At 33.2% G+C, this 120869-nt stretch overlaps 2 protein-coding genes and 1 long non-coding RNA gene across 12 annotated transcripts; 1 reads left to right on the forward strand and 2 right to left on the reverse strand.

Annotated features, from left to right (window-relative positions):
- Positions 1–8089: 8089 nt before the first annotated feature.
- LOC143253640 (uncharacterized) lies at positions 8090–34360 on the reverse strand. 6 transcript variants are annotated; one of them, XR_013029752.1, is made up of 4 exons: positions 33494–33918; positions 26606–27022; positions 14125–14549; positions 8090–9521 (listed from the first exon to the last, which is right to left on the reverse strand). It is a non-coding gene; the product is annotated as an uncharacterized LOC143253640 (long non-coding RNA). The 6 variants fall into 6 exon arrangements; XR_013029747.1 differs by lacking the exons at positions 8090–9521; positions 14125–14549 and adding exons at positions 17476–18046; positions 18684–19053; XR_013029751.1 differs by lacking the exon at positions 8090–9521 and having other exon boundaries at positions 11301–14549.
- On the forward strand, positions 28501–53743 carry LOC143253637 (TWiK family of potassium channels protein 18-like). 3 transcript variants are annotated; one of them, XM_076507816.1, is made up of 4 exons: positions 28534–28854; positions 29255–29849; positions 44598–44818; positions 51266–53743. In XM_076507816.1, exons 2-4 carry the CDS (start codon positions 29288–29290, stop codon positions 51989–51991), a joined length of 1509 nt encoding a protein of 502 aa, XP_076363931.1. In that variant the 5' UTR covers positions 28534–28854; positions 29255–29287; the 3' UTR covers positions 51992–53743. The 3 variants fall into 3 exon arrangements, with proteins under 3 accessions (XP_076363930.1, XP_076363931.1, XP_076363932.1); XM_076507815.1 differs by having other exon boundaries at positions 28501–29849; XM_076507817.1 differs by lacking the exons at positions 28534–28854; positions 29255–29849 and adding an exon at positions 37319–38391.
- Tsp86D (Tetraspanin 86D) lies at positions 52681–101638 on the reverse strand. 3 transcript variants are annotated; one of them, XM_076507822.1, is made up of 7 exons: positions 101280–101566; positions 90591–90794; positions 85455–85628; positions 71664–71801; positions 70722–70769; positions 66592–66711; positions 52681–56266 (listed from the first exon to the last, which is right to left on the reverse strand). In XM_076507822.1, exons 2-7 carry the CDS (start codon positions 90777–90779, stop codon positions 56198–56200), a joined length of 738 nt encoding a protein of 245 aa, XP_076363937.1. In that variant the 5' UTR covers positions 90780–90794; positions 101280–101566; the 3' UTR covers positions 52681–56197. The 3 variants fall into 3 exon arrangements, with proteins under 3 accessions (XP_076363937.1, XP_076363939.1, XP_076363938.1); XM_076507824.1 differs by lacking the exon at positions 85455–85628 and having other exon boundaries at positions 101280–101638; XM_076507823.1 differs by lacking the exon at positions 70722–70769 and having other exon boundaries at positions 101280–101602.
- Between the last annotated feature and the right edge of the window lie 19231 nt (positions 101639–120869).

A 120869-nucleotide genomic window follows, 5' to 3' on the forward strand; every position in this document is an offset into this window, starting at 1 on the left:
AAGAGATCTAACTCCTAACAAAAGCATTAGAATTGGAGAATTTCTTGATTTTTTGTACTAATATGGAACTCATAATGACATTACAAGTTGGCTGATGTAGTGGAAATAATTTTAATACAAGTTTAGTTTGATGGATTTTAGTTAATTATTATTTCACAACATTGGTTGGGTATGATGTTATTGCTTATATCTCAGGTTTGAGATATAATAGGTTCATAAGCTAGTGATCTAAACAGGTACTAAAAGCTGTTTTGTTTTCTCTCTCTCTTTTTCAATTGTATAAACCAGTAATGCTTTTCAGTTTAGCAAGGACTTGTTTACAGGTTGAAACAGAGTGATAGAAACCTTAATTTAGTGATAGATTTTGTTATGTATTATAATTTATCCCAGATGAGCCCCCAATTTATTATGTTACATTCGTTATCTATTACAATTTCAAACAGCTGGAAACTTTAGAAGCTAATTAAATGTTGATATTATTAAATATATGATATTTGCCAGTAAGATTTATACACACAACTTTATTTCTTAACACAAATATATTTTTATATACAAACAGCAATATAATTTATTATAACAGTTACTACAAATAGTTATTTCAAATAATTATGGATACATAAACATTTTACAAACTCTTGGTTGGCCTCACATGGTGTATAAGTTCAGTTTTTACTGAGGAAGATATCTAATGCCCTTGTAGAATGCCCTGATCAAATTCTGTAGTTTTCAGATTAATAATTGTTAATCACAGTTATAGCTTCCGAGGCTTGTAGCTAACTAACAATGTTTTATTAAACTGTCTCTCAGCATGTTAATTTATAAACTTTCAGACATTCTAAAACTTCTCTTGGCAACAGTATTTGGAGATACACCACTACTCTTTATAAAATACATATTGTTGTTTCTTACTCTCAAGAATCTTCTACAAATTTAGAGAACGGTTGGGACTTGTGCAGTACACATTTAACAATACAAGTTGCATACATATCTAAATGTATATTAAACTGAAAGAAACACAGTTATAAAAATACTATTAAATCCATTTGTTACATGAAAGGATGTTTATGAACATTAATTACTTATTATATCTTTCATTTTTAAAAAAACTTGTCTTATCATTTTGTACTACATTTGAATAATAATATTGCAGTATTATAAAAACTGTTTATCTGTGAAGAGTCAAAAACCATGGGAAGAATTACAGTTCCTACAGCACAGATAAAACAGTATACCTTTAATTTTAGTACTATTCAACGTAAGGTACAAGATTTTACTCCATTAAAAAAAAAAAAAAATAGCCTGTTGAAATACCCTAGCTGAAAGCTAACAAAGCATTATAGATTATTAGTTTTATGAATTGCAATGAAAATTATATGAACTGCAGATTTGTTTTCAATATTTCTCTCAATTTGGCCATTTGAAGTTCAAAATCAGAAGCATGCAAAAACAAGCTGTCTCTTGTACTAAACAATGAGATATAATTTTGTTTTTCTTTCTCATTTCATCCATCCCTCATGGCTAGTAAGTTTGTAAAGGGATAATGGATAAATGTATGTACATTTTGAAGTACTCTAAAGAATTCAAAATTGGAAACTGAATAGTGTGAAATAATGCTTAACAACTGTTGAAAACTTTAAATATCTTTAGGTGGATAAATATATTGAAGCAGATTTTAAAAATGGAAGCAACATCTTCAGGTTGGTTCTTTGATGTTTGTTGGTATAAAGGGACAAGGCTATCTGTGCTAAACAACTGGTAAAAGAAATGTGAAAGTAAAATAATTATAAAATGTAAAAATGAATCAAGGTAAAAACTAAAAGTTCAAAAAGAAGGTAAATATCTTAAATAGAATTAAAAAGGCCAATGGCTTTTAAAAACTTAAAAATGCAAGTGAAGGACATGTCACCACAGTCAATAGTTCTGCTCTGTGTCAGTGGTAAACCCATAGAAAAACATGTTTAAAATGGTTCTGTTCTTCAGAGTTGTAAAATAGCACAACAGTAAAATGTGAGCTATTGTGACTTCAGTGAAATTAACACCAATGCTTCATTTTTCATAGTTGAATAATTTTTGGTAACAATGAAACTTTGTTGAAAAATAGCAACCTTTGTCATCTGATTGTAATAGACTAGAATTGGCACCAAAATCATTGGCATCAACAGCTAGTGGAAAAGGCTTATTAAAGTCAGGTGCCATTAATACAGGATAAGTACATAATAAAGATTTAACCTCTTCAAAAGCAGATTGACATGCTTTAGTCCACTTGAACTTTTAATTTTCTTCAATAGACTTCTTAATGGTGCAGTGATGTCAGTAAAATTTTTACAAAACTTCCTGTACTTTATTTTTTTGTAGGAGTTGGATACTTTACAATACAATCAACTTTTTCAAAATTTCTCAGTTTTATGTTGCATTCATCTCAAATATTTTCAAATTTACTGATGTCCAAGTCAAGGCAACTGTCATTAATATCAGAAGAGCACTCAATTGCCAAAATATTTTTTTAATTAATCTTGGATGTGATATGTCCTCAACATATTGATACGACACAGCTGGGAAGTTTTTCAATGATCAGGTGTTTTTACAATGTAATCCATGTCATTCACTTTCCAAACAACCTCGTAGAGGCCATGATACCTAGCTTTGAATGGATGTCTCATAGTGGGTAACAATACTAAGACCATGTTATCAAGGTGGAACTTATGCTCTTCAGTCTTGGAGTCATAAACATTTTTCATTTTAGCGTGGGATAACTTAAGATTTTCTCCAGCTGATTCACAAAGACATAACAGTTTGGACTAAAGGTTAGGAGTGTAATCCAGAAAGTGCATTTCTTTCTTGTCATTTTTCAGCCATTATTTCTTCAACAACTTCAAAGGACCACGCACTCAATCGCCAAACACTAACTCAAACAGGCTAAGCCCTTACAAGACCTCAACTGACACATGAACAGCACGTGTGGTTGTCTGGTTGCTAGTCTGGTTATCTCCACATATATCTGACATTTTGTTGATCCTTTTCTTTTCACATGAATATGATATATCTGTGAGCTTAAGCTATTAAATATTCTTAATCTGCAGATGATTCTATCTTCTTGTCTGTCTGGTGTGTAAACAAGTGTCATATGTGCAGCTGATCCCATTCTTTTCAAATCTGTCTGATCTGAGAATACTTCAGAGGTTTTCTCATGTCCTATTCACACATGGCTAACTTGTGATCGAACCTAGCCTCTTCACACACATGATATGTAGATCAACTTGTTTACTTCTCATTATTCTCCTGTTGCTAATCCCACTATCTTCACATGTGTCTCATCTGTAGTTGATCTTAGTATATCCACACAGGTCTTCTCTTGATGTCTGATCTTGCAATGATTTTTTTATCTTATATTTTCTTCAACTAGGTAGAATCCAATTTTGTACTTTCATGTCTGAAGTATGGTTTATGTATTTCTTTCATTTAGTCTAAGATACAGCCAATGCATTTCTTCTCATATGTGACTCACCTTTTGTTTATCCTTTTCTTCTTACATGTGTCTTCTAATCTCTCGCTTATCCCATCCTCTTCACCTATGCTTAATCTATGTCTGAGTTTATACTGTTCACCATATCTGATGTGAGCAGATCCTGAATTATCATCTATCTGACCTGTGACTGACACTTTGTTCTTAACACAAATCCTATCTCTGTGTGATCCCAGGCTCTTATATATGTCTTAACTCTGTCTGATCCCATTTTCTAGACACAAACTGGTATTCTTAAAACCTGTTTAATCTAGACCCAGATTACTCAGGTATGTTGGTTTAAAACAGAATTCAGTAACGTTGCTCTCTTACTGTATACACATATTACTCCAATATCCTGATTTAAGACAGGGATCAGTAATATCCCTTTCCTGTGATAGACACATATTTCATGGATGTATGATTTACACTAGAATTCATTAATTTCTCTATCCTGTTACAGACACAAATATCTCACAATGTATGACTTAATATATAAAAATAAATTATTTTAGTCCCAGAAATATTGCAAAGTTGTTCTACTTGTTTCCAATAAACTTTATAAAGAGTGAACATTTTTCTTCTAAGCTTGGAAGTAAAATCTATTATTCTTACAATGAAAAACTTAGAAATGCTTACCAACAAATGATTTTACTTCCTTCCTTGTATTATCTACAACGTATTTTCCTAATCTTAAATTTCACAAATGATAGCTAAAGTTCTCTTACTTAATTTTTCAGCACAATAAATTATAAATTTCATAATGCTTGTACCAATCTCTTAGAAGAATTCATCAATTAAAATGAAGTTGTGTGGTAAAAATGCAAAAAGAAACTATGCTTTACATTACTAAAACTTCTGTCAAAAATTTCTTTTTAACATTCTGTAAGTTTATGTACATTGTGTTATAAGAGTTACCTTACAACATTGCTGTAAAACACAGAAATATAAACTTTGACCCGACATATGTTCTTCAATGCAGTATTGCTGTACAGGATAGGCTGTGTGTTGAGTATAGTTTATATATGTTATATTAATGATCAAAACATTTTAATACTTGTGCAGATAAAACCAGTAATTTAAATTAAATCATATCTTTCACTTATTCTGCCATTTACTGAAAAGTGTTAAATTTAATCAAAATTTAAGTTAAGAAAATTCCAGCCTTGGGTCATGAGGTAAGTAATTTCTGTTTCTCTTAGATTGACATGTGGTTTCAAATTTGTATTTTTAGCTGAAACAAATCATTTTTGCTCACAAAAACATCCTTTATCACCGAGTAATTTCTACTTTATAGAAATAAATACAGTTCATCTAGATGCAGGTTTTTAACTTAGTAAAAACTATTTATTTAGAAGTACATCCTTAATGGTGTTAAGAACAATATGATGAGTAAAGATAATTCTATTCTTCCATGTGTTTTAAAATACTCTACTAATGAAAAGTTAACTTCCAGGGTTCTTAATTCAAGCAGGTTATTAAACATCCTGACCCTAAAAATGTGCTATTCTAGCAGTAAAAATTACTTCTACTGTGAGAACAAACAAGTTTCATGTAATATTCTAGCAATCAAATGGCAGTTCCTGTAGTAAAAAGGTGGTGTTTATATAAGTTTTTATCCCACTAAATCATGTGTCATCTTTTATTAATATGTTCTGCTAATGGTGAAAAAAAAACAACTGTTTTTTATTTTGTTTCTGTTCATTCATTCTGTATTTCAAATTTCTTCTATCTAATTTGTCCTATGTAAACCTTTTCACATTCACATATATTTTTGTACTAAATGTTTCCACTAGATCAATTTTATCCTTAGCTGTATTAAGAAGTTTTGCTAATTTTGTTCACTAGCTCATATATGAAAAAAAAATGTTGTTTATCAAATTCCTTCATTATTTCACTAGATAAACCAAGTATATATGAAAATACTAAATGTTACTGGTTTTAATCAAATAATTGTATTAGTTTTTCACAACTCCATCAACAGAACCAGAAATAAAACTTGTTTCTGCTACAATATACTTAATTAATAATAATTCCTTATTAATGTTTGTATGTTGATAACATAACTTTGATATCATATCCACATAAGAGTATAAAAAACCACTTTCTTGAGGTTTTGTGTGATAAATTTAGATGCAGTGACATGTTAATAAGACATGCTATTAATAAATAATAGTTTCCATATTAGCTTTATTTTACTTATTAGGACAATCAATTAAGGTAAAGCTATTTTGTAATATGTGAATCTGATAGCATAGGTAATTTTTGAGATAATTAACAAAAACAGTTAATTCCTCTTTATTATGTTGCCATATAAATGAGTCATCAACATACCTTAACCAAACTTCAGGATTTTTATTAGCTTTTTCTAATGCTTTGGTTTCTAAATTGTTTGTAAATAAATTTCATCATGATAATGAAGACAAAGGATGTCGTATAGCTAAGCATTATTTCTGTTTATAAAATATTAATTTGAAAAATGAGTTTTTGACACATGTAAATAGAACATTAACCTTATTCATTATTTATAAAAGTGAATTATTTTCTTTGAATTTCTAATACTAATACTGGTAACAATACAAAATACTCTTTAAAGGATAAAGTTTAGTTCTCTAAATAAGGTCAAGGTCACTGAATTATTTATTTCCAATCAAATATAAATTATGTCTAAGCTGAAGAATTTGCAACTTTTAAAAATCATTCCAACCCAAAGTTTAAATTATAAAAGAAGATTGTCAGAAATGTACATTATGAAACATTTTGATATTTTAAGCCACATTTAAAATGGGACAAAATGCATTATACACTTTTTATTATGATAATACGGTTGATAAATATATATTTTAATATATTTAAGACAGACCTTTTAAAACGTTAATAATTGATATTTCCTTACCTTGGTATTCTTGACAGTTTATAATGCTAGAAATATGAGTTTTATTCCATATTGTTTACACAGTGTAAAATATGTAGTTTTGTGCTTAAATTGTATTCAATCATTAGGTTTTGTTTACAACTTCAAGAGGTTTAGACAAGCTTTTAAGGAAGTCAGTAACTGCCTCAAGTAACTTTAGAGAATTTGCCATTCAAACATAATAAATATAAATATCTTCTGGTCTTTTAAATAACATTTTGATCAAACTTCAAATTATCTTTGGGTTATGGATGACACTTTAATCAAACTTTATTTTTAGGAGCTTTAGGAATATTTAGTCAAATTTCAGCAACTATTCCTGGGAGCTTTAGAAACATTTTTGATCTTATATTTTCAACTGTCTTCATGAGCTTAGACAACATGTGTGTCTCTTCTAAAAGCAAAGCCACATCAGTCTATCTGCTGTGTCAACTTAGAGAAATTCAACCACTGACTTCAGTGTTGTAAGTCCAGAGATTTGCTGCTGTTATAATGGCAGACAGTTAAAACAAGCTTTTATTCAAACTTCACCAACTCGTTGGGAGTGTTAGTAAAAGCTTTAAGTGAAATATTAGCAACTATCCTCTGTATATCTTTTTGGTCAAACTTCAGTAATTATTTTGAAAAGCTTGGAAAATTCATCAATTATTTTTGCCAGACTTCAGAAGCTTTGTATAACCTTGTAAACAAACTTTGGCAAGCATCACCATAAACTCGACAAGATTTTCCCAACAACTTAGCTAACATATTCAACTTTTACAAACATCATCAGCTTGTAGTTTAGATATCAAACTTGTGAGTGGAAAACTCTTCCTACAGAATATTTTGTTTTTTTATTTATTATCCTGTTTAATGTACCAAAAGAATTATTTGTAAGCATGTTATAAATTAAGTAATTACTAAAGTTTATGATAATAGCCAATTTAGACTGTTAGTATCAGAGCTGAATTAGACAACATAGATTTATTTATGTTTAGCTTTACTGAATGATTTTTAGAGGTCAAGATTTTTCTGCTGCTTCCATTTGTAACAAGAATAAAAAATTGTTACTTGCTACATGTTACCATATCAAGTTATAAGTTCAACTAATGGTTTAGTACCACATTCTTTGGGTTCAGTATGAAGCAGTTATTGTTACATGCTGATTAGAGAATGCAAAATTTTTCATTAGTTAAATTTTCAAGTTTTCCTTAAAAGATGCATTATTAAGTATAAAAGTAGAGTTCTTATGTGGTTTTAATAAAAAACTAAGTTGTTATTATTTAGGTATATCTTTGAAGTCACAGTATTACCTTCACTGTCTTTTTCTAGCATTATGAGTGCCTTATTTTGTTTTTTTAAGATTATAATATTCATTTTATTAACAGATTCTGAAAAAAAGTTGTATTTTGGCAGAATATTTTACACTTTTCTGTTGTATTCTACAGTTCTAAAAGATTGATTATAGGTGTTACAAGTTTAGGTTTATGTTTTGATGGCACAGATTTACTACTTTTAACAAAAATTACTCATTTTTTGTAAGTTGTTAAATTAAAAAGTAATTAAGTCTATAAATAATTTATGGCCTATGAAAAATTTTAAATTTCATATTTAATGTCATTAATGCCAGCAAAGCTTTTAAATTTGTAATCATGTTTAGATATATTTCAGTATATGCATTTTTTTCTAACAAAATGTTTTTCTTATTTTTTCATCAAACACTATGAACAGAAATATACTGTTTGAAGAAGTAAATAGATGTTAGATTTGTTTTACCCTGTCACAACACACTTAACTGTTTTGTATGTTAGTGGTAGTAAAATAAATTATATCATTCTGGTAAATCCAGGTTGTTTGTTGTTTAAATTTATAAATGTTTAAAGTGACTGGAAAACAATACAAATAGTACATGCAATCTGTTGTCTTGTTCTTAGTTTAACTATAATTACATACTTTTGTTAATAAGGTTTATTTTAGCATTGATACTTTATTTAGAAATATAATCATTATACACATTATTGTACACATATATTTTACATTTTGTCAGTATTTCATATAAATTTTGTGTTTTGAGCTAAACATTATGAAGTTTCATTTTATTTTTAGAAGATAAAAATAACTTTGTCAGTTTGTAATTTATCTCTGCAGCCAAGCCTAACTTTATTACTTGTTATTGTGAAAAAAAAGAAAGAAAGGCAATGTTAACCGTTATTGGAATTCTGTTACATTTATATCCAAGTTAGTACATTCAGTGGTATATATTTAGTATGATACGTTTCACTAGATAACTAAAACTTTATCAAATGAGAATGGTGCTGTTTGCAGTAATTTTTGCTCTTTTTTTTTTTTTTTGTCTACAACTCAAGATGAAATAAGTCTGAGTAGACTTAATCAAGCAACTATAAATAATATAAATAGAATTGTTTTTTCCCAAGTTGTGCAATTATAATTTACAAAGTCTAGGCCAAAGTACATACTTTTTAATGAAAAAAAATTTTAAACCAAATCATTTTTGAATTTAGATTTCATGCTGTTACACCCCCAAAGTTAAAGGATAAACCCTTTTTATTCAACACAGACACTAAAATAAGACATCAACACATTTCAGTTTTGTTGACTGTTTTTACTATTTTTGTACTTTCGGTATATGGGCTAACAGTACCAGATCTAGTAATATAAGAATTGCATGAATGAAGAAATTGTAACGTACAAAAATAATTAAATAGTTGAAAGCGAAAACGCTTTAACCGAAACTTCAAGGCCCGGCATAACCAGATGGTTAAGGCACTCGACTTGTAATCTGAGGAGAGTGGGTTCGAATCCCAGTTGCACCAAACATGCACACCCTTTCAGCCGTGTGGACGTTATAGTGTGAAAGTAAGTCCCACTATTCGTTGGTAAAAGAGTTGGCGGTGGGTGGTGATGACTAGCCGCCTTCCCTCTGGTCTGACACTGCTAAATTAGCACAAATAGCCCTCGTGTAGCTTTGCGTGAAATTCAAAAACAAAACCGACACTCCTTTCCAGTTTCCAGTAAGACTAAAACCGTTAACAAGTCTTAAGTTGATAAAAGGAAAGAACAAATAGCACGTGACTCGAACATCGAAATCTCATGAAGACAGTATTACTATAAACGAGATAAAAAACCAGCGTAAAAAACATATATTATTTAATTTCTGTATTGCTTTTCCTGTGTAAATAAAAAAAAATGTTAATACCAGAAATAAACTACCTTTTAACTCTAATTCATTATTTTTCTTTAATTGGACCTGGGACGCTTCAATCACAAATTTTCTTGGCTTTTTGTTTACTTTTTTTTTTTTTTTAACTCTTATTAGTCGTGTTAAGCCATCCCACTTTCTATAAAATAAATACAAATTAATTCAGGGACGATAGCTGTTACAACTCAAGAAACAGCCTTTTAATCATTCATGTGTAGTGTCACTGTCAACAATTGCAGGATAACAACAAAAGTGTTCAGTTTTCTGTTTGTTTTCAGAAAAACAATTTTAAATAGACGTTATAATATCACCAGAGTAACCACCTGATAACCAATGAAAACAAGTGTTTAAAACTGGAAAGGCAAATATCTATAACTAAGGTAGATGCTTCATTTTCTTCCTGTTGCAATCATTTTGCTCCCAAAAGTGGTTCTGTAGAACCATCTTATGTAGTTATTAGATTCAGAAAATGGTGTTTTTACAACAACAAAAAAACACACAGTGCTCTCTGCCACAGACTAGTAATTTTTATTCTCTAAAACAATGCTAATAGTTTCCTTAAATGTAAACGACAAAAGTAGATTAGTAAAGTTTCTTCTTATTACTCACGTGCAGCCGATACAGCTGTATCAAGCATCATTATTTACATTAATGCTTAAGTTAATATCACGTGATATTAAATACTCTTCAATTAATATAATTTCATAAAATTTGGAAAAATAAAAAAATAACGTTTTGTTATAGACGTATGTTTTGCCAATTACACGTCTTGTGTTCTTTTCTATTGTGTGTTTTAACGCAAGAGTACATGCTGGATAGTTGAAGCCTGTAAGTGTCAGGTTAAGAGGTACCTACGGACTATACACAACCAAAAAACTTCATATAAATCTATTTACATATTAGTCTGATTTTATCAGTTTTCTATTATGCTGTTTTGTGTGTTGATTTGCTTTTAACATAAAACTCCGGAATATGAGAATGCTATGCCTCCTTTTATGGCTGTCCGACATAATATTGTTAGAGATATTATTGTAATATATAGGTGTAAATATTCACATTAAGAATAATATTTTGTACATTTCTAAACAGCAAAGTATCTGATAATTGTTATCATGTCGATGTTTTCATATGATTAATATTTTGGGTGACAGTGCTTTAATATTCTTATCTCTAATACAATAGTGTTCCATTGCTTAATATGGTAATCGTAATTTAAGTAAATATTTAGAAATATACATACTTAAATAGAACACCTTTATCAAAAATAATAATTTTAAATTGACATTTATTAATTTATTACTGAAAGTTATTGTATAGATTATTTTTCTCCGTACTGTTACTTTTATTTTGTTTAAATAATTAACTAATTAGGTTTGTAAATGATATTTGTGAAATGTACTGATCTTAAGTAAAATATGTATTTATTTTTACGTAGTGTAAAGGTAGTAAATAACCATTTTGAACTATTTAGCTCTACTGTAGGGAAATAATATAAAGATGTCTTCATTTGTTTTCTTTGAGAGCAGAAGCACAGTACAATTACTGCATCTTAAGTGAAAATACAAAAGCAAAGAACTTTGGACAGTTTCTTCGTTAATAGGACAGCACTACAGTAGCAAACGACTGTGAGTTTATAAGAAAAAAGCAGTAATGATAGGCTAGCGTCAGCAGCAGCAGAATGCAAAATATGTCAGAACTCAGTCAGTATTAGGTGTGTTATAATCTTCACACGTCTTATCTGTGGCTGATATCGGCTTCATATCTGTCTAATCTGATACAGGCTCTGTATTCTTCAAATATATCCTATCTGTAGATGATCCCATGATCTTCTATATGTCTGAGTTATGCTGGATCCCATTCTTTGGGTTTATCCTATTCTCTTCACACGTGTGTCCTAACTGTAATGATTCCATTCTTTTCAAATATTTCTGATATGGAAGTTACCAAATGGTCTTCACATCTTTTATTCATATGTGGCTGACCTATGATTAATCATATTATATTCATATTTGTTTTAACTGCCGTAATCCCATTATTTTCTCGCCTGTCTAATTTAGGGCTTCTTTTACAGTTTTCACATGTCATTTTCATGTGTGGTTGACTTGTAACTGAACCAAATATCTTCACACTTATCTCGTAATGGTTACTTCACATTATAGTCTTCTGGTTAACCCCATATTCTCCATACGTTTTCGACTTGTGGTAGATAACAATATTTTCACACGTGTATTACCTGTGGCCTATCCTGATATCTTCACACGTCTTCACCTGAAGTTGATATTTTCTTCTCACACACACTTCAACTGAGCAGATCCCATTGTTTTGGTTCATGTCTTAAGGATGGTTCATCTCATTCCTTCCACAATCCATTTCTCTTCACACATATGTGATTTTTGGCTGAGTTTATACTGTCCACTGTATTTTATCTGAGGCTGATATCAGTTTCTCAACAATCTGACCTGTGACTGACGCTGTATTGAACACAAATATCTTATCTGTGGATGATTCCATGTTCTTCTACGTATTTGAACATGCCTGATTCCATTCTTTTGACATACGAGAGAAACTGGGTTGATCATACTCTCTACACGTGTTTCACCTGTAGCCTATCTTGATCTTTTCACATATGTCTGGCCTGAAATTGATCCTTTGTTCTTACACAGTCTTCAACCGAGGAGGATCCCATTGTCTCAATTCATGTCTAAAGTATGGCTCATGCCATTTCTACCATATATGTCTGAGGTATAGCTTATGTATTTCTTTTCATATGTCACTCACCTTTCACTGATCCTTTTCTTTTCATGCGTGTCTAACCTGTAGTTTATCCCATTATTTCAATACTAGCTTGGGTGACGTGTAACTGATCCTAATCTTTTAATATGTATTTGATCTGTGACTCATCCAAATTACTGCGCATGTGATTGTCCTCTGGCTAATCCTAGCTTCTTCATGTGTGTCTCAACTACGTGTCATTAGATCCTTTCAAATGATGTCCGTGCCCGTTCTTTTCTCACGTGTCTAGCCTGTCGCTAATGCCATATTTTTCACACTTGTCTGCGTACAGCTTATTGAAATCTATACACAAATGTATCTCACCTGTAAAAACTACCATATATTCCATGAGTGTCAACTGTGAATAAAACCAAACTCTTCACACATTTGTAACCTGTAGCTAATAACATTATCTTCACTTCTGTTTCACCTGTAGCTGAACCTAATCTCTTTAGGTATGTGTAACATATCGCTGATCTAATTCTTCTTACAGATATCTGACCTGTCACTCATCATATTCATTATCATGAGAAGCGTTGCACCTGTGCCTGTGGTCTTGAATGACGTGTTTATATATGTTCATCCTAATGTCTTCATAATTTTTTGATCTGTAACTTTAGTGGGCAAAATCTCCTCCAACTTATAAAATCGTGGAAGTTAACTTCCGAAATATACTCTCACATTAAAGAAAGAAGACTTTTAAGACGCCAGTTTATCATTACACGTGAAAAGCAAACTAAAACACTCATCAATCACGAAAATATCATAATCAACTCATTAATCAAACATCAAGAGATTAACCGAGACAACTTCTGCCTTTCCACCGATGAAAGCAAGACAAACCCAGCCACTTTCAGGAAAAAATTTAAATCAATCTGCAACACCCCCTTTTCAGCAAACAATACGAAAATAAAATATAATGACACCATAGCCGTAACTGATCCCAGTAAAACCGATCTATTTGGTGAATATCTTACATCAGCTTTCCAAACCCCAAATTTCTCATCATTTAATCAAACCCACTATAGCACAGTTAATAACTTCATATCAAGCAAAGACAATATATTTAAATCTAGCTTCCATATATCACAAAGTATAAATAATGGCTCAGACTCTACCTATAACGAAATAACGCGTTCGATATCATACGCTGAAGTTAAAGTACACTTAAAAAACTGTAAAACATTGCTCCCGGAGAATACACAATTACAAACATAATATTTCTTACATTTATAATACATTTTATACTAAAATTAATAATGTTTAAAATTCGCCAATTGTATATACATATATTTTTTTTACAGTTTAAATTGATACCTAGAAAAATAACAACTGTTGAGTTATTTGAGCTCCTCACTAGTAGGCTTATTTCATTCGACAAAATCTCACTATTTTTTAACTTACTATACAATTCAATATGACACAATGTGTTCAATTAATTTCGACTTACTTAAACTGTAAGATTATATAACGCAAACCGTCTTTTAGTTTACTGCACAACCAAGCAGTTCCTTTAATTGCTATTCACTCACCATATTAAGGTTTATAATTTGCTTCATCACATGTTATGGTGCATATATTTTTATATTTTTGCTAGCGAATCATAGCCACTGACTGATGGGTTTTATGTTATTACAATAGAATAATACCAACAATAATATTTTTTACAAATGTTTCTTTACTCAACCTTCACTGCGAATTCCCTATATAAAAATCAATATAATTTCAACCACGAACCTTGAACGCCGTACGTCACTGCCCACCAAGGGATCACGTGGTAACAATTCTTTCTAATAGAACTGCACAACAAAGTTTTTTCTTCTTGAACACTGTTGGGTGTTCCTTATAGATTTTTGGCTGCCGATCATGAAAATCACATCCAAATTTGCCCATCACGTACCGTTTCATCGAAATCTTCAGTTTTGTCATGTTTTTTTCTTATATTTGTGTCCAAAAATTTTCGTTTCTGTAAGAGACCTACAGGCTACAAAACAATGAAGTGCAACATGCTACTCAAGATTCATTTCCTCCACTTCTTCCCCGCAACTCTCGGTGCTGTCAATGACGAACACGGTGAAATGTTTCACCAGGACATTGCTACAATGGAAAGACTATATCAGGGCAACTGGAATCCGTCAATGCTTGCTGACTACTGTTGGACGCTGCAACGTGATGCACCGGACATTGAATACAAACAAAAATCAGAAGCAAGACATTTCTAATTATGTTGAACTTAATAGCGTATTAGAAACATAAGCGCAATTAAATACGTTATTGCCGGTAAACAGTTAACTGTCTATTTCTCAGAGCTTCTATGTAATGAAGCAAAACCAGAACCATATTTGTGCATACCCACCAGGTACCTGTCACAATCAGCAAAAACTTTTCAGGAAGCAAAGCTTTTTAAAAAATTACTGTGCAGTGTAACTTTATTTAGAACGTTTACGATGGTGTTATTGTGCTGACGATTCAAAACGTATCAGGGCTTTTTCGTAAACGTAATTTTATCCAGATGACACATTGCTATCATTTTGATGATCCAATATTTTTATATAATTCTATATTTAAACAGTTGTTTTGTATTTGAAAAAAATTACCTTTCTATTATTTATAAACGAGACTACATATGCTATATAAGCATGTTAAGCATACATTCAAGGTTGGAGACATTTAATGTCATAACTAAGGTCTTTAGGTTTCCTTGGTAATGACCTGAAGCACACAAGGGAGACGATCGAGGTACCAATATATTTGGGCCTGGCATGGCCAGGTGGGTTAAGGCGTTGGACTCATAACTGAGGGTCGCGGGTTCGAATCCTGGTCGCACCAAACATGCTCGCCCTTTCAGCCGTGGGGGCGTTATAATGTGACGATCAATCCCAATATTCTTTGGTAAAAGAACTGCCCAAGAATTAGCAGTGGGTGGTGATAACTAGCTGCCTTCCCTTTAATCTTACACTACTAAATTAGGGACGGTAAACGCAGCTAGCTCTAGTATAGCTTTGCGCGAAATTCAAAAACAAACAAACAAATCATTATATACTCTTCAAAAAAAGAAACGCAAAAGGGATATTTTTGTTATTTTAAAGAGAAATATATGTAATAACGTTACAAGCTCAGAATATGTGATGTTACACGTGTTAAGGCACTGACTGTCAAACCAAAATGACAATAAAAGTTGTGCACTTTGAAAACGGAGGAAAACATCGGATTTTTCGCCAAAACGCATGCGTGTCCAATAAATTTGTTTGAAAAATCTGCATGTTCTGCAAGTGCAACATGTGCAAAATCCCTATAAAAGTGACGGGTTCTCTGTTTCCATAGCTCAGTGTTAAGCCACCGACACGCAATACAGTTACGCCAAGACTGACTGAAGCACAATGCAACAACGCCATTGGCCGTTGGAAGCAGGCGAATCTCGATCAGATGCTGCCAGAGCTGTGAGTGTCCACCCAAGCACCATTACAAGGCTATGGAATCGTCACCAACAGCATGGATCAACTTGTGACCGTCCACGATCTGGCAGACCTCGTGTGACCACGCCCGCACAAGATCGCTACATCCGGTTACGTCACCTTCGGGATAGGACCACCACTGCGACGTCTACTGCCTCAACCATACCAGAGCTGCGTAGGATTTCTGATCAGACCGTACGCAACCGTCGACGAGATTCTTAAGCCCCATGTGCAACCCATCATGATGAACGTGAACGACGTTTTTCAACATGACAACGCCCGTCCTCACACAGCCCGACTCACCACTGTCTTCTTGAGACACCACAACATCAATGTTCTTCCCTGGCCCTCCATATCACCAAATTTAAACCCCATCGAACATCTTTGGGACGAGTTGGACCGACGTCTGCGACGGCCACAACCTCAACCGAAGACTCTACCTCAGCTTGCAGCAGCTTTGCAGGCTGAGTGGACAGCCATTACACAGAATGTGATTCGTCATTTCATCGCTTCCATGAGCAGGAGATGCTCACTGGGAGCATCAACTTCAAATAGTGAGCGTGAACTTCGCCTTTGCAGACTTTGGATGTTCAGCAGTGAATGTGCAAAGTTTCACACATGTGATACAGAACTACCCGAAATAAACTTGTTAACAATATGTCTCAAATTTTGCCTTTTGCGTTTCCTTTTTTGAAGAGTATATTTGTTTGATTTTCTATTTCGCGCATAGCTATTCGAGGGCTTTCAGCGCTAGCAGTTCCTTATTTTGAAATCATATACTAAATAGAAGACAGCTATTGAATACTATTGTTCTTAATTTTGAAGTCATATACTAGATGGAAGACAGCTATTAAAACGAATAGGATAAATGTGTGTGTTTTTATGCAGTCCGTACCAGTGACCCGAAGGTTGGGATTCCAGTGTTCTATCTGATACCATTATATTTCTTGTTGTTGGAAACCAATAACACAGTACCAGTAAAGTCTGTTTGTTTGTTTTTGAATTTCGCGCAAAGCTAAACGAGGGATATCTGCGCTAGCCATCCATAATTTAGTAGTGTAGGACTAGAGGGAAAGCAGATGGTCATCACCACCCACCGCCAACTCTTTGGATACCCTTTTAAGAAGGAATAGTGGAATTGACAGTCTAATTATAACGCCCCCACGGCTGAAAGAGCAAGCGTGTTTGGTGTGGCGGGAATTCGATCCTGTGGCCCTTAGATTGTAAATCGATCACCCTACGTGTAAAGAAAGGTTCGTATAAAATTATTATTACTATCATTATGGTATAATTTTAAACAAACTACTTATTAATAGTTCATTGCGTACTAGAATCACTAAATAGATTTTTCAAGATATATTTACAATTTCAATGGTATCTTAATATCAAAATGTTGATGCAAAATAATGTTCAGGTACATAACTTATTACAGTTAAGTAAAAATGTAATTTCTGAGTTTCAGAAGTCAGTTTCTTTAATCCAAACACTGAAAAGCTATGAATAGATCTCTGTCAATAAGAACATTTACTTGAGTTACAATGTTAGGTACCCAGAACAAAAAATTGCACGCATTCTTGATATGCTAAAATTGCATGCATTCAGAAAATAGGAGAAATAATTTGTCAATTTGAGAAAACAGAAACAAATGTTTTAATATAGAACTGTTAACATACTAGATCAATAAAACAATAACACACTGTCACAAAAAATTTGTCTAAATAAATGTAAGCTAACATATTTAATCGTTAAAACAAATATATAGAACTTGTCAAAAAGATTTTCCGAATAAAAGCAAAGCTTTTTAATTTACTTATAAAACAATGAAGGTGCTGAAAGAGTGTGTTATTATAACAAACTGTGTGAACAAAAATAAAGTTTTAAGAGAACACTGAAAGAAGACATTAAAACCTTTTTTTTTTCCCAGTAGTTTCGAATCCGTCGTCATAGTAACCAGGAGGACAGGGATCAAAAATCGTTAAAAGTACATACTTAGGTATTTATTTACTCAGTGTTAAATTTTATAGTCCTAACAATTAACTTAGTATCATAAAACGTATTTATTTGTTAAAACTATGTTTTTAAAAGTCAATTTTCTATTGTGTTTAATGTAAACAGTTATAGTGGGTGTCCTGTATACTAACAACACCTGTCAGCATCTTTTCTGTATTCTCGAGTGCAGGCGATTTTCTCCGTTGGAACAAACGCTGGGAAAAAAATACAGAGAGTTAATATTTTTAGCCCCTTTCGTGTCACCGCTGGAATATAAGGTTTTTGCAATGTGCACGACACACTGATTAAATTACTTATTATGACTCACTCTGTGTAACAACAACGCAATGTTACTTTTCGTGTGAAAAATAAAACGTGTCGTGTTTCAAAACGGTTTCTTAACAGAAGACTTTTGTTCCTTTGTGTACTTAATGATTGAATTTCCACCTAACCTTTCTTTTTATCTACTGTGTTATACCTTGATAAACATTTGACTTCAGTTGGTATTATTTCTCTTGCAAAATTCTTATTTGTAATAATTGAATGTAAAACTGTTGTCATTGTTTATTTTAATATCAGTTATAAATGTACAGGCTCTTTTGGAAAGATTGCGTTGATAAAATATTTCATTGTGTGATTTCAAGGTGTCTTTCAAACAACAAAATATTAAATAATATTCTTGTAATGCAGAAAATATATATTATGCATTCCAAGCAAATTTTTATTCAAACTACACTCTTGAAATAAAAGAAAACACTTCGTATATAAGGTTTGTATATTTACAGTTCATAAGATTTCGCTTCAGTATATAGAAGTTGAGTGAATTATGTCAAAATAACTTTAGAGCCTCACCACTCCTATATATAGGTTTCCACAATCCATCTAGTCTACGAAGATGATGGTAGCTCATCACATACATGTAGAAATCCATAGTTACTGCATCAGTGACGTGACCAGTGTGTCTATGTGTGGAATAACATGCATACCTGTTTAACTCTCCAGCTGGTTGACCTTTGTGATGGTTGAATAGAAGGTATAAATAAAAGTTTTATCTTGTTGTGTCCATACCCGTTGACCTGGGTTCTAGACTGAGATATGTTTTGTTGTGTGTTGTCGTCGGCGTTTTTTGTCTCTGGCATCTGTGTTCGTACGACTTGTTGCAGGTATTTTTCCGAATTCTTCTGGCGAACCAAGATTATTTTCTTCACTACAAGATATATCTCTGTTTCGAAAATATTAAATTCCCACGCATGTCGTGGAAACATATAATAATTTTAAGGAACACAACTAAGTGTAACCAACCTATTGTCAATTGAAATACTGCATTAAAAGAACAAACAAACAACTAAAGAAAAACATTTAAAAAAACAGGAAGTAAATGTAGTGATAGTTAATATGAATGGATCAAAATAGTAGGGATGTCGTTTGTATCATCTCAACTTAATAATACAAAGAATAGTTGACATACACTAATACATATAACTATTTAATCACAGTTGAGTTTATGTTATTATGTGCTGTTATTTATGGATGATGTAAGTGTTATCCCTACTATATTGTTTGTATTGTTTTTAACTGACTGATGTTAGTTATCCCTACATTTATTTAAAAGGTTTTTCTTTACTTTTTTATCGTTCAGTTTTCAAGTTTCCTTCCTAAGAAGTCGACACATCATTATTCTTCTAGTTGTATATTGTAATCAAACTTTTTATATTGCCCATGTCAGCCATCTTCACAATTTATTGTTACATGGCTTGTCCTTAACAAAAAACATCTAACTGAGAGTCTAGCACATAAAGCTTTCTTTTTATACATTAACATACGCCAACTGACTGGTGTGATAATCTGATTCTGTTTTAGGACCACTTTCCTACAGTCGTAACGAGTCAGAAGCAAGAGATGATTGTCATCTCTCCATGTTAGATTCCGGTAAGAAAATCTCGAATAGAAATAACTGTGCCATTGGCATAAGTGCGGTTCCATATTCTACCAGCGACACCTTGAGATGCTTCGAGTTAAGCCACGACAGCCTGTTGTAATTGGCAGGTTTCCAAAAACACGTAAAATATTTTGTTTAAGTTATTATCGTGGTTCATGAAAAAGGTGGAGTATTTTGAACTCTGTAATGCATTTATCAGTAATGAGTAAGACACTATGTACCATACTGAACACTGAATATAAATAAATACATATAAAAGGCGTGCCTGTATGACCGATAATTCGTATATCAAATCATATTTCGAAAGCATGTTAGGGTATTCTATGATTGTATTACTTCACTTCATTTATCACCGTATGCTTGACTGAGGGAGATAACATAATATTATTCTGTAACAGTGACTTTTATCTCTGTAATAATACAAATGTCAATCATTATTTATTTATCTATTTATTAACCACGCCCCCATAGCAGCACAGCGATATGTTTGCGGACTTACAACACTAGAAACCGGGTTTCGATATTCGTGGTGGTTAAGAGTACAAATAGTCCATTGTTTAGCTTAGTGCTTAACAACAATCTAGCACATCCTTTACTAGTGTATGTTTTTTGTTCAAAATGTAAGTAAACCAGAACATATAAAGTAATTACAACATTATAATCATCACCATGATTTATTTTATTTCATAAGCTGCGTGTTCTAAGCTACTGTTTCCACATGTTAGACCATTTATTTAAGAACTGGAGAAAACATAACGCTATAACACACCTTTTTCTAAACTCACAACGCAAGGTTTCAACAACGAAATTGTTACATCAAAATGGCGTTATGGTCGTCTAAGCAGATTTTATTAGATATATAAATCCATTTTCATGTGAAGCACATTCAAGACTGGAAATATATAATAAGTTTAAGGAACACAACGAAGTAGAACCAAATTAATAAAGGATTTTATACATATTTATAAATATTATACATATTTCCATTAAGCCTAAAATTACCAATTGGGTCCATATCGACTCAAAGAGAGACACGGCCTTTGTGATCTGTGTTTGGAATTTGAATTTGCATAGTCTTAAATTGCGACCCATTTCCTGAAAAACAAACCCACATTTGTGGGTTATGAAAGCATTATAAGATGTAAATGACGTGAATATTTCATTCACCCTTGGAAAAATAACAGTATTATTTCATTTACACAATGCTACAGAGTGAATAGATTCTTTTTCACAGAAAGGTCTGAAAGCTCCAGTAAAAGTGGTCTTTCATTACACTCATTACATCTGACTGTTTGTTTAATAAATATTTTTCTGTGTTGTAAAACACTGGATTCCGTTTCTTTCATTCTTAACAATTTATTGAAACCCAAAATATAGTATAATATGCAGCTATACTATTGAACCTGTTTAATTACTGTAAGTGAAATTAATGTACCTCAGACTACAGAGAATGCCACAGATTACTTAAGTAGGAGAAAGATTTAGTGCAAACTGTCAAGGCTACATACACAACCGTAAATAAAGTTTATCATTATTTTAATTACTTTGATGTTAAACATTACATTAGAGACAAAGATTAGGGTTCGAAAACCTCAATGTATAAAGTCTATCTCTACTTTTGTCGATAGTGATTAAAGACTTATGTCTACAGAGTTATTTGATTCCTACCTATGTGAAAGTATTACAGCCAAATATTTTGAATACATCATAGACTTAAAGAACTACAACAAACAACTTAAAAAGAATAGTTATATAAAAGTACTACAATTAATAGTTTATATAGATAAGCTATATGAAAGTACTGCAACTCAAGTTAAATAGAACAGTTAAGAAAGTAGTAGAACTGAACACATCAAATAGAACAGTTTCATGAAACCATTGTAGCTCAACAGTTTAAATATAACAGTTCTATGAAAGTACAAAACTTCAATAGATTAAGTGGAACAGCTATATAAAAGTACTACAATTAACAGTTTATATAGATAAGCTACATAAACTTTATGCCAAACTTTTACTTAGCTAAACCAATTCAACAGAATGAACGGGATCTTCAAGCTAAAACTTTAAGATCATTTATTAACTGTGACCTACCTTAACAAACACTGTTGGACTAGAAAATGTTTTATTATTGAGTTTATAAAAACTAATTCTTAACTTACGAAAATTACGAAGCTGACACAAAGAAAATTTTGCGTAACATATTACTTTATTTCTTGATTGAAAATAATTTAGTTCAAAGAAAACTTCAAAGTTGTATTTTTAGAAGATATTGCCCCTGCTTGCAGATAAAGACGTTGTTGTAGTTTTCAAAATGAAGTTATAGTTTGAAACATAAGTAAACATTGAAACATTCAAGACTTCAGTGGAGTTGTGAGAGTTGATGTGAATTAGAAGCTCGGTAATACCCTCGAACTCAAGTCACGAGTGATAACAAAACTTTCTAATTCACTTCCCTTCCTTATTAATTTAATAGCAGAACTGTCACAGTGAAAAATTTTTTCCCTTCTAAGGTAATCTCACGGTGTCCTTAAATAACCCAATTTTTATGACTTTAGCTAATCACCTGAGACTGCTATCATAGTGCATTGGATTATAGAAATAATAGAAATAATAAGCTTTCCAAAAATTTGATATTTTTGCTAGAATTTTGATACCAAATCTATGGACTCTGCTTGTCAGACGGCGTCTATACTCTCAAAGGTCGATGCCTTCTTTTCTTGAGGCCTATTATTCCACTCTCTGGATGTTTGGCTACTAGTTCACATTTCCAACAATGCTCCCTCCATTGCAACTTCTAGAATTATTTTGTTTGGGGTGGCTAGTTCAGTTCAAGTCTCAACCAATGCCTGATAATAAAGTTAATTAAATTTTGAAAATTTTAAATAAATAAAAGAAAAAGACTGCAAATTTAATTTTCCATTGTTATGATTATGAGATAACTAGGTTACTATTTTTTAACTTTTTTCCGTTTTTACGAAGGAAAACTTATTTCTTATCCTTGAATATTCGCTAAACGGAAATATTGTGCGTGCGGTTTCTAGAGCAAGCCGACCTGGCATGGCCCAGCGCGTAAGGCGTGCGACTCGTAATCCGAGGGTCGCGGGTTCGCGCCCGCGTCGCGCCAAACATGCTCGCCCTCCCAGCCGTGGGGGCGTTATAATGTGACGGTCAATCCCACTATTCGTTGGTAAAAGAGTAGCCCAAGAGTTGGCGGTGGGTGGTGATGACTAGCTGCCTTCCCTTTAGTCTTACATTACTAAATTAGGGACGGCTAGCACAGATAGCCCTCGAGTAGCTTTGTGCGAAATTCAAAAACAAACAAACAATCTAGATCAAGCCACATTGGGCTATTTGTTACGACCAGTGTGGGAGCAAACCCTGGATTTTAGCATTGTAAATTCTAGATTTATTGCTGTCCTACCAGGATCTTAAATACAAACAACATCGAACAATATGATCGCATTAATTTAAGCTTTATAAGGAAACCTTTAAAAAGATAAAGAATAGTGAGTCTTCGGGATCAGGTAATATTTACATCCGAGTTTTGAAAGAGGTTAAGAATTGGATATGTGAACAACTTGCTAATGTTTTCTATAATACCTTAAATTTACAGGCATGTGCCAGAAGATTAAAGTTAGCTATTGTGAAGCCTATTATTTTTACATCTGTTGTATGAAAAGTTTTGAAGGTTTGACAAAAGATGCTCTGCAGTGTTACTTAACTAACTTTAAGTATTCATTATTTGATAATAAATATGGTTAGTATTATTTGAAGAAATTACTATACACGTCAAAGAGTGTGGATTTGGTTATTTGCATTTTCAGAAGACATTGGACAAGGTGCCAAATAAAACGTTAAAGGATTATCTAAAAATTATATGTATAGGTGTGAAAGATAAGTTGGTCCCTTGGGTACAAAAATGGCTTAAGAAGCAAACGATTGTCATAAAATGAGTTTAATTAAACAAGATTAATTTTGCAAATGTGTCTAAGTGTTATAACCGTTGTTTGTTTGCTTTACATCAGTCATATATATATATATGAAAGAATGGTCAATATTTTTTTAAATTCGCTTATTCACTGCTGGCCAAAATCTTAAGGCCAATGAACATAAAGAAAAAATATGCATTTTATGTTGTTAAACTCAGCTACTTATTTGAGTAGAACTTCGAAAGATGAAAATAAGAAAAGGGAAAATAAAATAAACAAACTTATTCAGCATTTAATAGGGAAAATGTGAAGACTATGAAATTAGCCTAAATATTAGCTGGTCAAAAGTTTAAGACCATACTGAAACTATACGTTAATCGGTAAACACGTAACGAAATTTAGTCATTTGTTTTCAAGCATCAGCGTTGTCAACATTTCCTATTGACATCTCCTGTGTTACATTGGGAAAAACATGACAAAGACTAATAAGTCGACAGAGTTTGAACGTGGCAGAATTGTCGAGCTGCAAAAGCAAGATCTCTCTCAACGTGCCATCGTTGGTGAGATTGGGTGTAGTAAAACTGCTGTTGTAAATTTATTAAAAGACCCTGAGGGATACGGAACGAGAATTTCAAGTGGTCGGCCCAAGAAAATTTCGCCGGCGTTGAGCAGGAGGATTTGACGGGTTGTCCAGCAAGATACCAGCCGATCGTCGAACCAGATTAAAGCCCTTACGAACGCAGAATGCAGCTCAAGAACAATAAGACGGCATCTACAAGAGAAAGGCTTTTAAAACCGTAGACGTCTTCAAAGGCCACGCCTCCTTCCACACCACGAAACAGCTCGGTTAAACTTTACTGAGAAGCGTCAAACATGGGACGTAGAAAGGTGGACGAAGGTTTTGTTCTCTGATAAGAAAAAATTGACCTGGATGGTCTAGATGGTTTCCAACGTTACTGGCACGATAAGGATATCCCACCAGAGACATTTTCTACACGACACGGTGGAGGAAGTTCCATCATGATCTGGGGTGCTTTCTCCTTCCATGGAAAAATGGAGCTTCAGGTTATACAGGGGGTCAAACAGCAGCTGGCTACATGTTGGAGAAAGCATCCTTATTGACTGAAGGCCCTCGCTTGTGTGAACATGACTGGATCTTTCAGCAGGACAACGTTAAAATCCACAATGCACGCAGGACAAAGGGCTTTTCGTGGCGAATAACGTGATTCTTTTGGACCATGCAGCGTGTTCGCTCCAGCTGAACCCCATTGAAAATGTTTGGAAGTGGATGGCAAGAGAAGTTTATAGAAATTGACGTCAATTCCAAACAGTGCATGATCTTCGTGAAGTCATTTTCACCACTTGGAATAACATTTCAGCCAGCCTTCTGCAAACGCATACATCGACCATACCTAAACGGTCCTAGACGGGGTGGGAAATGCCCAAGAAGAGGCCATAGTAGTGAGTTGCACGGCCGTCATTGCAAATAACTTCAAACATTTGCTTTGGCATGGTCTATATAACCACTTATTTGAGTATAACAACACAAAATGCATATTTTTTCTTTATGTTTATTGGCCTTAAGGTTTCGGCCAGTAGTGTATTAAGGTTTATGGCGTTCTTGGCTGTAAAGAGAATGATGTTTTGTTTTGTGTTCGCAAAAAATGATGTATTATAATTACAACAGTGTATGTTATAACGACATAAAGTATACTTATAAGCTTGTTGGAAATATCCTAAAATTCTACTTATTTTTCCACTGACAACATCACACTACTTGGATGGTTTAAGAAACTAATCAATCAGAATATCAAGATTCTTATTATGGGAAAAGAGGATCTTGATACAGAAATGTTGAATATAAGTCCAAATAAATCATAATTTCTTTGCATAACTCATTATTTAGGCACAATATTAAGTGTTGTGTTGAATCTTAAGCTCTTTGCTGTACAAAGGACATTGAATTGTTCGGAAGAGATCAAAAGAAAACTGATAGTGATAACTGGATGTGAAGGTGTAATATCTCTGAAACCGCATTTTCTTGAAAAAAAAAAGGCTGTTAAAGGACATTTTCTAGACATGTATAGTATTGTTAAGTGAAATAATAGTGTCGATGCACCATCTTTTCTGTTAGTTAATGGTGAAACTAGTAGAATTGGAGGAGAAAATATTTTCTTTTGCAAGATAGGAGTCGTCTTTAGCTAAAACTATTTCATTTTAAACAGGGTGGTGGGCCTTTGGAATGCGTTGCTTTTACACGTTGTGGATGCAGTTTATGGGAATTTAAAGGATAAGAATTGATCTTGGGGTTTTAAGTTTAGTTTAGATCATGGAACAACCTGGACCGATAAATAGACATTTTGTTCTTCTTAATTTCTGTATTAAATAACATTAGTTAAGCGTTACTTATTGCAAAATTAAATAGAAAATTATCAGATATATGAATATATATATACAATTACAGTGAAAATATATCTTTAGAAAATAATATATGTTAAAGCAGCTCTTCAAGTTGAAGACAAAGAACATTCACCGAACGTCGCACTGTTGGAAATACTTAAAACCTACAAAGCAAGTTATATTGACAACCATTGTCTGAACAAATGTGATGTGCCTACACTTTTTTCTCGTCATTTTCCATATCCGGAAATAATTTCACCTTAGAATATCAGCATTTACCATTAAATTCAGTAACTCATCTCTGAAGAAGAAGACGAGCACGCTACTAATATATGCCTTTAACTGAGAAAAATAAAATATGAAAAAAAACTTAGGGTTAACTTTCATTCTTCAGTATGAGGTGAACTAAAACTTTTGTATACAATCCATAATAACTGATAATCGTGTTCTCTGTTTCTTAACTTAGTATCATTCAGTAACTTATTTTGCAGCTTTAAAACTATTACCTGTATTATGAAGATGAGATTGTTAAACCATAAACATTCAAAGTGTTGCTCTTGAACCATCTTATCATTGTTTCAGTTAGAGTCTGTATTTTTCAGTTTATACGCCATATTATGGTACTGATTTTAAATGGCACACTCTTCAAAAAGCTGTTGAACTTTTGGACTTCTTTTATCGGACTGGTAATGGCTGAATGGTTAGCATATCCAAGGTGTGAACGTAATGGTACGTGGTTTGCGATTCATATTTCTTTACAAACGCACTACCAAGATGGGGTCGTGGGTCAACTCCACTATTCATCAGTTAGATAAGAGTGACCCAAGACTTTGTGACAGGTGCTGTTGATTAGTTGCCTTTCTTATGGTCTATCAGTTCAAATCTCGAACATTTATGTCTTTGTGTAGCTTTGCGTGAAAATCCTAAAACAAACAAAGAATTATATTATATTTTCTTTTTTACTTTTTCATTCTATGTTTAAATATTCTCTAGTTATCCAACACCGTCGAACTGGGATTAGGCTTAGCTAAAACACACCAAATAAGTTTTATAAACTTACTGTTAAAAATACGTTTATCATAAATTGTTCGGTTTCACATCACATATCCTTTGTTTAAATATCAACAAGAAGGTTTTAAGCACTCTACTATTGTAAACAGTTTTAGGTACAAATGTAAGAAGTATTAAGGTAAGCCAGCGTCCTAGAGTTCAATAACTTTTAAAGATAAAAACAACAACATAATATTGGGCAATACTTTTAAAACAGATAGATTTCAAATTTTCAATCTTGTCCAGAAAATTATCTATGTTTCCTTACTATTCGGGATTAAAATAGAATTTTGGTAGATAAATCTCTTATTCCATTATTATGTGTGTGTATGTTTTCCGTAGCCTTCTTCCTTATAAAAAAATTTCAGAATCTCGGAAGTATTATTTGATTTTATGATGCTGGCTGTTTAGTTTGTTACTGTACGTGTACATAAATAACATTAGAAAGACAACTAAATATAAAGGATATCATGGTAGATTTTACTAATCTTTACAAGTTAGCTTTGACTTATATTTGTGATAATCATGAAGAACTACTGTATCGAGGTATTCGAGAGAAAGGAACTATCTGGATAAAAGAGGAAATAGGCAGAATGATAAAGGGTATGTGAATTAAGGACAAAACATATGAGTTTGTCTATCATGCTAAATGCTTTTTGTTGACTTGTATACAAACTGGCATGGTCAACAATTTATCCGCGTAAGGCGTGCGTGCGACTCGTAATCCGAGGGTCGCGGGTTCGCGCCCGCGTCGCGCTAAATATGCTCGCCCTCCCAGCCGTGGGGGCGTATAATGTGACGGTCAATCCCACTATTCGTTGGTAAAAGAGTAGCCCAAGAGTTGGCGGTGGGTGGTGATGACTAGCTGCCTTCCCTCTAGTCTTACACTGCTAAATTAGGGACGGCTAGCACAGATAGCCCTCGAGTAGCTTTGTGCGAAATTCCAAAACAAACAAACTATCATGCTAAATAGTAAACGAAAAGTATTGAAAGCATACCAGCCAGCCAAAACCAGAACTTTAAATTATTTATAAAAGCAAAATACAAGTGTTTATCACTTGATAATATACAAAGTATTCGTCAATCAAAAATTAAATGAAGAAAATTATTTTAAAAATTGTACAAATAAAACGTGTTGATTATTATCGCGTTAAACAACCGTGAACGCAACATGTAGGTGTTTGTGTGTACATATATATATTTAAAATGCTAAAACTCTTGAATAAAACACTTCTCCAAAAATTATTTTTGTTGTTATTTTAGCAAGTCTCTATGATCTAAAATTTTGTAAGACTGTGCTCGCTAGATTCGGATTCTTCGAGTGAGAGCGAAAAGCTAAAATTATTACTGCTATTTTGAGATCGGTAAGTTTTATCTTCAAGCCTGTTGCAGAAGCTGAGGTAAATGCAGTGCCGAACTACAAAAGTGTGAGAAAGTTGGGTTAGTCAGCAGAATTATAAAAACAGAACATCTCACTCATCCAGCGGCGTTACATGACCAGAACGTTCTCATTCAAGACTAAAAGAGAAAGCAGCTAATATCAGATAAGTATTGTAAGGTCCACTCAATATGTCGTGAAGAAGGGACCTCTTATTCTGTGCGTGCATCGTTTCAACTAAAACTGTAAATAAGTGTGTGACTGAGACTAGTGACTTTGAAAATTGCCTTATACAACTGTATTACTTTAGTAAACGTTGCCAAGTAGGTATGTATAGTTCTTAGGGAAGTGACTCAAGTAACTGTTAAATAATCAATAGACTTATAACAAACGGGTAATCAGTCAACCATAAGTGATTTTATACGTGTACAGTATTTTTGTCTGGACGACAAATGCAATCATCTACACTTTGTTCAAAGCTTACGTGAATATAAATTTCCAAGTTTATTTAGTAGGACAAAAAAAAAATTCTTGAAGTTATTTGTATATCTTTTGTTTAAAACTAGAAAGTTTAAATGATTAAGAAACCTTTACTAAATGTTTCATACCTCACATTATCCATCTATTAAACGTTTTGGACTCTATGGTAATTGTTTAAGATGTATTTGAAATTATTCCCTTTAAGTTTTACTAGAATTTTAGATGTTTTAATGTTGTTTTCGTTAAGTGATTAAGATACTGGATAAAAAACGTTTCAACAATGTCAACCTCTCCGTATCCTACTATTGTTCAACCTCAATGGCCAGTTAGTGGTGATCAAAAGCCCGTATACTATCGACAGCCATCTACTATGTCACGGACTAGTCCCACAGGTCCTGACCATACACCACAGATTTGGCTGATAGACCCATCTGACTTTTATGATTTGGGGGATAAAACTAAAACAGCTGCTGTTACAATAGCAGAACGCCTAAAAGCTTTCTCTAAAAAATGGTTCACTCATATTTTACTATTTATCGTTCTCATGACCTACGCTTCTGTGGGAGCTGTCATTTTCCGTTTGCTAGAGGGTCCACACGAAAGTCCTGAGATCATTGATCTTCCAGACGTTCGGAATGTTATGGCAGACATTTTGTGGAATATTTCTAGAATATATAATATATCTGAGGAAGAATGGCAGAGCTCAGCTCATTTGGAGCTGAAGAACTATGAAGGACAAGTGTTTAAAGCTATTTCATCCAGTGCCTCTACAATAGACGAAGCAAGGCAGTGGACGTTCTTTGGATCCCTATTCTTCTGCGGGACCGTGTACACCACGATAGGTAAGTTGAATAGCATGTTACATATTAAACTGCACTAAAGAAGCCATTTAATGACTCAAATAATTGAAAGTTATCATATTTATAGATTAATGTCAGTAACCTTATTTAGCATATTTTAAATTCAATTCAGTTACCTGCAGGTCCGTCACCGAATCTGAAACGTAAATACTGGATCATTAAGCCCGTATTCGTAAATAGAATATTTGTTTTTCACCTCTACAATATAAGGTATGGTCAGAGTGAACAGCTTTGACACTATGGTATTAATATTGCATGTTTAAAATTAGGATAATGATGAGGAATTTGGTACTTTCCTTTAATATGCGTTTTCAAGGCATCTTTAGCGCTTGGTGATATATGGGGAGCTGAATGCGTTTTCCAAGAGGATCTTACACATCCAATGGGATTGAAGTCTATCTTGGATGTTCTTCAATAAATGTGTTGAACTTTGTAGCACAGAGACTATAATAGATAGATGCCAGAGCTAATTACATAAACATATGTTAGCACAAGTTCATAGAATGTGGTATCTATCAACGGTAACATTTCTTATGATGTACAAGTTGGCATGTCCATGTTACATTTCTACTACTGTCTCTAGTTTGAAATTGGATAAAATCTTGTTTCATACTAAATTAACAATAAGTATACTCTTGATATCCAGCTCCAAGTTAAGAGTGATTCAATAAAAATAATATTACTTCACCTGTAATTGATATACTGGAAATGTTCGTTGTACTGTCGCAAACAAGCTTTTTTTCCATATTGATGTGACAGAATGCATATCATTAGGAATCTAGAATACAAGATAACTTTATGAAATCTATTCATTGAAGGTGCATTCAGTTTCGAAACTTTTATTATAAGATTATAAGGACTAAAACTGTCCAGCTTTTTAGTTATGTGCTGGTTATATCCATGATTATCTACTTTGTCCAGGTATCGAAGCAACTGTACTGTTGATTTGAAATTAGTTTCACGCTGTTAACACTTTAAGAAACTTATAGTCAGCCAATGTGATTGATAAGATTCATTCATCTAATGGCTATTTAGCCTGAAGATGACCTAGGAAGGTCGAAACTCATAGTCAGCCAATGTGCATCAGCCTTATGTGATTGATAAGATTCATTCATCTAATGGCTATTTAGCCTGAAGATGACCTAGGAAGGTCGAAACGTTGTTCTCTCCTTATCAATAATAAAAGTGTTAATACCCACACCAGGCGTTCTGAGATACATTTTTATTTCAAGTGGGTTTTCATCATTAAGGGTTCAGAGCACTGTAATTCGGTATAAAGTAGTAACGGAAACAAGAGTGTAAAGTATTAATACATCTCAGATCTCTGACTTCATAACAATAAAGTGAAGATATAGATTTCCACTGATTTGGTCTTTGACTTTTATTTGTATAATATTACAAGTTCCCGTTTGTTTGTTTTCCAGCTTGTTTTTCACAATGTATATCTATTTAAAGTTAACTACAAATAACTGCGAGTTAAGCTTTCAAACATTTCTTGTGTTTTTTCTTTTCAAAATGCAGTGACGTAGGAAGAGAGGGGTAGAACCCCTCACATTTAAGTCTGTACTACTTAAAATGCATTAAAATTAGGAGAAATAATCAGAGGAATGCCAGGAAAACGCCTAAAGTTTAATCCAAAACCCAACAGCTTTTAGAGCTCTAAGGCGAGCCCTCGGACTTTGGCCATAATGGGTGCGTCTTTAGTACGTATTTCCTCAGTCTGCTAGTTAAATAAACCTCCACACATACTAGCATTTAGTCTGCTACACCATTGAAATGTATGTTTGATTTATAGTTTTCTCTTGCTTTTCCTGGATATTAAAACTTATACATCCATTCTCGAGCAAAACGTTTATAGTTTTGAGATCGTCAGTGGTGAAAGATAAATGTTTTAATGATAACTAATACAAACAAAATTGTAAAATGTAAAGTTTTTACCTCAAAATATTCGCAATGATATTGAAAATGTATCAAACGCATCTTCAACTTATAAAACTTTCACTTGTCTCATATACTCATAAAATGTAAATTTCTAACACCTAATACTTTTCCTAAATCTTTAAACATTTCCATAAGAAACAAAGACCAGTTAAACAGTTTTTACAAGAATGACTAAAGAAATGTCCAGTGAAAGATTCGTCAGTTTTCTCAACATTCATATGAATTGATGAAACAAAAGGAGAGAAATATGTTAAAATATAGAATATCTCGAAAATATATATTATCTGGAAAATAGATACTGGCTGCTTCTACATACTCAAACTGTAACTTTATTTTTTATAATGTATTTTTGTAGTGTAGAGCGTTTAGTGTTTAACTGATCAACTTCTTAAAAAGGGCTGTCTCGAGCTTCTAAAACGTTTGAGAGAAAAATATTTCCAACAGTTTGTTAGTTAATAACTAGACTTATGTTTCAGTAAACCATGACAGTGAGTGATACATGTTAGGGGGAGAATTCCGTAATTTATTATTTTAATAGAAGTATCTATTGACCATCTTAAGTTTCGTTGTGATCTTCATACAAGTATGTGACTAACGTGCATACTCAGTGTTTAATTTAGCTGCAAACAGTAAGTTGTACTCCACACGTTGTAAACTCGAACTTCATTTCTCCTTTTTCCAGTCCACCTACGAGTTTAACATACTGAGGGTATATTTAATATATCATGTATTCTCAGTCTCACTACTATCTTTCTAACTAAGGCACGCTTTATTATAGTTCTCACGTTGAAATTCTGTATTAGTGTCACTTCTTGATTTTAGCTTAGTTGTCTGAAAGTTGAGTATATAATTTCTACGAAAGAGGAAGGGAGACTGCCTGAAGGGCTCGCCTGTTTAAACCACTCACATATCTAATTATAAAGTAGTGTGTTGTCTGCCAGTCAGTACATACTAAACTGACGTAATATAAGGGATGCTTAACGTTGCAATTTTTGACATGGGTAAAACGTGCGCTGCCATAAATTACGAGAAAAACTATGCACTCTGTATAATACAGCACCGACTGACTCGTTAACTTCAAAAGCAAGAAATAAAAATATATGTTACACTTAATTTTGCTTTTATTTACTCTTTAAAAAGAACATCTTCGAGGATGCTACTTAAAGACATCTAGTTTTCTAAGTATTGAAATTAACATCATGCTTGTTTTACCTCTCTGATTTTTGAATATTGCATAACCATATGAGTACAATAACAGAATGTGACTTTAACTTACAGTCTTAAATATCTTATAAAGTTACTCAAAAACTAGTACATCTTGAGTTCTAAAAATATTATTAACTTACTTGTCATTAAACATTAATGTTAGGCGTATAATACTTTTATATTCATAATACTGCATTTTATATTCAGCACCCTAGGAGTTTTCAAGGATTAGAAAGACATATAATAATAGTATTCAAACAAAAGTATGTTTGACGTATCCAGTGTTATAAAACTATCTTAGACAGAATGATCACATACTGTTCTATATTGATGTTATTGTCTACACGCATGAAGTAGTTACTGAGTAAATGCCTAAGTAATAATCTTAATATATCGTATCATCCAACAAACATGTATGAGTTGTTATTCTGGTTTGTATAAGTTGCTTTAAACATTTATTCGTCAAAAGAAAGACAAACCTGTTTTGTATAAAAGAATGTGCTTTTGGTACAATCTTTTTCCAAACACATCAACACTTTCTTCAGATAATTCCTATGTACTTAATGTAGAGTCATGTCTCTTCACATGCCAGATGTTATAGGTTGTCAAATCCACAAATGTTATGAAACACACAGAAATTATAAAACACTAAGATACCCCCCCCCCAATATACTGTATTCAGAATCCTGAAATGTAATCGCACTACAGGAGACGTTTTTCCAGGAAAGACTACTGGTAGACTCCAAACACTACTGCTTGAGATGACCATGTTTAGGTCAGATTAACACGTCAAGATAAAATGAAATATTGCAACATCTTACAACAGGAGTGGAACGAACACTCATTCCAGGATATCCAGAATAACAGTGAATAGGAGACTGACCAAACACAATTATTTTCAAGAAGGGCTATATACAAGCCGATATGAACCAGAATGTATTGCTGTCACCATGTTTCTTGGACAAGACAGCATACTAAGCTGCAGTTGTGACACTGGCGACATGTCATCTTTTCAGGCTTATTAAAGCTGTTGGTAGAATTCGTTTCGTCATTTACTTGGAGAACATATGATAGAAGACTGTTTTTCTTACAGAGTACCTACAGGAGGTGTGATGTAAGAAGGGATCTTCATATTCTCAAAACAAACATCAATGACGTTTCCTAGAGGCGTCACCTAGAGACGACATTTCTGCCATGTATCAGGGCAAGATTTAGCAATAACGTTTTTCAGGACGACAATGACAATGCCCATATTGTATGTATTGTACAGAATTATCTCGATTAGGACGATGTCACGACACTTTCACGACTAGCAAAGTCTCCAGATTGTAAAATCACTGAGAACTGTTGAGCAGAACTGAGTAGGAAAAATATTAGCCACGATCCTATAACAGCTACTGTAGTTGAGTTGCAGCGCCTTCTAGTGACAATATGAGATGAAATCACGGTAGATTACATTAATAATCATATTGAGAGCATGTCACATGACTGTGCAGAGTTGCAACCAAGTACTGAATGCTTAACATGAACTGATATAAGGTTACAGATGTTGTTTGTAATAATTTGATGTTATATTTAGTCATTATATATATATATATATCTTGTTAATATTTTGTTGTGATATGTTAAATTACACATCTTTCTTCAGCTGTTTGATAAAATTCTTTGCCATATTGAAGAGAGTGTTAACACAATTACAGCACTTATTTAATCAAATGGCTTATATAAATACTGTTCCGGCTACCATTGTGATTACTGTGTATCAACAAACCTGATGAGCTCTGAATTTAGCAAAACATCGTACCCATTGCTAACGACATGTTTTGCTAAATTCATTTGCTAAATAAGGTTGAAACATTATTATACATGTTTTTCTAGTTCTTAAATGTCTAAAGGACTAAATAGAGAATGCAGTGTTAAAATTGTATTTGGCCTAATACTGGTATTTAGTGATGAGTAAATTAATTATTGCTATGCTGGATAACTTGAAAGATGTTAACATCATACCAAGTGTTGTAATTAATAACACGCCATTAAGCTTAAACCTTGTTGCATTAATTCTTAAATACTGATCTTACGCGCTTCTGATTTTGAAATTGAATTGTAAAAATGAAGAAGAATGTGCAGAATTACACACGTGTAGAGTACTTCATTAAACACGTGTAATGTACTTGATTTTTGTCACAAACTGTAATATTCTTGGTTTTTTATTGTTTCTCCAGCTTTCGGTGCCTAAACAACAACTTGTTAATAACTATATTATACATATATAAATGGTGTTTCTTCCTCAACATTAGTAATCTGGGTCAACTACCAGTCACGGCAGCATATAGTCATCCAAACACAAATAAGCTATTTTTAACAACTGTAATGTCGATTGGTTATGTTGTAGGATTTATGTAGAAAGAGATATACCAAATGTTCGTATGGATCCTTCCGCTATTTTTAACGTTAATTTATTGGGTACTGGTTTTGCAAATGATTTCTTCTCCATCAGCTCCTTACATATTCCAACTAATCGATACACCAGGTTTAACTGACTCTTATGTTTTATTACAACATATGTTAATGATGTATGACCAATAAAGAGAAGGCCTTGGCATCAGATTTTCAGTCAACCCTCATATATTTGAAATCTTTCCAAATACAGAAACAGACTTAAACTCGTGAATAGACAATACTTCTCCACTACATATCATAAATGTATTGCTATTGCTGTGCATACATTCTCACTTGAATATGTTTACCCCTCTTCTGTAAAAATAGCTTTACAACTTGGAAACAACACTTTTCAACTTGGAAGATACAAATGATATTCTTAAGTTGACTGATCATTCACTTCCTGAATTAGCACCACTGAATATCAGGTATGTTTATGAGTGCACCAGTTATGCATAGTACTAGTTCCGGGAAATAGGCGCAAATCTGTCTCAGATAAAACTGAATACTCATCTGTCGTCTCAAGCACGCCCGATTTAGATTTCTTTTCCTGCTTTCAACATTTTGTACCATTGTTTTCGTTTTGAATTTTACTCAGATTTCTAGAATAATTACATTAATTTTATGTTCATTAAATTTTAAATAATAATAAACCTTCAACAAGTGTTGATTTTTATCGAGTTATTAGTATTGCTTAGAACGCATTTTAGTTAAATAACTCCACAGATTTATTGCTGTCCAGCAACCTTTGCTGTATATCGATGCTGGATTTCGTTCGCAGCTGTTGATAATGGATTAACTTCTAAAGTCACAAGGCTTAGTGACTTTAACCCTGAAAAGCCTCATTATTTGTTACTTTTTTATTTTCAAAGCTTTTACTTTTGTCTAGAACCGTGGTTTCATCTACAAACTATGAAACTTAACTATATCAAACGTATTGACTCATTTATATGTAGAAGTGTAGCTATTCCTTTTAAAAGCACTCTCTCTAAAGCCTTCAGTTTTTTATTAAGGTTCCTGAAGGTTCAGGCATACCAATACGTCCATGGTACTAGGTATACACCCAGTAAAGTATTTCAGGCTGTAATCACTTCCTTTTTAGCTTGAAGTTCTCACTGGCGTCTTATCTTAACACCACAAAAACAATTGTGATTATTTTTCGTCCTAAAAATAGACATTTTCCCCTATATCACAATCATTCGTTATTTAATGTAAACATTAACGGTGTTTCTCTGACACTATTAAACATTTCGATAAACATATAATTTTAAAGCCCCTAAAACGTGATTTTTATATTATTTTATCATAAATTTAGGACCTGTCGGTTTATGATTCTTCCTTAGCTTTTGGTGATTAATTTGTAACTTGTAATAATAAATCATTCTTTGTTGATCATGAAATATATTAAAGAAAATTTCGCTGTGATTTATATGTTTTGTTTTCTCAAAGTCATTCTGCTTGTTTATACTTATTATGAATAAGTTTTACAAGAAAATTCAAGGTTTTGGGTTGATTTTCTATAAAAATACCTAAATCGTTTAAAACGTACACGTACCATACGTAATAATTACCTTCCTCTCATACCGCCTATTCTGATAAAAGGCTTTTGCTGTGTGCCCTCAGGGGCACAGTGGTATATCTGCGAAGTTATACTGCTAGAAACCGGGTTTCGATACGCGTGGTGAGCAAAGCACAGATAGCCCTTTGTGCAGCTTTTTGCTGAATAGCAAACGACAACAGCTTTCACTGTATGTATAGCTCCTTTACAAGGCTAAAGGTCACGTGATGAGTAAGCCCATCTGTTAGTAACAAGAACACCTGACATATAAACCAGAAAGTCCACATCACATCGAACAAGAGGTCTACTTAGTGTGGTTGGCATAACAGTTGTAATGAAACTGTACCTAGATTAAAGTTATTAAGTCAAAACTAATCTAAATATATTTTGAATTAGAAAGACAGATATAAGGCTTATTTATAACTACTATAAATGTAAAACACAATTACTGATTTAAAAACTAAAAGAAAAATGTTTGGTTGTAACCTTATACAATTATAACGCTATCGAAAAAAGGTTCTTTTGCAAAGGAACTGTCTTCAGGAGCCATGTATAAAATAATTTCTTGACCTACATGAAACAGTGGAGTTCCTGATAACTCACGTGCTCTGGTCTGATAATAGCTGGACAACTCTTGTCAGTTGGAAATCGTAAGGCTACTATTAAAGTTATTTTTGTTTACAATTCGTTAAAATGCGGAAACAATACATGATATTTGTTTGAGATAAATAATCTTTGTGGTTCAGGAAAACTTGGAAACAGTTTCAACTTCAAAAATTAGAATTATTATTGAATTCTCAAAGACAATATATTCTACATTCTTCAGTGTAAGAGTCATGGCTACTACAGCAATAGAACTCCACGACTTAAAAGTAAATGCAAGCATTAGCAGATCTCTGAGTCAAAGGTCAGAAGCACCACCAGACTATAAATTGCACGCTCAAGATCTTCCACCGCATGCTACTCTCAGGTCTGTGATCACAATAGAACCATCGGAGGAGAGGGACGGTCGTTGCATCAGTTACCTGAAGCTTGTGACCCGTTACGGATTACAACATATCCTTTTGTTAGTTTTAATCTCAACTTATCTATACACTGGGGCTCTAGTGTTTAAAGCGCTTGAGAAGCAATACGGAGTTCAAAAGAAATTTAATATGTCTATCGTACGAGTTCAGCTTCTTCGCCAACTCTGGAATTGTTCAAGGTCCACAAACCATTCTGCCTGGATGGATCAGGCACTTGACAAAGTGATGGACTTTGAGAATGAGCTACTTCTGGCTTATCGTCAAGGTTACGCAGGTCCATTTGGTGACAAAAGAGAGTCGGAATGGACCACCTGGGATGGCTTACTTTTTTGTGCTACTGTTGTAACAACCATAGGTATGTGATCTTTTATGAGATCCATTTGAGCACAGTCCAACTTCGGATACTTTATCAACACCGTCGTGTACAATATTCACGTTTTAAAAACTTAAGTGATAATCCGAAAATTTGTTGTTTTTTTTTTGTAATTGTGTTCATTCTATTAATCTTTAGGATAGTAACTCATTACACAACAGTGGAATATAATATGCAAATGTTGGGATAACAGGAGCAGTTAATTCTAAAACAGATCTGTCCAGTAAACTTCCCAATATGAGAAATTTCATATTGAAAGAAAACAGTAAACGCTATTATATTACTTAACTATCTATTTCTTTTGTACACACAGACGAAACGTGATTTTGCAGCAAATTCATCCTTCACAATTTTTTTCGTTAAGAAACTGTACAATAAAATATTGGAATCATTATGGAATTGAAAGATATTTTATATATACTGAAAAACAAAATTAAGTACATTAAAAATTCCTCTCCACAAAACTTTATGTTTTTTACCTTTAAAGACTTTTTCAATTTAAACATTTTCCAGCTTTGCAAACTTTTACTTGATTAGACGTATATCTCAAAGCTTTGGTTTACATGCCTCGTGTTATCAGAGCTGTAATTGATCAGTTACATAGCTCTTAAGCAGTACGTGATGCGTTTCATGTTTCCAAAATTTACTTTATAAACTGTTTATCCTCAAAGTATTATTTGATATGTCTTCTATTATCAACATTATTACTGAATAAGTTTCTGTCTCTAAAACATCTGTAGCATGCATTTTATTTCGAAGATTCTATTTATAAAACATTATAAGCCAGATCTGTCTTTTAATATACACCTCATACTTAGAGCTTAAACGATATGCCCTTTGTGACAAAATATTTACTTAAATACTTTCTGATCCCATGGCTTTACTTGAAGTTTTTCTCAAACTCCAAGTTTTACTTGCAATGTCCTATGTGGTCAAAGTTTGGACAACGTTTCGAATCTCTTTTGTCTTCTACAATAGAAAGATAGAAATAACCATTATTTCGTACAACAGTTTATAGAAGGACAATGAATCCAAGTGCGGTATACAATAACCTCAAGCAGCACGAGTCAGAGACTATTCATAATCAAAATTTACAGGGAAGAAATCATCCCACTTTCAGTTATTAACTGACACATCACACTTACAAAATCTTAACAGAAGAAACAAGTTTCTTTCTTAATTTTGAGAAGCGTTAAGAGCAAATATATAAATATTTTTCTGGGTTTTCATTCGAAATGATATATATAACGTATTCAAATTAGTTGACTCAAGATGTATAAATTTGATTATTTATTCTTTATAAAATATTTCATTTTATTTACCTAACTCAAAAACTGCAAATATTTTTCTGTATTTAATAATCAGCGAAATCACGTATTAAAAACGTGGAAGGCATAACGCAGCGAAATCATGTATCAGAAACGTGGTAGACTTAACTTTTTTTGATATCATAGTAAGTTGACATTTAATCTTGGAATTGTTATCTTTAAAAATACCTATGCTATTTCCAAACTGTAGTATATAAAATAGTGTAGAATAAACATTCGTTTGTCGTGTGTTCGACATTTACTTGCATCTTTATAAATTGGAATATAACTGATGTTCTTAGAATTAAACTAAGCCTTGTTAGTATTTTAACAGATTTAACACTCAGAAAATAGCTTCTAACTCGATAGAACATGCTTTAGAGGCTTCTACTTAGTCGTTAGAGAATAGAATAATACAACTATTCATTCTTTAGTAAAATCAAAGGGTTCGAAAACACTGGTCACTCGTTACGCAATTGGCAGTGCTCAAGAAGTGACTGTTTTCACTTTAGGAAGTAGGAATAACTCAAGAAATACGTGCATGTAAAGTAGGGAATATAAAAAAGAAATTTTTTTATTTAAAAACAGTTCTTTAATAGCAACAAGGAAAACGATAGCTAGCTGTCGAAATCACGCAAAATGGCAGATAAAACTGGTAGACCAGTGAAACCACCTTAAGAGATACTAACTTCGAAAATCACCAAATTAGCAGTTTATCACTTCTAACTTTTTATTAGTTATAAAGTGCTTTTGAATTATCTAATTAAAATAATTGTCTCTCAGTAGTTAAGAAGTGATTCACTTTCACATATTTTCTCGCTTATAAAAAATGCTGAAAAATCGGTACCATTGTAGGTTGCACTTAAACCCAGTAGTTGTTCATGTTTCATTATTAGGGATCATCTGTCAGAAAGAATGTGACAAGTGGGTGCTGTCTCCCAGGTGACAAACCAACTAAAGAATCACACATTACAACATCAATTTCGGTTTCATGGAAAAGTCAAATAATTCTTACAGCCACGAAAGAATAAAACAAAAAAGTAATTTTTCTAGAAAACTTACCATTAAAATTAGTGTGCTTTGAAAATGAGAAAGAATATCGGATAAACACTTATATCAAACACTTATTTTAATTAAACCCCTTAAATTTAGTCTAAACATAACCAAAAATTTAAACATACAGGTTATTGTTAAAGTAACCTCTAATAATCTGTGTAACATAAACAGATACAAAGTTTTGTATCGAAGGTATTCTACTATTTTTATAAGTTTATTCAGAAAAATGTTATGAGTTAACGTATAATTCAAATAATAAATAATGAAATCAGTAAATCGTGTCACTAGCAAGTGGTACTGATAGATATTGAGCTGCTGATTATAAAATATTGTGTTACTAGCAGTTAGAACAGATGTTTAACTTTTGATTATAATATATATATATAGTGTCACTAAAAGCTCTGATTATAAAATAATGTCACTAGCAGTCTGTACTTATGTTGAGCTCCTGATTGTAAAATAGATATTGTCTCACTAGAAAGTTGTACGGATAGATGTTGAACTCTTACAAAATATTGTATCACTAGCAGTGAATACAGATGCTGAGCTTCTGATTATAGAATAGATACTGTGTCACTAGAAGATAGTACTGACAGATGTTGAACTTTAATTTTGATTAAAATTAAATTGTGTCAGTAGAAGGTAGTACTGATAGATGTTGAACTTTTGATTTTAAAATTTAGTGTCAGTAGAAGGGAGTACTGATAGATAGATATTGAGCTTTAGTTTATAAAATTTAGTGTAACTAGGAGATAATTATGGTAGATGTGGAATTTGGATTAAAAAAGTTGTGTCACTTGGACGTAGTATTGATAGATGTTGAACTTCTGATTATAAAATATTGTGTCAGTAGTTGGTAGTACTGATATTAAAATCCTGTTTATAAAATATTGTGTCCATGATACTGATATTGTGTGTGTGTGTTTCTTCTTGTAGCAAAGCACCATCGAGCTATTTGCTGAGCCCACCGAGGGAATTGAATCCATGATTTTAGCGTTGTAAATCCACAGACCGCTGCACTAGCGGAGGAGCTGTACTGATATTAAGCTCCTGATTATAAACTATTGCGTCACTAGTAGTCAGTACTGATGTTGAACTTCTGATTATAAAATAGATATTGTGTCACTAGCAGCTAGTACTTATAGATGTTGTAATTCTCTCTGTGTTTATGTGGTATTAGCTATGATTTTATGATAAAAGTACGACTTTCAACTACTTATGTGTCAAAAAAGCTTCTGGGTACAAGAACAAAGAATTTTCACCTTAAAATTCTGAAATATTTAATAACCTATACTGGAAATCGAGACGAGCCTGTTGTGAACGTGACAACCACACCTAATAATTGGACTTTCAGTCGACCGTAAACATATTGTTAGTATCAGAAACCGCGGTAGCAAAATAGACTGTTACTGATATGACCCTAGAAAACAAAGCTTATAGCTCGTAAGTTTTAGTTTTCCTTGCTTTACTAGACGCATTTCATAGCTTTAAGGAGAAGGTTTGTTTGTTTGTTTGTTTGTTTTGGAATTTCGCACAAAGCTACTCGAGGGCTATCTGTGCTAGCCGTCCCTAATTTAGCAGTGTAAGACTAGAGAGAAGGCAGCTAGTCATCACCACCCACCGCCAACTCTTGGGCTACTCTTTTACCAACGAATAGTGGGATTGACTGTAACATTATACGCCCCCACGGCTGGGAGGGCGAGCATGTTTAGCGCAACGCGGGCGCGAATCCGCGACTCTCGGATTACGAGTCGCACGTCTTACGCGCTTGGCCATGCCAGGCCAGGAGAAGGTGAAATATACTGATGTTCTGCAAATAAATTCTTTTTAACATACCATCGTGGCAAACATCAGTCAACGTGTATCTTAATTGTTATTTAAATAATACTCTTAATAATAAAAACAAGTTCTACCTAATTTCGTGCATAGTTCTGTGTTAGTTTTCCCTCTCGTTTTCTTACATGTTCTTCTTTTACTGGTTCTTTATGGGACGAGAATGTAAAGCAATGAAATAGGATAAAAACACAAAGTACCCTTTGTATGTTTACAAAATGGTAATAATTATGAAGGAAGTGGAAGATGACCAGCTGAGGGTTAAATGAGTATTGAATAAAATATTTTTGGAATTTTTTTAGAAAGTGTTGAGGTCAACACCACCAGGATCAACATTTTATAGTATCCAAAAACTTACTATCCGGTAAGTTTCTGTTATTTTTATGTCTCATTTGGATGTGACGATGGTTTATTTGTCATTGGTAAAGTGCTCTTTTACAATTATATCGAGTTGTCATACATTGTGGAAGTTACTTTGGAATATACCAGTAGCGTTTTTAATGCAAGTTCAGAATTTTGTGATAATGTATTCTGTATGGTTGTCTTTTTTAAATAAATGCTTTATACTTTGCATAAAAGTGCAGTTTGGACGAGTTCCAGACATTTTGTGAGGAACATTTAGTTATCGGACATTTCTTACCAGAGTTGGTACTAGAACTTGTAATGGTTACATTCTTGTTTCATCACTTTTTTGGCATAGCAGTTTTTGTTAGAAATACTGATTTGTGACAGGTTGTTTTTAAATATAAAATTAATCGATGGCAATAGTAAGAAAATGCTATAATAAATTGTACAATCATCTGGAAGCATTCAAAAATTACAAAACGCTGTGGGGGTGAGACAGTGTTTAAGCCTATATTGCGATGTTTTACACTAGGGGTAGAAGGTGTCGCGAACAGTATTATATCAAACCTAAATTACAGTGAAAATGATTTAGTTCTCCAAAAATAATTATTGTAATTTAACCTACTTTGATTTGAATTCATAAACCCTTTATTAACTTGAAAATTTGCAAACATAATACATGTATTTTTTCGCACTAGTTTAGTCAGATTTTACATCTATATTAACGTACGTACACCACCACCAAAACCAAATACTAGTAATGTATAAATGTAAGTACAAATAAATCTGTCAAATCAATTTTTTCAAACCTGAGGGCTTGGTTGAACACAATATTACATTTAATATATAAACACGTTTGTAGAACAGATGCTACACACGTCTCTGCGTGCAGCAAACATGTGAGAGTTATATCTGTGTGTAGTAAACGTGATTGTTACGTCTGAAAAGAGGCCCGGCATGGCCAAGCGCGTAAGACGTGCGACTCGTAATCCGAGGGTCGCGGGTTCGCGCCCGCGTCACGCCAAACATGCTCCCCCTCCCAGTCGTGGGGGCGTTATAATGTGACGACCAATCCCACTTTTCGTTGGTAAAAGAGTAGCCTAAGAGTTGGCGGTGGGTGGTGATGACTAGCTGCCTTCCCTCTAGTCTTACACTGCTAAATTAGGGACGGCCAGTACAGATCGCCCTTGAGTCGCTTTGTGCGCAATTCCAAAAACAAACAAAAACAAACGTCTGAAAAGCTTATACGAACAAGACAGTAATATTAAGTGAACTTACTAAAACTACAGAATGATTTTGCACGTTTGTAAAAGAATAACACGGAATTTTCATTTCCTACCAAGATAAAAAAAAAATGTTATAAATATGGCGGCTCGAGGTTCTTTCCATTAATCTAGGTTTTAAGTTTCTCATGAAAATATCGGCATAGTTTGATTGTCATTTTGGTGCTCATTGTCATGCCTTTTGTCTGATTAAAAATCGTTAATAAATTCATAAGAGCATATCCTTACAATCGAGTCCAGCGGTGTGTCGTTCATTTTTCTATACACCTGCAGTTGTTCTGAATAAACCTTTTATACATTAGGTTTCTTTACTGTATATATATGTTACATTGCCTGGAGTGTAGTTCTTCTTTTCATCCTTTAGGATATGGCAACATAGCCCCCAGTACCACTGCAGGAAGAGCAGCTACCATTGTCTACGCTTTCATCGGAATCCCACTACTGCTGATGGTACTTGCCGACTTGGGTAAACTGTTCACTCGAGCCATTAAATTTCTTTTCTTTTTCATTCGCCAGTTCTACTATACGGGGAAATGCCGAAAGATGCGAAAAGCCGGACGGAGAGCAACAGCTGTCCCAGTCCAGGTATCATTTTAAACATCAGTGGAAAGATAACATAAAATAACGTTAATGTTAAAAACTACAGATATCGCACAATAAAATACAGGTAGTATCTAGTTCAAGTGCGAAAGCCCTCATTTTTACAATCTTTATATTTTAACTTTTATGAATAGAAAAGTTGCTTGGTTTAAAGATATTCTTAATATGTTAGGCCCTTTAATCCCTCGGTTTGCTTCCGTATCGCAATGTAAAGGTAAATATTTTTCTTCTTATGGTTTAATTCATTAAATAACTTTATATCGTACTGGATTATATTTTGTATGTATTCAAGTACAAAAGACAATTTACTTTCTGGTTAAAAATAAGAAAACTGCTTAACATCATTTACTCGGATTCGGAAATTATCTCTTTACCGATCAGGATTTTAAGATTGGTTCCTGACAAACATCCACATGTTATTCAACGATAAATGTTTATATATATATATTCATGACCATCTTTACTTTAACGTTCTAACATCAACTTTTAGTAAACAGCACCTTAAGCAATAAATGGGTTAAATGGCCATATCAGAGCCCACGTTTCAGGTATAAATATTCAATATTTAGAACTGATGACCGTAAAGATGGCACCACAGCGAATCTTGTATTAATTGTCACTTTTGTAATCTTTCGGTTGCTTGAAGTGTGGCACATGTAAAGCGCCTATTTAGAGTGCCACCGTTATATTTAGTGTAAGTCTATAATCCCTATATTGCTAAAAATAATGCACAGAAAAAAAGTTTGTTGACCTGTAATAAAAATAATGATGTTTTCGGATGTGATAAAAACTTCAGAATAACAATATTCGTATTTATATTTTTATGTCATATCAAAATCGATAGTTATGTTATCATTATTGATTATTATTAGTAAGAGAAAGTTTTTCTCTAGAAAATTTAAATCGCTTTCCCAGTTCAGTCTCATTAACTGATAAACGTGCAGACATAATTTTACTGAGTTTTAAAATCTATACTGATTACAAAATGTGCACTTTTAGATTAGTTCAGAATTAATTTACTTTTATCAAATCGAAGAAACTTTTTAAATCTTAGAAATGTGTTATCAGCACGTGTTTACTTTCTATACAGTTCATACTTATGTTTTTCTTCTTTCTTGAAAATCGCACCAGTGACACAAAGGTATGACTACGAACACGTATCGCAAGAACCCGGGTTTCGATACTCGTGGTGGGCATAGTACAGATACCTCAGTGTGTAGCTTTGTGCTCAATACCAAACAATCAATCAATCAATCAGACAACTTTACTGAAAAACTTTCTAAACATTCATTAACTGGCTAACTATAGTAAAGTATGCTTGCTTTTGAAATGCTCTTAATGTGAAAATTGTCAGTGAACTAGAAAGAACATCAAATTACTTTTATCACAAAGCTGATGTTAAAAATCGAATCGTAGTTTTTTATACGTGTAAAAATTATGTTATGATCATCGTTGAACTTGTTAGGTCCTAACTTCAGTTTCACCATTGTATCATTGAAAGTGCTTCATTCTAACACGCCAGTGATCTTCTCTTGATATCGCCTCTGTTACCAAAGCATGCATTGCAACACCTAATTGGAAAATGATTTCTAACACACCTCTTCTAATAAGAAAATAAAGTAACATTTAACTAATAACTCCATTATACAAAAAGTTCTTTCAGCCAGTATTATATTTGCGTGTGTGACCGGAACGATAAAAATAGAAAGGTATTGTCAATGGATGACAAGTCGCTCAGTTTTATTTGTTCTAAAGCTTATTAAAAACGCAACCCATATTAAATATCTTTGTTTCTTTTAATTTGACACAGCCACACAAGGGCTATCTGTGCTAGAAATCTTTAACTTAGTAATGTAAGACTAGAGGAAAGGCAGCTAGTCATCACTACCCACCGCCAACTGTTATGCTACTCTTTTACCAACGAATAATGGGATTGACAGTCACATTATAATATCGCCACGGCTGAAAGAGCGAACATGTTTGGTGTGAGAGAGATCCGCACTCTCGATTCTCAGATTACGAGTCGAGTGCCCTAACCACCTGGCTGTGCCGGGTAGATATTAAATATAAGATATTTTAATGAATTTCTAGGGTAATATTCAAAATATTTAAATCACTTGATGGTTATCATCGCATATTCCAAACCTTATAATATAAGTGTTAAAATAGCAAACATTTAGTACAAGAAGCATGAGTTTTTCCACTAATTTACAATTACATAATCGAGAAAATATAAATTTCATGCGTCATAGATTTATGTGGATGAAACATCTTCACATTTGTTTAACAGGGGACGACTATTTATTGAAACCCGACTGATTTCAGTTATAAAATAAAGCAAAATTAAGTCATTGTTTTTTCCATATTTGTTCTAAAATTCCACAGTATATCGAACATGATAATAAATGTTCGTCAAATATTCCATTTGTCCTTGATTTTAAAAAATAGAAAAAAGACACGTTGTTTCTAGTTTTGTCGAAACCTAATTATAAAACCATGTTATCTGTTTAAGTAAAGCTAAGTCTGTATTTCACACATGTTTTATCGGTTATACATAGTAAACACTTTTGTTTCACCACGTTTTACCAAGTTTAGTTAGCTTCATCAGATTTTTATTATGTACATCCGTTATGAACTTGCGGAATTTGAAAAAAAGAACAGATCATATATATTTCTAATATTTTATTTATGCTATTAGTAGTTTGGCGCTACTGTTCCAGTGTAGGTATTTCGGTCTACACGTTTCCTCTACCCTCCCACACTATGACGAAGGAAACCGTCCTTTGGCATACAGATGGCTCTCAAAATAGCATTGCTTCCTTAGAACTCGTGCAGCTGTTAGACACTGCAATAGAGATTCTGCTAAGTTACTTATAAGTCAATGAGTCAAGGCAGTTTATAGGTAATTTTGTTAGAAGTAAACTTCTCATTACTAACACAGAATTTTAGAGCAAAGAGATTCTTATATTAATAAGTATTTTCTCATCATCTAGATATTCTAGAATGGATGAAGAAGTTTTATCATCACAAAATTATCTGTCAAATTATGATGCATTTATCTTCCAGCATACTGCGCGGCTAAAATTAGTACAAACACCCCGAGAGTTAAAAGGATCTGGAACTGAACTGCGCACTGAGATTAGGAAAGGTTCTTAGAAATATATACATGACGTGTTTTAATAACATTGTTTACAACTTTGTCTTCAATAGTTAATATTACGTATGAATGTATGATTTTAACGTTAGAACACGTATATCAACATATATAATTTTCAACCACTCAAAACGTAAATTTCAGGCTTATAAATTTTGAAGTTAACCTGCTCTTAAGAGTAAAAATTATGCAGTACTTTAAATCCAAAATACAAACAATTTTTTTTCGATCTATTTACACTTTGTTTGTTTGTTTGTTCTTGAACTTCGCGCAAAGCTATACAAGGGCTATCTGCGCTAGCCGTCCCTAATTTAGCAGTGTAAGACTAGAGGGAAGACAGCTAGTCATTACCACCCACCGCCGATTCTTAGGCTACTATTTTACCAACGAATAGTGGGATTGACCGTTATTATCACCCCCACGGCTGAAAGGGCGAGAATGTTTGGTGTGACGGGGATTCGAACCCGCGACCATCAGATTACAAGTCGAATGCCTTAACACACTTGGCCCTGCCGCGCCCAACAACAGAATCCCAATCATTTAACAAATATTTCCTTAGCCTTTTTGATGGTTCTAAAATTTGGTGTTTATGTTTATAACAGTGACTGAATAATATTTCTTTCACAATAAATCTATGTTGAAAGTACATAATTTGAAACGTTTTATCTTTACCACCAAAATCATCTCACACAAACTCTTTATACGTCAGAGGTAAACAAGTAAAAACGTCCCATACTAGGTTAACAATAATTCATAAAAATAAGAATAAACACACTAATCGATTATTAGAGCTTAAATCCAAATTTAATTAGAAAAAGTTATTACATCATTTGAAAATTTAACTTAAACATAATAATCTGATAAATGACTCCTCACCTTCTGCAAGATCTAACTTTAATAACAGTAAGTTTGCCTTGACACTGCTCTAATTTATAACTGGGGGCTAATGAAGAAAAGGGACTCTAAAAATGAGTTTCGTTTACTTCACAAGCTAAAATAAAAACGTCGTGAGTACTGTTGTTGTTGTTTTGGAGTACTGATTGACACATCATTATGGAACTGCAAACTGGAGACAGTACTAAAATTTGGGTGTTTAAGGTTATTTCTCAGAGGAGGGGGCAACATTTGGTTCTTGCTTCCTGTCTTGGGAAGAATAATGTTTGTTTGACGCTGTGTTCGACATTCGTGAACTAAAATATTTTAAAGATATAATAGTCGTTAAGTTAGAATATTTAAAGACTGAAAGGCGGGAGGTAAAAATCTTTCAAAAGTTCTGGTTTAAGTAATTGGTTAAAATGATACTCTCTGTGACCTATTTATTTAAATTCGCCGTTTTGAAAATATGCGCAACATTAATCATATAAGCGTCAAGGTGAGATTAGGCTCTTTGGTGTGAGAAACGCTTGACGTGGAAAGCGTCCTGAAGGAACACTATTTGAACTTGGATTTGGACACTAACTATAGCTTATAAGTATTGCTAACGAATTTTGTCAATTACCATCTCACTTGCGGATCTCTATGTATTATATATAAAGTTTCTTACAACAGAATCGACTCCAAAAGTCTCCGTAAAGCCACACAGTGTTAATTTTACAACTGAATTTGGTGTTTCAACTTTAACCAAACCATTATCTTATTTCTAACCTTTAGTAAGTGAAGTTGTTAGACGAAAAATGGGCTACAATGCATGGTTCCAGTTAAAATTTTGAAGTTTACCATTTGAGAGTGTGTATCAACACAGCAGTTTGTCAGTGGGAGCTTGGTACTATCAAATGCTTTTTTTTGGGAGTTATATATGACATAAATCATTTAGATTTTAAAACTCCTGATAGCACAATTTGCTTATGAAGAGTCTTGTGGGTAGTAGAACATTACGTTATATTAGTACTTAACTTCAGCAAAAGAGGTAAGTCTTTATGATAAGCCTTGATGGTGAAGAGAGCTTTGTTTTTGCCGAATTCCGATAAACTATTTGTTGAATCGTGTTTTGTTAAAGCGTAAATTGCTGATAGATACTTGCAGATTTCTGTACCTGTAGTTTTATGGATGTGCTTCTTATTACTCCAGATCCAATAATAAAGAACAGTTTGCGTGCACCAGTGGTATTCTAAAGAGCACATACAGTATGAGACCATCCTTGTATTACCTTTCTCGTGGTAGAGAAAATAACAGAAGTGATTTTATTGAAAAAACTTCTGATGTTTGCCTAGGAGATATCTTAATATAAAAATCATTCAGACTAGTCAGGGTTTGAGATATGTTCTGCTTCATACAATACAGAAAACTCTTGTGAAAATACTTAATTGAAAATGATTGTTTTTTGTATACAGACCTTGTAATGATTATAAAAAGCTTGTCAAACGTTTTGAAAATATCCATAGGGTGTTCACAGTTATAGTAAGAAGCTTTTATTATTACAATTATTTTGACCGATCCCGATTAGGTTTGAAAAATATATTTTATAGGATTACTTTTAGAAGCTAATTTTCATTGACGTGCTACTGTTTTAGATTCTGGTGGTGGGCTCACGTATCAGTATCCATGATTAAGGTAAAAGCCGGATTAGAAAACTTTGGCTTATTATAATTGTGGGTTTCAGTGGATTATACTGACAGGATATTCTCCAGAATCAGTTACCGACTTCAATTTAGAGCTTTTAATAAATTAACCATCAGCTATAGAGATGTAGGACTGGAAAGATAAATTACACTTAAATAAAGGTATATTGTTCTTAAGAGCAAGGAGACGTTTTTAAAATACTGGTTATTAACTTCAAAAATACCTTTCTCACAGATGTCACTATGGTTATGATAATCTCGACTGACATTTACAGTCGGTAGTAGAAATTTAAATCTGTATCTTTAATTATATGCTTTATTAACAATCACCTGGTAGAACTCATCAAATAATTTAATCATACAAAGTACAAATACACATACATATAAATTTCCAATATTTTTTATCTAAAGAAGTTTTTTACTTCGGTAACCAAGGCAAGAAATGTTGACAATCACATTTACACGCTTTAGAATTTAGAAAGCTCAATCAAACGTTTTATGTTATTAGAATACAGAATTTAACATTTTCCTCAATTATATACGTTGTTCTAAAAAGCTTTATCATAATTAGTTTCTGAATCTAAATCACGGAGCGATTCTAAATTCTCACAGCTCCTTAGTCAACTTTGTGTTCTCAATTTCAATATCTAACTTTAGTGTTAAAAATGCGTATGTACATACAAGCATGGGTTTAATGCTATTTTAATATCAATTTTTTAGTACATGGCTTTTGCGTGGAAAACAGTCAACGCTCCCTATTTTGCAGCTACTCGAAAAAGCCAAGTGTCTCCTGATAAAGAGACAAAGGATAAAAAAGAAGATGAAACTAAGAAGTCAGGAAGTGAGTTTTCAAATCCTCCACCTGAACCAGGGAATACAGAAGTTGCTACAACACCTGCGAGGGAAGAACCTCCACCATTTGAGATAGACGATGAGTTTAATCTTCCTATTTCATTGGCTTTAATATTGTTATTTCTTTACATCATGATTGGAGCTATGATCTTCACCTTATGGGAGAGCCATTGGACATTTTTTGAGGCATTCTATTTCGTCTTCATCTCTATGAGTACTATCGGGTTTGGAGACTATGTGCCTGATCATCCTATTTATATGATGGCCACATTCATCTATCTTCTTTTTGGGCTTGCATTAACGTCCATGTGTATCAACGTCGTTCAAGAAAAACTGTCAGCCACCTTTGAAAAAGCTAAAGTTCGTATTGGGACCACCATCGGACTAGATGTTGACAGTCTCATGCAAGATAGCCTAGCACCGGAAGTGGCCAAAACGGAGATAGCTGAAGTTCATAAAAGGCGTGCTTCTGGTGAAGATATACTGGATGATGACAAAGAGAAGGATAATAAGCGAAAAAACAAAAAAGATCTCAAACTTAAAATTGAAAAGGAAGGTCCCAAGGAAAAGTCCAACAACAACGAATCAAAATAATTTAAAAGGTCGTTATTCTATTTTTCTTAAGAAGGAATACTTACAATGACAAATATTTGGATCTCGTTTACTATTTCTTAAAAGTGTTAATTTTTTTTGTATACAACACTAACAGATAAACTGGAGACGTCTGAAGAGCAGTAATCCTGTAATAGCTTTACACTGTTACCTATTGATGCCTGTGTACATATATCGATTAAAATATTACATAAAAAATATACTTCTTATGGGCCTACTACTACTACGTTTTACAAAACAATTCAAATCAGTTTTCTAATAAAGAACTTTTAAACTTAGTTAATTAGTAAAATTAAACCAGTAACAAGTTCAGAGTTTATATAATGTGTATTCAACTCAACATCAAGTGGTTGTATAAATCGTATCTAAAACTTACAGCATATTTTCTGTATAACGTGTTGCTTGTACTCTTCCACATTTAGATCTCCTGGCTTATGTTCCAAAAGTCTAGATTCTATGTTTTATATAGAGGGTTAACAGCACTTTACACGAACTATATGTGAATGCTAATACAGTGGCATACAGCTACAGTCAACATGTTTGGCATCCAGTTGTTTGGAGCGTGTGAAACTCGCAATCATTTAACAATAGTCGTTACTTCTGTTACACTTTACAGCTACATTACAACAGTCGTATATTTTGTTATATGAAAATACACAGAAACAATGCAATTAGAATACTATTAATCATTTTATTATATATCTGGACATACATATGAATACAACTGCAACTTGCTCATTACATAAGAAAAATTATTGTAAAAAAAAATCTACTAAATTAGGTTTTATTTATGATACAAATGAAATATGTTGACTTTTCTGGGGTTACCATAAAAATATTATACATTCAAGTACAAAATAATTTAAACGTGACTTTAATCTATATCATGTCTTTTAATGTTAACTATTTTAAATTGATGCTGAAGGTCTATATATTCAAAATATAATATTCTTCATCATAGTTGTTTTGGTTACTTTAACTCATTATTAACTTTTGACAATAACACTGGACCCACGCTAGTTTACTTACAATTTTTTTTCATCCTGAACCTAGGTTATTATCTCTAGACAATTGTTTAACATTAACATTCCCAAATTTCATGCCATTAAGGCAACCTTTCTGCTTGTTTCTTCCACCATTCAAACACTAGTATTCACACACCAGAATCTTCCACTCTACTAATACGAGGTGAAACAACAGCTTTCACTCATTTTTTTTGTATAATACTAACATGAAATTTACATTTTAATGTGTGACTGACAGTTAACTTATCGAGAAACCCTTGAAAACTTACCTATTATAAAAACATTACAGGCTGCACATCATGTACAGATTTCTCTTAGAACAAATACATAATATAGTTTACGTTTTGTGAAATTTACCAAATAAAAAATACTTTATAAGCCACATGCATACAAACAAACTGAATACCTTCTTGACAAAAAATATTACAAGCTTTGTAAAGTATCAAACTTTTATTCAAAGAACTTCCTGATTTAATTATAACTAACTTTAAAATGACACATGTTGAGAAAATCAATTTTATAGTGGCACTTTCCAAGAATATCTTACAAAACTATATATCAAAACACAATATTATGGTAAAAGGATATTATTACATGTCCACTATGCAGTTTTGGTTGCTTAGTTTCTAAGGATAATGTTTAGTGCTTTGGAAAAAAACATTATAGATGTGTTACTTGTATTACTGTCAATAAAGTAATTAATAAACTACTTGTAAATGTCTTTATTGTTGTAATATGTTTAAAAATATTGACAAATGGCTTAACTCCAAGAAACAGCAATCACTATTGATTTAGAAAAATAATATTAATGTTGCATTGTGTGAAAACAAAAACCTGTTTTATATTAGTGCAAATGTGTTTTTTGACCAGTATATTACTCTTTATTGCTTAATATTACAGATGAAATGAATAGAAAAAAGCAATAAATATTTATAATATTAACTAAGCATGCTTGAAAGAATAAAAAAAAAATGTGTACAATGTTTAAGAACACTCTCCCCAAAAAACCACCTAAATACTTCACTTCTTAATTAACCCATTTGATATGTGATCTAAAGTAATAAAGTGTAATTAAAATCTAAGTGGAAAAAAAAATATAACTTTATGAAATAAATTAAACAAAGGAAGTACATTTTTGTAAAGTAGATGTAACATAAAATATTACATACCAGAATCTTTATTTTTGGAAAAAATTGTTTTTAAAGTAAATGCCAAAAGACTGTAAACGAACACTTTATAGTTTAAAATGAAAATTACAGTGCTGCTACCACAAACTATTGATTCTATATCAATGTTTTGTCAGAACATTAGGAGTCTTTTGAAATTACACGATTTTTAAAAATGTTGCAAAAAATTAACAGATGGTTATGTATCATACTATAAATCATGATAAACTGTGAAGTACAAACAATTATAGTTTACATATCTTTCTAACATCAAAATACTACATAAACATATCCTAACAATGCTTGCTTACTTATTTGTTTCAATAGTGCAGCATCATATAACAAAGAAAGTAATGTCTATATATTTACACGAATTCAAACTTCATGACAAAGAACTTGATATAAAACTACTTCTAAGGCACTTAATTTTTAAGTTTTAAACACTAAGTGATACGTATAATGAAAATAAACAGTAAATCCATTCTTTGTTTCCTCAATTTTCAATTTACACACTTATTAACAAATAGATATCATAGTGAAAATAAGTCCAGTATTCAGTGCAAAATCAACCCTGTAGAGAACAGTAAGATGAAATACTGAGGAAATAAAGATTGCATTAAAGATGTGTACATACACTTTAGTATGTACTTCATGAATTCTACATAGGTGTGAAGAACCTGCTAGTTTTAATATTAAAACACAACAAGAATATAATGTTAAAATTTACTATAATATTCGTTCATGAAATCATAACCAACTTAATCTACACATCCCAACATGTTTGATTTATATTATTAATATATACTGACATTATTCAAAGTGCACAGTTAAAGAGTTTTAAGAATATAATATACTCTCTCCCCAGACTTCCAATTGTACTGGACATTTTTACACTGAGGTTCATCATTATTAAAGTTCTTGCAGGTTACTGAATTCTTAAGACCATTCGAAACGGATTATTTTGTGATAAGATGTGTATATTATCCTACATTATTATATTCTAATATTACTTTCTAAACAAATTCTTCTTCCTGGTAGGTCTTTGAAACAGTTGTTTTTTTTTCTCCAGATGTTCTACCCATAAATTAATAAGCAAATGAACATAATCATTGACATACTTGCACTAATTGAAAAAGCTGTCACTTGCTCATATTTTGTAAGTCAATACTAACTTTCCAAAAATCATAACAGCACAGCAAAAAACTAACATGCATTAAAGGTATGTAAAAAGACACTTCTCACCTGACAAACGTTATAGCATCCTTACAATTTATATTAGCAATTTTCTTCACTACATAGAATTTGACAAAGAAATAACTACTTCAGTGCAAACATTTCTCGACAAATAAAATCTGACAGTAGAATAACATCTTTAGTGTTTTTATTAACACTTCTTATTCAACACAACAGAAGAATAATTCTTCAATGGTTGCAATGAACAATTTTTATTAGAAAAACTTCTGACAAAAGAATATTACTTTTGTCATTTGCAAACTGATATTTTTACACTTGGGAATAGACAATTTATCATATTACTTTTTCTACATATTTAAGAAATATTATTTTGAAGCTCAAAATGTATCTATAAACAAATTATTCAAGAAATTTAGACCTTTATTTTTCATAAGTTTTCCATTTCAAAACCAAACAATTTTTTACTATATATTTAAAAAACAGATTAGAATACATTCATACACTTTTCACTGAAAATTTTTCTTTAGTAAAACATTTAATACATAAGTTAAAGAAAGTTCTCTCTTACATTAATGACAAGTTTTGTTTCTAATTTGACCTCAAGGTGTAAGCCAAGGTTGAATTTAAAACTGACTACAAATATAATTAGTCCCCATATATGTAGAAGTGAAAGTGCAATGTTTCTAGAATACATTTATTATTTCAATTCATACAAAAATAGACTAGATATGGAAGAAACAGCCTCAGCAATTCCTTTCTGAAAATGTTTTTTTGTTCACTTAAAAATTCCTGATGAGATTTCTTCATGTCCACCTTGCTCGCTGCAGAGTGATCTGATTCAGTAGTGTTCTGGATAAATACATTGCAAAAAGCTGAAAAACAGAGAATTACCAGAAGATTTGAAATTCCTGCATTCAATTTTGCAAAATTCTAAAATATCATCCTACAAAGAATTTAGATTTTTTTCCATATAAAATCTTGGACAACTATTTTTATGTCTATAAGGTTGATTCAAGATAATTCTACAAAACACATAATAGTAGCATATCCCACTTCGTATCAAATGCTCTTGCTGCTTAAATATTGTTTTTAGTAATTAACATTAAGTACTACTAGAAAAGTGTGTTCATGTTAGTTTAATTACATAAGCAAGATTATACATATATGACACACACAACAAAAATTACTTATACTCATATATTTTATATAAATATATATGTGTGTATATTATACAACACGCATAACTTCAAATACATCAATATTAGAAATATCTTGTCAAAAGCAACAGAATACAAATAAGACTAACAATAAATAAATTGGTTAAGAAAACCACAATACTTTCAGAAAATTTGTTATAGGAACAAGTGTATAACAGTACCTCATTAGAATGCTAATGACTTACTAGCACACACAACAAAGAAATGTTTTAAGTCACTAGTCACTTGACAGTTCATTTTTTTTGTGTGTTCCACTACAGATAGTCTGTCATTAATTCATGTTTCCTTGGCTAAGAATAAGTTTTAAAATAGTTTTGACTGATTATTTGACAACAAAATGTAAGATCGTTTAAATCTCGTATTTCAAGAAAAGAAATTGTCAACTTAACAAAATGTTAACAGATATAGTTGTATTTTAACAATTTTATTCAACAGAATCATCATGCCAAGACATCACAGTCTACAAAAAAAATGACAAATGTTAATTATCCTTTACATTAGCACAGTGACAGTGAATAGCCAACTAAACTAGTACTGGTATAGGCCAGCTGCATAAAGTGTTAATAGGTTTATACAGTCACGAAGGATTTCATCAAATATAAGCTGCTAGTCACTAAGAAGCTGGAAATGGAGTTTACTTTTTTTTATTATTATTACAAACACTTTCTCTAGAAGAACGTAAAAGAAACAAGTTAACTTTGTGTTATGGATAATTACTTAAGTTTATGTAATCCTAAAAAAAAATGTGTTAATCCACAATAACTTATAACTTCTATTTTCTACTCTTTTCTCATATAAACATTATCAATTTCATTGTAAACAATTATAGAAGTTGTTAGCTCTGTGAGAAGAGAAAATTACATAGATTTAAACCAGTTCATACAATAAAGCCACAATAGAGGTTGTACACATTATATTAAAAGTATTCTGGAACCTCACCACATCATTACAGTCTATATCAGCATGTCCATCCATGCTCTTTCTAATGACTATGTCTTTTTAATAACAGCCCTGCAGAACAGTTTCCCAACAAAAATCATCTTTATAAGGACATCATGTCCAAAATCCCTTCTCTTCAATGCTTTTCACAATCTAGCCAATACATGAGGGGGGCAGTTTCAACATACATTTCAACAGCCTGATTTGTGTGTCTTCATATGAAATAAATGAATACTAATTTATTCTTTATCTACTTGAGTTATGCAATCAGTTGAAATCATATATTATGGAAGATAGTTATGCACATGCAACTTATGGTACTTTTCAATACAGAGATCCTTCTTGAATAAGTTACGTACTGTTCCCGGGGGAATGTGTACAAAGTTTACCACTGTTCTTTGAATTGGTGGATTCTGTTATGCTTCGTGTCTCCACAACTCTGATACAACTTACTGCAAATACTTTTCTGCATGGTCCAGGTTCCCAACCTAATCCATATTCTTTTGTTTTTCAGTGTCATTAAGCACAGAGGATATTGGCAATTGTAAATTTCAGATCTCAACAATTCTACATAATTCAAATGTATGAATATTTTAGACTGGAAGAAACTGTCACAGAAAGATCAGTTTTCAGTGATATCTAGGAGACTCCTTTGCACAAGGAATCTATAGAATGCAACTCCTAGTAGCCTCACACTATCTATGAAATGCCAAACAATTTTAAAATGAAGTCTACCATCTACCTACATGCTATGACACTGCAACTTCATGGCTGTCATGCAAGTTTTTAATTTCCATTTCAAACATAATTGTAATCTAGTATACTCAATCCTCTCTATATATCTAGCTGTTGAAGATTTGGGTTTTTTTTAGCATTAACTTACACCACTATTTTTCATGAATTCTATTGTAAAATTAAAGGATTGATATACATTGTTAAATTAATGAAAAGCTGATACAGTTATTAAATGGATGCTCTCTCTCTGAAGAGTTATAATGCAAGTATGGAAGTCTTGAAGTTTGTCAAAAAAGACCTATTATGATTACCTCTCATACTGACAACTTTATTTCTACACCTTTCACTACCTTTACTAAAGTCAACTTATTGCATCTATTGAGTAATATTTTTTTGCCTGTTACAACATTCAGTGTAAAAAACAGAATCTTGAAAACTGAGCAAAAGTTAGTTTTCTAAAGCTAAAAATGCATTTCTAATAATTACTTATCTACATCTCAAAGTTATCCTGACCTTGATTTGTCCTTTAAGAATTGTTAAAACTTTTCAACAGTGCAAGTCTTTTATATCCCTTCATTTTTGTGCCATTACAGCAATGTGTGGATAATGTGACTACCTTCCACCAGTCATACTGCACCATCCAAACTAGTACAGGTAGCTCCCTCTACCATCACAGCACAATCCTCACTTTCGAGAAATGGCAGATACAAACCAGAAACACCAGCAAATCAATGGGAAAATGGGGTAAGGGTGGTATGAACCTATTGGAAATACATTTTCAGTATTAGAAAATGTTAACTTCTGAAATGTTACTACCTCTTCTCACCTAATGCTAGAACCCCACATTTCAAAGGCCAGTGAAGGTGCAAAAGTAATCAAACAAGTAGAGAACTGCCATGAAAGAACAGGTGTGCCATAATTACACAAGGAGGCACACCTGTAGAGTATGGCACTACTCCTGCAACATATATTCTATTTGGCCAGTAACAAACAAAGTGAGACAGAATTCAATAGACAGCCACCTTGTCATGTAATACAGATTCTAACCAGGGACAAGGGGAAAAAAAAACATTTTGGGGAAAAACACTGATATTTCAGATTATGACTTGTACAGTCTACCTGGTAAGAAACAAAAATAAAAGCATCTTGCACAGTATTTTTCTTTTCTTATACTGAACATAAATTTAGTGATCAACAAGTGAAGTAAGGCCAGGCAAAAGCAGAAAAAAAAATTGTATTTCATAATCAACAAATGAGGTATACTCAGGCAAAACACATCTTGGAGAAGCACCTTGTATTAGGTATATTATGATAATGTATAAGAAATATAATGAAAATAGCTCTCTTCTCATAGTATATGTACATACTGTATAAATTCCACTCCAGTCCAACATTCCAGTAACTGGAAACAAGAAGTGGCAAGAGTCCCCTAGTCCTCTAGAAGAAGCGTCTGAAGGAATGCACAATGCAGACTGTAATGAGTGACTACAATTTCCTATTTTAAAAAAACAGAAAGACTTCTGATTGTAAGAATCACAGGTTAGTATGAATGGGCAAAAATCTCCATCACTTCACTTGTGAAGTCCACAAGCAATTGTCCTTTATATATGATACAGTAATAAAAGACTGGCAGTCTTAAAGAAGTTCCACCTCCATGGTGAGTGTTATGGAAGTATACAAATTTAGTGCCAAGATATAATATTCAGAATATCTGACAATGCAAAACTTGCCATGAGGTAGGTTCCTGAAACATGGCATATATCAACTAATTCATATAAAAAAAAGTCAACTTACTGAAAAGCAAAGGCAAACAAGAGATATGTAGAATTGCCACAGTAGGAAGATTACATCCACTCAAAGACATAGCAACATTGTGCAAATAAGGAGTGGCAAATGTATTGGGGTTGTACACATACCAACATGATCTCCTTCAAGATGAAGGTTGCAAGTAGCTAGACATAAATAGATGACAAAGATGGTATAAATAAAACATGATGTTAGCAACAAATGTCCATTGATACATCAGAATACATTAGTCATGTGAGTTGATAAACCCAGCCAGTGGGTATAATAGGTGAAAGGATCAAGGAAACTAAAGAATTCCATTGAACAAAGAGGAAGGAACGAGAACCACAAAAGAAACATGGCAGGTAACAAACTGGACTAAGATCTAGATATAAATGGGAGAATAGCTGGGAAAAGGAAGGTAAGGAAAAAGGAGAAGAAACCCAATAATCTTTTTGGGCAGCCAATGTTCTGAGAAGGAAAACCCAATTGGGAGGAATAGTAAAGGATGCAGGAAACATTAATGGCATAAATATAAGAACAACAACGACTGCATGCTAGTATGGGGAAGAAATAAATCTTATAGGAAAAATGGTAAAAGGAACACATTAGAAAGGGTTTAAAGAGAGAACCAGACAGGGCATAAAGGACAACAATGAAATCATAATCTGGCAAAACAGTCATGTTGAGATCAGTAATCTAAAGCAGAAGGACCAGAGTCTGAAACACAGATCTAGACTTGGTACTCCCCTACCTTGGTAATATAACTGATGACAGTGAAATTGTCAGAGTGAACTTGAACCACCAACCTCACAGGAATGGGAGGAAATGATACATAGCCAAATAAGCTGCAAAAGATTTGAGGATGTGAAAATAAGAGTAGCCTCATTGACTTACAACAGACCCAAATCTTTAAGCATCAAAGAGAGCCCAACAATGAAGAATCTGTAAACAGGTGATTAGTTGGTTGGTTGATTTAGTGTTTTATGACACAAAGCAGCTAGGCTATCTGCATCAAACATTTGGTAAAAAGTTAAAAGTAAATTTAGTAAAATTCATAAAAAAAATTAAGGTAAAACAAAATAAAGTTAAAAAAAAACACAAATAACATAAAACCAATGCTTACATCTAGTCTACAATGTTAGGAGTAAAACTACTATACTTCAAGTTGTAAAGAACTTTCTGTAATGTAACTGTAATTGTCATAACTCGCCAGGAAGACTAACAGGTAAGTACAAAAACACCGTCAGCCACCTGAAGTTGGCCTTTCAAGTCCTGGTTTCAAGTTGACATTATGGCCATTTCGAAAGTAATAAAATGGTTTTAAAAAGCATGTAGCAAAATATAATAATAACTTGCCAAGAGGACTAATGGGTAGTTCAAACAGCAGTGTCAGTTACCTGAAGTTAGCCTTTCCAGTCCTGGTTTCGAGTTATTTGACGTTATGACCATTTTCTAATTTCAAATCAAACTAGATGAACTGTTATTTTTAAAAGGAAGCCACATTAAAAAGATTAATGGCCTTTAAAAAACTACAAACATTACTAAGGTGGATAGCGTCACCATCACCAATAACACTGTCTAACGTTATGGACAAACCTTGGGACAGAACATGTTTAAAATGGTGCCATTGTTGAAAGTCGTGAAAATGACAAAAAAGTAAAATGTGACTTATTGTGATCTGAGTGTTACACAAACTACACACTGGTGCATCAGTTCCATATAAAAGAAAACAATGAGTTAAAAAAGTGTGACCAATGCGTAGTCTAGTTACAACAACTTCCTCTTCCCGATCCTTACGGAAGCAAGACGGCCAAAGTCTAATATAGGGTTTCATTTGGTGATGCTTATTTTCATGTTGCTCACTCCAAGTCAACTACCAACTGGCATGGAGCCGATCTTGAATACAGGCCCATAGTCTATGCATGGAAAATGCACAGCAGTTTATAGTGCCACAGCAGGCAGTTTTAGCAATGGTGTTAGAGCCCATTCCCGTGAATACCAACATGGCTTGGTATCCAGAAAAACTGGATGTAAGTAGATGTTAAGGAGAAATGGGCCAGTCAGTTTTGAATGTTGGCAAGAACAGGGTGAGAACTAAAGTGAAGCAATTCCAGGACCAGTAAAGAACTAAGTGATGCAGTATAAATACTGCAATTTGAATACTGCTTAGCAGCTATGTGATCCATGGCAAGAGAAATGGCATACAGTTCCGATGTGAACACAGAAGCTGTAGAGTGGATTCTGCACGTAACCACCAAACCACAACCAGCCATGGCAGAGCCCACACAGTCACCTGATTTTGAACCATCTGTACAAATAGAAATGGAAGGATGGTTTGAAAGATGTTCAACAAATAACAGACAGTATTTCCAATCAGAAGTGTCTGCTTTTATTCAGATGAGTAAAAGATAGGTCACATTTAGAGATTGTAATAACCCATGGTGGGATGGGCTAACCAGTGGATACAGCAATGTTATCCAAAGACAGACCCAATTCATCCAACTGCACCTGTATACGAAGGCCAAAGAGAGCAATGGCAGATTGTCTGTTCTGAAAAAGCATGGCCAACAGAGGTGAGATGCTTTGGTAAGGAATGAAGTTTTGAAGCATACACTGAAGACAGTTGCAAACCCAATTTTGGGTGGGCAAGATGAGGTTGTTTGATTTGAGGAACCAAACCATCCTCTCATTGGTCTTACAGGGACATCCTGTCAAAGCAACTGAATGGTAGTTTGAAAGAATCTTAGGATCCTTCCCAGGCTTAGAGAAAGGTAGGACAATAGTCTGGCACCAGGCATCAGGAAAAACATTCTCTTGCCAAATCCAGTTAAAAACAATCAGAAGAATAGCAAGAGAAGCAAGAGATAGATGGCAGAGCATGTTATAGTGTACATCATCAGGTCCAACCGATGTACTGCCAGACTAATGAAGGGCTAGTTTGAGTTCCACCAGTGTAAAGAAATGATTATAGTCATAGAGACAATCAGCTCAAAAGGAAAGAGGTGATAGCTCTGCCTGAGTCATGATGGCTAAGAAGGTGGAGGATAAAGCAGAAGTGATAAATACCTGGCAAAAGCTTTCACCTAGAGTATCAGCAATGCTCCAAGTATCAGCTACTTCCTGGCCAACAGAGAGCAAGATCGAGAGGAGAATAGAATTACATTGAGCATTGACCTTTCGAATCTTGTCCCATGTGACTTTGTAACTGGTGGCAGAAGACATGTTGGTTATGAACTTAATTCAAGAATCCTTCCAGCTTTGATGTTTTAGCCACTGAGCACATGCATGGACCTGCTGGAAAGCAATGTGGTGCGAGAGTGTGGGTTATCTACAAAAAGTATCCCAGGCCTGTTTCTCAGCCTTCTGTGCCGTGTGGCAGGTGGGATTTCACCACGGACAAGGATATCATGGAAAATATGTCGAGGTTTTAGGAATACATTGAACAGCTACGTGTATAATACAGTCATTCACTGCTGCCACTCAATCCTCTTTTGATGGTTTACCACACAGTCCTCTTTTGATGGCTTACAGACGAGAGCAATAAAAGAGGGCTAGTTTGCTTGATCCAGCTTCTACTGGGGCACTTGTGTCAGATGGCATCGACCCTTCTCTCTTTAAATTATAGGAAAATGATCACTACCTCATGGGTTACTGTCAACCCTCGGTAAAAAGTGGGAGAATAGTGAAGGGTAGGAAACCGAGAGATCAATAGCAGTAAAGGACTGACTAGGTGCATAAAAATAAGTATAAGAACAAGTATTGAAAAGAGAAAAGTTGTGATCTGAGAGCATATGCTTCACTGAGCAACCCCTCCCATCAATATCAGCACTTCCCCAGAGGGGATGATGTCCATTGAAGTCCCCCAGGATTAAAAAGGAAGATGGCAACTGTTCAATGAGAGCATCAAGAGCTGACTGATCATAGGTCTCTCCAGACAACAGACAGAGAAAAAAAGCAGTGATGATATGACCAAAGGAAACACGGATGGCTACAGCCTCCAGGGGTGGGTCAATTGGAAAAGACAGTGTGAGCACATGCTCATCAACCAACAGTGCTACCACTCCATGCAATCATCTATTACACAGCCTGTCATTTCTGTACAAAGAAAACTGTCAAAGGGTGACTGTATTAGTAGGTTTCAGAAATGTTTCCTGTAAGGAAAGACATACAGAATGGTAGGAACCAATCAGTGCTTTGATGCCATCCAGATTAGAACATAAACCTCAACAGTTCCATTGTATCAAGGTGGCCATTTTTATTTATGTGTGGTCAAATTGGGTGGAGAACCATTCTGCTTATGACTTCTTTTTTTCTTTATTGTCTTTATTTTAAGGATGTCTGTCAACCTTCATGGATCTTGGCCTGGGTCAACTGGACAAGTCTTTGTTGTTGGAAGAGGATTCCAGCAACTAACGACGTGAATGAATGATCATTTTGCATCTTGGGGTGAGAGAAGAAGATGTACCCAAGGAAATGCCCATACCCAGAACCAAAGGAAGTGGATCTTGGGATTTGCTGGAATGTATGTTAGGAACATAGATGGGTGTTTATGTTGATTCATCAACTTTTTTAACCATGGAGGTCAAAAGACTTTTCATATGGTTTGAGTACTATTCTTTTGGAAGCACAGAGAAATCCATCTGCACTCCCACTGTAACAGTGGAATAAAGTGCAACAGTATATGTCCGAGATGAAGTGGTGGATAGCAACATTTGAGCCTCAGGATAAATAATGTTCTGAATCATCTTCAACACTGCACCTCTTTTTCTTCCAACCACTTAGGGCAAGAACGATAGTAGGTCAGGTGAGAGCCATTGCAATTGATGCAATGAGGGTCTGTTTCCCACTCATAAGCATTGTGGTTGTTGCCACTGCAATGAGCACACATCAAGAAACCACAACATGATGTCTTCGGGTGAACGAACCACTAACACTGGAAACATCTGAGAGGGTTTGGAATGTATGGCCATACTTTGCAATTAAGTATGCCTTGATAGTGGCAGGTTATCTCGGTGATGTAAATGTTAGAATGAGGACAATAGTCGGCATTATAATTCCATCATTGTGAGTAAAGATATGCCTTGCTGCAGAAACGCCTTGGACAGAGAAACCAGCAAGAATCTCTGACTCAGGGATGTCTTTCAAACCCTTCTCAACAATAACTCATTTAAGTTTTTATTTGAAGGATCCATAATAAAAAAATAATATTTCGGCACCTACTAACCACACCCACAATGGAGCCCTACAAGGGGATGCACTACAATGCCAAACAAGGACACTGCAACAATGCCAAGGTTTTGTGAGCAGTATATCCAAAAACCAGCATCAGATACAATGTCCACAATGTATTCATACACCACCAGCAAATTTTCTGAAGTATTCTGTCTTTAAATAGAAAAATGTTGCATATTCGTTTATTCAGTTTCAAGATCACTCCTATGCTAACCTGGGGATAAGTTGATTGCAAAAACACTTTTGTTAATAAGTGCTAGAAGAAAAGCATTTATAGTATTGATAAATTCATAATGAAAATAACAACAAGTGGTAGTAACTTTACGTATACTATGAATTAAAATACTTATTAGTTTTATAACAATCAGATATGAATTCTAAATGTCTGTTAAGACATAACTAGAAAGGTTAAGTTTGATTTTAACTGGACTCTCAGCAAATGTGATTACTGAGTACTTACTTGTAACTTTTTGCTTATGTAATTATCTCAATCAGATTAGTTTACACTGTAATACTTGTTGCCTGTTTTGAGACTTTATTGGTTGTTTTAAATGTATATAATAGAAGAATGTTTTAACATTGAGATCTTGGAAACAAATGATTCAAATAACTGGAAATCAGCTTAAAACTGATCTTCAAATTGCAAAAAAAAAAAAAAGAAGAAAAAAGCTGATGATATGTGGATATTCATATCTATGTTGCAAGCAGATTTACATTGAGTCAATGACCCAGACCCTAGCTACCAGAATTAAGGAACATATCACAAAACAGTCCTGCCAAGAACTCTGGAATTTAGAACCATTAAAGCAAAGACAGCAGTGAGAAACCCAAAACTGATGCTTCAAAGTAATAAAGTAAGAAAAAGAAAGTTGACGGACATCAAAGAGAGACAATAAGCTCCTAATCTCATGCTTAAAACCAGAGCTGAAGAACTAACAAAACAAGTAATAACACTATTTCAAACTGTGATAAACTTAACATGCCTATGATGAGCAAACAGTGATTAGTAGAATTAACTGCAATATCAAGAGCATTTTTGTTTGAATTTCTTGGTGTGGTTCATACATGTTCTAGAAACCCTGCAATGAACAAAATCATGATCCCACAGGCATGTTGGTGAATAAATACTTGAGAAAAATGTCTTTAAAAGAAGATGGGGTCTACATGGACTCCATCATTAATTCTAGAGTTGATATATTAAAAATAATAATGATAAAAGAAACAACAGATAAATTTAACTAGCATTTCCTTCAATCCTTTTTATGTCAATTAATTCATTATCCTACCTGAACTAAAGCAACTCCCAGGCAGATACCTGCTACAAGGTACAGGTTACCCTTCACAAATTCCATGAGACCTTCTATACAACCTCTTGTATAAATCTTCTCATTTAGCACAGTCTGTGACTAATAAATTGCATTAGTATTTATCATCATTTGTTCTCACTTGCTATAATAGTGTACATTTTAAAGGATTTTACATCAATTATACAGTCATATTTTTATTAATGTATTTCTCTAACCATTTCCTAAAGCTAAAAAAGTATCATATTAAAAATCAAAACTAGACAAAAAAAAAGCCATGAAGTAACACCTCAATCAATCAACATGTTTATCAAATACAAATTTGCTTTTATTGTGTGATTTATATTTGATGTCTAATGTTGTATATATAATAATGGAAAATACTTATCTATGCATTATTGAAGTTAATATTTTAACACTGAAAATAATAAGAAATAAATAAAGTACAAAAACAAACATGAAAAAAAGAAATAAAAGTACCTAAAATAACAAAAATAAAAATAAATAGGTTTCAGGTTCTGTCAAAAATACTGTTTTACATGCTACTACAGTTCAGCATTAAGATTGTGACTATGAGTCAACTTTATAAATGAAAGTTGAGCCCATTCCAAATCTGAAATTAACAAGCTACGAACATTTATGTTACAGAGACAGCAGCATGAAACAAATTTGTCACCAAATTTGTTTTTCTTCCTTTTATGGGTGGACAAGAAGACATTAAATAAATTAACTGGTAAATATATCTTCCTATGTTCCTATTATTTCAGCATTCCTTTATGAAGTGATGATTTTGATGATTGTTTCTTTCTCACAGTAGAAATAAGTAAATTACTTGAAATTTAATACAAAGTTACTGAATAACATGTAGTTTTCTCTTTTGAAAAATTCATATAGTTTGATTAACTTTCCTATCATTTTTTATATTGTGAAGTTTCTAAAATATGGATCTGAGTGATAAGAATATTTTGTTGTCACCTACCATACTTATTACACCAAACTAAGCTTACCTGATGCCTTGGCATACAAGAAAATTTCTGTAGCTTTCAAACAGATATGGCTTAACCCTATTGCAAAGGGCCACAGATCAAACACTATGTCATTACATTTGTTCACTTGCAATGAAAAGTGTATTTAACTACCATTATATGAATTTATGTCATTATGTTTAGTATCAACCTGTAGATTATAATTCATATTTTTATATCATATATTATCCAATTTCTTAATTTGAAACAAATATTTAAGAAAAAACACACCTAAACATAATTTTTTGTGTGTTACATGGAATGTTGAATGCAGCACAGGTTTAAATCAGATGTTTACAATATCAAAATACAAAGTATATAGTTTTGTATGAATTTTGAACTCATAATTAGAGATATTTGAAGCTAAAATATAAAATAATAACCTCCTGTATTTTCTATATCCTGAGATATCACTAATGTACTGTATCAAACACAGTGGCCCCACTCACCTCTAACTTTTTATATTTATTTACTAATACTTCATAGTGGTTACAAGATCTATTAAATTTACCAAATCACATACAGAGATTCTGATCTGATAGTGAAAACAGTAGATAAAATATACAATTTTTTATTAAAAGACATTTCATAATTATCTGGAGGTATAACTACTTCACATGTGAATTTTAAATTTTGATGCATAAAAGTATTTTAAATCTTAAAATGAAAATTACTCTGCATGCCAGTAGTCAACATTCTAAAAGAAAAAAAAAAAATCGAGAAAATTACTAATTAAAATATCTTAATACTTAATTCAAAAACCTGATATTTTGCACAGAAAATTCTTGTAATGTTTACCAATACCCTGCACAATTTTGTAAAGATATGCAGACATTAACAAAAATCATAATATAATTACTCTCATGGATATCTTTGTGGTTACAAGCTGGGTAAATTCTACCCAACCTGTAATAAAAGTGTTAACACAAAAACATTATTAATCATTAAAAGAACATCAGAGAAAAATTCCTTAGATCTGTGATTTATTCTAAAGTCCTCTAAATTCCTCATCACATTCCTGTTTTCATCTCCAATTGCTTCAAGCAGTTACTTGCACATGAAACCTTAAATTAATGCTCACACTATTTTACTCTAAAATTGAATTAACAGTTTACAGCCTGGTGTACACAATGATACTTGAATTTTGCTTGCAGCTGTTTTGAAATCTGTGCAATACTGACTATTGTTTAGACCTACATGTTGTGACATCATAAATGGGTGGGAAAGAATGTCTGTAACAGGAACTCAAACAGAGAAGAAAAATAAAAGAAGCAAGGCATGGTTGACTGTATTCTCTTGAGATGACAAGTTTTTTTGTGGGTGAATTTGCCTTGAGTTAGAATTATCACTTTTACTTAGATATTGAAATTTGATAAGTAGATATGCACTTGATACCTGAAAAATACTGTGGTAAGGAGAAGATTAAATTGAAATGCCATAAACCTTATTATGGAATGTAATTTATACTGAATTTATGCAATGTGAAAAAAAACTACTGCTTGTTCATGTGCATGTCACAATTTAAGTGTGATAGTATTTAATAGTAGGGATTGTCATGAAAAATAAAAATCTGTTTTAAACCACCTTTAAAATGTCTGAATATTAACAATGACTATTTCACAGTATTGATTGATAAAAGTAAAGCTTATTGAACTTATAAAGCTGCCAAGATCATAATATATGTATTTGTAGAGTGAATCAAAATTGCAGTATTTAAATGAATTTCATCTGAATAAGTAACTGACTTTTCCAGATATACAAACTGCAAAAATGATGAATATTATTATTCTATTTTTTTTTCACAAAAAGGTTTCTTTGAAGCCAAAATCTAAATTTGTAGAATAAAAGTCAGCTATAGCAAGCAGGATTAACATACATAATGTTCTTAATTTTAACTGCAGCTTTCATTTCTGTTTCATAGAAAAATAAAAAATATATTCATGCTGGGTTATAACATACATAACTACTAGATTGAAAAGAGCATGACAACAATTATATGTGTATTTATTTGTTGAAACTCGCATTTATGAATGTTAAAGGTATAGTTAAAAACTTTTAACTTATAAACTTTTGCTCCATAAACATGTTGTATACATTCTTGTAATTAGCACAGTGCAGTAACAATGCACTTGAGTATATATATGCACTAATAAATGCACACGTGGAAGATGTGGAGCTTACTAGCTAGCTGATAAGGAAACAAACAAATATAACAGGAAACTTTTATAGACAAGTATAAATCAACGTATACTTTATCTACAGTGACATAGAAAGTTATAATGCTACAAAAAGTATTAAAAGAAAAAAGTAAAAACTACACAAACTCAGTTACTTACAACATAAACATTTATCACTATCTTGACAAATCACTGTTAATTATGCAAGTCTGAGCTAAAAAAGGGATAAAATTGTTTACATTTTAAATGACTCAGTTTTGTGGTTATAACTTTCCATACTACTACAGTTAGCTAAGTTACATATATAATCAATAAAATTTTAAAATATTTTATCATACTCCTGTACGAGATGTACATATCATATTATAAATAATTCAAATTTTAGTTTTATACATTAGTTGATTTTTCAATTTATAAGTATATATTAAAGAGAAAATCCTAAATATCAATTTTTTGTATGTCATGTGGTATGTTCAATGCAGCTTTGGTTCCACTGTTTCTTATAATTACATATTCAAATTACTAATATTTACAAGCTAGAATCTAAGGTAAGAACCTCCAATCTTTCCTATTTTCTGAGAAATTAATACATTTACTAAATCAACCAATGTTTGATGATTATTTGGAGGTTATAGAGATTTCGTATGTGAAATTTAAAATTTTTTAACCTCAAAATCAAAATTACTTTTAATGGTGGGACTCTGGAACTGATCCTGTGCTGTGAAAATTAAAACCTTATACAGAAATAGTAATCATTAATAGGTAAACAATCAACAAAAATGAACTGTGAGAAATTAAACATAAAAATAATTAATGTAAGAAGACATGGATTGGTCTCACTAAAAGATACTACTGATATCATTTAATTAAAACACGATAGTATATTCTAATACCTTGTAATCAAACTTACTTTAATATCTTGTGCACCATACCCACACATAAGGTTGACCAATTCAGTCTGCCAACAGAAATAAAACAAAATTTCAGAATTGTTTTCCACAATAATGTATTAACCTAAAGCTATACAAGTGGAAAAATTTTCCCAAATACAAACTATGTATAAGTTTCTCACAATGTACATTTTTCAACATTAAGTGCATGCAAATCACTCCTAATGACATTAGATGTAAAATACATGTTATACCAGATAGAGTTGAAAATACTTTCTAATGGAAAACAAAGAATCTAGCCTACAAAGAAACAAGTTTAATTATAAGGTCTTTATTATATTGCATGCAACTGAGTCGTCTTCCTTAAAATTACTGTTGTCTTTGTTTGGGACAACACCCATCATCTTTACTATTCTCTAGTATCAAATATTCCACTTAATAGTACTGTTCCTTAAACAGACACATGAAAAAGAAGGAAAGATTATTATTGAGGGGTGCAGTACAATTTTCTACTAATATTCATTGAGTAAAGATGTGAAAAGATGATAGTTTTCTGATAGTGTTTACAGAGAAAAGCCTGTAAAATATGGTACAATTCTAAAAAAGAAAGCCTTTAATGGATGTTAAAAGTACATCTAATGAGTTATGGGATAAAAGTCTTTGCTAGTGAAGCATGATTATAAGGAATCATATTTATTATAGACAACAGTACAAAACTTACTATATTTTTAACAGTATATTATGGCATTTGAACATCATTAGTGAGAATAAAAACTATGATCAAAGAAAGAATGCTGGGTAAAATATGTAATAAGCCTAATTCTTGTAATGAGTGTTTTGAAATACAACGTGAAGGAGAAAAAGTGAGACAAGTTTAAAATAATATAATTGTCCTTTTTCTTTCAACATGAAGACAAATATCACCAACCTATTTAGTTAGAATACAACAAAATCCATCTTACCTTACTGTCTGCATTCTCTCTACAGCATGAATAAGGCACAGCACATCTTTCAGAACTAGGGTTTCCTGTTGAGCAGTTGAAATACTGATTTTGGGACCAATCTTTATATCCTTTATCTGAAATACCACAGCATCTGAACTGCAGGACAATGAAAACATTTAATTTTATATACTTAAAGATGCAGATAAGTACATTAAGGAATTTCAGTATATTTCTTAAGACTAAAAATTTGTACCATGTGGGAGAAAACTTCAAAAATACACAAAATAAAGACATTTTAAAATAAGATACAATATGACATATTACGACATTTTAAAATAAGATACAAGTACACTACGACATATGATATTTAAAAAAAATGCAGTGTTCATCTAATCAAATAATGAATACTGTGTAAAGATGTGAAATAACTTACCTTTTTAAACTAATAACAGAAAAATATAAAAATGACTATTATATCACTATAAATGTTATTATTAATAATAAAATATGCATTATTCACATTAGGATGAAATTACTTAAAATTATTAAGTGATTATCTCAAAATTACAATAATTACAGAAAATTATGATTGTACAACAGCAGTGAATTTATTTTCATAATCACACTGCTAACAGTCTTAGCTTTCCCCAGAACTTTTACCATGAACTGTATATTGTAAGACTTGTAATTAGGTTCATTTAGAAATATTAATAATACTTTATGTTTAATGTCACATTTAGAATACTTTTATTTCCAGAAATTTACTTCAAACTAAATACTATAACATGTACATAGAATGTGCCACTTGAAAATATATGGACAAACTATATCCAATTAAACATGCAAAATAACATTACAACACTAAAGAATAATGAAACATACAATGAATATTCTGAAATTAATACTGGACTCAGACACAAGAAAACAGCAATTTATACATTTATTACCCCAGAATATTACATATGGTGTACAAATACTAATAATGATATATATGTGGTATCATTATATTCTATGCCCATAATCAGGTTGCATACCATTTAAATAATGTATATAAATAATATTTTCTAAAATCAATTCTCCTTAATGTCCCAAACAAGATTCTTCAGGATGCTTAAACAGTATGTGTGTGTTTTTTTTAAATGCTAAGTTTGTTTCAAATTTGCCATTCAACAGTTTGACATGATTAAAAATATTATGCTTCTAGTTACAAGATAACAGAACAGAAATATCAGACTATTTTTCATGGTGATTTCATGACTTTCTTCATTCTCACTTCTTCACAAATGGTTAGTGTAAAAATCTTGACATTTAAAGAAGTAATTAGATGATATTTCTGTAACAAACTTGTGGCTTACAGTAATTATATTCCATATCAAGACTGATCCATCAGATGTTATTGCTATCACCTTTAAAATAATTTCTCACTCATATTTCTCTTGCACTGAAACTTAGTAACTTGTGTGTGTGTCTCTAGTTGGGCTTCAGGACATCATAATGAATCCAATATGTATTTAAAGTAGAACTTCAATCTCTTTTATTTCTTTAGTACACAAGATTTGAGAATAATAAAAATTATCTAATTTGCTAACTTCTCACTTATCATCACCTATTAGAATTTTGAAAGGGACATAATGAAGGACTTATTTCAATGAAAAACTATTATTACACCCCAGTGGTTCCCAAACTGCACACTGTGGCAAACTCACAGAAGTGCTGCAAAAATTTTCAAATTTTCAAGGAAAATGCAGCAATATTAACATCTGTCAGACACCACATGAACTACTAGCTCAAAGTAGTTCACAGTGTTAACAATAGATTGTGCTACATTCCTTTCGATAATGTTCTTGAATGTGTTTACTTGTACATTCGGCTATGCCAATAACTTCTCCAACTTTCTCCTTTCTTAGATTTTGTATATAAATATCTGTCAACTCTCTGGGTCCTTCAGTAATTGAAATAACTGAAGGGTGTTGCAATCAAGGGTCTGCAAGGTGTAGAGAATTATTCTGTTGATTTCTAGTCCTTGTGCATAAAAATGGAAAGATTTTTGAATGTAAATAAGAAGTGTGAAAGCAAAGAAAAAGATGGCAAATCACAGACTAATGGCAAAGTTGTGAAGAAATGGAAATATTAAAAATATGACAATAGTTATTTACATTTTGGTTTAACTTTGATAGGTGTCAATCACAAAGAATATCTGCAGTGTGTATTATGTCTAAAGATTTAGGCTCCAGAGTGCATGCTTCCAAGTAAACTAAGACACCACTTAGAGACCAATCATCCTAACATGGCTAGTAAATCCTGTGTTTATTTTACCACATAGATAAAAGAATCAAAAGAACAAAAAGGTACATTTTTGAAACAAACATCAATACCAAGCAATGCTTTGCTAGCATCCTATAAGGTGGTACACAGAGTCATAAAATGTGAAAAGCCTCACACCATTGCAGAAGGACCAATTTTACAAGCTGCAGTGGATATGGTGAACATTATGGTTGGTTAATATGCAGGAAGACTGCTTTCAAAGGTGCCTTTATCCAACAATACAATCAGTTGTAGAATCCAACACATGGCTAAAGACCTCAATAATCAGCTAACTGAAAAAATGAAAGGGAAGGAATTCAGGCTACAACCAGATGAAGTGATGGATGGTTACAAAAATGCTCATTTAATTTGCTACACATGGTTCATGGATGGTGACAAAATTGTGGAACACCTTCTCCTTTGTAAAAGTATCACTGCAGGTACAAAAACTCAAGACTTGAGATTCTTGACACTTTTTTGTGTGAAAACAGCACAGACTGGACAAAGTACATTGGAATCTGTACTGATGGTGGTTGCTCTACGTCCAGCTGTTATGGAGGATTGTAGGCACTTATACGAAGCAAAGCTCTTGATGCACTGTGGATCCACTGCATAATCCACAAGGGAGCCTTTGCATCAAAGCACCTGCATCTTCCACTGAACCTAATTCTGGAAAGTGGTGAACTTTATAAAAAAAAACTCTGTCACAGAAGGCAAGGGTTTTAAAAAGATGTGTGAAGATATGGAATCTGACTACACATCTTTATTGTACTACTGTAGCTCACAATGGCTCTCCTGTGGGAATGTACTAACCTGTGTGTTCAAATTATGACAGGAATTCTACTCTTATCTCAAAGAAGAAGAACATGAATGTTCTAAAAACCTTTTGAATACTGATTTTTTTTGTCAAAAGTAGCATACCTGTGCCACCTCTTCAAATTAACTGAAAGCAATGATTCTCTCTCCACAGGGAATCAATGTGCAAATTCTGAAACTTGCAGAGAAGGTTTCAGTCTTCAGAAAAAAGTTACTACTATGGAGGAGAAAAATGAATGAAGATGGTGGCAAAAGTGTTTTCCTCTATTACAGCACTTTGTTACATCCAATGAAGCTGATTTGACCCACAAACTAAAACTTGCTTTTGAGGAGCACTTAACACAGCTCAGCGTTTGGTTTGAAAATTACTTTCCAAAAAATATGGACAAATTTGCATGGATCCAAGATCCATTTAAGGCTAATGCCCCATCTCAATTTACCTCTACAAAAGAAAATTGTACTGACCTGCCTTGTGACAAGACTTTAAAAACAAAATTTGGCAGCATGGAACTGAGTTTTGGATATCAGTAAAAGATGAATATCTGCTGCTAAGTGTTAAAACTCAACAAATCTTATTTCCATTTGCAACATTATATCTCTGCAAAGCTGGGTTTTTGGCAGTTGTGTGATAAAAAGCATGTACTGCAAAAATCAACATGGAACAGGAAATGAGTGTGGCAGAGTTGAATCCTATTCAAAGGTTGACAAACTGTGCAGTGCCCAACAGGTGTACATATCCCATTCGTAATTGTGGTTATTTAAAAATGACATAAAAATATTGTTTTTACTTTCAATTTAGGTGAATTATTTTTTCAAATGTCTACTAAGTTGTTAGAACATAAATACTTATTACGTATTAAGTTTTTGGACCTAACTACTTAATAAACGAAACTATTAGGTTTTACTTTATGCCCTGGGGTGCCATGAAGAAACTGCTGAGACACTAAGGGTGCCACGAATGGAGAAAGTTTGGGATACACTGATTACACACTTTAATGCTTTGTTCTATTTACAAGGCATAGTGAATTAACAATCATTAAAAAAGAAAAATAAATTGAATAGTAGCCCACGGGCAAGTTTTTTGCAATACTAAAATCTAAGTAGACAGAAAACAGATAACCTACCGTATAGCTTTCTTACATTTCTCTAACATTTTACAATTACAAATAGTATTTTACAAATTTCTTGTAGACATAAAAATCACAATTTACTCTCTAACTTTCATTTAAAATTTCAATTCCTAACTAATCCATATGGTTCATGTTATGAACCTTATAGTTAACATTGTTAGCTATAAATGAGATCTGGTTCTCACACAATCATAAGTAATTTATTGTTTTTATATGTTTCAGAAAAGGGGGACCATTAATTTTCTATGTAAAATATGTAGGAAACCCCAGTAATAATTACTGGTAATAAATACAATGTTGATGATATTTTTTATTTTTTCATGTGTTTGACACTTTTATGTTATGCTATTCATGGGCCACAATCAATTTGGAATAACAATAGAAATGTATTTTAAAAAAGTGGGATTCCATGTGTTATTGGCTGTTCTAGCATTAATATATTTTTTCAATTTCAAATATTCACTTCACATATCACTTCATGAAGTTAAAATTTACTCTTTAAAGCTCTTTTCAATTAACAATTGTGTTTGTTAAGTGTAATTAAATTATAGAATTTTAGTCACAGAATGTCTAACACAGAATAACTAATGTTTACTCTTGTTCTCAGAAAATACATGGTTTGATATTGATAAATGGTAAAAAGAGCTCATTAGCTCAGAACAACTGGATAACATTTTTGGGGAAAATGTAAGAAATGTGTGAAGTAACCAACCCACTACTTTACTGAATGGAAATTTTATTCCTTCACCTCATCTTAAACTACGTTTCCATCTTTAATTTTCATGTGACTTGGCACAAAGATACAGTAGAGCAACATGTACCTTACATTTTGCAATTTTTATTTGTATATTTTAAACTTTCAATTTTCCATTACCGTGTATGTTAGATTTTAATGCACAGCAATAGGCAAGTATATGTCTCTAGACTAAGATACAACCACCTCCACTAAGGTGTATAAAGTTTTACCAATAGAAAAGTAGCCTTTTCAAATAAAAGAAATACATCTAAAACATTGCTTTAAATAAACCTTCATGTCTTTTATAGCAATTATTTACTGAGCTAGAAGGTTTTGTACTTGAGGTTTCATGCAAACTTGGGTCATTTTGAATTTTGTCTATAACTGTGAAATCATTTATTTGGTTATTATCAATGTTTGGAGGAATTTAACTGTTGAAAAGGTTTTAAGTGTTATTTCATGAATAAATCTGATGTTTAAGGTGGTTTTTTGCCCTTATTTCCTATAAAAGCTTTAAGCAAATTCCTATGCAATCCCTATTATGGAACACTATCATGGTTCTTGATTTTCAACAACAAAAATTCAAAAGTTTTAGTAGTCTTATTGAAAATTGTAGGAAGAAGTTCATAGAACACTATTAATCATATTTTAAACTCATTACAAGTTTTATCTGCCTTTGTGTCCATATCCTTTCATGTACAACATGCTAACTACGTAAATCAGTTGTAAGTCAGTGTAGTTGAAACTATCACTCTAAATGAAAGGTAGTTCAAGGATATCTCAAAGAAAACTGCTAAAGTTATACTTTTCCTACAATGAAAATGTATTTCTGATAGATACTTACCTCATCTCACATAATAAGAGCTTTACTTCTTCAGTATTGCATTGTATATGCCTAATCTTTCCTCACCACTAGCCTTGACATGCCTTCCCACTCTCACACTTACATGTGGAAAAACTGTGCTACAGTATGCACATAAGCATGCAACAACCTTCCATCAATGAGATTACAACACTCTTGACACAGATGACTCCCCTTTACACTATAGAACTCAATCTTCACTTTGAGATTTGGAAAAAAAACAAAAAAAACATCAGATGTGAGGAAAACAGGTGGGAAGTGTGAGAAAGGATATGTATATATCAGAAATACATTTACAAAGCAGGAAAATTATAACTTCTATTACAATATCTTTCCTTCTCTCACATGATTCCTAGAATCACAAATTGAACTGGTTGGATGACAGTGAAAATTTACACAGAATGAGCACTCTATAGAAACCATCCAAAGAGAGTCTATAGAAGTGAGACTTCAAAACTGAGGGCCACGCATGTGGGAGACTGCACCACATCTGTACCAGGTACATATTACATATTACTATATTGGGCAGAAAGGAAGCACATTTAATTTGTAAGCAGTTGAACAAAAAAGGTGTAGAGTGGCCAGAGCATGTTACATTGTATTCAATGAGTCAACCAAGTCCAACACCACAATGAATTGGATATTTGTCATCATTCCATAACAGAAGGATCCTCACCATCTTCACCTCAAGCCTAGAAAACAGAGTGACAGCAGAAAGGGGGAATGAAACATGGTGGTATACTTGAATCAAAAACCTATTGAAAGAGAGTTGTCACAGTCTTATTTTCATGCTACATGTAATCATGCTAGTATAGGTGGAAATATCAAGGCTTGTGGTGAGAAAAAGCTGTGCATACAGAGGGTAGAAATGAATGTGAAAAGCTATTATGTGTGTGGAATTACAAGAAAAGAGAAAAAATAGTTATGTGACAGTAATCCATTAGTTGAATATCATTAAGTTAATGAGTTCTAGGATTAATGTCAACACAGTTAACTAATTAAACAATTTTATCTCAGACATGCTCATGGCACTGTTTTTGATGTCTATAAACTGTCTTCTGTAAACATAAGTTGTTCTCTCTTATCAATTTATTTAGGATACGGCATCTGAAATGTAACATTCTGTGCTGCTGCCAATAACTTTCAAGGAGCAACATTAAATTACACAGATCATCACCCAGTTATAATAGCTCAAAAGAAAAACAACAGTGACCTATGTACCCTAAAAGTTTTTTTCTGATTTATTTTAAAAACATACATTTAAGTACTTTTCATCATGTCAGAAGTCAAATATAGAGCCATACAGGTGTACACAATATCTTAATGTTTTCTTGAGAACTTCAAACCAACTACTTGACTTGACTACATATTCAAGATTTTCATAGCATCATCCATTTTTTTCTATCTCCAAGGACCAAGTCAAAATTTTCTACTCAAGCAGCTCTTTCAGCACTTAAGTGAAACACTCTGTTCTTATCAACTCATTACAGCAAAAAAAAAATCACAATTCCTCTGATTGATCTTGCTTCTTTAAATGCATGTTATAAGTTTACTGATGTAGCACAAACTTATATTATTATCAAATCAATCAACTGTTTGTTGAAAATCATGGGCATTGGTAATGATGCATCACCACGTTTTTGCATCTCTGCTAGGGTGTTTTCAGTTCTATCTCATCGACAAGTCCTTTTCACGAATGGTAGAACAGAAGTGCTATGTTTATGCTATATTTTTCTGACAGAAGCTGCATGGTAGCTCTAACAAATGGCTTTTTAAAATTACTTCCTGGTTCATCCATCCACACTTCAACTTTTTCAGTACCCTCAGGCTTGGCAGAAAAAGGGGTCTCATCCATGAAAACTATGATTGTAGTTTCTTCATGGCATCTACAGCTGTTCATAACATTTGGGAAAATACTTCACTTGAATTAAGATTTGAAGTGTGCAATCAGTTGTTTTTGACTTCACTAGTCAGATAGGAATTCATCTTGAGCAAAACAGGTATAGGCTCACATGCTCTCAACTTTCTGAAGTATTGCTTTTGTGATGTAAAAGCAGACAGAGTTACAAAAATAGAGGCTTGTCTGAATTCTGCAATGTTGACTCTACTATAGAGTCATTTTGCACGTGAACAGGTCTTCTAATATACCAATCTCTTCTTATTTTGCAAGTTTCCAATTGATTTTTCACTAGATCATCTAGATTCAAAACAAATCACCATTGCTTTTTCTAGCCACCTTACAGGAGGCTACAATCAAGGTTAATGAAACCAATTTGATGATAAATGCACTGGCAGCTATCAAGGGCATTTATGAATTCAGGACATCTGGAAAATGTATTTGTATTTCTTTGAACTTATTGAACAGAGTTTTAACATTTGGTTTTCAATCTTTAAAAACTGCATAGTTTCCTTAAAGCTTATCATGAAATGCTGGATTGCTTACATCATTTTCACTACACATTCAATAGGTAGTTTTAGAGAGAAAGAATTTAAAACCATTTGCTGTGGTAAATTTCAGCAAAAGATTGAGGGCAGTCTGTAGCTGCTGCTCAATATCCCCTAATGTTCGACAACTGACACAAGATGTGAAAGTCGTTGACATAGAGCCTGTTTGCAACAGTAAGAGGGTGTTGTTCAGTGAAAACATTAATCTTTATACTGAAAAGTGTGACATTCAATTCACAGCCCTGAGGGACTCCAAGTTCCTGTAGAAAAGAACGGGAAAATGTCGAGCCCACACAAACTTGGAATCGCCTGTTAATGAGAACATTTTTAATACAAATGGGCAAATGGCCACTTAACCCATACACATGGAGGTCTCAGAAAATGCCATACTTCCATGTGAGATCATAAGCTTTCTCAAAGTCAAAGAAAACTGATACAAGATGTTGTAATTTGAGAAAGGCTTTTCCAATTGACGTTTCAAGTTGAACCAGGTGGCCCATGGTGGAGTGCTTGATCCACCTTCCACACGAGCACATGAATCAGGTGGCATCAACCACTGCCAGTCTCTCTCATATTTATAGGAAAGTGATCACTGCGTCGTGGGTTATTGTCAACGCTCCATGAAAAGAAAAATAGTGAATGGGAGCAAACTGAGGGATCAATAACAGTAAAGGACTGACTAGGTGCATGAAAACAAGTAAAGAACCATTATTGAAAAGAGAATGGTTGCAATATAAGAGCATATGCTGTAGAGTGCAATCCCTCCCATGAATATCAGTACTTCCCCAGAGGGGATGATGCCCATCAAAGTCCCCCAGGATTAAAAAGGGAGATGGCAGCTGTTGAATAAGAGCATCAAGAAGAGAGGTAGAGAGAACAAACAGTTATGGTACGACCAAAGAAAACAAGAATGACTACGGCCTCCAAGGGTGGGCACATGCTGATCAGCCAACAGTGCTACCCCTCCATGCACTCATCCTTCACACAACCTGCCATTTCTGTACAAAGAAAACTGCCGAAAACTGACTGTATTGGCAGGTTTCAGAATTGTTTCCTGTAAGAAAAGACACACAGGATGGTAGGAAGCAATCAGTACTTTAATGTTATCTAGAGTAGAATGTAAACCTTGACAGTTCCATTGTATCAAGGTGGCCATTTTTTATTTATGTGTAGGTGAACTGGATGGAGAAACCTTCTGTTTATGAACACCTCTTTTTTCTTTATTGTGTTTATTTGAGGGAGGTCTGTCGACCTCCATGGATCCTGCCTTGGGTCAACTGGACAGGTCTTTGTTGTTGGAAGAGGATTTCAGTGACTGACAACATAAACAAATGAACATTGTGCATCTTGGGATGGGAGAAAAAGATGTGCCCAAGAAAATGCCCATACCCAGAACTAAAGAAAGTGGATCTTGGGGTTTGCTGGAATGAATGTTAGGGACAGAGATAGGTGTTGTAGTTGATTTATTTCTTTTTTTAACCATGCAGGTCAAAAGATTTTTCATATGGTTTAAAAATGATTATTTTGGAGGCACAGAGAGATCAGTCTGCACTCCCACTGTAATAGTGGAACAAAGTGCAGCAGCATACGTCCAAGATGAAATGATGGACAGTAAGTTTTGAACCTAATGGGAAGTAATGTTTTGAATCATCTTCAAACGCTGTACCTCTTTTTTCTTCCAACCACTTAGGGCAAGAACGAAAGTAGGATGGGTGAAAGACATTGCAACTGATACAATGAGGGTCTGTTTCACACTCATAGGCATCATGGCCATTGCCACTGCAACAAACATACATCCAGGAACCACAACATGATGTCTTCAAGTGACCGAACCACTGACAATAGAAACATCTGAGAGGGTTTGGAAGGTATGACCGTACCTTGAAATTAGGATAACCTGCCTTGATAGTGGCAGGTAGATGTGGTGATGTAAATGTTAGAATGAGGACATTGGTTGTTATAATAATTCATCTTTGCGAGTGGAGATACGCTTCACTGCAGAAACTCATTGGGTGTAGAATCTCAGACTCAGTGATGTTTTTCAAATCCCTCTAAACAATAACTCCTTGCGATAAATTCAAAATAGCATGGGGCATAACCTCAATTGATATATCACCAATCGTCTTTGAATGTAAGAGGGATTCAATGTGTTTAGATGTGGATGTTTTCACCAATATGTTACCAAAGTGAAGTTTTTGACTGACTCTGGAGAGCCAGCAAGTCCCTCTAGTCCCTTTTGAATAAAAAAGGGAAACATTTGCCCTGAATGTTTGTCTGAAAGAGAATGTAATATCAAAAAATGAGGTACAGGCATTACAGATGTTGAAGATTGCTGCTCAGAATCTGCAAGACATACTCATTTACCTATGGTCTGTTTTTCACTACTTTATTTAAGTTTTTATTTGGGGATCCATGATAAAAAAAAAAGTTTTAGTGCCCTGTAAAGGAATGCACAATAATGCCAAACAAGAACACTGCAGCAATGCCAGGGTTTCATGACCACTATATCCAAAACATGAGCATCAGATACAATGTCCACAACACCTGCTGAGAACATCCAACACTGTTACTTGGTTGACCCTAGCCCAAGTAGACCAGCCGATTGACCCTAGGCCAAAGTGGTGTGTTACAGTTGGACCCTTCAACCATCAGGATCCTCTCCTTCCCTTCATAGGTCACCACACACGGCAAAGACATAGGTAGATGTTTAGATCCCAGAAGAGGTAAACTGAAAGAACAGAACTTTCCCTGGGAGGTCCCCTCACCACATACAAGAATCCACACTGAGGAGGAAGTGATGAGAAAAAAACTGATATGATGCAACAGAACACCTGTGAAGCTGATGTAAGTTCAAAGGTAAAAAGTTGGAACTGCAGTACCTGACTCTTGCATACAACAAATGCTGATAATGGTAGAACTCCACCATTATGGCAGCGTGCAAACAGGAGATGACGATGACAATCTTAGACATCTGTAATCCTCTTACAACATGCCATATCAGATTTAGGAATGAGTAACTTGTGAATCTTAGAGACTAGAGCAACATTTTGTCAGGTAAATTTGTGTTTAGAGCAAAGCAACGCTGGGCCATCTGTTGCATCCACCACAGGGAATCAAACACCAAACCCAAATGCTGCGAGTCCTCAAATCCTCCACCGTTCCACAGGAAGACTGAAAAGACAGACTCAAAGAAAGCACAGGAAAAATTAAATCTAAATTCTTTCCAAAATGTCAAGGATTGCCCTCAATTGTACTCCCACCCCTTCCCCAAGGTCCACCACATAACCAAATATACATCTCCACCTCATTACAAGTAGGATCACTAACAGTTCCCAAAGAGAATGATCAATAATAATACTGGGAACTATGTTAGTAATGCTTTGTTGAGAAAATGTGATAACATTACGTGAATTAAGTGCTTACGTTCAGTATCAGTGTAGAAGGGTGCACTGACACTGATATAGGTGGAGATAAGTAATGCAAGGGCAACCAAATGGGGTATAAAAAACTGAAGCAAATGCAAAAAAAATCAGACCAATGCTTAGATGGGCAAAGAAAAAAACCCTGACAGTTGAATAACAGTTATAAGTTGTAGAAGAGGTAAGTATACTATGATAATTTCAATTAACCATACTTTCTGTTACTGGCTGGTTCGGAGTGTCCATAGAAAATCCTGTTTTGCCAGAGTTATACATAAGCTAATAGTAGATCAGTCTTAAAGACATTTCACATATGAAAAATTCAGTTATATTTCTTATGTTTGAGACACTCAATTTGAAATGCAAATTAGTGTGGAATGACTTCAGATATACCATTTCTTTGCATTTGGACCATGATACTTTCAACAATGATATCCTGCAACACCTCACAGAGTGAAAAAGATAAACTCTGGTTTTGTACTTGTGCCTTTCTTGTCTTGCAATTTTACAAGTATCAAAGGTAAAAATATTTCAGAAGATTAGCATTTTGTACTGTCAATTCCTCTACACTTTGCCCAACCAAGATGAGACATTGCACAGATACATTTATGATAAATTTCCACAGACAGCCTTTCTTTTGATTTTTACATGACCAAAAGGTAAAAGAAATTGAAATACACATTATAAGAGCCTCTGAACCTAGAGACAGTGTCTGCATATGTAAATGTTACAAGAGGTTGTAATTAATAGTTTTAATCCACACTATAACAATGTGCTAAATATGAAGCTTTTCACTGTGAATAATTTTATTCATACAGAAATTAATTGTCCTACCTATTATAAGCTCAAAATTTAGTATGCTATATCTTTCTCACAAAGACAACTTGGTGCTAAGTGTCCTTCCCTCTGAAATATATAATGTTGCTGCTTATGTTCTCTTGTGCTGCCTTCCATATTAACAAATCTTAAAAAAGACTATTTTGAGAATGTTATAAAACAAGGTTTTGGGGGAGTTGAGACAAGTAATTCATTTACAACTGTTTGTCGTTGTAGTTAAGTATTTCCTCTCCATTTTAATGTTATTTTACATTTATTTTTTTCTCACCTAAACTACTTTTTTTTTTCATATACTCTTGCACATGTTAGCAAATTCATACCTTATATTAACCTTAAAACAGAAAAAAAGTTTTCAAAATGAAGACTTTTTTCATCATAAGAAAAAGCAGAATGAAATCATAAGAGTAAAGTGTGGACATAAGCTGAAAAACAGGAAATTAGATTAAACAGGTGTGGGTCAAAATCATTTTAGCAATGCAAGAATGTATCACAAAATACAATTTATTTTAAAGATGAAATGAGAAAAAATAGAGAACTATTTATTAATATTGTTTAATTTCTACTTCATATATTATTACAGGTTTTATTTTTTACTTAATACAAAACAAAAGAGATGAAATGGCATTATAAAGCACACAAGTACTACGGTTTATAACCAATCAATAAGACTAAATGTTCTTCAACATATATCCATACTTTACGCTCCACAGCATAATTCAGCTTTTTTCTCTTTAATAGTTGCTTCATTGATCAAAAATGTAATTATCAGAATTTTCTGAACAGTAATTGTTAATCCTATATGGTTTCACTATCACAAATTCTACCTGAATTTATTATTCCTGTTTTCTGTAAATTTTTGCAAACAACTCTTATTTATTTGCATTTTACATTTAATTTTCTTATATGAAAGATGTTAGCAGAGATCTAAGTAAAACATCTTTCTGTGGTTAAATGCAGTTGTTGAACTGGGTTCAAACAAATGAAAATAACAATAGATAATTTAACCACTGCATAGGAGCATTCCATCTACATACAAGATTTCAATACAAACATTCTGCTTTACAAACATATTAAAGGCAAAGAACTTGCTGTCTTCATCTGTAACTTACTACAAAAAGAAAAATCTGTGCAATTCTAGTATCTACTTATAATGTGCACTAACACAATGGAGGTCATTTTCTTAATCAAGATACTTTTCTTAAAATAAGAATGTTTTGTAGTTACATTTATAAAACACACTAAGATACAGAAAATACTTACTTCTTTTTGAATTGCATCAATAAGGTTCTGAAAATTTGCATTATCTCTGTAATTTTCAACAAGTTTTTGAGACAATCCTTCGTTAATCCAATTTGTTAATGTGTTTGGAAATACAAAGGCCAAAGTACCAAGAACAAGTTCTCCCAAGAATAGTACTAACAGAAGGAATGAATACTGAAATAAATAAACAATGCTACTGTAGTAAGGATAAAAGTGTTAAAAAATAGACAAAAAGATATAAATAACTATTACAATTTACTGTATAAATTACACTATCAGACATACATCTAGGCAACAACAAAACAAAAAATTCTGATTTCAAGTAAGTAGTGCTACATAAGAGTATTAATGATCTATAGTAATGATAAAAGATTAATTAATGTAGCATATAGCCCATTTTTCCACCACTTGTGGTGTTCTATGTAATTACCATGGTTATGAACCTCTTTATAAACTTCCTAAAGTCTATCAACCATGCAAAGAAAATAACTTTTCAGAAAACATCTTAGCAAACCAAAAGCACAGAAGTCTACAAATCATACAATATAATTCCTTTAGCATCTTTTCAACTCTCTAGATGTTTAATTTTTCATTATATTGGTAACAACCATAAATCTCTTGGAAAATGTTTTGCAAAGATGCTCTGTACCATGAAAAGTGAATGAAAACAAAAAGACCAAATTTTCCCAGATATTATAACTGAGAGAGTACTGAAATTTGTTAATCAAATCATCAGGTTCATTAATCAACTAAGATAGGGAAACCCAAATATGTAAATGGAATAAGACCACAGACTTCCTCCTAAGTCCCAGAGGGGTCCAAAGATTTACAAGTCCAGGTAAAGCAGAGGGAGAGGGACATCCAGGATCATGTGGGATTTGGTGAGTCACCTCAACTATGAGAAGGAAAAAAGAAAACAATGAATCCTTCAACATACCTAAATTGGCAGGCTAGAAACCACTGAAGGAGATATGTAGTGGTACAACAAATTCTAAAACATTTGGATTTAATAATCCTGGCCTTAGCATTGGACTAACAGATCCCAGCCACTAGATGACACCTAACATAAGGGTGTTCATTACAATATACTACTTCTTTTCAATGTTGTCATTGGCCTAGCTCTTCTCTCTACCTCCCGGTCATCCAGTCTTCATATCCATATTCACAGTGAAACTTATAATCAATATTTCAAAATTTATAAAATTCATGAACTTGGCAGAAAATTTATAGCAAGCTGGGTGAAGGGGAATATCAATATCTGTGAACTTTATGAAAGTTTTCTCCTTTAAAAACTAAATAACTTTCTTTTCTTTTTTAAAAAGATAAAATCAAGGAAAGATTCTTCAGAAAAGATAAATCTACTTATGCAGAAAATGAAGGAGACATGAAAACCTTGGCATCAAAATCTCTAAGTCTCAGACATAAATAAGTAGGCTGAGCCTACCCTGCATATAAACTAAGAAAAATCCATATGTGAATGAGATACAAAGTGGGGGTTGTGACTGAAATATAGAGCTGAACCACCCACATCAAACGAGATGGAGGTTGCATCAGTAGAAGTTAAATTGAAAGGTGCAACTAGATGCCAAATACTTATAACAATGGTTCCCAATCTAGGTTCCCCAGATCCCTGGGGGTCCACAAAAGTAATATTAGAGGTTTACAAGGTATTTTCTTTGAATAATTGATAGAAAAAAAAACAGAATAATAACAAGTAAAAACAGACTGTTCTATAAGTATGCAAGAAAAGCTATTAAAAATTGAGCGCTATTCTTCATTCTCATGAATCCAAAATGTCAATTATCTGTATAACAAACCAGTTAAAATATAGCAATCAATCAATTGAAATCTAGGCTTTATATTAGTTATAAACTTAATAGCAATCAATGTCTAAAAATCTATTAGCAAACTGTGAATCAACATATGTGAGAAGTTGGTATGGCAGGAGGGCTCTGAATTTCTATTCAATTGCTCTTTAGGCACATAAGACTGAAGGATGTAAAAATATTGCTTCACTTTACCTATGATGAAATTATAGAGAACATTTTATGTCAAACTTTATAGTTCTCAGAAGGATGGTAAACAAATAAAAGAAGATGTCATCACCAGATAACATGATGTCACAGTTCTCATGCTAACAAAGATTGAGTTTGTTTTTAAGTATTTCTTTATAAAATTGAGAACATTAATAATATTAAAATGATTTATTACCCATATTTATATATCAAGTTTGTTCATGTACCATGATAATCAAGTAGTTTAATTAATTTTTTAATGTAACTCAGTAAAATATCATAACATGCAGTTTGATCTGCCTGTAGTGAGAGAGCTAAATGGCTAATTGTAGCAAACAATACTTAAGTGTCTATAAGCTTACTTAATTTTACTGCTCACTTACATCACATCTGTAGCAGGAATTTATGCTATTTAATATGAGCCCATAATAATTATGGATTGGTGGTTAAAATCTGCATTAACATTAATATGGAAAAAAAAAAGTGATAATAGAAGGTGTAATATGTTTAAAAGAAAAAAATACTGACATATTAATGAAAATGCAACATCTGTAAATATTGTAATAAATACATACCCTCTGGATATATATGCACAGGTCCTGAACACTTGGTTGGTATCAAGAAAAAAACAAAAACCATATCAACAAATCTGCCAATTATCAATGGTAAAAACACTAACTAGCTATTTGAACAATAATCCAGGAACTTGTGCCAAATGTCAGCATGCCAAATAAAGAAAAAATTAAAGGCAACAGGTTAAACCTGTCAAATGCAAGAACTGAGAAAATGCCCAAGAAGTGTAGGGGAGAGAATGAAGAGTAAAAGGTATTTGGTATGAAAAGCAGAGACAAATCTGAAGAAAAACTTGCATAATTCAAGAAAATTACACACATGCAATGTTGGAGAGGTAAGCATAACAGGTTTCAGCATCAAGGATTAGCTCTAAGTAAGAGTAGCTACCAATTGACTTGATGGTTGACCCAATGGGAAAAGAAACATTAAGCTAGTTAATGATATAAGAGGTAAGCATAACAGGTTTCAGTATCAAGGATTAGCTCTAAGTAAGAGTAGCTACCAACTGACTTGATGGTCGATCCAATGGGAAAAGAAACATTAAGCTAGTTAATGATATAAGAGGAGGTAGCTATATGGGACTCCCAAGGTCAGGTAGCCAACAAATGTGTTTGTTGCCTAGTAAGTTGGCAATCTATGGAAGTGAAGGAAAACTGCTGGAATGCAGCCTTAGCTCAAGAAACTAAGAGATCAGGAACACTCTCTATAAATTGGTGAAGTCAGAAAGGTAGCTGAACTTAAGTCTAGGATAGAAGAAAGGAAAGAAGACACCTGAGAAGATCTAAAAAACAGAGAAAATAAAACAAAATAGAAGAATTAGAGAAAGAAACAAATTCTAAAAGGGAAAGAAATAAGAATGAATAGTGTGATCAAAACAATTAAGGTTATAATGAAGAGTCACAATGAAGAATGGCATAAATAGAGCAAAGTAATGAAAACAAGACTAAAAGACTGTACATAAATGAAACAAAGGATAAACATTAGTGTCTGAAGCAAATAGAAGGAATATAAGTGACTGAGGTACAAAATATACAGAAAAAACATGACATTAGGACATAGCAAAAGTCATGAAGACAAGGAAATCAAGAAAAAAATAGCCAAGATAGAGGGAGAAAAAAAAAGAAAGCCCACAAAAAATAACATTCCAAGAAACATTATGATAAACAAAAGAGATAGAAAGTCCGAGTTACAAACATAGCAGACAGAAGTACCTGTTCTTCATCAGTGAAAGAAGGCCCAGAAAGACAGAATAAAAATGGAAGAGCTGGTCTCAACAATCCACACATTAACGTGTCTCCACAAACTGAATTGAAATGAAATTATGAGGAGCCAAGACAGAAGAATAAATAGGCAGAAAGAAACAAACTCTCTGAGGCATGACAGTAGTAACATCATGTATGAAAAACATCAGTATTGCTCTTGTTGTCATACCATAGTCAGACCCCTGGGGGGTCGCGACCCACCGGTTGGGAACCCATGTACTAAATATCAACTCCAGAAATATATACGGTGAATCCAGTTGATGTTAACATAACTGAAGAAAAATCTTGAAAAATAACAACTGGAACTTGGGACAAGCAATAAATTAAAGCAACTATAAATGTAAAAAAGCACAGGAGAAAAAAAAAAGTCCAAACACAGGACTTACAAAACAAAGGGTAATTCAAAACAAACTTTAAAAAAATAAAACATTGTGAATGAAAATAGAAATAATCCTAGTAGAATGTTTTTTAGATTGTACTTTATGAAGGGTGAGGTACAGTAAATAATTGATTAGTAAACCACTGTTTAATTGATTAGTAAACCACTGTTGCCCAGGTCTAAAGCAGAGGGACTTCTCCAAAGATAAAACTTAAGACAATATTCAAGTATTTAATACAGATTTTAGTCTAGCAGTTTTTGAAAAAGCTATCGATTTTCTAATCCTGCAATTAGCATTTTTTACTGTTACAAAAACAACTGTGTATCTGTATTATATACAATATCTGCAAAATAGCATACATGGAAATTGGACTACAATTTGATAACTAAAATATAATGAATTAAAATGAGCTTTGGAAGCACTAGAGAATTATATTTATCATAAATGTATTATTCACTTAAATGTATAACACCTTAGAAAACACTATAAAACAGAAATTATGTACTCATCTATTTATTCACTAACAAAAATTAAAAATTTGCTTGTTATTGACACACTACAACTATGTTATTTGCATTCCACTTATATTTCAAACTGTAGGCAAATATGTTTAAATACATTTTATGTAATTAATCAAGAAGTTATTTTGTTCATAAAATTACATAACTGAACATTAGTACATGTGACCAAGTGTTTATTTTATGAGTTTTAAATTATAGGAAATTTATGTACAATTACCAGGACTTTACAGAGACCTAGTTCTGTCCTTGGGATGTTGGAACTAATCTTTAAAATTAAAATCTTGTGAAATCACACAAGACAATTATATTTCTTTTTTTAAATACCTAACAAAACTTCTTTAATGATTTTACTTTGAGATAAAAATGATCAAATCAACTAACTTACAACTTTGAGAAGACATGTATTTTCCCTCAGAGCACCCAAACAACCAGAAAAGCTGATGGAAAAAACAACTGCACCAACCACCATCAATACAATGGAGACTTGTAGCAGGACATCAAATACATTCTTCACCTCCGGCAAGCCAGATTCACTGTACTCTTCCAGAAATGACCATCCTCCAATTCCTACCATTGTTCCTCCAAATAACTAGTTTACAGAAGAAAAATTAAGTCAACACATATTACTGATGTAGAATATTACTATTAAATGTTCCATTAAGGCTACTTTAGCTTCAAACAAGAAAAAAAAATTCGCACACCTTAAATAACCTTATGAAATTACCTGCAATTAGCTAATAATAAAAGAATAAGTAAGAAAAGTGCCTCATATGCCCCACTTTTATATAAGTGCACATTTTAAACTTATATTACCTTTTTATAACATTTTAATATAAAACAATTTTCTTAACTTTTACCATGGTAATGAATTTACTGAATACATATAAATAAAAAATCACTAAAAAAAATTCCAAATTAGAAGATACAGTATACTGTATACTCAATTCCAATACCTTATTCATAAAATGTCTAGTTAAACAATATAATTATTGATTCAACAACTGGTTATTTATGTATTATTAGCAATATAGTGTAGTATTTTACTTATAGAATAAAAACTATGCAAGCTGACATTAAAACTCGTCTGCTAACTTCTAACAATTGAAAAACACTCTGGAAGTCAAAGACAGAAAGTATAGAAATATTCTTCCATCAGTACACCGCATTTTAGTAAGCTTTTTTACAGAAAAACTTCTTGACATTTATATTTCAAAATCTAATTATTTATGATGGTCTAAACTATTTTTACAGTTTATTTAATTTATAATGAATTATTAAATTGCAAAGTAACAAAAACATTTGATTAGTTTACATGTGAGTCTCGACAGAACAATACAGCAAGGTTGCTAAACTGGAAGTAGAATAACCTGTTGTATGTTTATTGTTTGATGGGATGGATTTCCTTAAAACTAGCAAAAACAAGTGTGCAAACACTGTAAAAAGCACTTTCAAATAAAACAAATATGATGGACCCACACAAGCATGAATTTTCCAGTCACTTTATCTGCAATTTGTGTTTTCTACTCCTAATTTATCAAGCCAACAAAAATGTTGAAATGTTGACATTTTCTTTACCTGAAAATATATTTCAAAAAAATACTTATGACTCTGCATAACTAAAAGCTAATGTTTTGTGTGCATCTGCAACAAGATTTCCTGCACATCCTATAAGCCTTAAACAAACTCCCACCCCAAAACACAACTACAGGTTGCAACAATCTCCAATGTGCCTGTCATAATGCTATATTCTCAACAAACAGGAAAGTGGCACAATATTCATTGTGAGCACTTGCAAATGATGATAGGTTCAACCTTAAAAAGACAAAGAAAATCACTAGAAGTGGAAAGGAATGTTGGGAGCATGGTGCAGAGAAGTAAGTATCTACCTGAAATACACCCTCATATAAGAAAAATGTCAAATTGGGAATTTTACTTACTCCTTATCCAGAATTAGGTCCTCACTAAGATACAATGCAATAGGTTACTAAAAATAAAAACAGCAAGCTTGAGATAGGTAGAGTGACAGAACTAAAACTAGTGCTGTTTTTATTATTCTTATTCTTCTAAAGGTGCAGAAATGATCACGTCAGTTACAGAGAAATATTTCCTGCAAAAACCTATCTCGATTGTAGGCACTGAGCAGGGGCAAATGGGTTGAGTGCTTTTCAACCTCCTCTGCTCATATTTAAAACAAGTATTCCCTATGAGGTAATGATGGCAACTTAGTAGGTTCTTATGGCTCCAATCATAAACAATGATTGGAATAGTTAGAATGTGTAAAAACCAATCATGAATACATGTGGTGTCATGAAACATTTGAATGATAGGGACGTGACTGAAAATTTCAATACAAACACTAACCACACTAAAGCTTCTAGATTGACTGGAGGAAATGGGAATAAGGGTGCTGCAGATGAGCAAAAAACACAGGAAACCATTCAGTGATGTAACCAATGGAAGACAAACATGTCAGATGTAGTCCATATACCAGTCTACAAAAGCTCTAAAGGTAGGCAAGGAAAAGAGGCAAGAGAGATAGAGCTATGTTGTAACTGGCAAAAGTAGTAAAACAAGTACATGATCAACTTTCCCAAAGAAAAATATAAAAGACATAGGAGTTAGCCAACCTAACTAGGTAAAGTGGAAGGAGACAAGTCCCAATAAGATGTTTGTCATGATGAAATTTGAAGATGATATATTTTACAAAAAAAAGGAACAACCTGAGCAAGATAATAATGCACAGTCAGTAAAGACCCCAAAAGATGAAATAACAATGAAATAAATGGGAGAGAAATGGTTGGTTGATTGATGTTTAATGGCACAAAGCAATAAGGCTAACTTCACCAAACAGCTGGCAAAAGAATAATAGTGAAAGTATTATAAAGATTATAATATAAAGATTAAGTTAAAAGAACAACAAAAGCCTTACATCAGATAAAAACTTAAACAGAATTAAAAAGGCCAATGGCCCTCAAAAAATTAAAAACATTTGAAAGATGGACAGAATCACCATCACCAACATTCAATGTCAGGGGTGAACCCATGGTAAAAAAATGTCTAAATGGTGCCATTGCTCAATGTCATAACAACAGCACGACAGTAAAATGTGGGCTATTATGACTTGAGTGTCACACAGACCACACATTGGTGCATCACTCCCAGAGAAAATATGATGAGTTAAAAAAACTCTGACCAATGCTAAGCTAGTTAGGACAACTCCTCCTTCCAATCCTTACAGAAACAAAGATGGGAGGTAGGTACCAATATGATAAAAGCTCAGCATTGGTTCCAAAGGAAAGTCAACACCAAAAGCTAGCTGCACAGGAAGGGAGATTATGATCACAATAAGAAAAGCAAGGAACAAGAGAATGATAGTCCAGCATGACTCTCAACAATACATGGCAGACATATCTGCAAAACAGCAAGTTCAAAAACCATGGAAACAATTGAAGAGTGTGCTCGCACTCCATGTAGAGATGGTTCAGATGCATGTATTAAAGCAAACTAGATATGAAGAGCTGCCTAGTAAGGCCATTCTATCTTCTCTTGTGTATATACCACTTTTCAGCTATCCATAGCTTCAAAAGGTTGAAACTACCAAATAGTCAAACTGTGATGTATTATTTTCATTCATCATCATCTTTCTTCCACCAGCCTAGCACCTATGTAGTTCTAGTAGTAACTATAGTTTTATCATGATTTGATAGAGCAAATAAGTTTCAGATTCTTTGTCTATCTATTTTATTATTATTATCTGCAAAATTTACAAAGATTTAGAATATACTCTGTACCCTAGTAACCCATGTACACCATACTGCTATAAAAAAAATAGACAAATATGTATTAAGGAAAAAAAAGGTATCGTTAAATACAAAAGCTATATAGGGCTGGCTGTTGAACTCACAAGAAAAGAACTAAACTTGACAAGGATGGAACTGGACACATCACTTGATCCTGCTGATAATTACATAGCAGAGTAAGCAGCTTTGACTTCAAAACTTTTACTACCATAAAGTAGAGAACAACATTTTGACCTTCTTAGGTCACGTTCAGGTTAACAAAGAGTTCGTTGATGATGAGAAACTTACTTGAAATAAAAATGTATCTCAGGATGACTAGTATGAATGTTAACACTTTTACTGATAAAGGGAGAACAATGGTTTGACCTTCCTAGGTCATCTTCATGTTAAGATCTTAAAAGTGTTACTACCCACACCAGCTATTCTGAGATACAAAGAGTGAGTCTGCAACTGACCATTGTCAGGCACACATCAGTTGCAAATGCTTTGTTAACCTAAAGATGGCCTAAGAAGGTCAAAATATTGTTCTCTAGTTTATTTTAATAAAAGTTGTAATATTCACACCAGCTGTCTTGAAATACATTTTTACTTTAGGTGGGTTTCTTATAATCACGAGCCTTGACTACACATGGTGAATTGTGTTACAAAGCTTTTTCACTAAGGTAAGAACTTATAAAAATCATTATCAAACCTCACCAAAATAATCACTCCTTATAAAATATTTTGCAAACACTTCTAAATCTGAAATGAGCAACTTTATGAATGAAATTATCCTGTTAAAACCACAATAAAAGATATGTGTGTGTAACAGATCTGCCAAATCAGAAAAGTATATCTTTGACGGCAATATTTTTTCATAAACTTCAATGTTAAATACGAGGGCTGTTCAAAACATACGCGGACTGACGTCATAAAACAAAATGTACTTTATTTAGAAGTTACAGGTCTGGGACCCCTTCAAAGTACTCTCCTCCCCAACACACACACTTATCCCAACGGTGTTTCCACTTGTTGAAACAGTCCTGGTAACGTTTTTTTTGTAATGTCCTTCAGCTCCTTCGTCACATTTGCCTTAATCTCGGGAATTGTCTCAAATCTTCTTCCTTTCAAGGGTCTTTTGAGTTTGGGGAACAAGAAAAAATCACAAGGAGCAAGGTCAGGTGAGTAGGGGGGTGGGAAAGAACAGTGATCGAGTGTTAGGCTAAAAACTCACAAGTTCTGAGGCACAAATTTCGCAGCAACGTGGTGCATCTTCAATTTTTCTCTCAAAATCTTGTAACAAGATCCAACTGATATCCCACACTCTTCAGCAAGCTCCCTGACAGTCAGACGTAGATTTGCCCGCACCAGGGTGTTGATTTTGTCGATGTGAGGTTGTCAGTTGACGTGGAAGGACGTCCAGGACGCTCATCATCTTCAATGGACTGTCGACCATCCTTAAAATGTTCATGCCACTTGAAACATGCCGTACGCTTCATAGCAACATCACCGTAAGCTGTGTTAAGCATAGCAAAAGTTTCAGTCGCAGATTTTCCAAGTTTAACACAAAATTTCACATCAAGTCGTTGCTCCTTCAGGTCATTCATTCTGAAATCCGCCAAACGAAAAAATCGCACTTCACTTAAAACCGCGTAGCTAATACACAAATGAAGATATCTGCAATCGAGAAATGGCGTCGTAATCAGCTGATCTGTACGAACCTAGCGACACCAAGCGGATTCCCCTGGAACCAACTGGAGCCGAGCAATTCAAACAGTCCGCATATTTTTTGAACAGACCTCATATACAATTTTAAAAAGAATGAGTGAAAGTAAATCTAGGAAAAATTTAATAGTCGAACCAAAAATACATCTCTAATAGATTTAAAAATGATAAACTTTTACTCTTATAATGGATCCACTATTATATGTTTATTTTACTATCTATGGTGGCTTCAGTATACTTTCCTATTTGGCATATGATGTATATTCTTGAATGTGTATTGCACAAGTCCTGCATATTCTTGAAACCTGTACAAGCATCTTGAAGGTTAGAATCAACAATATCTATTTTACAAAAATGAGCTGAAACATTGTTGAAATTTCAACAACCTCGTGTAAACTATATAAAAAAGCAGCTAGCCAAGAGACAGAAGAATATTATTATTCAGCTACAGTCAGTGTGCTACACACCTCAGAAACTATTATTGTGATCACTAGCTATCAATCAGAAAAGAATACTACAGGATTTGACCAGGAATGTTTATAGATTTCAAACATTACAAACCATTAAACTTCAGTTGTTAGTTTTTCTACAAGGAGATTAAATATCTTTGCCAGAAAAAAATCAGCTAGTAAGAGTGTAAAGCCAATCAAGCTAGCTAGCTTAAGCAAAGTATGACAATATCAACTTATAACTTATTTGCTTGTCGTGGACCTGGACTGTTGATAACATATTCAGTTTTAGACCAGATAGAAGACTCAGTGTAGGTTTGTAAAACTTATATATAAACCATCATTTGTAATATCTATTAGTGATGGCTGTTATTATAAATGATATTGTTTTTTTGTTTGTATATTAAAACATCTGTGTTAAACAAAAAAAAACTGTATGTATAGATCTTGTCAGTAAATATCATAAACTGGATACATATTAATATTTAATGAATTTCTAAATTCAAATTGAATTTCTGGCTGTTTGAAATAGTAATATATTAACCTAAATAACATAATAAATTGGGGGCTCATACAGGATAAGTTATAATAAGTAATTCTTTCTCCATGTTAAATGGTAACAAGGACAACCATTATAGCAATTTCCTTTCATAAATAAATATATTGCTAGACTACCACCAAAGTGCCCATACAGAGTGCTAAAAAGTGTGTTTATGTTTCAACCTATCTCAAATAATTACTCACTCCCTAATGTGCATATATAAAAGTTAATCCTTTATGAATTTTTAACATTTGTTTTAATAAGTTAAAATGTTACAGGATCAAAGTGTTCAGATAGAGTGCTGAAACATGTCTGCTCAAGTTAAAATGTTACAGGATCAAAGTGTTCAGATAGAGTGCTGAAACATGTCTGCTCATCTCCTAGCCTGTTTCACATCATTATTCATTCTCTTATGTACAATTATGAAAATGTTATTCATTTGTGGTCTTTCATTTTTATAATAAGTAAAAATGTTGCCAGACCAACACAATGTGCCCAGATGGGGTGAGTGCTAAAATAACTCATATCAATATTCATTCCCTAATGAACACATACAAAAAAAGTTATTAGTCTATGGCTTTTCTTTTAATAAGTAAACATGTTGGATGAGGCACTAATACATTGTTTGCTCGTCTCCTATTTACACAGTTGCTGATTTTCTGATGTACACATACCAGAAAGTAGCTGATATGTATATTTTTTAAAATCTTTCTTTGATAACTATTTCGTTCTTTTTTTTGTGACTAAAATACTGTTGAACCAACACAAATTTTCCAGACAAGCCTAAAATGTGTGAATTTCATCAAGCTGTAGAGATACAACAAATGTGATTTGGCAAAAGTGTTTCACTGTCCAGTGCAGAACACTTTGATTCATTCATCAAATAGTTCACTTCCAGACCACCCACTGAATCAAATACATTGTATTCTGAAACCTTGCATAACATACAGAACATGTAACTACATATGTAAGAGTTTGTTTCTATGTACCTACATATTAACAGTAATAATTGCTAACATGTTAAAAACTGCTGAAACCGTCTTTCATTTTTTTTTGGATAATGTTTTGGTTTGTTTTGTTCCAAATTTTACACTAAGGTTGTTTCTATTATGCATGAGCCATTCCTTATTTAGTTGTGACAGATAGAGGGTAGACAGGTAGTGAAAACCACCCAATGCCAGCTCTTGGGCTACTCTGTTACCAACAGTGAGACTGACCATCTCATTATAAAACCCCATGATTGAAAGTAAAAGTATATTTGATTACAGAAATTCAAGCCAAGACCTCCAGATTGAAAGTCAAGTATCCTAACCACCAACCTATTTTAATAATATTGCTATTATTATAATGTATTATTTGTGAATAAGACTATCCTTCTAGATGCCTCCTTCCTTCACATCCACGATGTTGTGGTATGTATCTCTCAAAGGAAGAGTAACTTTTACAATACAGAAAAGTACAGTGCCCAAAAAATATGAGATTTACTAATCTCATATGTGGTTCTTTATTCCAGACAATTGTAACAGTTGAACTGAAAATGACCAGATTTCACAATGCCAAAAAGTCAATGTCTAATGTTTGAGTTTATTTACCAATTATAAGTATTATTTTATTACAAGTTTCAACTTTTATAGCAACAACTAGTTCAGCAGTTTGATCACTGGTACAACAATTTTTGATTGTTTCATACTGACCATACCAGTGACTGAAATGTAATCCCTGTTTTATAAAAATTCTCCCTAAATAAAAAGCTATAACTTGCAATAGAATAATAAATAAAATGAATGTGAAATCAATAAGAACAAATGGTAGTTTATGTATCTCAGAACAACTGGTATGGGTATTAACACTTGTTGATAAGGAGAGAACAACTATGAAGGTCGAAACGTTGTTCTCTCCTTATCAATAAAAGTGTTAATACCCATACCAGCCGTTCCGAGATACATTTTTATTTCAAGTGTTTTTCATCATCAAGAAAAGATAAGCTTAATTAATCATCATCTCTTGCTGGTGCTTTTTCTTACCCTGTAACTTAGATTATAGCTCACGAAAGAGAATTTTTCAAGGATAGCGTGTCAAAGTTAAAATGTAACATACTGAGTTAACCTTTTCTCTAGTCTAGGTGAAATCCAAGTTCATTCTTTGATTTCACTCATAAAAAGTAGTAACATACTCCACCTTCATAACACTGCATGTCTGAGAAAACTGTACATCTGTTGTTTAGTTACTGTATTTAACACAATTATGCTACATGAATTTCACTAAGATATTTAATTCACTATTATATTTAACATCATGTTTATACTTAGGACTGCAATATTTATATTGGTTTTAACAAGATTTATTTTAATATTTTACAGATTATTGCATTTTTGTGCACAGTACTGAACAGTTAATTGTTTTACAAAAAAAACGGTAGTAATCGTAAATTTTTTGTGAATGATATTCATTTCAAAAATAAAAGCATTAAAGTTAGTTTTGCCACATTGTCCTTTTTCTTTGCAGTTATTTAAAATATAACAAAACAGATATTTATGCATTTCATAAGCAATAACAAGAGCTCTTTGTTTATAGTTGTTACTGGTTCCACTGATAAAATCTAAAGAAGGAAATAAACCTCAAATGAAGAACTTTACAAATAATGTACAAAAGGGGAGATTTAGAATATCTTTAAACCTTGAAATGTGTCATAATTCTTAAAAAACAATTACAAAACTTGTCCATTTTATTTAATATATATGGGGTGAAGATAATACACAAAAAATATACAGGGTACTGGAGTATTATCTGACATGTTGATGTATCACTGTGATGCATTTCTTCTAAATATAGTTTCAAAGTGCTACCACTAAATTGTCAATGATAACATAACCAAGAGTAAAAAAATACATAAATACGATAGCATATGAAAGGAAACATGTCAATCAACAACAGTATCATATGCACATTAATTATAAGATAAGCACAGTGACAAAAATATGTAATAAAAACTCATAAAAATAGGTTAGAAAATAAAAGTAACTGACAAAGTCAAATGTTATAGGTTCCATTCTCTCAAATGCTTAATTGAACAGTAACTGAACTAATAATTTCCTTAATTATTTTATGTCTGTAGTTATAGTACCACATTCAGGTACTCATGGAAAGATTCAGAATACAACTTATTTAATGTAGTGTTACAACACTCTGAACAACATAAAAACCTCAAATGAGCTAAACTGTTATGTATTGAACAGTGGAACATTGTCTTCAAATCGCACTGTGTGTGTCTAGCCTGATCAAATTTATGCCTTTTGTAATTTGAAAATAGTTTGTGTTCACCCAGAAATATTTTTACTTATAATATAAAATAAAAAGAAACTTGCTCTTCTGATTATTCTTGGTAGCTCTATGATATAGAAAAAGAATAATACTTCAGTATTTTAAAATTGATTACAGTTGTTTCTGTGGCTCATTCAGCAAATTTTACCTTGGTTCATTTTTCACTTAATCCTTCATCCTTTTGTGTTTGTCTGGAAAAATTATGAAAATGTGACTTCACGATAAATTTATGTTGTAAATGTGCACAGAAGTAAGAGTGTGTGTTTTATAGCAAAGCCACATTGGGCAATCTGCTAAGCCCACCGAAGGGAATCGAACCCCTGATTTTAGCATTGTAAATCCATAGACTCACCACTGTACTAGTAGGGAGCCATAAGTAAGAGAAGGCAAATGATCAACATTGACTGGGCACTTTTGTGTTGATCTGAGTTTTACCAAGTCTTAATTTTATGAGCAATTTTTAATGGAAGACATTAATTTGACATGAACTCATAACTTTTACAAATAAAAATACAGCACTGAGATCAGTGTTAGCAAATATTAGGCAAATACTGTCTGCTTTCATAATTAGGAATTAAAAAGTTATTTCATGTAGTATTTGATGTTAAATTATTTGTATTTTTTTCAACCTTTGTATGATTCTACTAACAATGTTTTAACACTTGATATCATTCATATAAATAAAAAAGTGTCAGTTTCTGTTGTCGTTGTCTACTTTCTTTCATAAAATTAAATGATCCAAAATATAGTGACTCAAGTACAAGATGACATCTGCGTACATATACATCATTACTCCATAACTTCCAAATATTTTGACTATCAGATGCAAAGTGTAGCTTTAAACCTAATACAGAAGTATTACTATAATTTTAAAGAAAGTTTGCCAACTGTCTAAGTAAGGGAGAACGCAGAACTAGCAGTAGTATAATCTGGAAGTCTATCACTAATATGCGTATACGTACCCTCTAATTCTCAAGACAAAACTCAAACATATGTTGCTCTACACAGATTATGTGATGAGTAATAAAAATTAACTGACATGTAGCAATATAATTTTAATAGTTTCATTTTTGTAATACTCAATTACAGCTCAATTATTTTAAAACTCTTAGATTTACAAGATCCTACATTCATGTAGTTAATAACTTATTTCTTCAGTTCTAGTAATCATGATTGATATGATTTCCCCCCGAGTCAAATACCTGAAGTTTAGCCTAACATTAATAGTAACTGTAGTAGTAACAACAGTAATAACTTACCCAAAATATAACATTAAAAGAAAAGACTGTATTTTACATATGAACTAACATATGTAAAATCGTCGGAGCGTCTTGAATACCGACCCATTTAAATCATAAGTTATTACCAAGTAATCACTATAGTTTTAAGAAATTAGTTTTAAAAACTAAACGAAAAGTAACGTTTACTACACAGTTAACTTTTTATTGCTGACTTGGAGGTATAATAAAACCCGGACTCGGAAAGGCGTAGGTCGGAACGTCACGGAACACAATATTGTCACGTAATTACAATTTCCTAATACCATGAATGTTGAGCAATATGATTTGTATGTTCATTTTTGTTTTGACGTTATGCTACACAATGGTATTATCTGTACTATTCACAACGGGGAATCGAGTCCATCATCATAGTCGTAGATCAGTAAATTCAAGCAAAATAAAATGTAATAAACAAATCTAGTTACTAAACGTTTAGTACCATAAAACATTTAAAAACAGCAGCGCTTTTAATAGCTAAATTCTCAAAAATCGAGATCGAGCACAACTGTACGGAAATTCTTACTACAAGTTGAGAGAAGTTTGTTTGTGTATCTGAAAAATAAAGTCAACATTGAACAATATACAATTATAATAAAATGAGACTGTCTCCAGCCTCAAAATACAATTAAACGTTGTTTTACTTAATAATTTACTTTATAAAGATAAAATAAAGTAACGTCACTCTGTGAACTGTCTCATACACTCTTTAGATGTAAAAATGTGTTATCATCAGAAGTGCAATATTTTGTGAAAGTTAATGTTGAATATACAGGACTGTTTAGAACGATTATAATAAAAAAGTTTTCACTCAAGGACCCAGTACTACCAGCCATCTTATACCTGAGCCCTGAGACTAGAGACAAAGTTACTCCAGAAAATGGTAAGCTTGAGTACTTTCTATTCTTGTTTTTGTTGTTGTTTTTATTTAAGAAAAAGAATTAGTTACTATAAATGTAATATAAGATTAGAAATTTTCAAGTGTGCATGGAACCCTTTGAAATCTTTTGATTTTTGCTTTACAGTTACCAAACTATTTAACATATTTATGCCAGTCTCACCAGAATAAAACAGCCAGTTGGAAGATCAAGTAAGAGACTGGATCCTTCTTCTGGAAGCTGACCTCCCTAAATTTGATAAACCACACATCACCTTGACCGAGCTCTGAAATTCCATGAGAAAGCTTAAGCTACCAGGTGAAAAGATGCATTATGATCTTCTTCATCAGTTGAGCAAAACGATACTTACACTGTCTCATTCAAATGCTCAAACTGAGAGGACATTTTCTGTCCTGAAGAAGATCCAAGCGGATTCCAAAGACAACCTAAATAAAGAGACCATTCACAGTTTCCTCAGTGTGAAGATTAACAACCCTTGTAATTGTTTTGAGTGCATTAGAGTAGCCGACATTGTAAATGTTCCTCTTCATAATTGTTATTTAGCATCAGAACTAATTTCGGGACTAATTATGATTGGACTAAGATCTATTTTGCAAATTAAAAGTGTATCATTATAGTTTGGTAATCATTTGGCCTAGGGAAGAAGTTATCGTTGAACCCAAAACGGTTATCGAGGGGGTGCCTCACTGTTTCATCTAAGTATAATATATTTTTTGAGGATAATTCTGATTTTTTTTGTTTATTTGCTGTTCTCGAGCGCAGGCTAAAACAATAAGCCCGAAGCAAATGATAGACACGTATTCAGAGGGCGATATCATAGATTTGTCTCAGACATTTTTTTTTTGATCTGACGAGGATCTTGTGGATAATTGTTCAACTGGCGATTCCTTAGTGAGTGACAATGATGGACATGAGGCATCTGGTTCACCTAGTAAAGTTTTGTTTGTTAAAAGTTAACTGATTGCTGAGCATAAAAAGATGCACAGATCTCTTCACTATTTAATTATGTACTGGAGAAAGTGGAGAAAGTTCCAAATGGTTATTTTTCACAAGTGGTATGCTCATGAAGAAATGGAGACTGCCAGGTGTACTATCTTAAGAGAACTGGGCTATTGTTGTTTCCAAAGTATAGCGTTCTAAAATATTAAAATATGCCTATAAACACCTCATGGAAAATCTTTTAGGTGTCAGCAAAACGTAACAAAACAATGAAATTTTTCTTCTTGGCCAAAAATTAAACAAAATGTTTTTCAATTTTGTAAAACTTGTGATACCAGTCAGTTGGTTGAAAAATCTAACCAGAAAATTTTTGTTTCTCCATTGAAACCTGTCACAGCTTTCGAAAAACCTTTCAGTGGTGTGACTATGTATTGTGTTGGATCTTTGTCAAAAACTCAATCAGAGAACCAGTATTCGTTGACTATCATGTGCCAATCCACTCAATTTCCTGAAGCTATTCCTTTGAGAAATATTTCGGTCAAAAAGTTTCTATGGCTTTACTTTTGTTGGCTTGTCCAAAGAAATTCAGTCTGATCATGGATGAGATTTTATATCTGGGTTGTTTCAAAAAGTTGTGTGTCAGCTTGGTGCTAAACAGAACAAATATAGTGTGTGTCATTCAGAATCGCAAGATGCTTTGGAGAGATTCCACCCAACCTTGAAAAATATGATGTGGACTTACTGTCTCGATAACAAAAAGGGCTGTGATGAAGGAGTTAATTTATCATTAGTTGCCATTCGTGAACCAATTCAGGAGTCGTTGGGGTTTTGCCCATTGGAGTTGGTGTTTGCTCATTCAGTGTGTGATCCTTTGAAATTGCTGAAAGAAGACTGGTTGGAAGTTGATTAAAAGAAATGTACTTATTGGATTACGTTTCCAAGCTTCAGTCCAGACTCTTACGCACTTGTGAATTGACTTTGGAAAGTTTGGTGTCACCCAAGCGGAAATCACCACAAAGCTGAAAAACATAAGTTCTATCTTGGTGATTTGGTTTTATTATTGTTACCCACTATGGGACATCCACTCAAAACTAGGTATGATGATCCCTATGAGGTTGTTTGGAAAGTTAATGATATGAATTATATTTTAAAACCATTAATAATCGAAAGACTACCAAGTTGTGTGATAGCAATATATTCAAGCCGTATAATATCTGAGATACATCTGAAAACATTTTAGTCATTTAATGTTCTATTGATACTGATGACAGTCGCTTTGCCTCAGACACCTGTAAGTTTGAAAATATCAGAGATGAATACAACATCAAATTAAATAATTCTCATATTCTGGCCAATCTTTATTCAAAACTCGATCAGTTACTTCCCGAAGAGAAAACTCAACTTACGATACGAATATATATTTCACGACGTTCCTAAGCAAACCAACGTCTCTGATCGTGATATTGACGTGATACTTCTGTGAGAAAATCCTTTTCACGTGATTACAATCAAGGCCAAAAAATGCGTAAATAAATATCATGTATATTAAAAAATGGCATAATAAAATCTAGTGAAAGTAACTGGCCTTCATTTTGTGTACTTGTTCCTAAACCTGATGAGTTGCTTAAATCCTGTACAGACTTTCATAAAGTCGATGGCACTTGACCTTAATAAGTCTTTTGCATTAACTGTTGATGTCAACGGCTTTGATGCTGTTGTTATTCTATTACAATACTGGTACTGAACATCCTGCTTCTTAATATTGTTAAAAAGTTTCATTGTCACCAAAAGAATTATTTCACCGTGGAAAAATAAACATTGGCTTTAGTGTTAACTTTAGAACATTTCAATGTGTATGTATCTACATCATAACCTATTGTCACTTACACTTGCTACAATCCATTGACGTTTTCGAATCAAATTAAGAGAAAAATAGAATACTATTAAACTGGAGTTTATTATTACATGAGTATGATTTGAAGATAATTCATGTCAAAGGGTCCATAACATTTGTGCTAATGCATTTTCACGTGCTGTGTAATTTTATCATCATGAGGTTATATGTATTGATTGTGTTATATACTATCATGATTATTGAAGTTGTATAATTATTTGATAATGTGTTATATTTAACATATTGTTGTCAATGTATATATATATTTTAAAAATTGGCGTTAGATAATTTTCAATTCTCTAGGGAGGGAGGTGTGACGGATATACTATCATATATCTATTTTATCAAACAAATCAATGTTTGTTTAAGTTAAATTTACATTTAGGAATGTACATAACTTATACTGTTAAATCAATATTGCGAAATTTCAGTTTATCCAGTAAAATTCTCTGTAGAAAATTCTCGACTGTAAGAATTAACAACATATGTATGTACGTAAATACTGATGCGCCGTTTATATTGTCACGTGAACCGAAATTTCGGTCTCCCGCTTGTACAGCGATAAGTCTTACGGATTTACAACGCTAAAATCAGCGGTTCGACTCAGCCGATAGCCTGATGTGGCTTTGTATAAGAAAGCACACACACACTGAAATTTCGAGAAACTTTTCTCCCGTCTATAAATATAACCAATGCGATGTATCATGAGACAGTATATATAATTGGTTTGCTATAGTTGCTGTGTTATAAAACTCGGAAACTATGTGATATAACTGTGATTGTCATAACGCTTATTAATCGGGAACTTCAGATATTTAAATAGGAACATTTATAGATTTCGAACATTATAAACCATTTAACTTTGGTGGATTCACATTAGAAATTAGTATTTTTACGAAAATATTACATTACTTCAGCGATGAATAACTTGGCAGTGAAGGACGAAAACACAGAGCTAACTAGCTCCCTATAAAATGAATTGTATCTACATCAACTCAACACTAATTTGGTAATTATGAACCCTCGATAAGATGTCCAGAAAGTTCCAGACCATTAGAAGTAAAACTTTTGTACACGGATCATTATTTGTAACAACTGTGATTGTAAATTACATTATTGTTTTTATATTAAAATATATTTATATCAAAAACTATGTGTATCAACCTTGTTAACAAGTGTTATAAGTTGGATACTTACAGACATTTAAATCTAAATTATTAGTTAACTCAATTTCAGGCTATTCAAAATTATAATACGTTAAGTAAGAGTACTGTTGTACTATTCCATCATATTATTATAACCTTTTAAGCTTTTCTCTTTGTTTTATTTGAGAATTATTGCATCGCAATATTTCCTAGTGAATAGAACGTTCCATGCCTCTGTCAGGTTATAAATAAGTCCACAATGTAGTTCTTGTTAATCAGATAAATAGGTAGATAGATCTAGAATAAATGATTGCACATTTTGCCATGAAGAGAGAGAGGATCAATTTTAAAGATAAATTTTCACAATTGTATTGCAATAACAGAATGGAAAAGAATAATTTATGTTCTCAATTATGTCATAAAGTAACTGAACCAGCCTGTGTGGACCGAGAAAAGAGACGGTTATTTAGAACTCTAGATACAACTCTAGCAACCAGCAGTTATACTGATGAACGTAACAAATTATGATAGGCTGTATTCTAATAACAAAGAAGGAAAAATAGTTGGCCTTTTAAAACTGTGTTCTAAAGTAATTGAATCAGTGTATGTAGACCTTGATGGATACAAATATGATAACCACTAGTGTAACGAAGTTCTGTATGTATGCTTCGCTTGTTTTGAATATACTATTTTAAAACAAGTTATTGCATACTTACGTTTGCTGAAATTTATCACAACATACATGATATTATCAGATCAAGTAGTATTGAAAAATCTTCTTCCCTAGAAAACAGTATATAAGTACTTTACATTTCATTGTATTGTGTGAGGGTAATTGAAATTGAAGAAGAATGCATATCTGAACCTAACTGTTCGGAGACATAGATGCAAGGTTAGGCTAACTTCAGATGGTTTCACAGTCTATGGCCAGGAAACACTTGTACACTACATGTGATTTATTAACTTATGGTTGAACTTCCAGCGATAACAGAAAGAGGGACCTCTGTACTATTAAGACTAAAGAGTTATCAGGAATAAATGTAGATGTAGTGACTAGGGCACTGTGAAACTAAACAGTGTTCTGTAGAATTAATGATTCCTAGAGTTCTCGAGAATATGAAGAATAATGATACATTCTTACCCAATAATGACTTGAATAACACATTTGATAAAATGAAAATTCGCATAATGTTGATGCTTATAATGCTTTATTTTATAAAGTGACTTGGTATGTTTGAACAATTCTCATTTAAACAAATAATGAACTCGGAAGTTGTAATTGCTAGCGCACAAAAATCATAATCATTGAATGAAATTTCCCATTAATAATTCGTAGGGTCATACAGTTGACCAAGTAAGAATATGTCTTTGAGAATCTTCGAATGTTTCAAGCTTTTATCATTGATCACAAATAACATTTGAACATGCAGAACTTAAAATGCTAATTTTAAAGGAAACAATTGAATATACATTAAAAATGTTGTTTTCTGAAATATTAGAAATAAGACAACAATTTCACACACATATATTATTTTTAGTTATAATTAATTTTTCGAAAATATTTATTTAGATACAATTTTATGGGAAAAATAATCATTATTTCCTTTCATGTGACTGATATTCAGCTTGTATTTTATAAATACAAGAATCAATGAAATGTTAGTGCTGAGAATCATCGTAGTCATTCACTTATTAAACATGAAGTTACAAAATAAGATTATTTGTAAGGTAGACATCACACCATTAGTGAACGTAACCTGTATAAACATTATAGAAACTAATTTTCTATGCACTGGACTTGACAATATTTTTTACCCAACCATACATTGTTACAACACCATATTAAAATGCCAAGATATAATTACTTAGAATATACAGACTCTACTTGAGATTTACATACCTATTTAAGTATGCGTTAAATCATATCTCACATCGTGTATTCTCATTTGGAAGAAAACCATGAGTAAAATATATATTTTCTGCGTACGAAGTTTTTACTTTAACAGATGTGGCATGTAGCAATTGTACGTGATTTCTACCCTATTATTTGATATAAAATATTTCGTTCATGTAGAGTAACACAGAATGTTAGTCAAGGAAGTAAAGTTCTCTTATTCCTAGTAACACGCAGCGACGTGTTTGTAGACTTACAACGCTAGAAACAGGGTTTTCATAGCAGTGAACAGAGCACATATAGCCTATTGTATAGCTTTGTTCTTAACTTCAAACAAACCCATAGTTACCTGTTGTTCTTTATAAATAGTCTATGGTATCATAAACGCTATATAATGTAGAATATTTCTGTAAAGTTGAGCATACAGTATAGAGGTATACAATGATATTTTCCATTGACACGTCATATGATATCTTCACAGTGATATTTTCCATTGACAGATCATATGATATCTTCAGAGTGCATCACCACTATTTTTATATTAGAGTGATAGTAAAATGACGTAATTAATGCCCATGACCTTAAATGGATGACATTGTAAAATTTTGAATATAATTCTAAAATTACTTAGTTATCTCTCTCAAGCTCAAGCCTACTAATTGAGGTTTAAGTTATTTGTTTAACGTTTTCCCTAAAGACCTAAGCATAATCAACTTTTATTATTAAATGTGCAAACAGAAGGTATTTGTATTCTAAAGAAGGCTGGTATGGGTACTGAAACTTTAATTAAAATAAAGTTTTGATACCCCAAGCAGCCGTTTTCAGAATACATTTTACTTCAAATGGATTTCTCGTTACCATGGTACAGGTACTTTTTGTTCTTAGTAAGAGCATTACATCGATTTCATGTCAACATGGCAAAATGGAAACTCGTAATTAAAATTATGAAATGAAATAGACGTGTTTGGCATATCAAAAAATAAAGAATGGGAAAAGTACGATCACCTGATTGTGAGCTCAGTAATTCATATTCACCTAAGAGCCCAAGAGCTGGCGGTGGGTGGTAACGAGCAGCTGCTTTCCCTCTAGTTTTACACTGCAAAATTAGGGACGGCTAGCGCAGATAGCTTTCGTGTAGCTTTGTGCGAAATTAAAAAAACAAACAAACATTCACCTAACAACATGAATGGATTACCAAATTCATAACAACGTGAAAGTTGCAACTATTTTATTTCAAATTTTGTTCAACAATCGTGTATCCTTCCAATACATTTATTTGCATATTTCTTGGAATAATTACTCTGGTATAATGTCATACATTGAAATCCAAACCAGTCCTGTTTACAATTGTCTTTCCCTAAAGTAGCATAAAATATTATGCAATTTTTATTATGACTAAAATGTAGCTTGGATTTAACAATTTTTTAATTAAATGCAATGTATGATTTTATCCATATAATTCATAAAGGTAGATAATAGTCAGTTTAGTGATAATATTGGAATATAATGGACATTATCATAGGAAAAATGTAGCGTTACAACAAGTATATATTTAAAACTGGGAATATACAAACAGTAGCATCACTACATATATTATTAAAATAATGAGATTTATAGAAAATAAACAGTTGAAACGCAGACATTCAAACTTCAAGACTATACACATTTACTAATATTTTTCATATTATGTTACCACATTTCTGATGTTCGAAATAATCCTCATCAATTTTCATATGCAAAATTTCAAAACCTTAAGCAAGTTATTAACTTTACATTCATTAGAATAGTAACTTTTGTTGACAAAAAAGGAAATTAGGGTTGAAGACATAGTTTGGTACGGCTATGCTTTACTGGAAAACAACGGGCAAGCTTAGTGATTCATTCACAGCCATAACCATCTGCAGGGCAGACTTCACGTGCATCCTTACTGTCTGCCCTAATGAACTGACGTTTTGCTCATTAAATTGGTTCTTATACTGATCATTATTTAATGGTTTTATTTTTGTTACGATAAGCGGTTAATGAATCTGCTTGTTAATGCAGTGGTACAAAATCAAGACAACTAAATCTCTTGAGACGATATAGCTTACATCAAAAGTACCTAAATGTTCATCATTGGACAACTAGAATGATGCAAAATACTGCCAGTCTTCAGTGAGTAAGATTTATTAATCTGCTTGTGATGTCACTGACTGATCATGAAAATCATCAACTCCACCTCCTTTCAAAGTTGTAGTTACTGTTTTTATGTCAGTCAAGCTATCAATATAAAAAAATGGCAGCCGACACAATTTCAAGTGTTTGGAAATTAAAAATAAAATTTTAGAGCCTGCTTTTGAGAAACTGAAAATATCTCGTCCTACATCAACAAAATGTATTTCAGCACACACTATGTGGAGGTATTTCTACAGTGTCGAAATCTTAGCATTTGTCAATATCCTAATAATAAAATTATTTTGAATGAACGTATCAGTTAATAGTCGTTATTATTCTTTGATAGGTTGTTTAAACAGAGTATTCATGATGAAACTTTTTAGAATGGACGGCAACTGCCTGTCGTGGAGACACAAGTGTAGAGGGCGACGTTTCGAAAGCCTTTCGTCTTCAGGTCAGTATGTGTGTAACGAAGCAAAGCGAAAACCGTAGCATTGGTTTAGTTTAAAGAGGGCCTGGCATGGCCAGGTGGTTCGAATGTCGCGGGTTCGAATCCCCGCGACACCAAACAGGTGGGGTATTATAAAGTGACGATCAATCCCACTATTCGTTGGTAAAAGAATAGCCTAAGAGTTAGTTGGCAGTGGGTGGTGATGACAAGCTGCCTTCCCTCTAGTCTTACACTGCTAAATTAGGGACGGCTAGCACAGATAGCCCTCGAGTAGTTTTGCATGAAATTCAAAACAAACAATTTAAAGAGAGAGAAATCTGATGAATTCTCTTCTGAACAGATGTGTTCAGGAATGTTGCAGTTCCTCTTCGTCCCCGACCGTGGACGATTATTTATCTGTGCGTGGGGATTTTTCCTATATTTTAATTTAGTTTATTTGAGGCAATGAAGTGAGGTGGGGCAGAATGAAAATGTCAATTGTGAATGCCAATGGCATTTGAAACGTTGTCTGTACACTTGTGTCCCACAACAGGCACTTGCCTCAATTCTACGAAGTTTCGTAGTTATTATTATTAATAAGTGTTATAAAGCAATTTGTATTCCAGACAGTTTTAAAATCGTGGAATGTATTTTTTAAAAGTAAAAAAACAGTGATATATAGATGTATAATATTTAAATAAAACCCCACATGATAGGAAAACAATCTCCTTGGTATATTTCAATAACTTTTGATGTTGCAAGCTACTTCCCTTACTTTCGAACATTCTGAGTATATTGTGTTACATTTGCAGGTACATTTCCTTCCACAACAATGAAAAAGCATTAATAGCTAAAGCTTCATTGAATCTCGTTGTTTTTCTCTGTTGTTATAAATAATGGATTTCATCCCTTTATCATGCTGTAAAACACTGAAATATACTCTTCAAAAAAAGTAACGCAAAAGGCAAAATTTGAGACATATTGTTAACAAGTTTATTCCGTGTAGTTCTGTATGACATGTGTGAAACTTTGCACATTCACTGCTGAACATCCAAAGTCTGCAAAGACGAAGTCCACGCTCACTAGTTGAAGTTCAACGTCACTCAACGTCAATAACAAGTATGCTCCCAGTGAGCGTCAATAACTGCTTGGCATCTCCTGCCCATGGAAGCGATGAAATGACGAATCACATCCTGTGTAATGGCTGCCCACTCAGCCTGCAAAGCTGCTGCAAGCTGAGGTAGAGTCTTCGGTTGAGGTTGTCGCCGTCGCAGACGTCGGTCCAACTCGTCCCAAAGATGTTCGATGGGGTTTAAATTTGGTGATCTGGAGGGCCAGGGAAGAACATTGATGTTGTGGTGTCTCAAGAAGACAGTGGTGAGTCGGGCTGTGTGAAGACGGGCGTTGTCATGTTGAAAAACGTCGTTCACGTTCACCATGATGGGTTGCACATGGGTCCTAAGAATCTCGTCGACGGTTGCGTACGGTCTGATCAGAAATCCTACGCAGCTCTGGTATGGTTGAGGCAGTAGACGTCGCAGTGGTGGTCCTATCCCGAAGGTGACGTAACCGGATGTAGCGATCTTGTGCGGGCGTGGTCACACGAGGTCTGCCAGATCGTGGACGGTCACAAGTTGATCCATGCTGTTGGTGACGATTCCATAGCCTTGTGATGGTGCTTGGGTGAACATTCACAGCTATGGCAACATCTGATCGAGATTCGCCTGCTTCCAACGACCAATGGCGTTGTTGCGTTGTGCTTCAGTCAGTCTTGGCGTAACTGTATTGCGTGTCGGTGGCTTAACACTGAGCTATGGAACAGAGAACCCGTCACTTTTATAGGGATTTTGCACATGTTGCACTTGCAGAACATGCAGATTTTTCAAACAAATTTGTTGGACACTAATGCGTTTTGGCGAAAAATCCGATGTTTTCCTCCGTTTTCAAAGTGCACAACTTTTATTGTCATTTTGGTCTGACAATCAGTGCCTTAACATGTGTAACATCACATACTCTGAGCTTGTAACGTTATTACATATATTTTTCTTTAAAATAGCAAAAATATCCCTTTAGTGTTTCTTTTTTTGAAGAGTTTTTTATAGACTCAAAAAAGCAATATTCTAAAATTCTTTATTGGAGAAATCTGATAATTTGTTCGCCCCTGTAGGTTAAATTGCATGTGTCAAGACGTTGGAGCGTTATTTTTCAAAATTTTGATTAAATAACATTTTTACTACTTACATCAAGGAAGTTGACATGTCAACGTAGTTTATAAATTAAATTTCAATATGATTTATGTTTTAATATCGTGATTTGAAAAAAGAGTTAAGTATCGGCTTTTGTGCGTCACATAACACTTCCAGTTGTGTTATTGTTCAGTTTCTACTTTATTACGTTCACCATACAATTTGTACAAGTATCTAACAAATTAGAAAATGGAATTCGAGACATAGGATATAGATAATCTGAATATAAAATAAGTACCTCCCACCTCTATGATTTGCTGATACATCAATATACTTAGCAAATCTACTAGAAAGGCTCTCCCTCTCTCTGTAGGTGTTTTGGTATATATATTTGTATACCCAGGAGGGTCAGGTACACTTAGACCTCTTCCTCCTTCCATTACTCAGTTGGAATGGCCCTGATTAATACATTTAGAATAAATACAAAATGGCTGAAGTAATAGCATAACTTTAAATCTGATCCTTTTCAGGGCAATGTCCATTTATACTGTTCTTTCATTTTTTATTTATTTATTTTTAATAAGTCTAGAACGTAGGTGGCCTGTTTTATTTTAGCACTATTTTATTATTATTATTTTAAATTTGATTTTGTCTTAAAGATCTGATATACAAGTTTAACGGGGAGAGGTGTTTCGGTCTCTCTTCATCATATATGCAATATCCGTCTAGTTCGCATAACAAATCATTTTTTCGCCAATTTTTATCAAAATATTTTATTGTACTATGTAGAAGTCTATCTGGTATTGTTTGTGTATTTGAGTAATTGTGCATGAACTTTGAGGAAGTGGTTTTAGGTATTCTGTATGCTGATGTAATTAGTGTATTCTGTTATGTTTGGAGTTTGGTTTGTAACTGTTTTTCGCTTACATTAATCCATGCAGGAGCTGCATAGTCTATTACTGGTCTAATGTATGTCTTGTATATTTTAATGATGTTTTCTGGTGTTGTTCCGTAGTTTTTACCAGTTAGACTCCTTGCATAGTTTATTCTTCGCCAAATTTTAGTTTTTATGTTATTTACATGTTTTATCCAGGCAAGTTTAGAATCATATGTCATCCTTAAACATTTTGCAGATGTAGCAGTTTGGAGAAGCTCTCCGTTCATGTAAATCTGGGGTTGAACTTTTTTATGTTTCGTTTATTTTGAAAATATTACTAATTGTGTCTTCGTTGTGTTTATTTTAATTCTATATTTTTGGCAGTATCCGCCCTTCAAATCAATCATTTGAAAGTTCTAAACTGGTGCCACCTACTACTAACTAACTCAAGTTTATAACCAATAGAAACAGAATTTCCCCTTACATAATTCTGACAGTTGTTTATAAGTGATTTCACCCAGCTTTAACTTCCAGGACAGGTCGAATATTCAGCGCCTATCTTGTGAAAGTGGATTTTTGGGGGACACTCCTGTTTCGCCCCACAACAAATTCTGAGGCACTGGGATTTATTGATCCCAGCCACTCCGCGGCCCTTATCATAGGACGTTCCATTGATTCTCGTGGGATTTGTCTGCGGCTTGCTTCTTTTCGGAGTGTGGACTCCGGCCTTGTCTACTTCCTTTTTTGCCGTCTTCTTGCTCGGCATTCTCATTTGACATTTTCATACTGCCCCACCTCATTTCATTAAATTAAAATATAGGAAAATCCCCACGCACAGATAAATAACCTTCCAAGGGAAGGGTCGAAGAGTAACTGCAACGTTCCTGAACACCAATGTTGGGGAGAGAATTCATCAGATTTCTCTCTCTTTAAACTGCCCCACAGTGGCTCAGTGGTATGTCTGCAGACTTACAACGCTAAAAACCGGTTTTCGATACCCGTGGTGGGCAGAACACAGATAGCCCATTGTGTAGCCTTCTGCTTAATTAAAACAAACAAAAAACTATTTAAACTAAACCTCTACCACGGTTTTTCGTTCGTTCGCTCGACGCCCACTAGACATTTACCAAATCTTATAACAAGCGCCCACTGACCTTTCAACCAACACCGATGAAACATTTAATTCTTTCATTCGTCAATATATTGGCAAGCGGGGCGAAGGGGGATATTTCTATCCCTGAACACCTCAATTAGGAAAGTGAAATACCTTTCCTCAAAACTAAATGCAGTGGAACCTCGGTTCTCGAACGACTCCCTTCTCGAACAATTTGGTTTTTGAACATATTGTTTGAGAAAAAAAATGTCTCGGTTGTTGAACATAAACTCGGTTCTCGAACCAAGATGTCCTGGCCCAAACCCCCGAAATAACCCGACTGATGATCCGAACAACCCTTCGACCATTTTCGGCCCACGCCAAGCTTGTCCAAAACAAAGCAAAGCAGTTGCATGCTGACCTTCTGAAAAACACATCTGGAACGAGTGCTGATACAAGTGATGCCTTTAAGGCTAGTAGGGGGTGGTTTGAAAAATTTAGGAAGAGAAGTGGCAAACATAGAGTGATGACACATGGGGAGGGTGCCAGTTCTAACAAAGACGCTGCTGATACATTTGTTAGGGAATTTAAGGACTATGTAGAACTGAGGGTTTTATTCCCCAACAAGTGTTCAACTGTGATGAGATAGACCTCTTTTGGAAGAAAATGCCAAAGAGGACCTACATCACCAAGGAGGAGAAGTCACTGCTAGGACACAAGCCAATGAAGGACAGGCTAACTCTATTGTTATGTGGAAATGCAAGTGAGGACTTAAAACTTAAGCCTTTGCTTGTGCATCATTCTGAGAATCCGAGGATTTTAAGAAAAATAATGTCCTGAAAAGTAAACTAAATGTCATGTGGAGGGCTAATAGTAAAGCATGGGTAACCATGCATTTTTTTATGGAGTAGGTCCATGAAGTGTTTTCCCCAAGTGTAAAGAATTACCTCACGGAAAACAGTTGCCACTCAAGGCCCTTTTTATGATGGACAATGCACCTGCTCACCCACCAGGCTTGGAGGACGGGTTGGTGGAGGAGTACAGTTTCATTACGATGAAGCTCTTGCCTCCTAACACGACTCCTCTCATTCAGCCCATGGACCAGCTGGTCATATCGAACTTTAAAAACTATACACCAAAGTAAAGTTTCAAAAGTGCTTTGAAGTGACCTCTGACACAGAGTTAACCCCAGGAGAATTCTGGAAAAATCACTTTAATAACCTCCATTGCTTGAGGATCATAGACAAAGCCTGGAGGGAAGTGTCTTTGAAGACCATAAACTCAGCCTGTAAGAAATTGTGGCCAGACTCAGTAGCAGTTAGAGACTATGAAAGGCTTTGAGGCTGAGCCTATTGTCGAGGATATTGTTTCACTAGGCAAGTGTATGGGCTTGAATGTGAGTGATGATGTTGTGGAGGAGTTGGTGGAAGACCACAACACTGAGCTCACCACGGAAGAACTCCAAGACCTTCAGAAGGAGCAGCAACAGAAGGCAACTGAGGAAGTGTCTTCAGATGAGGAGGAGGGAAGGGAGGATGTTCCTAGTTCACTAATCAAGGAAATGTTTGAAAAATGGGGAGAGTTACAAAGTTTTGTGGAAAATTTTCACCCTAATAAAGCTGTAGCAAACCGCAGCATAAACCTTTTTTTAATGACAATGTCATGTCTTACTTCAGAAACATTTTAAAATGCAGGCAGAAACAAACCTCATTAGACAAGTTTTTAGTGAGAAATAGGTCCAGTGAGTCTCAAGCAGGTTGGAGCGGTGCAAAAGACAGAAAGAGAAAGAACCCCAGAAGGAGAGTTACCTGACATTTTCATGGAAGGTGACTCCTTCCAAACAATAATAACTCTCCTACTCTCCACGTTCCTCACCACCTTTCACTTAAGCCATCAGCTCTCTTCAGCACAGGTAAGGTGCAGTTAACTTTTCATTTATTGTTTTTTTATTGTGTTTGTAGTTTTTTGGTTGACTTTATGCATGTAAGTATTATTATACAGGTATAGATAAGCAATATTTTTGCTTAAAATGCTTCATAATGCGTAATTTTTGGAGGTCTGTAACGGATTAATTTAATTTACAGTATTTCTTATGGGAAAATTGATTCGGCTTTCGAACAGCTTTCTGGAACAGATTAAGTTTGAGAACCGAGGTACCACTGTATCTGCCATGGTTTGGTTTCGCCCCCCGCTAGTACAGCGGTATGTCTCCGGATTTACAACGCTAAAATTAGGGGTTCGATTCCCCTCGGTGGGCTGAGCAAATAGTCCGATGTGGCTTTGTTATAAGAAAAACGAACGAACGAATGGTTTGGTTTCGTTGAAAGACTTTTGTCGAAACTGTAGATGTGTGATCAATAAGTCAGAATAAAATTTTTTCAACCCACATATACTTCCCTTAGAAACTCTACTAAATTACATTTGAGGATACTAAAACTGTAATCTGATGTTGTTTTTTTAATGTTTTAAAAATTAATGTTTGTTTGTTGTTGTAATTTTGCGCAAAGGTACTGGAGGGCTATCTGCGCTAGCCGTCCCTAATTTAGCAGGGGAAGACTAGAGGGAAGGCAGCTAGTCATCACCACCCCCGCCAACTCTTGGGTTACTTTTTACCAACAAATAGTGGGATTGATCGTCACGTTTTCACGCCCCAACGGCTGAAAAGGCGAGCAAGTTGGATGCGACGGGGATGCAAACCCGCCATCCTCAGATTACCAGTCGCACGCCTTAACCCACCTGGCTATGTCGGACCTCAAAAATTAATTAATGTCTGAAGCCTACAAAAGTTATCTCCACACACCCCACCTTCAAGTCCAGACAAGGCTTTGTGATAGATAGTACGTATGTACGAGTGCAGAATTTCACATTTTACTTTCTATGTTCTAAGAAATGTCACTAAAAGTTTAAACATATACGAGTGAATAGTAGCAAGTACATGTATATTTATTCACATGTGTAATGTAAGGTAGCCGAAATAGCCTACTTTTGTAGGCCAATACATAGTTACGCCAACTGAATTTGTTTAACAGTTAAAACTCTCAGGATACTTACTTCGAAACCTCGTGATTTAATAATGAAGAAAAATAGGACACAGCTGCTCATTTTATTTCTGATTTTACAATTTTCTCTGTTCATTATATTTAAGTTTGTTACAGCCTGAAGAATAAAGTAATAAACGTAATGACAGATAAAATATAAAGTTTTACTGAAAAATAAAGTTCATTTAAGAGGTTCTAGAATCTAGAAGTTATAAAAGTGAAATGTATTTTTGAGACAAAAGTACTTTTCATCTCAAAATGGAAACCACTCCGCTCTCGTGCTAGTTCAAAACGAACGACAATTTCAAAAACAAATATTAATAAAAAGTACTTCATCAACAAATCTGATTTTTCGTGTGCGAAAGCTTTGTAATGTTTACTAAAAGTTTACCAAATTTTGTGACGATATACTTAATATATTAGAAGCTGGAAACTGCAATAGGTCGGTAACCTGTATATGCCGGAAATATCAACATTTTGCAGCATTAACTTAAGATTTCTCTAATAAAATGCCTTCTATAATGGCGGAACCTGCATAACGCGGAAGGAAAACTATTTTTCACCTACTTCATCTATTAACAAGTAGGATTAGAATCTAAGTAAGGCGGAAAAAATGTTTTTATTAAATAATAATTTCTTATTTTATTGCTGTTTTGAATTAAGCACAAAGCTACGCAATAGGCTATCTGTACTCTGCCCACCACGGGTATCGAAACCCGGTTTTTAGCGTTCTAAGTCCGCAGACATACCGGTGAGCCACTGGAAGGTACTTATTTAATTAATAAATTTTTGTTTAATTAATAATTTATTTAAATATAATAAATTCTTTGACATTTTGTTACAATAAGTATTGGTAAATATGTTGTTCTTTTTTTTGCAGTTAAATTAGATTCATGATTTGCAGAAATATTTGTCTATTAATTGTAAAATTATACTCTTTAAATAATTCTCACGAAAAACAAATTCGTATATTTTTAATTTTAAAATTTAAGGAAATTTAGCAAAGGTAATAGGCAAAATCCGCACTGTTTTAATAATTTAAGGAAGAATCAACTTCCTGTGGAATGGAAAGCGAATTATAAAGCGTGGATGACAAGTGCTATATTAGAGGAATTTTTGAACAAATTAAAGAAAAGAATGGAACAAGAGAATAGGAATATTCTACTTTTCCTAAATAATGCAAACTTCTCACCCAAAAGTTCAACTTTCAAATGTTCGTTTAGTCTTTCTACCTCCATGTACAACATCAGTTCTACATCTACTAGATAGCGCCCGCGTCGCGCTAAACATGCTCGCCCTCCCAGCCGTGGGGGCGTATAATGTTACGGTCAATCCCACTATTCGTTGGTAAAAGAGTAGCCCAAGAGTTGGCGGTGGGTGGTGATGACTAGCTGCCTTCCCTCTAGTATTACACTGCAAAATTAGGGACGGCTAGCACAGATAGCCCTCGAGTAGCTTTGTGCGAAATTCCAAAACAAACAAACAAACAATCACCGTATTATTGCAAACATGGACAACTGTAAGAGCATCTGAAATGATTATGAAAATTGACGTGTTAGATGCAATCGCATTTTTAAGTCATTAAATTAAATGCGTAAAAGATGAATGTGTAATAAACTGCTTTTGAAACTGTGAATTTATTTTTGATAATGGCGTAGATTGTGGAGAAGTTGTTTGTTATGACGATTCTAGTGAAATTCAAACTCTGATTTGGCAGATTGCAGACGATTCTGTGAACGCGGAAAGTTTTGTGAACGTTGACAAAAATGTTTTAACACAAACTGATGAAATTGATTTAAAACCTATAATAGAATCGCAAGATTGTAACATGGTGAGAGATTCAAAAGATGAACAAAATGGAAAAGATAGTGAGGAAATAGAAATTACTACTTCATTGCAAATGTTAAGTTACATTGACGCTGTCAAATTGCATGCAACAATGAAGAGGAATATGAACTTCATGAAAAGGCCGTAGAATTAGAGTTATCTTTTAATCGCATGAGAAGGCCCATTGAAAAAACAAAACGAAAAAGTCAAAATTGAACACTTTCTTCAAATAAACTTGATTAAAATTTTGTGTACTTATGTATATTTTGAATCTCTATTTTTGTTCTTATTCTAATAAATATAGCATAAACAATATAACTTTATTCACAAACGTCTTACTTTCCTTGAGTCAAGCAAGTATAACGTTCCGCTCAAAAGTTATATATAATTAAGGAAATACAGGTTCACTATTTCTAAACAGGGAAACCTGCTTGAGCCAGAAATTTTACTCGGTCCCGTGCGATTCTGCTTAAGACAGGTTCTATTGTAGTGTGTAAACTGTAATGAGTACAATTGGTTGGGAGTTAGGTTTGATGGGCCTAGGAAGGTACTCCCCTACTTACATACATTCTGGATATCTTGTGTTATATTTGCACACCTTTTTATCATTTTCTTCCATTACAACAACGAAGCATTACTAGCCAAAGCCTCATTAGATCTCAATGTTATTCTCTGTTGTTATGAATAATAGGTTTCATCCTTTAACATGCTGTGAAACACCGAAATATTATTATAGACTGAAGAAATCTGATGTCCTACAATTTCTTGCTGGATAAATCTGATACAAGACCAAAGTAGTTTTTCCTTCCTAACTTTGTGGGATTTTAAGATGAAATGATTCCCCGACAAGTATCATGTAACAGCGTTGGATTCATGGGCAATTCATGGGGGAAATCTTCCTAGTGCAAATAAATGTCCGTATCTGCAGTAGAGTATTTTGCATTGTGTCCAATTTTAGTTTACCCCCCCTCCAATGTAAAGGTCTGAATTGAACGCTGATAAAACAGGTTAACATACAATAACAACAAATTATTTCATGAAATAAAGGAAGTGACTTATAACAGATAACTAAATTAACTTTATTGTTGTGAAATGAAAAAAAAATTGACAAAGTTGATAAATATAAAAACAATCTTCATTATATAAGAGACAGAAAACACACCAGTTTACCTCCTTGTACACGTGAAAGGATATAT

The sequence above is a fragment of the Tachypleus tridentatus genome, chromosome 6, assembly GCF_004210375.1.
Source record: "Tachypleus tridentatus isolate NWPU-2018 chromosome 6, ASM421037v1, whole genome shotgun sequence".
Lineage (NCBI taxonomy): Eukaryota > Metazoa > Arthropoda > Merostomata > Xiphosura > Limulidae > Tachypleus > Tachypleus tridentatus.

Excerpts from the sequence above, each read along its gene's own strand:
- Tsp86D (XM_076507822.1), bottom strand. The coding sequence starts at position 90,779 with ATGGTAGGAATTGGAGGATGGTCATTTCTGGAAGAGTACAGTGAATCT. Across the intron at positions 85,629-90,590 it reads ATACATGTCTTCTCAAAGTT|TATTCATTCCTTCTGTTAGT; the intron begins GTAAGTTAGTTG and ends TATTTATTTCAG. Across the intron at positions 70,770-71,663 it reads GAGAGAATGCAGACAGTAAG|ACTGAATTGGTCAACCTTAT; the intron begins GTAAGATGGATT and ends TTCTGTTGGCAG.
- LOC143253637 (XM_076507815.1), top strand. The coding sequence starts at position 29,288 with ATGTCAACCTCTCCGTATCCTACTATTGTTCAACCTCAATGGCCAGTT. Across the intron at positions 29,850-44,597 it reads GACCGTGTACACCACGATAG|GATATGGCAACATAGCCCCC; the intron begins GTAAGTTGAATA and ends TTCATCCTTTAG. Across the intron at positions 44,819-51,265 it reads CAACAGCTGTCCCAGTCCAG|TACATGGCTTTTGCGTGGAA; the intron begins GTATCATTTTAA and ends TCAATTTTTTAG.